At 41.6% G+C, this 144,179-nt stretch overlaps 2 protein-coding genes across 4 annotated transcripts; one reads left to right on the top strand and one right to left on the bottom strand.

The window, feature by feature from the left end:
* Positions 1–29,791: 29,791 nt before the first annotated feature.
* gabra6b (gamma-aminobutyric acid type A receptor subunit alpha6b) lies at positions 29,792–59,624 on the bottom strand. 3 transcript variants are annotated; one of them, XM_070982542.1, is made up of 10 exons: positions 59,027–59,624; positions 58,751–58,875; positions 58,261–58,328; positions 57,071–57,291; positions 56,405–56,487; positions 55,770–55,913; positions 55,210–55,362; positions 49,916–50,193; positions 42,103–42,359; positions 29,792–32,253 (listed from the first exon to the last, which is right to left on the bottom strand). In XM_070982542.1, the coding sequence occupies exons 1-10, from the start codon at positions 59,113–59,115 to the stop codon at positions 32,241–32,243; spliced, it is 1,431 nt and encodes a 476-aa protein (XP_070838643.1). In that variant the 5' UTR covers positions 59,116–59,624; the 3' UTR covers positions 29,792–32,240. The 3 variants fall into 3 exon arrangements, with proteins under 3 accessions (XP_070838643.1, XP_070838644.1, XP_070838642.1); XM_070982543.1 differs by lacking the exon at positions 59,027–59,624 and having other exon boundaries at positions 58,751–59,020; XM_070982541.1 differs by lacking the exon at positions 29,792–32,253 and having other exon boundaries at positions 42,099–42,359; positions 59,027–59,254.
* Positions 59,625–72,151: 12,527 nt separating this feature from the next.
* On the top strand, positions 72,152–132,706 carry LOC139344579 (gamma-aminobutyric acid receptor subunit beta-2). Its single transcript, XM_070982866.1, has 10 exons — positions 72,152–72,514; positions 72,663–72,760; positions 73,408–73,475; positions 100,390–100,610; positions 110,757–110,839; positions 122,234–122,371; positions 124,406–124,558; positions 126,484–126,728; positions 127,486–127,626; positions 127,732–132,706. The coding sequence occupies exons 1-10, from the start codon at positions 72,432–72,434 to the stop codon at positions 128,077–128,079; spliced, it is 1,578 nt and encodes a 525-aa protein (XP_070838967.1). The 5' UTR covers positions 72,152–72,431; the 3' UTR covers positions 128,080–132,706.
* Positions 132,707–144,179: the final 11,473 nt, after the last annotated feature.

Here is a 144,179-nt window from a genome sequence, read left to right as displayed (position 1 = left end):
ACGCATGAAAGTGCACAAAGATTTGCTCTTTCCGTTGTCCTACGGAGCCTTTTGTCCAGCATTTAGTGGCCTTCGTGACCCTGAAAAGTTTTGCTGACCTCATTTTAGTTTCGCGAACACCTGCCTTTTAATGACAACACCCCCAGATTCTTTTTTTCCTGCAGACAGCAGCAGGTGAAGTCCTCTGTTTCAGTTTGATTTGTAGGCAGTAAAGAGCATTTCTAAAAGGGATAAAACCAGGACAGGGAGTAAAAGGCTTTTCAGTGTTTTTCTTTGGAGTGGACCGGAGCACTCTTCATAGGGGAAGAACGCCTTAATTTGGCATGTGATGTCACTCAATTGGAGATTCCAGAGTCTCTCTGCTCATGGCCGGCGGCATGCTGTAGCTCTGGTTAGGTCAGGGCTGCTCCTCGATAAAGAGGTTGCTCAAGACCACTCTCTGTCCAGTAGGCCACAGCAGCCAGGGCTCCCATCTGGCTGCCTCCAACTAGCAAGAGAGAGAGGGAGAGAGAGATAAACCCAAGTGCAGTACTTCAGTTCAATTACTGCAGTAAAGCTTGATTTGTGCTCGCCTTTTTTTGCCCCTTGGGCTGGTGCATTTCATAGTGCCAGCGGGTTGAAACTCTGCTACTGCTCTGGCGCTTGAACCCAGACTTAGTGAATGCTGCTTAACAGTATCTGATTTCCCTCCTGCCCAGCTCCTGTTTTCATTTTTCTATCCCTTGTCTGCCCAATCTGGATGGAGCAGGCTAATTGAGACTCTCCACAGGTAGATGAATCAGTAGAAATCTCTTCAGTGAGGCGCTATCCACATGTGGCATGAAGGAGAGGAGAAACACGCACAGTAAATCAAAATCAGTGTTACTGTAGAGCTCCTCCAACAAACAAGAAGGAAGAAATGTTGGCACCTGATTGCACCAGGATGCACTGTCAGAAGCTGATGCTGCCAAATTGTTGGGTACCTGCCCTGGAAGCAGTTTTACCGTGACACACATCGCCTCTGAGGCTGTAGCTCCCTTTCTGCAGCAGAGCATTAAGAGTGACTTGCCTCAATCAGTCGTCCTGAGGAATAAATCAGGCAGTTGGAGAAGACAAAAGAGTGCTTCCCCTCTGTGAGCCGCTCTTTGCAATCAGCCATAAGCTGACGCCTCCTCTGACTTGCTGTTTCAGGCCAAGTCCCACGTGACACACACTGGTGCACACACACTGAAATTCACACCTACTCACATATGTACATACCTATGGCACTCCATGAGATAGTCACAGAATGTTACCCATAAGATTCATGTGCACAAATTTTCCCTTTTTTTCCATCAAGCTTAGCGCAACTTTCAAACTCATGCATTTCATTTGGAAGTGTCTTTCGTGTTTGCACCATGTCCGCCATTGTTCTCATTATGAGGCCAAGTTAGCAATAATAAATATGCAAAGTCCAGCTGCACTTTCACAATAAAGGTTGCTGAGAATCATTTCAGGTGATGGTCATATATTTGGTTAGGTTTTGGAAAAGAACATGGGTTAAAACAGCTACTTTCTGGTGCCGAGTACAGGTCTTCACCTGAAAAAAAAAAAGAAAAAAAAAAGTGAAACATTCGTGTCCATGTACACAAATTACATTTCGTGACTATTTCACACTCTGCCTGTGGGCTGATACACACCTGTACAAATGTTAATATGCATACATGCTTTCATACGGAAGTACATAGATGTACAGACTGTATGTGCACACGTGAATTTAACTGAACATACTTACACAACGTACACAAATACAGACAGCTGTCATGGATAATCTTACAGCATCCATGATAAAGATTGCTCAGTGGTTTGACCAGTTGTGTCTTAAAATAGGATTTTTTTTTTTTTAAATTACTTTCATGTCGAGGGGGTAAGGACTGGCGCACTTCTCAAAACTATAAAGCTAAAATAGAATTAAAGTACACCGAAGTTCAGCTGAGCACATTTCATACAAACATGGAATTCTTTTTTACTGCCAATATCCAGCATTTATGAATCCCTTGATCCTTTCCCACATGCTTAAAACCTACCAGCAGCAGGAGGAACCATTACTGCAGTAAACAAACATTTAACAGCACTGGAAAGCACAAATAACATAGGTTTAGGTGCTGTTTAGTTGTGTATAAAAAGACCTGTCAATCACTTTATGTGTTTGGTGGTGGGGATTTCAGATTGCACCTTTAGAGACCTCAAATAAAAAGCCACCCGAGTTTCACCACTGTGGGAGTGCACCGCAACAATCTGAGCTCTGACAATAGCAGATTTGGATAACATGTTCTCTCCTCTGTTACACAGTGTGACCTTGTCTCTTTTTGGACCGAGAACAACATGAAATTGTTTGGAATATTTTCCCCAAATATTATTATATTATTTTATAAATAAATGAAGAAAAACAAGTACAATCCTTCCAGTAGACACAAATACAGTGAGTATATTTACATATGACTCAAATAAGTGACTTAAATATTAAACCTAAATAGTAATAGTTAACATTATTTTGGGGTGAGTAAAACTTAATTGTGCAACTGTCCAAAATAATATGCCAACCACAATAAATTATTTACCAGAGTATATTGAGTAAGATAGTCTCAAGTAATTAAAGGAATTCAAAATGTAATCTGCGCAGTAACTCCAGTACTATTGCAAATGCTTGAGCAGATATACAGCCTGCCTTTGCAAAGCACAGAGGAGCAAATCCTGTGTGTATGCACATTAACAGACACCCATGTATATGCATAAGTGAGAGTTGTCCACAAATTTCCATCTGTATCCCACAAATGTATACTGTGGTGAAGGCTTGTGAATTAGCTACAAGCATATCCACGCCTACATCCGTCCCCTCGCACACATACACAGAGAAACACAGGCACATGTGCATACAGTGCAGGATAGAATAAGAAGGTAAATCCAAAGCTAAAGCTAGAGATATTCAGCAAATCTTTGCAGACAACTGCACTATGCAACCAGTTGATCTGTTCGGATTCAAATACACATCATCCCCAGTGAAGTGAATGAGGGAATGAATATCAAAAGAAGGACATAGTTCAGCTCCATGTTTAAAAATATATTCTGTATATGCGCTAACAGGAGATAAAGAACTCAGAAGCCTCTCTGGTACATCTTTGTACCTCCAAGTACACAAAGCATACCATTGATTTTCTTTACATTATAAAAAAGAACAAAAAACAATGGATAACTTAAAGGTGTGTGAACTGTGTGGGTGAATGCATGCATGTATACACACGAGATGCATTTGTGTGTTGAGGAATAAGCTTTTGTTTTGCAGTATTTTCACATAGTCACACCTTTTCAAATTCTTTGTCCACTATCTATATCTTCACACTCCAAATCCTGCAAAGAATATAAAGTTAATGCCAATATGAGCGTGCTAGTGGAGTAACGGTATGCCTATATGGTCAAAAATCTAAGACGGAGCTAAGTAGCAAAGTAGCTCTGCATCCAGGTGCTGGGCCTGAGGAGTGGCTAAAACCTTTTTATTTGTTAGTATCATGTCTGGATTAGTGAACATGTCCACTGGGTACAGGCCTGTGATCGACTAGACCGGACCTCTATGTATATGAAGCAGCTGTTTACATTTCTTGTTGGGCGGTCAGTGAGACACAAAGTGAGATGCAAAGTGACTGCAAAGAGATGCAAAACAAACTCAGAGAGCCACAATACAGCCACAAAGAGACAGAAAATGACTACAGAGAGATGCAAACGAGAAGCAAAGTGACTACAAACGGATGCAAAACGACTACAAAGAGAGGCGAAGCGACCTCGAAGACACACAAAATGACCTTGAAGTGACACAAAATGACTACTTACAAAGGCAGACAACCTCAAAGAGATGCAACACAACCACAAAGAGAACAAAAGCATTACAGTCAATGCAGCTGTTGCGTGTCTGTTTACGTCTGGGTGTGTTCCTACAGTATGTAAGAGCGGTCGGGCCTTTTACATGTCAGCATCCAGGGGCCCGTTGTTGCATCTGCTGTCCATGTAGACTATACGTAATTACAAATAACTGCTATTTATTGGTGTTAATTCATTTTAGAATTTTCAGTTTTGTTTATTTGGCACTTATTTGTGACACAGAATAAACAGTATCACAATGAATAATGTACACTAGAAGACCTGGGGCTTTAGATGTCAGTCATAACACACTTTTACTCATTTTAAAAATGTAATCCAGTCTGGCCTCTACATTGAAAAGTTTCAAAGCCCGCCTGTCTGAACCCATTTTCTTCTTTCATTTAATTCAAGCGCTCAAAGAGCTGTTTGCTCATATTGGATTGCTTCAAGTTGTGCCTGTTTGATCACCTGAACTGTACTCCTGTGCAGTGGATTTTATACCTCTCTTAAATGTGTTGGGGTTTTCCCAGTCACTTCAATACAGCTTATTGGACCCAGCCTCTAGTGGCCATTAGAGGAAGTGCTTCTATGGAGCTGCACTGGCTTCAGCATACAGCTGAGGTAGTTGCTGTGTGCTGTGATGAACTGACTTCCCTTTTAGACTCACAGGTGTCACTCAAACGCATCTGCTTTACAAAAAGTATTTGAATTCCTCTGAACGAATCTTTTCCCGCCGCCCTCGATCTCTCTCCTGGTTTCTCCATCTCATCCTTCTTGGTTTACGTCCATGCTGGCTCCTCTCTCCCTTTCCCTCTCAAAAACATTGACGTCTGCTGGCGAATACGCTCTGAACATATACACACAAACAGTGCTGTGGATGTGAGCGAGTAGGGCCACGGAGCGGAGGCAGACCGCACAGCAGCAGCAGCGCTCTCACTCGTCAGTTTACATAACACTGATTATAACCCTGAGATTTAGCCAACCGACGCGCAACAGTTTAGTTTGGCCTGGGCATTAAAATCTCACTGACCATCTGTTCCACTGCTTAGTTGCTTTCCTTCAAATACTTTTCCTGGACACTGATTCTACCTAGTGAAGCTGTGCACCACTGCCGCTCAGGCGTCAGAGAGCAAAGAGGTGATTTTCCTGTTTTGGTTTCCTGTGCTCAAGTTTGGAGATAATGAACATTAAATACGATTCTTAGCGGCTGTTATAAGACAGTGGCTTGGTCTCTAATAATTTTTATCTCTTGCATTGCTGAGAGTTCTTCTATTTTTTGCACTTGGTAAGTTATCAATCTTTATGTCAAACACTGCAATGTAGGCCTATAGATTTATTGTTTTTAGAAATTAAGGTACCTTGGTTGGACAAAAATATATGCAATTGAAAATAAATGACTAAACCAGATTTGCCACAAGCTATCTTCCTGACAGTGAGTGTTTGACATGACCTAAAAGATTTTCTATGAAGGGACAGATTGCTATTTTTAATCAATTCATGTCAAAGTTGAATAGCAGGGCAGATATTCAATATATCAGGAGCTGTATGAGCAGAGGAGACAAACAGCTTTGGGCAGAGCAGGTTTGTGTTCAAAAACCAATTACAAAGTATCGTGCTGTCGATAGTGAAGCATCAAAAATGACTTCACCCACGCTGATTGACTCACTGATTGATTGATGACAGATGTACAAACATGCTGAGTGAGAACGGGGAGCTATCTTTATATTTTAGACGTTTAATTTATCTTCCTGGAGATTTTCATGAATGGATGCTTCAGTTTTCTTGTCCTCTCTTCATTTACGCTCTCATTTGGCAAACATTTAGCAATTAACACAGGTCACAACACCGATTCCTGAAAGTTAATTTCACAACTTCTGCAGCGCGTTACGTTCCATTTAGCAGGACATGTTTATTCGATTCTGATAGTTATGACTGTACATATAATTTTAAAGATTTTGTCACACACCTTTAGAGCAGTAAATGTTAACCAGCTCTGGGAGGCAACCACAACTTCATGATCTTGAAAAATGCCTTTCCAAGCACTGAGTTTTTATTCTGCTAATGTTAGCTGACCCTTCAGTGACCATTTGTCTTCATGAGGTCTTATGGGAAATTGTGGACTAGGCAGTCAATGGTAAACCCATCTACACTGTTTATCTACCTTATTTTGGCTCTTCATAAGAACTGTAGACACCCATATTTATGAGATCAAACTGGTGCAGTGTCACAACAATAAGTTTAACGCCTCGGCTGAAACCTGGGTTGTGCTTCTCTGAGATTTTATGTCAGTGGTCATTTGTCCTCTACATCTGCAAATATGACTTAGCCTCCTCTCCTGCCCCCCCTTTCTTCAATATTTCCTGTGAGTGCAGTTTAAAAGTTAGAGTACAGACACTGACGGGTCATAAACTCTCTTCGCTCTCCAGATGTGACGGATAAATTGCAGTGTGGCACTATTACTGTAGCTATGGCAATTATATGGGATGACAGTCCCTCTCAAACATCCAACTGATCCAAAAATAAAGACAGAGGGATAAAATAAACAGAGAGAGGATAGAGAGAGATAAGCAAACAGGGGGGAGAGAGAGAGGGAGAGAGAGATGTTCTCTGATTGTTAGCACAAGGTAATGAAACACTGAAAAGGTGACATTATCAACATGTGGGCTGAGATATTCAGTGAGACTGTTGCTGCCTCTATTTCTGGAGGTGTAGGAGTATTTGTGTATGCGTGTGTGTGTGTGTGTGTGTGTGTGTGTGTGTGTGTGTGTGTGTGTGTGTGTGTGTGTGTGCGCGTGTGTGCGTGTGTGTGTGTGTGTGTGTGTGTGTGTGTGTGTGTGTGTGTGTGTGTGTGTGTGTGTGATTGAGAGAGAAACCAACGGTGTCAGATTGTGCATGTGCGCCTGTGTGTGAAAGAGAGAAAGTGACAGAATAAAAAAACAGATAGAAGGTGGGAACGGAGCGAAAAGGAAGATTTTTCACACATCTCCTACCTCATTAGAGCCCATCATTCAGTCATTCAGCAAAACTGTGAATTTGTATTGAGGTGCTATTCTGGGTTGCAGCCGCAAAAAAAAAAACAAAACAAAAAAACCCCACTGTTCTTCATTTCCCACCATGCAGCCAAATGGACTTATTTTTGAATCATATCATTGTAATTAATGCCTCAAGAGCTGCTGTTAGCATATCTCAATGTGTTAAAGGTAAGCTATAGAACACAATGATCTGCTGTACGCGCTCCTGAAATGAATGAGGAAAGCTTGCGCTGCAAAAAAAAACAAAACCCACCAACTTCTACAATTAATTTATCTACCTCTTACTGGAGATCACTGCACTGTGCTCCGTTGCTTTGAAACAAGCACAGATTTCCTCCCAGCTGACTTTCTGGTTAAAATGTGTGGAATCAGTGATGGTGCGTTTGTGCATTAGATCTCTGTAGAGAAAGAAAAAAAAAAGCTCACATACTGTATGTAACGATGCAACTGTAGAAATGGATAAAGCATGGATAATGTACTTTAAAAAATGTAATAAAAACTGGTGTAATGACCTGCCTGCAATATAATAAAACTCAAAAGCACATAATGTAATAGCAACACTTTGGAAAGTATTTTGTGCTATTATTATTTGCTTATTTTGAGACAGCTGGAAAAGAAAAAGAAACAGGGTAAGAGAGTCTTACAGACATAGATAGATATCAAATATCACATGAACTGGCTTTTTTGCTATACATCCATTTCTTCCATTTCTTGTTGCTGGCATGAGCAAATCAAAGAGACACAGACCAACAATTACCCCTCCTTGATCAGAGTCTGGCAGGAACAAACAAGTGAGAAAACTTCATGGCTATTTCTGTTTTCAGTCTTTTTGCACTCGTTCAGGCTGAGCTGCTGCCACTCAGAAAACATTGGAGGGAGCGAAAGAGAAGCGAGGGAGACAGAGAGACATCTTTGGAAGTGAGTGTCTGCTGGTGTGTCTGTCTCTCAGCTTATCAATGTCAAATACGGCTGCTGGCCTTTAGCAGCTCTGCTTACATGTTGTTAAAGTGAGGGTAAGCAGTATGAAGAGAGGAGAGATGCATGAAGATAAGACAGTGCTTCTCAAGCTGTGGGGTGGGCCTTGGGAGGGGGGGGTATAGAGCAAAGATGTATACTCACATCTTTGGAAGTGAGTGTCTGCTGGTGTGTCTGTCTCTCAGCTTATCAATGTCAAATACGGCTGCTGGCCTTTAGCAGCTCTGCTTACATGTTGTTAAAGTGAGGGTAAGCAGTATGAAGAGAGGAGAGATGCATGAAGATAAGACAGTGCTTCTCAAGCTGTGGGGTGGGCCTTGGGAGGGGGGGGTATAGAGCCACTGAATGAGTAACAGGATGAGTAAGACTCATTTGCACCATTGTGACATACTAATTGATTTTTATTCAATTCAACGGCCATCTTTTATTAATGCAGCAGCTCCATTCCGTTTCGGTACATAAAGACTGCTCACTGCACATTTTCAAAGAGCAAACTAGCAGCGCTCTCCTGAAAGCTATGCTGTCACTTTCAGCTACTGCGGCCTGATTTTGTTTCGAATGCCCCACCTCCACCCTCGCATCCACCTGTAGGCTCTGGGTCTTCATTCTCCCTGAGATGGAAGTTATTACGGTCGCTCCACACTCCCTGCTGTGGTGTTTCCTTGTGAGGAGTGATGAAGTCAGAGCCTGGCCACTCTGTGCAAATTCCACTTTCACATAGTGATCCATTCCACGTGAGTCTGCTGAGTGAACTAATGTGTTCTTCTATCCACTATAACAAGAGCTAATTAACTTGTGATAGGAATTATTGAGTCAGATGATGGAATGAGTTTGAATTTTGAGTCTCTAAAAGCCACAATGAGGTAGCCTGAATCCAGCCCCGTCGATAGCAATCTGGAGCACTAATTGGAATTATGAAGCTAATTTATGAGACTGGACTGGACCCTCGCTCTTGTGATTTGGAGAGGCTGAGTCCGGGATGTCTCATTGGATGGTCAATAAACCAGGGGTTCCATGACAGCATGCAACAATTTGGTGATTCAGGGGAAACAAAAACCACATTCGCACTTTTGTTTTTGGCAGACTCTGTAAGCCCACTGTGGACAAAAACCTTAGAGATTAGCATGAGCACCGTTGCCTTCTGGCAGAATGAGCCGCCGTCATCCACGACCTTCACCAACTCTTTTGAAGATCAGGAGGAAGACGCCTGATGCAGCAGTGTTTCGAATGAACAGCTTGCAGCATGGTCTGTCCACCGATGAGGCACACCACAGCACCCCTAATTGTGGAGGGATCAATAACTTGTGAAACGTGTCTTCCATAAACGTTCCAATACAATCATCGCTGGCATAGAAACAACAGCTTTGGCTCCCTAATTTGAATTTATGAGAAAGTGAGGACCAATCTGCTGCTGACCAGGCATATGGACTCATAATATACAAACAGCCAGCCTCACAAATGCTTTTGCTCATGCCACTTATAGAAAGGCATCAAAAATAAATTGAGGCTGTTAAATAAACAAAAACTCCTCATAGCTGCTGTAAATGATTTCCTGATTGTATAGACACACACTGCAACCCTTATTTCTGTGTTGACATGCATTACCAGAGTAATAATCTTGTAAACAAGATCAATTCTGTAAGAAAGATGCAAGGAAATAAGTTCTGCTGCTGTGACAAAATGCTACACAGTACATACTCAGTCCTATGTACGCATGCAGACACAGCAGCAGATAGACACTTTCTCTGTTCACACACTTCTACAGCAACGCCTGCGAACACAAACACATCCTCACAAACACACACATCCTATTGAACAACGGGCCCCTAGCTTCGTGGTGATATCATCCACGCCTTGCCGATCACATCCAAGGTCTAGTGCTTAATGAAGATTGATGTTGGTGTGATGTGAACCCACACTGACAGTGTGTGCATGTGTGTGAGCATGCATGAGGAAAATCTGGAAAATGAGAGTGAAAGACAAACACATGTAAAACAGCTCTCACAGGTGAGGAGAAATTGTACGAAAAGTGTAAATAAAATTCAGATGTCACATATCTGTAAAGTGTGCTTACAGGCCGTATGTTTAGGCTGCATTAGCTCGTCCCAAATGCTTTTCAATGTCCACCAAGCCTCCACTCAGCCTCTATAGCTAGTTGACTATGATTGATGAAAGGCACTGGACCACATTGGTGAGGGAGAGGTGACCACTAGAGCTTACAGAGGTAATAAGGTGTGATGGTTTCTGTGATAGCTACAGTGGATGTATTAGTGCCACGTACAGTAGGGTAGGTTCACATTCTCTGAAGCATCAATTCCATTTTTAGATTATAAAAAAAAAACCTTTCAGAAAGATTCTGGATAAGTGGCCATATTAACATTTCTGTCGGGCATTTGTACACTTTGGCACATGTGGCACATACATTTTTAATATGTGGTCGAGCTAAAACAGCAAGATATGAAAGGGCAAGTGTGTAGGAATAAGCGGTATCAAGCCGAGAAGTTGCAGATAGTAACCAGCTGGTTACCCTTCACCTGACCCTCCCCTGCAGTGACTGCAACATGAAAAGCCATCTCTCAAGCCAGTGTTTGGTTTGTTCATTCTGGGCTACCGTAGAAACAAGGCAGTGGTGATGAACAGGATAAGGAAGAGGACATAGCTCGATTCAATTCACTTCAATTCAATATTCCTTTATTGGTCCCACAAGGCGAAATTCCAAAAATTACTGCAAGTGTAACTATGACAATGGCCGAAATCATTGCATGAAGGAACACTGACATTCAGTGGAGGAGTTTCTGTGTATGTGTGTGTGTACATGCACATTTGTCCATATATTTCTGTCTTTGTGAGGATCGAATGTTGTTTTTACAGTGACATCAGGAAGAACCACCAAAGTGAGGCCATTGTTCAGGACTAGGTCATGTAAAGGAAGCAGGTCTTGGTATCAGTTTCAGGATTAGGGTCAGGAAATGAGGCTCAATTAGTTCTGTTTTTGATTGCCAGTAAATTTATGGTTAGGTGAGGTTAATTCTAGGGTTCGCAGCAGTAAGTGACTCACAGGGAAAGTAGAACAGATATGTGTGTGTGTGTGCATGTGTATGTGTATGTGTATGTGTGTGCACTCCTGTATATACCTCTGTCCTGGAAATGTGTTAATTATAAAATCTGAGTTTTCATTTTAGTGTCTGTCCCACACTGTTAGGGTTTACAAGAAAAACAAGGATATACAGGTTTAGGAGTGTCTTTGAGCGAAGCAGTTGGGGACAGTTGGAGACAGGAAAATGTGGATTTGTTCATTTTCTGCATGTAGTTAACTATCAAAACAGGCGTTTTAATCCAGGCTAGAGAGGTCATAGTTATTGCCAAACCTACGACTGCCCTGAACTTGGTTGAAAAAAATTGGTTTGTTATTCCATTTTCTGTAGAAAAGGTGAAGAATCTAATGTTTGTCTAATAATATTGCTGCTGCCTTGTCAGAACAACGTACATTTGAGGAACATCTGGAACATGTTTGGAAAAAGTGTGTATTCCCATTTCAGAGGGTGATCGACTTACTGTATATCACAGCTGCCCAGAAGCCAACGCTGTAATCCTCCTCGGTTTAGTCCCCTGTGTCCTGTGTGCTACCTGCACCTGTGGCATTTCTCAAGCTATGATTAGGAATTGTCATATTAATGCTTTTTCTGACCTCCAGGGTCAAGACATCAATCTCTGAAGAGGGAATAGAATTGTGTTGGACACCTGGAGCCATTCACTCTGCTAGGATGACCTATCCGCTTTATGGTGATGGTGTCAAAGTGGGTGGTAAAATCCAGGATGGGGCTTAGTTTAGCCTCCCATCTGACGGTCAGTGCTTCTCTGAGGCGTTGGTGTTCGAATCTTTCTCCACTACTGTATGGAAATGATGATTATGTTGTTCTCAGGAGTGTGTGGTTTCTGTTTTGCTCTCCACATTTTAGTCAAGCAAAGGCAGGTTTTAAGACAGAGGCTAAAACCAACCAAACCTTCCTCCAACCCTTCTGACATTGCTGTAGTAAGGTAGGGATTGACCCTCGTATCCATTTCTGAAAGGACTGGAGGGGAGGTCGCTCATATCTATTTGCACGTTGGCATGCGGCTGATACTCTCACCCAGAGCTCTTTAAAATGGCACATCGGCTACAGAGACAGCAGACTGCCGTTTTAGCTCTACAAAACTCTTAATGTGTGGAGGTCAAACTTCAGTAAACAGAATAATGAAAGTTTTCCTGGCACAGACTTTGTCCGAGTTCCACATACGTGTTCATTCACAACAGGTTTTGAGTGGGTAGCGCGTTCACACCTACACGTGACAAACTTAAATACTCTCTAAAAAGTCAGTTCATTTAAAAACACTCGGCTGTGCTGTTGATGTAAGCTCTCATCCCGAAACGCATTGCACAAATAAAACACAAGGGCAAATCCCAGCTGGAATGACAGGAAATGAAATGACTAACTCTTAGATTAAAAGGGTGTTAAACCTTTGCTCACTCCTTATGAACTTTCATGCATCTGTTTAATGAATATTTTGACATGTCACAGTAGGAAAGGCACCGGTGTGAATAATAAAATTAGCGATGGCTGAATTCCATTTAGCTGCTTAAGCTTCGGGGTCCTGGTGCTGTGCTTGCTGGCTCACTGTCACAGCTGGTCGGGACAGAGAATGAAGCTGTGATGACTGCATCTCAGCTTTTTTACAGTTAAACTTAATATTTCATCTTCTCCTCATTTAGTTTGCTGATTTTATGACCTTTTACACATTGTTTTCACGTTGCACATAAACCAGCAAGCAGATAAACAATGGCACATATAACTATTGTTTCATACATCATACTCACAGTTTATTACTGTTGGCAGTGCATTCAGAGCACATTTGCTTAACGTCTGTCAAGTCATACTTTGATTTCTCTTTTGTTCAGTTTATCTTGTTGTTGTGTTTATTTCTTCTGACTTACCAGTGCTGAAGATGCTGGTTGCTGCCTCTGGAGGCAGATCTTGTCAGGCGTGAGCAAAAGATGCACCCTCTAAAGAGAGAGCTGTTAAAACAGTGCCTGAATGGACTGTATCAGATCATTTGCAGTTTAGTTGAAACCCTTCTCTTGTTACTTCTCTCAGCGTCTCATAGAGATGCGCAAGGTACCCTTTAGTGTGTGTATGCCACGCTGTTAATGCTGTGAAATGTTCATTTTGGTTAAGGCACCAAAACTGCTTGGATAGGTTCAGGAAAGGATCATAGTTTGAGTCGGAATAAGTCCATTACATGTCTGATGTTACCTGACTTAAGTGTGCTGTGAAAGTTAACTTATGTAGCAAGTTCAAATAAGTCAATGTGGACTTTTGGTTTCAAACCCCGGGCTCCTGAGTGAAAGTCCTGACCATTAAGGTTTGTTAGAATTAGAAAATCAACGTTGTTTGGAGCCCTGATGAAGACCCAGTGGTCGCCATTTTTTTTAATGATTTAGCCACTATAATAATGGCTTAAGAATATTTATTTCCTCCTGTGCACATTTGTGTCTTGTCTCGCAGTTTGTCACCTACTTACATTGAGGAGTTCATTGAAAGGTTGGTGCATCTCATACCGATGGTAAAGGGTACCATGTGTGTCTGTATGAGACCTGGAGGGCTGTGCCAAAGCACTGGTGTTTGATGATCAGGGAATGAGATTAGTCTAAGTTGGTTTACCACTTTCGTCTCTGAAGCGGTCTGATCATTATATATGCTCCTCTTAGTGTTCAGATTGTTCACTTTGCCTTTGTTAGATCATTTCAGTCTGTCACAGCCTGGAGTTTTCTACTTATGTCGACCTACCTCCCAGCGTCTTTTTGACCATTAAGTCCACCTCTAAAAAATGTTTAACCAGAACTCCGGCTCATGCTGAATGCATCAAACCTGTGACCTTTATGTTCGCAGGTAGTCTGCCTATGTTAAATTGCCTGGAAGTAATGATTTTCAAGGGATCTATTGTTGGCTGAGTTTTTGTGGGACGACAGCTGTGCTTCTGCAGGCTATGGGAAGAGGATGTTTTCTCTTGTTTGGGATGAGTGTCAGGCCTAAAATGATATATGCTGATGTGAAATATGTCAGCTCAACACTGGCCTGAAGGTTCTCCTTGGAGCCGGTATTTACTTGAGCACCGTCAGCATATTGGACCAGGCTGTAAATTGGTTGATGTAGAATAAGGCTGATGTGTGTTTCTATGGGAAGCAATCTCTGACAAGCAGGCCATCCATGAGAGAGAAGATAGAGAATATTGGGGCTGGGCTTTATGAGGCACAGCATCATCATCATCATCATCATCATCATCATCATCATCATTGTTATTGTTGTTTACCAATAAATGAAGCGCATCTCGATACTCATTTTTGTCACGCGTCCCTGCCCTAATCAGTTTCCCTTATCATTTAATGCTCGCTTCCCTCTCCGCTCTCACTTATCTACTCAGTACACTGACCATGTTCAGATGCCTCCCTTCTCATTTTTTTCCTCTGGCAACTCCCTCTTTTCTCACTTACAGCCTTCATCCATCCATCCATACACCCATACACCCATCATCCATCCATCCATTTAGTCACCCATAGACATTCATCTCTCCATCCGGCCTATGCCTTATCTTCCTCCTACAGTGTCCATTACATCCACCCCTCATCTCTTATCCTGAGTTCACCTGTACCGTTATATGTCTCTCATCCTTCTGCTCCCTCCTTCACCCCCCGTGCTAATTTATCTTCTTCCAATTCACTCCTTGTTCAGCCCTCTGCCTTACTAAATTACTCTGGCTCCATTATTTGTTTTCTATTCTCCCCTCGTCTTGTCTTCTTCGCACCATTTTTCAGCCCCTTCCTGCTTCCTTTCTTATCATTTCACAGGAACATGATTTTTTATCCCCTTCCTCCATTCTGGTTTTGGTCTTTTGCCACTCTTACAACTTTCCCATAATGCCTCTTCTCCTCTCCTCTTTCTCCTCAATTCCTCCTTAACCACTCTCCGAAGCCTCACCTCTGCCCCTTCCTTGATCCCTTTTTCCCAAATTCCCTCCCCTCATTGCAGGCCAGATTTTGCTTTCTCCCACATCTGTTATTTACATCCTCTTTGACTTCGTTTTTCTCATCTCTTCTGCCCTCCTTTTTCTTCCTCACTTTGCTTCTTTTGACCCCATTTCCCTGCTATTGCTTTCACCTTTAACATTTGCCCACATCTTCATCTTCCACATGTCCGTCTTCATCATTCCGCATCATCTTCTCTCTTCCCTTCTCTTCTTTTTTATAAAACTAAGAGCCTCTCTCCCTCAATATGATGGACTCAAGCTTCTCCCTGATTCCCCTGCTCCTCATCCTCCAATCTAACATGCCCCCTAGTGTGCACTCAACAGTCTCATTTGAGTCATTTGAGATTATTTACAGATTTTATTTCCACATAATATGAGTAGAGCAGGAAGTTTTAACTCTCCTAATAAAGTCTGGAAATGATTTAAGACCAAATGTACACTGGTTTGCCTTCAAGCAGTCTTTTTTCAGTAACCCAGTGAGGGAATTATTCATATATTAACAGACGAAAAAGCCTCTCTTTTTTTGGCAAAACTGATGTTGATGATTGTAAAAGATCGCCAAATGTTTTTGCCTGCATATGAAGCCACATTATGCCATAGCCTCTTACGCAGTAGAAAAAGATTATGACACAAGTCGCAACACAAGCTGTTAAATTAACGTGAAAAAAAAAAATCAATCTTACTCATACTAGAAGCTCAATGGGGATTATTTAGGTTTTGCTTCCAGCTTGGTCATGCAAAACCACCCACCAGTGGGAAACACGCTGCTTTTACATAAGATCGACTGCATAGCCTGCAGCAAATATTCAAGAATCACTGGTGTTATTGATTCAGCTTACAGTAACTCACTGACTTACATTATGGAAACATTCTTTGTGCATAAACTTTAATCATATCTAAGAAATGAGTTAATGCTAGTCAGAGGCTCATTTTCTTTCCATAGGTGACAGTCAGGATACAAATTAGCATACTGTTTTTCCTAATGCATCATGGGCTGTACGAAAAAACACATTAATTACAGGAAATACATTTGTATTTCTCGGTTATGTGTTAAGTGTGGTTTTTAAAAAACACATTTGCTTTGGGTTTCCTCAGACATGAGTGTTTATGGTTTATGGCTTTGTTGTGAGCTGCACAGCAGCAGTGTTGTGGGTGGAAGTCAGTGGGGAATCGGGGCAGTTCCCTAATAGGGTATAAAAAACAAAAAAACCTTAACCTTACACATAAACATATGAAACAGTTTTTAATTATATATATGTAACCTTCCACTTTCCACTCACGCTTGTTTGATGGATCAAATACGCTTGTGTTTTAATCAGTCCACCCTCAGCTGCTGCCTCGCCAACGTGCTGCTTTCACTACGTGAGCTGTGTTGATACAGTGTTAGCTTTGCATAGTGTAGGCAGTGCAGCACAGTAAGCACTTCATCACCTGCCTATGTGACATTCTCCAATTTTGTGCGATATTCTATATTTCAAAAGGTGACAGTTGACTGCAGCTCCTGTCTGGTTTAAGTAAACACACTTTTTCTTTTTCATAAAAATGAAAATGTCAACTCTGATATGGAGTGAAAGTTGAAAATTTGAATAAAATGAAAACAAGGTGATATAACATTAAATTTAACGTAGGAAGACAACAGAATCTGTGGAGTCTTTCAGTAAAAGTTGCCCTTTTTAAGGCAATACGATCAAGTTTTCTACTCTGTTACCTTAGTTTATTGTAAATAGGCTTTTTGTGCATGATCTTCACCACTGTATGTCACATCTAACACATACATAAATATATAACACATAATATTATTATCTTTTTAAAGGCACTTACTGTACCTCCCTTGAGCAGCTGGGCACCGTAGTTTTTGGCAAACGTTACTCAAACACTACTAAATAGTGCATTTTGGGAACTATTTTCAGTTGTGGATTAATATTTGTTTGCTGGATCCCCAGACTGATCACTTAAGGGCCATAATACTTTCCAAACAAAGACTTATGGTGCTGCAGTCATATGAGACACTTCCTTTGCTGTGATTTAAATATTTTAACACTGACGACCACAAGTCATTTTTTGTCTCTGCTGTGCCTGATACAGTCGAACAAAATAAAGAAAATAGCGGAGATGTTCCATAGGAAGCTTACACGATGCAGCGCCTCAACATCTGTTACATTTCAGACACGCAGATTTTTGTTCTTCAATTGCTCCTTCTTTCTTTCTTTCTTTCTTTCTTTCTTTCTTTCTTTCTTTCTTTCTTTCTTTCTTTCTTTCTTTCTTTCTTGTCATCAAAATAAAGCAATCAAGAAAAGCTTAAAGTGTCCAGGCTGACAAGGACCATTCATCCATAACAACCATGCCTTGACCTCTGTGACACAACTGTCTGGTCAGAGCTCATCATTCACATAAAGGTTTGTTATTCAGTTGAATTTGCTCCCATGTTTTTGTGTCAGGCTCACATTTTTCACATCGACTGCCACCTGCATCTTATTCCCTCTTTGTATTGTACTTTTTAGTTGTAGAGGACAATAAAATGTGACAAAAACAAGAAAAAATGTCCATTTTGGTTTTCACATTCCCTACATGTCTGAGCTAAAACCATCCAACTATACATCCAAGAACCTATAAATCCATTCATCCATCCATCCACGTATCTATCCCCCGCTCATCCCTTCATCCATCCACCCACCTAGCCAACCAGCCAGCTATAGCTAGCCATCTGTTATTTTCTCATTTTTTTCCCTTGTTCCATACTCTCCCTCCATTTCTACCTCTCTCCCAAAGCCCATCCATGATATGAACGCCCCGCTCCAGTGAGCAGTGAGCTTTTTCCCCAGACATCCTGACGGAGAGAGACAACCTTGGCAGAAGACTTTATGTAAGCAGTTCATTAGCTTCTCGGCTGTGGACCCCCCGCACTCACATGATAATAAGAGTGGCCGCCATGGTGAGAAATTACCCAGAAAAATATCCATTTGACATACAGACTGAAAACAGTCCAGCCGGACACGTTACGCAACTGTGACCCTGGTCTCATTGCGCTGCAGGACTGATGGCATCGTGGGGCAGAAAAGGCCAGCACGTTGATTAAAGGGACTAATTAAAAGAGCTTTATTTCACTGCCCTTTTTAACCAGCACTTTTTGCACAAGAGACACCTCCTAAAATCAGGTTTGGGAAACCTTTGCTGTGTTATGATGCAATTTCATTCCACTACAGAGGGCCGTTACTGCTCAGTTCCTCACCTGACACTGGAAATGGTAAGCAATGGAGCAGTTGTGGTTGAATAGAGTGTGTGTCGCTGAGATTGCCTGTGTTATGGGAATGGTTACTGACTCTGAGTGCACTTACTGTGGCAGCAAGATGCTTCATATAAAAGCATGCGCTACTTTTTACGTTCAGAAATGCTTTTTGTAGGCGTTACAAAATTAATAAGTTATTGTATTGGGAAAACTTGCCTTGCCTATGAACTTAATAATAGTGCTGAGTGTGATAAGTTGAGCTTATCACACTAAAACTATAAGAGTGAAATACAAATAAGTACATTAACTCGAGTGCTGTACTTAAATCCAAATTCAAAATGCTTCCGTGTCATGCTGTTTAACACCTCTACTTCACTACAAATAAAAAGGAAATATTGTACTCTTTACACCTCTACATACATTTGACAGCTTTAGTAACTACTTTTTGCATACATAACATGTGATCTTATAAAATATGATGCATTGTACACCCGATATTATGATACATAGTGGTAGTTAGCTCCACCTCAATCAACTATACAGGCTAATTTACAACTATAACACTCACAGCGGTATTTTTCCACATTATGAGAACTTTTACATTTGATTTTCAACTCAGGAAATTAATTTGTAATGCAGCATTCTCATGGTGTGGTTATTGCTACTTTTGCTTTGGTTAAGGATCTGAATAATTCGTCCATGACTGTGTTTAATTTATTTATGTTAGCATTATTAATCTTTAAACCCCTGCTTTGACTAACAAAAACACCCCCCCACCCCCCTGCCAAATATCTCAAAATCATATGACAGTACTGAGCTGCAACAACTTCGTTATCCATTATTAAGAGGGAAAAGCATTAATAATTTCAGATCCAAATTTAAACATTTATTTTGCCCGCACTCTGAGATTCCAAATAATGAAACTAAACTGTGATTATATCTGATGTGTTACCTCATATGAGGTTTGCTGCCTCATAATTAAACCAATTAGGCTACATGATTCAGACCGAGAAGCAGACATGTTTACCAGGCATGTCTTGGCACAGAGTCATAAAGAAATGTTTCCTTCGCATGCTACGCTGAGGACTGTGCTGCATATACAGTTCAGCTACTACAAGGCCGGGAAGCTGCAGATTCAGCATGCAGAGTAAAGTGTTGGCTAGTAAAAAAAAAAAAAAAAAAAAAGCGTGCTCAGAAAACAGTCAAATACTAATCACTAGTCAGATCGACTTGTATTATGTTCCCTTAAATTGACATATTGGTCCTTCAAACTGAGGAACAGAACGGTGCGATACACAGACAGGATTGCTGACCTGAATGATCCATGGCACAAAAACCCTCCCCTGCTCACTGCTTTGTCTGACCCATCCAATCACCATGAAGAAGCATTATTTGTTTGTTGTATGCAGGAGATATCGTCACTGTAATGAAAACTGAGCAGGAACATCTTCTTTTGCTTCTTGTGAATCCGTTCTTCAGGCCGAGATTCCGCTGAGACTTCATAACTCGTGCGATGTTGCCTCTTGAGCGAACATGCAGATCCTGTATGACTATAACAACAGCAGCTGGTATGAGGTGTGGGAGAACCGACTCAAAGTTAGCCCAGGAACAGATGGACCAGCTGGTCTCTTCTGGTGGGTTACCATGGTAATGTGGATTTGACCTTATTTGTGTATAATATCCCCCCCCCCCCTTCCACCACCACACCAAATCCAAAGGCATATATGTCCATGGTCATATAAATGTTCTCACATGGATATCCACTTAAACACACATTGTTTAGTCAACAACAAATAAAACACACATTTATACCCGCTTGCCCACGCGCATATGTACACACCTATTTCCAGCAGAATCAGGCAGCACCTGCTGTGCTTGGAGTCACTGTTGTCTCCTCTCATTCAACTTGCTGTCTAAACCCAGGGGAGGTCTCTTGTGTTCCTCATTAGCATAGGTTCTGTCCACAGCACGCAGCCTGTCATCAATCTTCCACTTAAGATATGCAAAGATGGAGGGAAAGAAAAAAAAGAGCAGGAAAAAATCAGACGACAGCAGACTGTATTTCACAGTGCGATCTAATGTAAGCTGGCAGAATGGATCCGTGTACTTTGTGAGTTTCCATGATTCCATTTAATTACAATTCATTTTTAAGGTTTCATATAGGCCTCAGGGTTTTTGTGGTTACGTGTAAACAAAGGGTTGAGCTGGTTGCATTGAAAAATTGTTTGCAGTGTCCAGGTAGCCGCAGTATGCGTGGCAATAAATGCTTCATGTATCCATAAAGGAGTCATTAAGTGCTATTCTTTACAAGCATAAATGATTTCTATGTCCACTACAGCTTGTGAATTAAGCTGAGTGTGTGCATGCAGACAAACTGTACTGTTGTTGTACAATGAGCCTTCAGCCACCTTAAATCTCAGCTGCTTAACTTAGTTTTAATTCATCCTTTACTGCCCACTGATATCTCTCTTCCCTGCAGTCTCAACCTGCCTTCTCTATAGCCGATACCAAAATAAAACAAACAAACAAAAAAAACTAAATGCATTGATTTCAGTCAGGAGTTCTCACTGCTATTAAGCTGCCGATAAAACTTTTTGTTTTTTTTTCCTCTTGAGTGCATGGAGCCAGGAAGCCCAGCTGATGTATAGAGATGCTTTAATGCAAAAATCATGGTGCCTAATGTACTGTTGGATGCTATAAATTGCTTGTATAGTGGTTTATATGCCGCTTTACAAGGGCTGGACAGGTTAGAGGATGCGTGCACATTCATGTCTGCACCATTCTGTAATAGTTTATATTCTGACATCAGACATCAGCTTGTTTCTTATTTTGCGTTATGTGGATTAATGGCGGAGTGCTTCTGCAGTGCTATATCTACTGTATAATCTATGTGTTGAGGTCACACCAAGCTGCTTAATAGCAGTGGTTCCTCTGTAAGTACAGATGAGCTTTTCCCATCACCCAGTCATTCTCTCTCTCTCTCTCTCTCTCTCTGGGTCTGTCACTCACTCTACCCCCTGCTGTAATCCTCACAATGAATGTCTTTTGCCTAAACTGCAGTGTCAGGAATAACACTGCACTTTACACTCTGAATGAATGTGGGATTTAGGTGTACCAGTTTGCGGACAGGAGCAGAGTTAAAACATACGTCACGGGACAGCTGAGCGACCAGCAGCACCGTTTAGCTGTGCAGTGGGTTTGTCAGTAATGCTTCTATACAGTTCAGCTATTTAGAGGCATTTTTGAATATATGCCATAAGTACAGGCAGTGGGCAAGTTCACAAGGCAATCCTACAACATATCCCTGCAATACTGTATTATAGATTGCAAAAATAATTTGTTGTGATTAATATTACACAAGATAAGACTTTATGCGATTGAAATTCACCTATTAAAGCAGCAGAATAAAAAGGAGAGGTAGAAAACAGAGCAAGTACAACAAATAGACAATTAAAAAGATACTAAATAAAATCAACTATAGAAGGCTATGTACAATATATTATAAACAAAAAAATATAGTGTCCTTGGGTTGTTGCATATATACACACATTGCACAGAATACTTTTTATATGTTGCACGGATGTAAAGATGTTGGCATATGATGACATGAATAATGGAACAGGGCAATTCAATCATCTATGTGGTCAATTTCCAGGCAAAGTTTGTTGCAGTAGAGTAATAAATTGAATCTTATTATCAGGCCTCTCTGTTTATTGGTCCACTGATGGATGTATGTCAGACAGATCAGTGCCCTTCTTGATTATTTTATTTAAAAATTTGACTGATAAACAACTTCAGCGTCCTGAACTGCAAACAATACAAACAGCTGGAAGTCACTTTTGTTCTCAAAGATGACAGAGTGTTTAATAAAAAATAGTAAGAAAAAAAAAAAAAAAAAAAAAAAATCATAAAACCAACATTTAATACTGAGACTGCAATTACTGGTATTACAGTCCTTGAGGATCGATAAAAGCAATCAGGGCTAAAATGGTCCCATCCTCAGTACCTCTGTTATTTTCCCCATTAAAAAACCAACAAGGGAGCAAACCATTGGTACTGGTTTGGGGGGCATTAGACACATCATCAATATGACCCATCAAGTTCCAAACAACCCCCCCATTTCCCTTTAACCTGGCCCTGTTAGCATGTTTAAGATGTATCACAGAGAGGAAGTGCGCCTTTGACTTACAATCAGCTTTTTCTCCACTTTGTTTTAACTATTTTTTCATTGTTGAGTTGGAGAGGAAAACAACCATGATTCCATTTTACGACTGCAAAAGTGCAATTTTTAGTTGCTCGTCTATGGACATTTATCTGATCGCGCAGACTTCACTGTGTTGGTGAGCTGTGACAAATCTTTGTTGCCATAATGTGATGAATACGAGCACACACACGCATGCACATACAGAATGTTTCAGCAGGCCTATAGTAATTTAGTCACAACTTTTAAATGATCCCTTACCCTTTTTTATTCTTACATGCACCATCATTTAAAATGGCATTTCCATCATTCTGAGTGAAAGAAAGGAGGTGTTTCACAGTTATTTTATTTTGTTTTTGCATGCAGTCTGAAAAACAAACAGACAGATGTGTCTGGAGCCAAGATGTGTTCATCTGTCATGCTTTGCTCAAATACGATGATTATGATTAGATTGTAGTTGGCCAGTTGCCCAGGCCACAGAATCGCATCTATTAATTTCCCCTCATAAAAACTGCTTGTACAAACTGCAGCAACTTCATTATTAAAGTGCGGCTTACAACTCGTAATTTTGTTACACTCTGTAATCAAATGCCATTTTGTTACCCTGGCACACGCAGACTGTGTGTCATACTTTACTTTTAATTAACTGGAGGAACCTGCTAATCTGATATTTGTGAGTGAAACATATGAAACTGCAGGGAGCGGATAAATAAATTTCTCATCTCCTCCACATGCCTTGTGCAAAAGGTGTTTGTGAAGGTGGTGAGAAACACCGCAAGACCCAATGATAATAAGCCTGAATGTTGCGTACAGTGAGAGCTGTTGACTATCTGCGGAAAATGGCCAGGATGTGAGTAACACCTAAAAAGAAACAGATGTGTAGTCATGAGCAGAGTACAAGCCTGATGCAGAAGTTGAGATGTGACCTTTCACCTGCCAGCGTGGGAGACCCAGCCGTTGGTACCCTGCCATCTTCTCTACAAGCTCCAACTGACCTCTTGCAATGAGAAAAACTTGGTTGCTATGGTATCAAGAGGAATTTTAATGATATGCTCGGAGGAGTTGCTATGTAGAGGCTTCATGGAGACCAGTTTAATGCTGCCAAAGAGTGCACAATATCTCCATGCGTACAATGGCAGTAGGTTATTTGAACTGCCAGAAGTGATTAGAACAATGCTTTGTTTTAAGTGGGGCCCAGGTGGTAGAACATGTTTCTTGCCATTTTGTGTGGATATTGCAGAGAACACCATTTATCCATGCACATAAGCTGATTAAGCCAAATGAATTTAGGACAATATATTTCAACACTGGTTTTATTGCAGAGCGTTATGCACATTTTCATAAAAACTGGAATTTGAAGGATTGTGCTCCGCGAACAGCATCCCAATTTCTTCAGTATTTCTTCCCTCGACATCCAACAACACAATTTGCCAAGAATGTTACACCACTGCGAGTCGTAACTCGGTCGAATCAGGACACACAGATATAACACACACGCGGCGAGAATCACCGGACACATTCTTTGCAATGGTGGAAGGATCTGAGATGTTCAGCAGGGATAAACATTTAGAAATCTGTTTAGAAATACTGCATTATTTATGTCATCACACACTCATATTCATTACATCTGTGCAACTTATCTTGTGCAATATTATATATTTTTACTGTGCAATAGTACAAAGACGCTGTATTTTATTGTTCACATTTAACTTGTACAATTCAAAAGCCACTGTGAAATTGAGCCATTGTTCACAAGGCAATTTTTTTAAGCCCTTTGTCTACAATGCACATAGCATCTATAGTTGATCTTGTTTTATTTTATTTTGTTTGTTCTTTTTTCCACCTCTCCTTTCCATTCTTGCTGTTGTAACAAGTGAATTTCCTCTGCGTGGGATCAATGAAGTGTTATCTTAAATCATAATTATGATGGGAGCAAAGGTGGAAGCCAGGGGACGGAGTGTCCACGCGGGGAGGGGGTCGGGGTGAATGGATGGGTTAAAAATAAGACTTTTACCCAGGAGACCGCTGTTCATGTCCAGTGTGAAAGCAAACCAAAAATACAAGTCATGTACGTATCACAATTTAACTTGCATACATAAGTAACGCACTTCTTTTAACACGACCTTTTCTTAAAGGATGTTTTTAAGAGTCAGACGGTCCTTAGTAATCGTAGGGACTCCTTATGACTTCAGATGTTGTCGTTTGGGAAACACATAGTTGCCACTGTGTTTTCCTTTCCTGGATATTTGCCTGAAAAGAGGAAACCGTATCCTTATGATCGTTCTTATTTGAGATTTCCAAGGATTTGGATCTTTTTGAAGCTCAGATTCTAAACTAAATTTTCCCACCTGATCAAATAAAGCTTCAGGGTATGAGTGTTGAGCTCAAAGGGACCTGATGAAACATTTTGGTATTTTTTGTCTAGACTCAGTTTTTGGGTCTTACGTTAAAATGCTCATCGAAGCTCCTCATCTTCCCATTGTGGTGCTTCCATTTCGAGAGCATGTGGAGCGCCTGAGCGTATCGAAGGAGGTCGTTTGTCACTGATTCTGTGGTTATTTTTAACCGTCCCCCATGTGCAGGTCTAATCAGAACAGGATGTTCCTCATCAAATTAACCAGGAAATATATTTTCAAGAAATGAGACTGGATCTGTACGTATAACCTACCATGATGTAGCAGACTAAGGTCAATTACACAGCGGGGTTACTGGGGCTAAATGCAGATCAGGGTTTTGCAATTTCTCCGCTAATGGCTTAGAATCAGACAAGGTTAAGCGTGTTAGTTACTTCATAATGGGGCAATAACCCGCAGACGAAGTCATATTTGAAATTTATGACAAGTCTATGCTAATTCTTTTCTCTTGTTTTCTTCTTTTTACTGAAACCAAAGAAAAATGGTAAGACAAATGACTCTTAGCTTAAGATCTAAACTTTATCTTCAACTGTATATTGTGTCAGTAAAGTTTATTTTATATCACGATTGAGTTAAGACTGGAGCTAAATATTTTCTCATGGATTTTAAATCATTACTTTATAACAATACAGTATATCAATACCCCAAAAACATATTTCAGGCAAAGTACAAATTCTTTCCATAACATAAATTTGACTTTTAAACACAGATTTGCAATGAAATGTTGTGCTTTAATTTTTGTAATTCAGTGATAATTTAGCATGAAACACACATGAAAAACAGCTGCAAACTGAACAGTTAAGCTAATTTTACCATAATCACTGTATTTTAGGTGTGTAGTATTTATGAAAGTTGCAGTAATTCTAGCAAACCACTCTCCTCTTAAAAAATAAGGAGTGTGGCATCATTGCTGTCATGTCATTTCAGTTTTACTTCCCATATATAACAGCCACTGTAATCATATTCAGCAGGCATCCCCCCTGCTGGTGTGTAAGCAGTGTTTTCTTCTTGCAGTACCCTATGCAACAAGTGAGAGTTGGAAAGTCACTCCAGCTGTAATGAGCTTCCTCAGACCTCATTTACATATCAAGCAGTGACACATTGCATAATATCACTAAACACGGAGAATTCTCTGCCCGGATCGATAAAAGATGGAAGAAAGACCACAAAATTCTGACTGGATCGATGATCCTCAGGCCCATATTTTTTCCAAATATTCAACAGCTGAGCTGTGATGCGCCTGGTGATAGCTCCATTCAAGGGACTCTATGCGGAGCGAAACCTCCTAAGCATTGTTTCACGTACCTTACTGCCACTAAGCAGCAAATGGAATTGGAGATCTGTGTGCATGACATCGTATTACATCCTTCGGAGGAAAAGGAGATGGAACGAAATGAAATGAGATACAGCCTGCACCTCCACACAAAGCACCATGGCGAGTGTTTCTGCAGCTCTGTCACACAGGGGGAGGCAGAAAGAGAGAGTCTGAGTGTGTTTCCCATCTGCGAGACACTCAGCGTTCCGGGTTAGTGGCTGGGCTCTTCTCGAGCAGCAGCTCGGCATGTCAGGCACAAGAGAGCTGCAGTTCTGCTTGTGCACCCCTTTTATTTATTCACCTTTTCTCTGAATCCCCTCTCCGACTCATCATTTCTCGCTCCCTCCGGTTCTCTCCACCACCCACTCCCCGTTTAGTCCTGACTGTCCGCTCACCTCCCCATCTCTGCATGCTTGCTCCTTCCTTAATGTTTTCTTTCTGTTTTCTCTCTGCCCCCAGCCCCCCACCCCCACCCATCTGTCTCACTATCTTCTTCTCTCCTGGTCGGCAGTGTGGAAAGTTGATGAATCAGACTGCATGTGACAGTCTGGCATGTGAGTGAATCTGATGTGGTTAATATGGTGCCTGCTGACGGCGCGGTGGAAATCCTTCACAGCGCTGGAGCACTGAGACACGGCTACACTTTGGCCCAGCTACCCTCAACCGCCCTGCTGTGAGTGTGTCTCGGTGGGGGGGTGGGGGGGGGCTGTGTGTGTGGGTGTGTGTGAGCATATTGACGTGTGTATAAGAGTTCTACTGGGGGTCAAAGGTCAGCAGAATAAGCCATCTTCATTTTTCTCTGCCTACACGTATAATCCTGGTGTTCCTTCGATGGCTCACATCACCACAGCAGTGAATGAGCTTCACTGGATACTCACATCCACCTCTCTTCATGGTGTCGAGCATACAGGAAATGAAAGAGGTGCTCACAAAACTCGTGTTACACGACGGCGACTGAGGTTAAGATGGTTTTTAAATTTGCACGTTTGAATGCCAAAAACACAGTCTTATATGTGTGTGTGTGTGTGTGTGTGTGTGTTTTAGGGGGTATTTCCATGCCTTTATCATAGAACAGAAGAGCAAATGCAGGAAATAAGAGGGTGAGAGTGATGGAGAGGGACATGCAACAAAAGTTCCCACCCCCCCGTTCTTGTTACATTACTCAGCTGTGGAACTTTATCTAAGCATCGCCAGTTTCAAATTAACTGTGTGTGTGATGCATTTGGTGATTACAATTGAGCTGTGAATCCTTGTCAGTCGTTGCACTGGTATGACTCCATTTGCTGTCATTCTGTATATATTTGTGCATGCATGAGCATCTGTGTGCGTTCTCTTTGTGCGCGTGTGGCTACTGTGTGCGCTCAAACTGTGATTTTCTCTGTGCATGTGTAAAAACATATGGTGAGTCAGTGTGTAGGAGTTGAGTGCCAGTGTGTCTGTGGGAGGAGGGAGAGAGAATAGGTGGTGAGGGAGAGGAGAGAGGATTCAGGTTGTGCACCAATAGGTGGCACTCTACCCTTTTGTGATTGGCTACGGTGACCCAGACTAAGACAGGTCTGAAAGCACATGTGTTTGCATCCGAAAGGAACAGGAAGTTGGATGATGGAACTTCCATTTTTTTATTTAATTATTTTTTTTTCTAGTCCTTTGGTTATTTCCTGCCGGGCTACTCTTAATGTAGAGGAATGAAAGCAGAGTGTGATTGGAGGTGTGTGTGTGTGTGTGTGTGTATGGGGGGGGGGCTGGAGGTTATACCACTGGGTGGATGAAGTGAGAGGTGACAGTAACAGTGCTGGGGATAGAGGCTCACTCTCCTTTAGGGCTAAATGCATGACTCTGTGTTGTTTTAGGTTGTGAGGCAGCAGGTTTCTGTGCCTGAACAGCTTTTCATCTACACCAGAGCATCCACTGCATGTACATGTGTGCATGTTTACATATAGCTGCATGAACGTGATTGTTTGTGTGTATGTTTGCAGTACAAGGTGTCACTGAATGTCAACACTCATAAGCTGTAGTTTACCATAGCGTAAGCCACTCACAGAGTCCAGCATATTGAGACTGAATTAAATAAATGTGTGAGTCACTGACCAAACCACATCCCTGTTCTCTCACGACGTCTCATATCACATCATCACTATAATCACTGGGAGTGGTGCAGTAGCATTCACGTGTGAAATGAGAATTGTGTCCTTCATGCTGTTTGCTAAAAGTAACAAATGAAACTGGTTAAATTAAAACACTGTGATTCTCTGCATATGTAAATTTAGGCACCTGTTTGGATGATACATGTCATACAATGAAAATTGTGTCAAAGAAAACAAGAAAAGGCTGTGCTGAGGGGGTACAGAGATTGCACCTTACAACAGAGATTGTATTTGCGAAATCCCACAATGAGCAGTGCCCTCTAATGCTACTTTAAACGACTGCACAGTGGTAGTTATATACAAAATGGAAGAGAGAAAAAAAAAAATATATTTATATATATACATAATCTGGTTTTATTGAACATAGTAATATACAATCCTTTGGGAAAAGTGAGTAGGGGTTCATTTATTAACAGGGGACAAAGGGCCTGCTATGCAAATATTGTTTTCTGTTGCAATAAAAACAGGCCACCCTCATGACAATAAAAACTAATGGAGAGCAATGTGTACAAGGAGCAAACGTGGAAGAAGTAAACTGCTAAAATACAAAAGTCGCAGTCTGTCATTCAAACCAGTACAAATGGTTAATGCAGTGCAGCTGATCATCAAGCAGGGTCATACAGTTGGAATACAAATAGCAACCTACAGAAATACTCAATCATATTCACAAAATATACACATAAAATAACAATGTAGAGCATTCATTGTCTTCTAAATTGTTCCCACAACTCCTAGGCAAATGACAGTGCAGAAAAAAAAAAAAAAAAGGATTAACACTGGCTAAATGAAACAATCAATAAAGCCCATGCCTGTGAAATGAAACAAAATGACTAAAGGGCAGTTAATGGCCGCCGGCACCATAGCAATAGAATTCTATATTCTATGGAGTTCACAACCTTCTACATTCAACAACCCTAACAAGCACATAAAGGGTCGGAGGTCATGCAAGTGCAGTTCTCATGGTGGTGTGATGGAGCTGAGCAGCTAGGCTGGGGTCAGAGGGCAGATCAATTGGGTTGCTGATAAACGCAAACGAGCTCAGTCATATAAAAAAATCACACACGCACACGCTCACCCTCTCACTACAGCTTATTTCTGTCTGGCTATTCGGCCGATGTTTGATTCTGCAGAAACGCGCTCGGTTGCCGCTGGAGGTGGGAGGTTGTTGGTGTTCTGAGGCTCCGCTGGGGTCTAGCCAGCAGTTCTGTAGCAGTCTGAGTTCACTGGCGGTCGGGTTTTCCCACAATAGAGCCTGACACGCAGGGCAATAAGGGCTGAAATGCCCCATCTCATCAGCCTCTGCCTCAAAGACAGAGGGGAGGGCGGTGAATGAAGTCGAGAGAGAGAGGGTACAAAGACAGTTCATACAGTCTGACGCCACTGTTCTTTTAGTCCTCTGGTGTACAAGTGAAAGAAACATGCAACAACAGGCCTTAAAATCAACAAACAGTTCGCGCTCCATAATTGAAGACAGTGGCTTCGGTTGCACATCACTTGAATGTCAACTGACCAATTTAAAGTACACCCATGAGTCCAAACCTTGCTCATCAGATTTTTACGCCAGACTGGAGTTTAGCCTAACCCTCACCATAAAACCAGAGTTGCCATGTGCAGATATTGTAGGAAGCATCAATTTAAAATCCTTGGCACTGGATGTAATCCGAGGTTTTGCAGAACTGTCCGATATCAATGTTCTTGTCTGGCGGAAGGGTTTGCAAGTTCATGAAAGCTTTGCAACTTCAGAATATGGTTTTAAGCACTGGATCCCGACTGTGGGGGTCCGACCATAGTCTGTATTGCATTTTTTTATTGCATTGCATATTTTAATTCTTGAAAAACTATGTTCATGATGCAAAGTTTTAATCATGCATTCTTTATTTATTTATTATGTCAGTGTCATTGAACTGAGCTCTACCATGCTGGTCTGTTCACACATTTAAGTGCTCATAAGAAATACACATAATTACAACAAATGAGGAGCTTCCTTAGCAAACGCAATAAAAAAAAAAAAGAGAAGTCATAACATAATATTAAAGAACCAGGAAATCATGTTGCTTCTTCAGTAACTTCTATAGATAGGGCCCTCAGTGTGTGCAAGCCTGAATCAGAATACAGGGGCAATTTACACCACTTGTACAGAATGTTTGTGTGAAAAAAAAATTAAGTCATAGCCAGAGGAAGTGTACAGTTTTCAAGACTGCTATAATCTTTTCGCAGAGTGTGCAGGTTTTCTCATTTCAAAAGGTGCCCGTGTTAATAAGAGACACCTTAAATGAGAGCATCCTCATGGATACTACCATAATCTTTTGGCGCAGTGTGCAGGTTTTGTCATTTCAGAAGGCGCCTGTGTTAATAAGAGACACCTTTAATGAGAACATCCTCATGGATGATGGATGTCATGGGAAGCAAACACACATCAGCTTATATATAGACACCACATGGCTTTAACATGTTACCCTCTCTACTTAACTGGCAACAGAGTATAATCATATGCAAATCCACACAAGTGGATTATTAATGAATATGTTTTGGCATTTCGTGTAATTGATGATGATAGGTTTAGGTTTCTATTTTTTGCTGCTTTCTTAATGAAAACGAGAAGCCAGAGTTGTCATCTCAAGAAATAATTGGCACCTAGTGCAGGACTGCTTCACTTAAAATGACTACAATAAACAGAAACAATAAAAAAGAAAATGATAACAATGTTGGCGTATAAAGACCTAAATCTTCTCTGGGGAAATATGGATTGTTGCCAGGATACATAAAGACCTTACTGTATGAGATGCTAACGAGCAGCAGTAGCGGGACGCATGTTTTCTTTCTTTTTTAAATGAATGTCTGACATGAGACTCACACATTTTGCATTCATTCTGTTACATTCAATGCATTGAAGTGTGTTTCATATCATGAATTCTGCAGCTCACACTTATTTCTCTGGCTTTCATTAAATATCTGGCAAACGTCAACTTTGTTTTCCCAACAATTTTGCAGTGTCCTCTGCATGTGTGATTTTTCCTAAAAGCGGCACCAGATGGATCGCAGCTTTGGGCTAAAACAAGTTATTTTATGATAGTCATTAAATCATGCACTGATGTTTTAATTTTTTCCTCTCTATAGGAAATCTAGGACATATAATCCTGTGATAACACTGTGAACAACATGCTGTGAGCGGCATGTATGCATGTTGTATTTTTTTTCTATATTCACATGCACACGTTTCTCCAGCTGCATGTGTACGTTACAGAGAATATTCAACCAGGCCAATGTATCTGTGGAACACACCATAAAAACCCTTTGAAGATTTTGCTTCACATCCTCTATACTCCATCAGCCGTGAACCAAAAACATGTTGTTGCAAATGAGTGTTGTGGTGGAAAAAGAATGAAGAGTGGCAAGAAGAGCTGCGAGTGAAGGAGTTCCTGTGAGTCAGTCAGTCAGGCCGGATCCTGTCAGGACAACGGCTGCGCTCGTTTCCCGTGTGTTCTAACTATCAGGGTGAGGAATATCTCATTTCAAACACACATGCAAGATCGCTCTCATGTGTGGAAATGCATGCATACAGAAGAAAATACATACAACAAAGTGGTGGCTCTGCCTCTGCAGCCTAGCTAGCTTGGATGTTGCATCTTGACCCACCCACCTGGGCAGGACAGACACTGAAAAGGTGTCCTGACTTGTACCTTTTCTTTTTTAATATCGGGGAGGAGAAATAAAGAAATGAAGTAGACAGAGAGAGATATAATACCTGTTTGAAATAGTTCCAGAGCCTGGGGCCCACAGGCTGCGAGCTCCTGGGTCAAGTTGGCAATAGAAGCTGGTTCATCTGCTCTCACTTTCTAAGGGAGTACTAACAAAGAAATACAATGCACTGAGGCGGCATAAAAGAGTGCTTGGCAAACGTCTGTCATCTATTTATTGTGTACATATATCTGCGTGTGTGTGTGTGCATCTCTGTGCAGGTGTATGAAAGTGTGTGATTTCCAGGAAGACGAACTCTTGGCTTAGACAGTATCCCTGTAAGAGAGAAAGAAGAGAAATAAAGGCGATTAGTGGGGAAAAAAGGCCAGCTGTGTACACTGTGTGTGTGTTGAGGAGAAAAAAGGAGGGAGAGGGGCAGCCTGGTATGCTGCCTCAAGTAAATCAAGGTTTTCTCTTCAAATTATGAATATGCTATTTTATCACATTCAAACATACATATAAATGCATACAGACACCTACACACACACCTACTCCATTTCACATCCGTCCACATCTGCCTGCACACAAGCCCAAACACACATTTGTGTGATGTAACACAGCTCCGGTTCAGTCTCGCTGTGAAGGTTGGCATCCATTCCGGGCTGAATTTAAAAATTTGAATTTATTCAGTCCCTCGCTGCCAAAGTTGTTCACAAAGACCTTGTGAAACTCGTCTGGGAACCTCTGCCAGGTGGTTCACACCTCCACCTCCTCTGCCTGATGTGTTAAAGCAGGAGACACTTTTGACAGCACTGAGAGCCATTTTCAGCCAGAGAACTTACATGGCTGCTGGCAAAAAAATGGCAGCTTTCTGTGTGTTTTCGGTTGGTAGATCGGTGAGGAGGCGTAGAATCGATCCATGTGCTTTAAAGGACAAACACGAGGCCGAAATCCTGTTAAATTCAATTGATTTGGAAATTTAAACAATTTCTAAAATGTGAACAGTATCCAGATGTACTGTATGTTTGTGTGTGCCTCATTTCAGTTTAGGTAAAACTTAATCAAAAATGACTGCATGGTACTTACACGCTGACTGTTCAATTCAAATGAAGCATTTAACACATTCGTAAATATGTATATGTTTTAGACTGTGTTATGGTGTCAACATCAGGTAGCCATATATTGAATACTGTATATTCATTAATGTAGCCATGTGTGCCACTATTGTAACACTGTAACACTATAATAATTACACTGGTGCAAATTAGATTGCAGGATGTGTGTAATCCACTGTATAATGTTAAATTCATAAATTTCCATAATGCTGTATCCAGTGTGCACCTGCCAGTCGTTACTTTTGACATACAGTGTTCAAAGCTTTGTACCTTCATTAAGAAAATGCCTCACTTGCATGCGATAACTCATAATTGTATCCAGCGTGACTTAAAATGGCCTGGGTCTTGCTCTGAGGCATAATGACAGGTCATGCAACTGCTGACAGGCTCATATTGGCGCTTACCAAGACTGAACTTGTGGCCTTTTGGTGATTGGACCATTTTTCTTAAGACAAGGCCGTGCCACATTAACTGTGTTTGCTCAAATAAACAGATGGCCAAAATGCATCTATGCAGTCGCTAATGAAGACGGACAAGATGTTTGCACAGTCCTGCAGAGACAGGATTCGTCTTCGCTCTGAAATAGCGATGATTAATGCTGAGTGGAAGAGGTAGAGGGACACCACTCTGCTTAGCTTGTTGGGCTGTCCTGTCTTATCAAAGGGGAAGCAGAGAACAGGCAGTTCACCACAGGAGAGAGAGAGACGAGGGAGGGGGAGTATAGAGACAGAGAGAGGGAGAGAGTGTGCCTGAGAGAGTGACACTGAGATAAAGTGAGAAATAGAGAAAGCAATTGAGTGTGAGGGAAAGTAGGAGAGAGAGAAAGAGCATGTATACGTGAGGAGAAAGTCAGGGTAAAGGGCTGATACTGATAGCAATTGATCTCTCTGTAAGGATTTGTAAATGTTCGCGTTTCTACGCTTCGCTGTGCACACGGACGTCAATGTAAACACAGGTAGATGTGTGAGGAATACATTCATGCAGACGAACGCAAACCCGGTGACAAAGGCAGGTGCAGCAATTCCCACGAGGCCGCAGAGAGAAATATGATAGATAGGGGATCGCTGTTTAGATCGGTCTTCTTCGCTCCCTGTCTGAGTGGCCTGTAATTGAATGATCATTACACCAAAGTTATGGCTACAGCCCGGCAGTGGAAAATAGGAATTGAGCTGGAAACAGCATTTAGCGGTTTTGATTTATGAGCAACAATAGGGAAGTTGTTTTTCAAGCTTGGCACTCTGATGGGCAATAAAGAGGAGCAGGGCTTATCACCTGCTGTACCCACTCTGACACACATACACCAGTCAGCCTGCCAGCCTGCCAGCCTGCCAGCCAGCCAGCAACCAGTCAGCCAACCAGCTGCGGCCCTTCATGGAAGGAAGTGTTTTCAGCAAATTTGTTTCCTTCATGTCTCACCCTGAATGGCGCTATTCATTAAAATAGCCTCCAGTCGGTAGGCACTGCTGCCATGGCACATTTGTACACTTGTACGCCTGTATCCTCACAGAAGTAGACACACAAGGAAATCCACCTGCACACAAGCTCGCACAAACAGAGTTTTCTTCAGGTCCAGCTCATCTTTGCATGAGGACTTTCTATTATAAAAGCAAAGCTACGAAGAGAGAAAGGGGTCTGTTGCATGCGCTGCTATCTGTTTTCAGTTAGGCCCACTGGAGCTGGGTATTTATTTAGCTGGAGTGAAAAGAGCTGCCTGCTTTCATTCAACGAATGTGTATTTGGATTAAGGTGGATCTAACTCAGAATCAAGGGGTCACTAGTGTGGGTAGCGCTGTGTATAAAAAAAAAAGAAAAGCAATGAAATGTGAAGTGTTAATTGTGGAAGCGCGAAGCATTGTGCAGTGGCTTTTGATTCAGCTGTGGTTCACATCACTGAGCGAGACTGCTTTCATTATCAGCAGAGCTGGTGTCCACAATGGCTCAGTTCAGACGCATAAATCAGCTCAATCACGTATGCGTTACTGTAATCTTAGCTCTTATTAACACCTTGTCATGTGCATCTCCACTGGCCAGATCTTAAATCTGACTTGAATACATCTTGGTTTTACCAGGCTACATACAAATCAGGCCGAGCCAATAGTTAAGTCCAGAGCGCTTTGGTAATGCACCTGAAGCTGCTTGTGCTCATGCAACTCCTTCACCCGCACAGATCACTGCTGTCTTATCCACACAAATCAGTCAGTGGTTGTGTTGATCAGGGATCATACAGAAGCGAGACCAGTATGTTACGCCTTCTGTATGAATGTAAGTTATGTGTTAAAGTTGCTGGAGCCTCAAAACATCCTCAGACCTAAAGAACTGAATAGGTTGTTTCATCATACCAGACTTTTGTCCTCATATTGTTAACGTCGTTGGCCGCAGTTTTGTTTGAAATTACTTGGTTAGGTTAGGGAAAGGTCATTAGTTAAAATATGTTACATTATGCAACTTAAAATAGATCAATGCTGGCTGAAAGTCTTGTGTCTGTTTGAGCCATCCTTCCTCTAACTCTTGACTTTCTTGCTCTTTATACTACGTCACCGGGCTTCCTCCTTGGCTCCGGTCATAATTTCTACAGCCACTAGAGGTCACTGTCTATCAATAAATGTAAATATGGGTCATAATAACCTTCTTGCTTATTCAAGCTATATGGTTGTTTTCCTTTCTGTCACTTTATAAGTGACTGGAAAAGTGTTAGCTAGTTTCAGTGTAATGTTGTCAGCATTACTGTCATTTCTTTCTTTTTTTAATGTTGTGATTGGCAAGAGAGTCTGAAGTCAAGTAAAAATTTAATTTTAGCAGCTCTGTATTTAATATATAAATCATCATTATCCAACCAGGACATGTACTTAGTTGTTGGAGTCTTCGGTTTATTGGTACACGGCCATTTGAGCTAAAATGAAAACTGTAAATTCTTCCACACTATCTGCAGCAACCATGTTTGGTGACAGTACAGCGAGAAAGCTGTAACTGCAGTCATTCACGATGACAACCTGTGGTTGTACTGGTTGATTGCACTGGCTGGCCAGCTACAGGTTCTAACTCCACTGGGATTTTCAGTGATCGGCCCTCGGGCATTGTGTGTTGTATCACCTCCTCTTTTCATCACTCAGACTACTTAATGCATTTGTTCAGTCACACACGGTTGAATGCAAGTGTAGACATATATATTTATACAGTAGCACACATGTAAACTATGTTGCATGCTATTTCCATATTATTTCTAATTCCCATTAATACCCAGGCCCTGAAGGCCACCACTCTGCTGCTTTCCTCCAGAAGTTTGCCAGTCTCGGCTTTCTCAGTTACAGTCCCTATCAATTAATAGAAACAGTTAAGAGAGTGTCACTAAGAGGGTTAGTCACACAGAGCTATCCCGATGCCTGCCAACACTGTCATGTCATTTGACTTGTCTCAGCTCAGGCTGCAGGGCTTTTCCCTTTTTAGAGGAAGAGCAAGGCAGGGAATGAAAGGAGCTGAACCCACACAGTTGAAAAGCCCTGGAGTCATGAGGCGCATCAATAGCGTGCACATAAATGCACAACCAGGCATATGCATCTGTGTAGAGCATATGGTTGGAACATATCAAACATAGAAACTTGCATGCACACGTGCATCATAAACAGAGTTTTCTCCTTCAGCCATCGTAACCCTCAGCATTCTGTCAAAGTGTCAAACCGCACAGGATCCGTAGAGGTGATGTGTGAGAGCCACATTCATCCCTTGATGTCATCAAAACACTGCAGCGTGATTCCATCTGCTGGCCGACATATTGTTCTGGCAATAACAATGCCAAGATTGCTGTTGTTCATATCTACTATCAATAACAGCTGTGAGTCATATACATATGTCTCAGTTTATCATGAAGCTATATTTGAAAGACCTGTGAAAATGACATTAATATGCCTCTGAGCCTTCACAATTCACCTTGACAACCACAATAGCTAGCTGCTTCAAGAGACATGCTTTGTATTGTGAGGTGTTTTGATTAAAAACGTACACCAGATATTGCATACAAAAATGTTCAGCAGCACGCAGTTAATATGAATATGGCCAGCTGAGGTTGGGATTCGATCCTGTTTTATTAAATCCATCCATCCATCCATTTTCTATGCCGCTTATCCCTTTCGGGGTCGTGGGGGGGCCGGAGCCTATCTCGGCTGTCAACGGGCGAGAGGCGGGGTACACCCTGGACCGGTTGCCAGCCGATCGCAGGGCACGTACACACACCATTCACACTCACACTCACACCTAGGGGCAATTTAGAGTCACCAATCAACCTAATGAGCATGTTTTTGGTCTGTGGGAGGAAGCCAGAGTACCCGGAGAGAACCCACGCATGCACGGGAAGAACATGCAAACTTCACACAGAAAGGCCCGACCCGGGAATCGAACCTGCGACCTTCTTGCTGTGAGGCACACGCACTACCTGCTGCCCCACCGTGCAGCCCTTTATTAAATCCACTGTCAAAAAAATCTTATAACCCGATTCAGAAATTGTTGTGATGTAATGTGAGCATTAATGAAATATAGCATACAAAAATCTGTTGATGATCTTTGTGATGTCAAATGATTTGCTAGCTAAAAACTGACATGCTTGCCACTTGAAAATTCAGTCCACTTCTCTATGCTTTTTTATGCTCTGGCTCTGACTAAATGTGGCACTGCCAGCCAGTTGGTCAACCACTTTGGTCCAGACTGAGTTATCTCAACAAATATTTGATGACCAGTAAATTTAATATGACGAAATAGGAGCAAAAACATAAACCTCAGCTATCCACTGTTTTGCACAGATTAGCAAATCCTATCTTGTCAACATGCTAAAGTAAGATGGTGACCACAGACAATATTACCTGCTAACATTTTCGTTTTTCAGAGGCTGATGTTTGCATTCAGCTAGAGGTAAAAATCACAAATTTCTTTGCGGATTTGAATCACTTTACTCAGTTCAGCTCAGTAAGGGCGTTTTCACACCTGCCTTGTTTGGTTCGAACCAAACCAAAAAAAAAAAAAAAAAAAACGCGCTGCGGACCTTTTGGGCTGGTGTGAATACAAACCATCAAACTCTGGTGTGGACCAAACAGCCGGACTGAGATCCAGCTGGAGAGGTGGTCTCGGTTCGTTTCCAAACGAACCCTGGTGGTTCACTTGATATGTGAAAGCGACCGCGCTCGGTCCAACCCAGCTCTAAAAATTATATGCCTTTTTGGACGCAACAGGCTTCCGTTGCTGCGGGCATTATGTTGTGCCAAACGCCTCTGATGTTCCTAAAGTTCTGCAAACATTTGTAACTGTATGAAACAAATCAATATAAGCACAACGAGTGCAACGCGCTGAATCTCCATAATCTCCATGGTTTGTTCTCAGTTTGACCTTTCCTGGTCTGAATACGCCCTGAGACAGAGGGCTAACATTTTTGGTCAAAGGTGAATAAGTATGGTTGATGAGCACATTTGCAAAACCTTTCAGACATCATAGCTTAAATCAGAGGAGACCAGTCCTAACCAGGGCGATCTTCCCCCAGAAAACTGTCAATTTCAGAGACTGTTTTCCTGCATTGTAGTGAATTCATGCAGTAATTCTGCTGCCAAGATGTAGAGTCTGGAGGACAGGTGGGAAAGGGGTACAGAAAAATGTGACTCTCAGTAGAATCTGGAGGGGTGGTAAGTAGCTAAATCTACAAACTAACACTGTGTGAAAAGTAAATGAAAGCGAAAAGCACATTGTTCAAAGACAGTGGATCCAGCGAGGTGACTTTGAAAACAAACTAGATTTTTAAGAAGTAAGACGCCAGCCTAGAAAGCGAAAAGAGGGACAGAGAGTACTTTTCTTTGATTTTTATCAGTCTTCTACTGATTATAGCCTCTTTCACGCAAAGTTTCCAGTAAATTGCTGGGGTAACCTTTCAGGCACTGCTAGTGATTTTCACCATTTACACATGCGACTACATTCAGGAACATTTCCATCTTGCACCTTTTCATATGTGCCACGGCAATGCCACAACAGATAGGGCATGGGACACTCCAGCAGATGGACGTAATGCAACACTTTAGGATGCCAAATGCAATAAAACTCAACAAAAGAAGTAGATGGGGCGAGGCCAGATGTATGTGTACACCGTGGTGCCAGTGTTTACGAACAAAAGGTCGTGGAATCCAATAGTCTCTATGCTCTGTGTAAAGGCATCTTTCATCCGGCGGATGCAACCCTTGATGTGCTTGTCACTGCAACGTTACTGCTTTCATTCACAACACAGCCATACCGGCATTTTGCCTGAAATGTTACTAAGTCTTGAGCTGGGAAATTGGCGTTAAAGTTTCTCTCATTATGCTCCCATTCACACATGACCCCATGCAGGAAATGTCGCTGACTATTCCAAGGATGGACTGCATGTGTGAACGGGGCTTATGTCAGACGTGCTTTCAATATACTGACTGATAAGACGACAAAGACAGTTCACCTTGTGACACCTCACCAGCTAAATTAAGGTATTAAAAAATGGAATGTCTGATAAATGATAAATTCTAATTCATGATGGCGATTTGATTTAATTTTCAGATTTGTGGAACTCACCTCCAGAGTTGGTTATAGAGTCACATTATTGGTGAGTCTTTTCTGTCCTAATCGCATTAAAAGTTTTTGTGAACATTTCAATTTGTCAAAGATATGACATCGAAGAGCAAAGTGAGGCAAAACTAATGTTTTTTAATGCCAGAGCAGTATAGGTGTGCGCCTCTGTCGACTACAGTCAGACGAACTGCGGTGCTCAGACTTTGTCCTGGGTGTGCAGAAAGCCTATTTAACATATGCGATGACATATTTTCATGAAGAAGGGGCTTTGAGGGTTCAGTTATTTCAGATGAGATTTATTCAGGCAGCATGAGAGCATGTAGGCAACCCTCTATTATGCAAATCAAAAATGTAAAATCATGTTATATTACTAGATTTCAGTATTGAGGCACAACTACGTTCATGACTTTGCATTATACTAACTTAAAAGCCTGTTATTGGGAATCATGAGAAAGTTTCAGGGCAGCAGAGACACAGAGCATCTCTGTAACCATAGAAACTCAGGCTCACTCCTGCCTGGCTGAATGATGTGAGAGGGGAGGGAGAGACGCCGCTGCCGCCAGAAGAGCTGCATGTATGTGAATAAATTACTACGGGCTATAGCAGATTTGGGAATATTTCTCACTTTCTGCCTTATGGTCTGAATAAGTCGCTGCCGCACGCTGTTGCTGTCGTGCTGCGCCGCTCTGTCTTGTCCGTGCTCTGTCAGTGTCCTCTTTTCAGGCCGCGATGTTGCCGGTTATGAATTTTCACAGTGTGAAGAAAATGGACGTGAGAGTGTGTGAAATGTGTAGTTGCGTGAGTCTCGCGGTCAGTGCGTGAGAGCCCTGACAGTAGCTGAACGCATCATCTTTCAAAGGCACTTTAGTATATACAACAGCAAGTGAACGCATCACTCTTCATGCGGCCCGACATTCAGAGCTGATTCTGACTGTTTTCCTTTCTGCCGTGTGTTCGGTGTGCTGCTGGTTCAGGCTGACATGTTCAGTTCAGTACAAAACTAACCTATAAGAGCACTGTGCAGTACATATGGTTAATAACTGAGCAGCCAATTATGTCTGACTGAGCTATCAGAGTATTTCTCTGGCTTTCTTGGTCTTTTTAATAAGCTTTCAATGAGGACACAACCTACTGTGACAGCTGTACTCTCACTCATCACTAGCGAGGGAAGCCCCACCACCAAAAGCTACAGATGGGGTCAGTGACAGCAGTGATTCAGTCTAGCCAGTTCCCTTAAAAATGTGTTGATGAAGATTCATTTGTACGTGCACTGAACACCTCTCCATTCAGCCCAAAGCACCGCTGTGCCTCTGTGCAGCCTTACAGAGAGCGAGCGTCATTGTCTACTTGCGTAATCTACGTCTGGCAAATGAAACCTTTTTTTTTCTAACGGCACTCAGATGCACACTCGAAGTTGGTTTGCATTTTATTGCCATTGTTTAGGCTGCAGTTCACTGTGTCTGTAAAGCACAGACAACTACAGGCTATGAGCACTGCAGCCCGTTGGCACTGCACAGTGCTAGACACATTGCAAAACATTGAATGACAAATATGGAGCCTGCCAGTGTTGCCCGGTGGTCTTGTATTGCAATTATAGCTCAACTACTGTATCAAGCCTGTGCCCACTCTGCTGACACATTGTGAAAAGGCATATGGCAAATAATTAGAGCTGAAAGTGTACGAGCTTTGTGTGGCTGCTGAATAATATATGGGCTCTCTGGCTGGTAAACACATTCGAAAAAAACAAACAAACATATACTGGAAACATATACTGGGGACAGATTCGTCCACACACACACACACTCACATGAACACACAAAAGAAGAGCTGATAAACAAAGCGACAAACAACTGAACCATACAAGCTGTGAGAGGGCAGTTCTTTGCACTGATACCTCAGGATCTACACATTCATTATAGACTCAGCATGCAATCTGATCTATGCAAGGTGGTCTTTTTCACCCAAAAGTACTTGTGAGCAAACTGCAGTATCATATATGCATCAACTACTGCACGCCTCTGTGAACATCAAATAACAAGAAACAAATAGCCTGCTCCAACAGCAACTCAGGCAGCTCGTCAAAACACCAGCACCAACTTTGTGAGCTGACAAAGAAAACTATGTCAGCACATTTTGGAAACTTTCACTTATTCATTATTACTATTATTCATTCACGCAACCCATAAAAATCTCTTTCTGTAAACATTCATAGAGAAAAATAGGCCGTGCAGCATCCCGTTTTGATGAATTTTTTACTGTTGCAACTGCAACATTTTGTTCACAAGATTTAGGAGTTTAAAGGGGAAAAAGTCTGGCTTATAAGTTATTACTCACTTACTGGCTGTCTTAAACTTAGTCGCATTTCCTATCAGAATTATGGTTTAAAGCCGACCTATTTAATATACAGACGAGTACAGAACTTACTGTGCAAGGTTCAACCGAACAAATTACACTCAGCAAGGAGGGGCTAGAATTATTTGCAACATCCACGCAATCTGTTCACCTGGACATCTCCATCGTATCCTTGGTGAGATAGACGATCCAGTAGACCAGGTTGAAGGCGCCAAACGAAAGGGGGAAGAGGATGCGGGAGTATTTGTCGATGATGCTGGTGCCAGTCAGAACGTTGTTGGCCGGTACGGCTGAACCCTGCTGCAGGAAGGCTTGGGCATTAACAGGTGGGTTGGGAAATGTTTTTGCAGGGCGGTCAAACAGCGGGGCAGAGTTCATCCTCTTCTTCAGCACACTACTGGCATCCACCTTGAGGATAAGAGGAAAGATACAGAATATGTAAGAGGAAATTCATATTAAGGAGAATATTGCATGTTGTAATATGAGGGTATCAATAATTAAGCTGGTGCTTCTACCCAGAGACTCATGAAACATGCTACAGTATCTGGTGTGCTAAGAATGTTAAGCATGTTCTGCATGTAAAAAGGACGTTATGGTGATGAATGTATCTTATCACAGCAACACAATACACACATAAAAAATGAAGCAAAACAGTGAAAACAAAAATCCATCGTGATATGCCAGATTTGCACAGCTGTGGGTTGATGAGTGTGTATGGGGAATGTGCATGTCTGCAATAAAAAAAAAAAAAAAAAAACTGCCTGGAATACCAATGAGAGCCGCAATAATTAAGCCCAACAAAGGAAATCAATGATGTTTTGTTTCTGATTTGATGTGATTTCAATCAGCCCATTCCATGAAGATTGATGCAGTTGTGGGAAGCAAACAAAACATATTAAACAAAAGAGGCTCACAGTGTATTGACACATGGTTATCGCTATGCCTCATCAACTTTCAGTAAACCAGAGTGATCTCAGCACATGGTCCCTGCTCCAATAGCTGTAAATCAGCTACAGTATGTGTGCAGAGAGAAAGGGGGAGTGCATCTAGGAAATGGGTCAAGAAACATCTTGTTGCCTGTCAGTAGAGTCAGATAGAGTGAGAGAGAGACTGAAAGAGAGTGACATTTCCTTTTTTTACCACAGAAAACAGTATAAATTGTCTTGTATCAGCCTGAAGAATCGTATAGAATAGTCATCTTGATGGACGAAGGTAATCTTGATATACATTACAGTGGCTTCAATTAACTGTTATGGAAATTAGCATTATTATATCATATTGGGGCATACAGTGTGTTCAAATGCCTGACATTATTATGACATTTTTATATAGCTCAATGTCACAAATATGACCATTTTCAACTGATTTCAAATAGATGACTATTTTTTGTATTTTTATGTACAACATTTGGAGATTTCCTGAATGATTCACCAAAGCAAGCCTGTGATTTTGAAGCAAAGCAGAATAATGATAATGTTGACCACAGTGCAGAGTTTGACTAGCTGTCCTCAAGTTTTAGGAAATAATCTCCTGACAGTTCACTGGCCGGTCCAGCCTCCAGCTGTCGGACTCATTCGCTTCACAGTGGATGTTTTTTCCAGACTACAGTCTTGGAGCAAAAACTGAACTTGTGAGATTTAGGCTGGATTTGTGAGGCTGCGGGATTACATGCTCCTCCACAGGTTGAGAAACTATTAGACTGTTACAATCCTCTGGCTGAGGGGAACCCTTCCAAAAATGCATGGTGGCCAATCTCGAAATAAGACTAGATTAGTCATTAGTCATTAGTTAATTTCACAAACTTGACACAGTTGCAAATGCAGTAGTTTCACACAACAGCAAATGCACACTAAGAACCACAGAGAATGTTTATTTCAAGGATTAAATAACGCTGTAGTAGCATGATGCTCGTCTCTTTGAGTTATTGTATGGCTGCTATCTACTGTGAACAACGTATAACCATTCAACCCTGTGGATTTGATTAAATTGAGTCATCCTGTCATTCCAGCTCTGTATGAAGGTCTTACGTCAGGAGCATCACCATGGAAACTTGTAACACAGAGAAAAGATTCATATACAGTAGGGCCTATTTTGTGGAGCTTTTCGATATCTGAACTGAAGGTCTATGGATAGAGAGTGTTAATGTTTTATAGAGTAACCTGAAAAGATTGGATGATTTTGGCTTGGCTTGAAGATACTGTATATTTCTGTAACAGACTCCTCTTTGGTCTGAAACAAACACAGAAAACCTTCCTTCCTTTTTTGGTAAACCATAAAAGTGTGATCCATGGCATCCCTAGAGCACAAGATGATCCTTCACTGTAGTGTAGTACTGATAGTTGCCAAGTGCAAAGTGTGACAAAGAGACGGAGAGAGAGGGAAGAGAAAGAAGGACGCTGCACTACGATCAAAGAATGTAAAAATTCTTCAATTCTCTTCAGGCTTCATTAGTGCGAGACATTTCTTTAAGGGACTGCGATCGGCATTAAAACAGGCTTATCAGCATTTCACTCTTGACAGAGACGAGAGTATAAATGTACCAGGGCGCTGTGGGAGGTGTATGAGGTAGAAGAAGGGATAAATAACAATAGATCAGGATTTGTAGAAGCCTATAGAAACATTAGAGTGAAGGGGAAGAGAAGGGGTGTGAGAGGGTTCAGGTCATCTGACAGCTGCTCATCCCGACGTTAAGCTTAGCATGGCTCAATTCCACTGTGCGCCACTTTCTGTGAGTTAGCCTCCTCCTGTTGTATCACTGCTCATTTGAGAGGTCAGGGTTCATTTGAGATTGAGGATTGATGCTCAAATGGGAAAATGGTCTTGAAGGTCTACTGACTGGGGTCCAAAACCCCAACAGCAGCCAGGCTTCCCTTCAAATGTCAGCTGCCTCTCACTATAATGCTTCCTTTGGCGGTAACACTTCATGCAGTGTGTACACGTTGCGCGCACGGCCGGTGCGGCGTGTGTGTATGTGTATGTGTGCGTGTGCGCGCAGTGTACTGTACGTTTGCGCAGCCGATCCGACACACAAGCTATTTTTGATAACGACAACAGGCTTGCTTGGCTTCTTCCTGGTCAAATCCCAGAGGGATCAGCGCCTCTTCTCTTTATCCACTGCTCTAGATTTCCACAGACCCACTTTGACACGGGGAGGATGGGCACCGACTGATGGATGTACGGATGTTGTTTGGGTGTGGGTATTCATGTGTGGGGGTGGGTGTGGTTCATTGCGTATGTGTGTGTGAAATAAGGTTACTCTTAGTGTGCGCTATATGACGTTAAGTGCATCGTGGTTCATACATGTGGGTGTTGAGTGGGTGTGCATATGCTTGTGGATGATTATTAGGAGGTAGTAGGGATGGATTGCAAATGACCTTTTTATATTGATGCATGTGAAGCAAGGCAGTAAGCACCCTGGATATATAAACTATTATATATATTAACTTTAAACTGACACTCATTTTTCATTGTTTAGGTTTATAAAGTACGAGAAAAAACATGGAAATGTTGGAGTCAAAATGCAAAATACTTAAATTACTTTATGAGCTTCTGTTTCTGTGTCAAGTGGTGCAAGAAGGCAAGTTGAAACAGTGAGAGCTGGAATAAAGCTGACAAGTGAAAAGACACGACTACCTGATCATCAGCTGCAAATAAAAACTAATTTTACGCCTCTACAGCACCCTCTCTTTTTATTACTCCGGATTCTTAACATCTACTGTGTACTGCTATTACAATTGTGGACAGACATGCAAGAAAACAACACTTTTCCTGACTTCTGAGTCGAACAGATCATGCTCTTCCACCTCTGATTTATACAAGTTCACACTCAAACTTGGTGTAATATGAGCCTCTAGCTTCCTGTGTGACTGTGACAGAACAATAAGGAAAAGTAATAAGGCTTTCAAAAAAAACAATAGCAACAACACAGCCCCATTTGCAACCTCAGCAAGTGATAATATGGTTGCTCAGGGCAAAACTAACATTGAAGTCCAACATTTTACAGTTTGAGCTCCTCTTTTCTTTGCTGGACAGTCGCATGCAGTGTCCCATTTGCAGGTACAACACGCTGCTGGTTATATTATGATTATACCCCGAAGGTTTTTAAAGGGAAATGTGTGACAAAGTAATGTATGAGTATTGAAGTTATGAATGAAGCTACTGAAAACAATATGCACGAATGCAGTCTATCAACAGTGTATTACTAATAATCCAGACATGCACATGAGTTAAAAAATCTCCTCGATGTGTCTGAAAGTGAAAGATTCCCGCAATGAGGACACGTATAAGTGCATCAGCAAGAGTTCGGCACTTCCCTGCTAACTGCAGAGGTCAGTAATGCAGTGCAGTGCATGCAGGCCATTAAACACGAAGAACTACACAACAAAGACGCCAAATGCCAAACTGGCATTTATCTCAATGACTGCCGGTGTCTATCATAGCATGGCAGGGCTCTAAATGATGCCTCTTGGTTCCACACTATTCTGCTGATCTGTACAGCTGGTAGTGGTAGGCCTCATGGACATGCACAATGTGAATAAGAAAACACAACAGGGTGAGGCGCACACGGCATCTTTTGTGGTCAGGGCTCTTTCCTGAGCTTCAAACTAACAGTCAAATTATCAGAGCACCGGGACGCCAGGATAAATGCTTCAAACCCAAAGCTGTCTTAATCAGAGTGTCGTTTCACCCAAACAGTGATCACAGGCACCTGTGGCCAGACCTATAAATAAAGGTCCCTTCGTTGTCTCTCTCTCTCCCTCTGCTCCTTTTTATTCCCTCCCACGACTATTTTATTTTCTGTTAATTTCCTGCACCACATACTGCACCACCTACTCACACACGCCACTGACAATGCATGCAGCACTCTTTACACACACTGATAAACACCCCCTTCCCCTTTGTGTTTACAGTTGTATACTTGATTCATTAAATGGGCCATTTATCTTATGTTGCTGCGAGGTTTCCATTCCTGTTATGGCTCTACCTGACAGTCATAACAGGTCATAGTGTTTTAGATCGTGACTGGTGGATGGCTATTTCTATTCCCAATGATACACCATTGTTTTTGTTCCTTTCCTCTGTGTAATGAAGAGTCTTCCCTCCTACATATTTGTTGAAAGCAGTCATTTTCCATGATGCATCCCTCCCACTCTCTCTTTCTCTCAGTGTAACTCTCTCCCATGCACACGCACACAACACAAAAACAAACCACACTGGCCCCTCACATCCATCTCTCCATCTTGCTCCACAGAAATGGACCGGGCCGGCTTTCTCGGCCCCCACTGTGCTTCATTGTGGTGGCTGCCCTCCTTCTTGTGAGCCTGCAGTGATCTGCTGGATATTCCCTTAATCTATGGCTCTTACATAATCTGCAGCAACATCGTTCACAGAGCCACCGCCTGTCTCCTCGTGTCACTCTCTGTGGTTATCACATACAGTAGTTACAGGCCAGAATAGGACTGGGCGAGAGGGATGGATGGATGATAGATATAGCGTAGATGGATAGATGGATAAGACATTGTATAGAGTGAACTGTATTGATGTGGGGGACATCATTCACTGCAGATTACGTGTATACATCTATATGCGCCTGTGTATGCGTTCGAGTGTGTGCTGCAGATTATGTGTGGACGTGTGTGGGACTGTGAGGACAAGCGTGGATAAAGTGGAGATTGTGGTGTTTCGCTGTGTATATGTGGACAGCACATTCGAGCAAAATGAGAGCGAGAGAGGCAAAAGAGGGATGGTCAAGAGAGGTGTGTTAGTGCATGAGAGAGAGAGAGAGGGACAGAGTGTGTGGTGAGAGAGAATAGAGGGCTCACATGAAGAGCACAGCGGGGGGCCAGAGAAGAAGCAGAAAAAGAGGGATAATGCTATGTGTTGTGTGTGTGTGTGTGTGTTGGAGGGGGAAGAAAGGAAGGAGATGGCTGAACAGGAAGGAAAAGAAATTGTGTAGAAAGAAGAGAGCAAGTCATAGAAAAAATGATACATGAGTGACATAAAAAGAATGTAAACCAAGCAGAACCAAACCCAATTTCATACGACGCTCTCCTGAGTAGTCAGTGCCACGTATGTGGATGTAAAAGCACTGACACAGCTGGCTGTGACGACTAACCAGTGGAACCAGTCGGCCTTGAAGCCACACACCAGTATCATCCATCATAACATTTGGAATACACTTTAAAAGAAGAGTCCAGCACAGAAAGGGGACAAGAGAACAAATCACACAGCAAATTGGCCTATTACCAATCCATCAACAGAAATATTCACCTGGCTGAATGTCTAAAAAAAGAACTGAATGGAAGCTAAATCTTAACGACACAACAATGAACTGGGGATTGAAAGGTCGCTATATGAAAAGGTAAAAGCCATCGAAGTCTTAAACTCTGAAACAGGTTTCTATTGTGGGTGTCCAAAATATAAAACCACAAGAGATAAACATTATAAAAGCCTTGTAAAAGCTACTCCAGGCTTTGTGACTCTGCTTGATGATGAAAAACCAGCTCTGTTTATTACCTGCTGCCACAAGGCAAGGCAGACAAATAACAAACAACCTGTCAACACACGCCCGTCTTTAACAGCACGAGCAGTGTATGTAATTACAATCTATGAAATTAACACTTATGGAGCTTGTGACATGAATATATTCGTACAGTCAAACTGGATGTACACCTCTGCACAAGATATGCAATGATTTACTTTGAAGTTCACGGGTCCTATTTGCTCTTTCGTCAATAAAATCACCATTGTTTTATCTTTCTATATCCACTATTTACTTCGCATGCTTTTGCAAAACAGATGTGTTTACATGTTGAGCCAATAAAGCCAACTGAAATTGAAAAAGAGCAGAATGCTGACATTTAAACAATCATATACAGGCAAAGAAATGAGAGTGGATTTAGACAGAGAGGGAGACAAACAGAACAGACAGGAGGAGGAAACAGAGACGAGCTTAGCGAGAAAGTAGAACTGATCAAGTCAAAGCAGGAAGAAGAGAGTGGAGTGCGACCACATATAAAGAGGGATGATAGTGACAGAAACATTGCATGTATACGTCCAGAACACTGCAGGCTATTCTGACAATATTTTCTCTTATTTGGGTCAAAAAAACGCACCCCGTCTTCTCAGATTCATAACTTAGTCAAACAGAATGAATAATAAGTCGCACGCGTGCTGCTGGAATATGTATAACTATGGTTACAGAGTGCAACGTGACCTATCACGGCACAGTTTCACAAAATTGTCAATAAATGTAGTTAAGCTACAGCCAGATGTGACTGAGCCACATGAAGTGCTCCGTTCATTTACATGGAGTAACTCCTCTTCAGGTGTACAGCTGCTGCTGATACTAAACCACTTTCTGTTCGTGCTTCTCTGAATTTTAATGTAAAGGCAGCGGTACGTCACTGCCGTGAAAGCTAACTAACATTACCAGGATTGAACTCGATGTGCCTTTTCTATTTTAGACACATCATGTTAGCAGGCTGTTTCGAAACATTAAACAGACAAAACACATTCTCTTCCTTATACATGCAGAGTTCAATAATGGAGAGTGGCTCAGGAAATGAGCATTGACGTTACAATGACAAACATTCAGCAGGCGGAATTAAAAGCCCTCTGAAGAGTTACGTTATTTAGCAGCTAAGTTTATATTTAGGAGAAAAAAGGCAGGAGCACACGCTGGTGGAGCGGTTTGATGAAGAGATGTAGAGGCATGTAATGAGGCCAAGTGAAGCCTTTATCTTTTACTGTGAGTGCAGCACCGGCTCTGATCACCATTTATCACAGCAACCCGGTGCGTTCTGTAGGGTGTGCATCTGTGCACAGCCTCCCCCTGCATGCAACCTACACGTACAGGACAAGTGGAAAGCAACTGTGTGTCTGCTGAGGTTAAAACTTGAGCCAGAACAGATTTGTCAACATATGTAAACCCAACACGTGTGACGCAGCGGGGGCAGACTTACTGAGGAAACGTCTCCATCCGTCCCCGCGGCCGCAGCCGGAGCTGCAGCTGCAGCCGCTGCCTCCTGAGCGGCCGCCTTCATGGCCGCCGCCTTCCGCAGCTCCCGGTTGGCTTGCAGGGTGGAGAAGTAGTTGACGGCCGCAAACTCAATCAGGGCGGAGAAGACGAAGGCGAAACAAACGGCGATGAACCAATCCATGGCTGTGGCGTAAGAAACTTTGGGGAGGGAGTGGCGGGCGCTGATACTGAGCGTTGTCATGGTCAAGACAGTGGTGATACCTGCATGCAGGGAGGAGAGAGATGTTAGGAATGTGCTGCTCTTCATCTCACATCCAATGTGGCAGTATGTTACCTGAAACTTTTTTGTCGTGTAGGGATAATCAGACATTTTGTGAAATATGCTGAGTCAGATAATGAAATCAATAGCCGACTATTCTCATGTCTGTGCATCAAATATGGACCAAGAGCCAGGAGGTACTTAGCTTAGCTTTGGATTTAAAAAATACAAGCACAGGGAAAAGCTGGCTCTTTCCAAATTGTAAACATATGCCTGCCCTACCAACATCTGTAAAGCTGACTAATTAACACCTTACATCTTGTTGGTCTGATTAAACAGAGGCGACTACAAGAGGCCACTTTCCACAGTTAGCCAAAAAGCAAAACATAATTCTCTGAGGTTCCCACAATGTACAAAATGTTGAGCTTTTGAAGTGCTAATGCTTTACTTGCTAGCTGTTTTCCCTGCTTAATGCTAGGCTAAGCTAATCTTCATACTTAATGCACAGAAATTAGAGAGTGAGAGAGTTTTTTTCCCCAAAATGTCCACCTATTCCTCTAGTCCTACTATTCCTGTTTTGTTAAGTGGCTCAGTCAAGCGTTGTGGCACATTGACATCTTGTTGCTTTTGTCTTTAGTCTTCCAGTCTCTTTACTTTCTGTTTTGTCCTGCAGTGACCCTTCTCTGATGGGAATGAGAATATCAAAGTCCTCTGGATATGATCTATAACGTTACCGGATAAATATTTCAGTAAAACATGACATACCCCTGCACAGATTAAGCACGTATGCATAATACATGGAAGGAGAGAGGTTATTTACCTCACTGTTGTGAATGTTCCAGATACATATGAAATGTGTGAATGTCTGTGTTTCTGTCTGTTTCTGATAACATGACTGCTGGAAATGTTTGTCATTGAATAATAATGAGAGGCCTGATTTGAGAGACCGTTGCAATCAGCTTGAACTGGACACCCAAGCACACACAAACAAATGTAATGTCATACTATACCTTAGAAATCAACTTAAGGGTAAATAGCTACCATTCAGCTTGTCTTTTCTCCATGTATCATAACTATCAGATCTTTCCACCAAAGCTATTTTATCATTTAAGTCACAAACAAAACTGCAGCATCTCTTTGGAAATTACCATTTCGAGGCTCTTTGCAAAATCTACCATCTGGCAAATAACGTCTGTGATCACTTCAGCATTGCAGAGATGATAGCAGTTGAAGCACTCATGTCTTCAGCATGTATTAGACCACGATGCTGCAGAGATGATTCAAAGCTAGGTCCTGGCGAATTTTAGCATGAACTGCAGAGGATCACTGACACACAGCTCTGACAGGTGCCAACACTAAACTGAATGTTTATTTTCCAAAATATTGCTTATTCCTATCGCCGGCCTACTAAAAAGACACATTTTGATTTCCTGAAGACTCAATCTATAAATAAAAATGCACCACATGCACAGTCAGTATGATTGATCTTACTCAGAGTGTAGATGCTGCTGATATTTTCTTCTTAAAGAGGCTAAATTTGAGTTTTCATGTCTGCTCTCTCAGTGTAATACCGCGACATGCAAAGCTTAATTACAAACAACTGAAGCTTTGGGGTGTTCTGTGTGCAAAAAAGGTGATCAAATGATGTTAGTAATGGAGAAAGTGAAGTACTGATTCTTGTAATTCAAGAAATTATACGATGACAGATAAAGCAACACAATATATGTGTAACATAATACACAATGCTGCCCTTTTTTTATTTTTGTCCGGATCGAGGGTCTAAGGACAGAGGGTGTTGTACGCTGGTCAGATTGGAAAGCCCCTTCAGGCAAACTGTGATTTGCGATTCGGTCATAAAAATATATTGACTGAGGTCAAAAACCATATAACATGGCACGCATTAAATGTGATTTCATCTAACAAAATAATGAAAAATGGCAATTAATCATGGCGTGAAAACATTTTCTCAATGAATATCTTTGACACGCGACGGCCGTGTTCTTTTATGGCATACAGTATAACTGGAATGTCAGGCCGTGTGGTGTTTCAGCGCAGTGAGGTTTGCCAAAAAGTCACTTCAGTGGGTGCTAATCTGTCCATAAGCAGACTAACCCATGGCCCTGCACTGGCACACCGATAAAAGAGACCAAATGTCGGTAAATATTCTCGAGAAAGCCGTCTAGTAAGATGACCAGATACCAGCCACGAAGCGTTTGCTAATAATTGCTGTTAAGCATCTCACAATAAAAGCTAAGGCTGAGATGATGCACAGATGTACAGACGGGATGTGTGGAAAGATAAAGATAACAGATAAAGAAGCATGTGTCAATGGAGAGGTGGGAGAGTGACAGCAATGTTTATACGTTGTTTGAAATATTTCTTAGCTGCACTCCGTCAAAAGTTGCTCTAAACTTGCGGCCGTGGCTCCAGATTGATGCATGGACTACAAACACCCCTTTGTGTACATCCTCAAAGAACAGAAAGCTAAGAAAAAAACATTGTATAGATCTGAGGGCATTCAGAAATTCTCTTGGAAACATGATAGTTTTAGAATAGTTTGGACCATACAAAAAGTCCATGGCAGGTGCATTTTACAGGCACTTTTGAAGTGTCAAACTATCAAAACATGTCAAAAACAGATATGAGGTGCAATTTTACCTCTAAAAAACACCTTCTTATTCTCTGGGAAAGGATTTTCCTCTGTCTCACCCAGATTCCATCCTTATTAAGTCAGAGAAAGATGCTGACAATGAACATCTCTTTTAATGGCCCATTAACAAAGTACATATCTAATTCACTTTCATCAAGCTAAAGCAAGCAGGAAAAAAGGGCCATTGAACACTGCTGCCCATGCTTTTACCAAGCCTGTGCTGTAGCTGTGCACATTTCATTAGCAGCATAGGAACTTATGGGGGATTTAATGCACCTAATAATGTCTTAAAAGCATTTTTTGCTCACTACTTCAGCAGCAAAAGCTAACAACTCTCAGCAACAGCCTCCTCCGATAGCCAACCAACGCTGACTGTCTCAAGCACAAGTTAAATGATTGCAAAGGGGAGGAGGGACATGGGAAGAAAGAAAGCCTGTCAGGGTAGGAGGGAGAGGCAAGAGAAAGAGAGAGAAAGAAAGAACGAAAGAAAGAGTGTAGGAGGGAGGGGGATGAAGTACAAAGACAGGATAGAAATGAAATGCTTGGGGCATTTATGTGCTTTTATACGGAAAAAAGCAAGGTACAAATTAGGCCACACTCAATTAAGTCTGTGAGACTTGTGCTCAAGGGACTTTCAGCTCTTAGAGAGGTTGTTGGCAATCCAGCGCACAACATACTATGACTTAATGTATCATCAGAGCCGAGAACATCCGGACAGCAATTTGTCTTCCCTTCTCCTTCCTTCCATCTCACATGCACCATCGACGGCATTAATGAAACTTACTCCGATAATGGCTTTTTTGGACATATTGCTTGCTGCCCTTTATAACAGGAAAATATAGCTGTAGCTCCATGTGCTTTAACAGCTCATAAGCAGGTCGCTTTAATTTAAGAAACAAACTTTATCACAGTTTGAAGATGAAGTTTGGCCCTTTTGTCATAGAAAATCCATTATGTGCTATTTGATTTTTACTGTATAACTTCTCCAATACCCAGCGTGCCCTGGGCTCACCTACAGCTCCTTTTAACAACAGCCAATCCAGAGAACAAGCAGTTTTTTTATCCTATATCCAATATTGAGTGAAATGAAAGCAGCAGGACGAGTGAGGTTAATGAGTTGCCGCAGATGTGCTTTCCGCATGGGGCCTTAACTTCCACACAAGCGCTAATGATTGGGATCTACTCTCCGAAGGAGTGCACAGGCTCATCGTTGCATTGGCTCGCGTCCAAAGACGAGACCACAGAACCATAACCTACGTGGGCCAGCAGTGCTACTCCGCTGAGCTGCAGCTTGTTGAAAATTTAAGGGGAAATCAAAGGAAAAAGGATCTGGATTTCTGCACACTTCGGCACACTTTCCCCATTTTCTTCCTCTTTGTTTTGTCTCTGTCCTTTTGTCTCTCTCATTCCCTTCAGTCTCTCTCTGAGAGTCTCTCTGTCTTTGTTCAGTGTCTCTAACCCTCTCTGCTCCTGAGGCTAGAGCTTGATGGCAACTGTAGCGTAATGTAATGTGAGCAAGCGGAACCTGTGAGTGCACGGAAGAGGGCCAAGTAAACATCCTCCCTCTCTTGGCCCTTGCATGACCAATTTCAAAAAGGACATTTATTCCCAATAAATTCAGCTCCACCACAGTGGAGGAGGAATAGAGATAATGAAGGAAGGTTAAAACACGCTGTGACGACGGCGTCTGCCTTTGTTCTCTTGCGGAAGGTTGCATTTTAAGGACCACTCTGCGTAGCGTAATCCAATCAGAGTGCATTAAATAGAGAAAAATATGCTTGCTTAAAGTTTGCAGAGCTAGACTCTCGCTGGGGTCAAGCAGTGGGCGGCGAGTCGATAAATCCAGAGAATCTCCATTCGAGTTTTGGAGACTTGAGGAAAAAAAAAAGTTGAGTTTTGAGGGCTGAAAAGTTAGTGACAAAAACTTGAGCAACTTGCAACACACACGTAAAAGTGAAAGACAATATAGGAGAATGCATCAGAGGCAGAGCTTTAGAAATCCTGTGCTGACTTGTTCTACTCAGTGAACTGATGTGATTTACATTTTCCCTCACATTATAGTCTTCTTTAAGTGATTGCAATCATGCAAAATGACAACAGAGAAAACGTTTTTTTAAGAGAAAAAAAGCCTCCATTATCCGCGAGACCATTTTGTTGCAGTTTTTGGCAGCTAAAATGAGAGCAGACCTGACTTTTGCAAAATGATTCGATTCCAACATGAAAGTAATGTGCCGCATGTGTTCCTCTCCCATTTGCTTCAGCTTGCATAAATGTCCCTTTTTCACATGAAATTTTTCGAAAATGAAGCCTGAAACTCGCACTGCAATTTAGGCAGCATGTGAACGAAGTGAATTTAAAGCAGGCTTACCAAATACAGTCCGAGCTGGAACGGATTCCTTATTAATCCAGAAAGACACTTGGGCCAGGATGACCGTCATAATGCAGGGAATGTAAGTCTGAATCAGGAAGAAGCCCATTTTCCTTTGCAGGTGGAAGTGGACGGTCATGATGACATATTCACCTGACAACACCAGATATTTCCATTTCTATTGGTGGTAAATCAGCAATTCAAAGACACATAATTAACACTGACAACATGATAACATCTATTCAAAAAAGTAAGTTCTGTATTATTCTGCGCAAAGATGGTAAAGATGAGAATTATTACTGTTTAAAATTGCTAATAACTGCAATCATATTTAAACATTTTGCTTGCAGGCAATTCATTTAAAAATATAACTGCATCTTTTTCAAGATACCTTGGTTTAAAATTAAAACTCTCAGACATCGCATCACAAGCTGAAACCACAGATCACACTCACATAGGCAAGTCAAAGCCGTGTAATGGTGATCTGACAGGGTCATAATCTCTGCATGCACTGCACATCGGACCGGACTCGCGCGGTTCTGAACACGGCCTCTGCTCACCTGTGTTGGACTTTAGCCTCTCGCTCGACACTGTCTGGCCGATGAGGTCGTACTGCAGTAGGCTGGACGACTCCTGCGGCACCTCGACAGACGACAGAGGACCTTTCTTCCAAGTGTACACGATCTCGCTGATGGGGTAAGCATCTGGACAGGACGCGAGAGCTTTGTTAGATATCAACCATTTCATAAACGTACTCTTTTTTTGTTATTTAATTCTAACAAAATGCAGAGAAACTTTTTTCAAATAACCCTGAAATACAAAAATTATACTTTAATCAGGATGTTTTGTGGAAAAAATGAATGAATGCAACCATCTTTCGGGGAGATCAGGAGCAGATTGCGAATGTTCTTACTAATAACAAATAAAGGGAGTCACAGAGTTACCTTTAAAATTGATTTAAACACACGTTTGCAGGCTTGGTCTTCTATACACTTGACACACACTGAACGAGGAACTCCTGGCTTAAAATTTTTTTAGCAAGTCCAAAGTGTACTGTATGTGACATTTCAAATTGAAATCTTTGAATATATGCTGTCAGATTACTCAATCAGTCAGCTGCTCAGTGACAGACTGATCATTAGAGAGTGACACCATCTGTCAGAGCAGCGAGGCTTAACAAAAAAAACAAACTCACAACTCCCAAACTTGAGCGGGCAGGCATGGCCGTCCATCGGGAAGTTCATCAGACGCATGGGGCACTCCGCATTTATAGTTAATCTGTCAGAATAGAGAAGAGTTGGAAGGAGTCTTTGATTTATATTTGATACACTGTTACTGGCTAAGTAATGAGTGCTGTTTTAAGCTGGATCCAGTCAGTGTGGCGCCATGCTGGATAATGGCTTCCACTCAATAAAACAAAAGACTTGATGTAAGGTGGCTGTTGAGAATAATATGAACTGATTTCACATTATATTATAGCAATACATCATATCCAGTTTGAGAGAAAAATGTAGCTGTACCTCTCTTAAAAATATGGACTGAATAAAGCTCTTGAACTGAATCGTTAAATGTTTTAAAGTTGATCTAATCAATCATTTTTTGGGCCATCAGTAATTTTTTTTTTTTTTTTTCATGCTACATATCTCCTTTTGGAACAAGGCTGGAGTCATGTTTGTTTGAATGGCTTTCCAGGCCTGTTTTCAGTATCAGATGGCACACATCTTGTTTTTGGAATGGCACTCCTCATTTCTTTTCATGTCTGTGTATATTCTTGGATGCTTGTTTGTTTGATTTGCTTTCCAGGTCTGTGCTCTATTCCGGTCTTGGCTGGGTTTGGAGCTCACTGTCCAGCACTGTTTACCTCATGGTGTAGAGGATAGTTCCGTTCTGCATGATGCGGAACAGCTTGTTGGGGGTGGTCATGTTGTGAGAGATCGACCTCTTGCCATTCCGGAAAAAGGTGTCCGGCGTCCAGATCTTGCTGACCATCAGGTTGTTGAGCCGCAGGATCTCGATGGGGCCCTCGAATTTCAGCCTTTCGTCAATCCATGTCTGACGGAAGAACACATCCATGGTGTATTCCTGGATGGGAGTTAGAGTGTGGGTTTTAGGATTTATTTACTACAACAGCTACTACTACAACCACATCTACTGCTGGTGCTGCTTCTGCTCCTGCTGCTACTATCTTCACTACCCCGGAGAGAATGGCAGATGGGTTTGTGAGCCATGGTTTCATTGGACCTGCTGGATAGAGGACTGGCAATGTGACTACTTTTTTTCCCATTTCTGGACTATTCGACTATTGCTGCCAGCACTAATGAAATTAAAAGCTTAAGTTTGTGCTTATTTATAAATTCTTTGATGAAGAAATTTAACTCTATTTGTTTGAAGGGCATTAATATGGGATTTTTAGATGCTTTCAGCATACTGTGGCTCCCTAAAAATAGCCCCGAGATGATGTTTCTTTATCAAGTATATTAAAATCCTTCAAAAGAAAATGCAGCTCAAACAGATGCCAAGACGTGAAACATCTTTTTGATTGATGATGAACTCTTCAAAGTCAGCATTTCGATCAAATGGATGGCCTCGCTCCTTTGGAGAGCCTTTGCATTCCTCTCTGCAGAGCATATCACATGGCAGTTCAAGTAGGCTTTAGATGACAGTATCTAAAGCCTAAAGCCTAAACAGTGTAGAGTACAACAGACATACAGCGCTCAGCCTATCCCATGTCAGGGGCGGCAAACCTATCCCATCCCAACATCAGCCACATCTCTCTCTCTCTCCCACTCTGGCGGGGGGATTGTCAACCAGATTAAAATCCTAAGCTGCACTAATGACATCCTGCCCAAATGCTGGAATAATGAAGGCTGGGAGAAGCATGACTTGATGCTATATGCACAGTAGTTCCCGGGAAAACTGTGCATATTCTCCGTTGTGCTCGTACGTTGCCACCGAATTTGCAAACAAGTGATGAAACACATGCCTGCAGCCGGTGAATTAGCCTGTGCCTATCTTGTGCGAGTGTTTCAGCGGTCAGTATGGTTTACATACCATCTCAACATCTGAAACAGGTCCAAAGCTGGTGACAAAGATGTCAGTTTTGACCTCTGTAACTGGACCTACAGCAGAAGGATAAGTGGTTGCTTTGATACACACAAAAACAACTTTGGATGAGACATTTGTATGTTATGTAAAATATACAGCAATTAAAAATAATAATATGATATATTTAATGTATAGCCTATATACACACACAGCCAAATAGCCACTGAAAATCTAATCTATTTAACATAAATTATCATGACATTGACTCTAAGTTGGTTCTCAAGCTCAGTCTCCAGTTCTTCGCTGGTAATTTTGTTATAATTGTATAAGATAAAGGAAACTGTGATATGTAACCATTACAGCATAAAACTAAATGGAAATGTGGCACACACAACTAGTGGAGTAAAACTTTATCATCTGAGGAAAAAGAACATGGATCCATGAATTTATGAGGCAATATCGTTTAAAATACAATATGACACGGGCAGTAGCATACCTCCAAATCCAGGTCGCAGCCTGTTGTCATAGCCATCCAGTAATCTATCCAATATACGCGTGATGTTATCCAAATAGATACTGGTCTCACTGTGCTGATTTCCCCAAACACTGCTCGCACTGTAACTAAAGTACATAAGCACTAGTGAAAGCTTATTTCAACAGAACAGAAAACAGCTGAAAATGCAGAGTTTCTCAAACGCACATCCATCCACAGTCTCTGGCTGCCGTGCGTAAAAGTCCGAGAACATGCAGAGAAAAGAGTTGTCATACTCACCAAGACAGAAATAAGCAAGTTAAAAGGAAAGCCATGCCTCGCAAACACCCCACAACTAGAAATCCCTGGTCAACTTTTAAAATCAGCATAGTCCATCCTTTAAAAGCATGATTAAACGCGGGTCAGGTCTCCTTTTAGTTGTGAACCGTGCGAGGATATCGCGCCAGTCCAGCACGACTTGACTTCCCCTCTAGTGCGGTTGCGCCCGCCTCAGCCTGAATCGCTCAGTTGGAAAAACCTGAAGAGTTTTTAAGAGAGTGAAGAGGAGGGACGAGGGGGGCATTAACAGTAATCGAACGAGGCATTTTACAAGAAATACACCGCTCGCAAATGCAACTTGGATTTTTTTCTCTCTCTTTTTTGGGGGGGAATGTTTGTGCTTTGTGAAAATAATGACGGCGACTGTGCTGCTTTGATGAAGGCTGCTGAAAAGAAAAGAGCGATGGAGAGAAACAGAAATAGAGAGAGAGAAGGGAGAAGTAGAGGGAGAGAGCTTGCACGCATACAGCACTATAATATCAATGGACAGTATACCCTGTGACCTTTTGAATGCAGCATCATTTTTAAATATCATTTTGCTACCGCCTTCTCAGCTGTTGTTACCTTTGTGTGTGTGTGCGTGTGTAGGTGTGTGTGTGCGTGCGCGTGCATGTGCATGCGTGTGTGTGTGTGTGTGTGTGTGTGTGTGTGTGTGTGTGTGTGTGTGTGTGTGTGTGTGTGTGTATGTATGTGTGTGTGTGTGTGTGTGTGAAAGTACAGGGCTTGGCCATACAAAGACAAAAAATTGCTACTAGAGAGAAAGCATGATGAACTGTGATTCATATGGTGGTTGGGTGGTTGAGTGGAGTAGGTGGTAGATACATTTAGTGTAACTTCAAACTCACAGCACCCATAGACCAAGAGGCAGGGGAAAATACCACACAGCCAAAGTCAGCTATTCCTACCAGGCGGACCGGAGTTTATTTCTGTAGCAAAAAAAACATAATTCAAGAAATTGCATCATTTTCACCAAAGCAAACACTGTGTGTGTGTGTGTGTGTGTGTGTGTGTGTGTGTGTGTGTGTGTGTGTGTGTGTGTGTGTGGGAGGGAGGGAGGGAGGGATCTTTTGGCTGCATTACCATTTGTGGTTTAAAAGCTAATTATAACCCTTGCACTGAACACAACTTACTTTAACCTAACTTGACCCTTAAACTGGAAAAAAAAAAAAAATAATAATAATAAAAAAAACTGTTCCTGCACGAAGGGGGAGAAGAAAATCAAAGATCCAATATTTTCTGCTGTTCCAACTTCAGCGAGCGTCTTCACTACATTATGTCCCCATTGATCATCGAGCCAGAATATGTTATTTCAGCGCGCCATTACTTTTTCATTATAAGTGGTATCATAGTTATGTCCATCAATAATTTACGCGAGGGAGAAATAATATAGGATATTCTTCTGACAGCATTAAAATGTGGAGACTGATTACGCAACATAATCCTGCCAACTCTGGTCTCTTTGTACTCAAAACACAAGTTATATAATGATCTCAAAAAATATGATCTCAATATGCAAACAATAAGGGATCACTTTCAGGCCAAGCGCTCCCAGAGTCAGTCCTTACGAAGATGATCAGACATGAATGTTTTGGATGAATGAAAAGGTTCGTGTTGGGTTTCATTGAAAACCTCTGGTTAGTACTGACAGATTTATCTCTATAGTCATAGTAAAAATAGAAAGATCAAGTAGGATTTCCAGCAACTGGAATTGGCGTTTCCACACATTCTTCACAAACAGTCCCAGTGAAGTCTACAGTGGTGTAACGCTATGGAGGAGCTGGTTGGTATGGTGTGTTGTTCAGGGACATATCCAACCTTGCTGGATGCACTGGGGGAGCAGAGCAAATATCTTTGCACTATAACCCACCATACAGAGTTATAGCGATAGAAGGCAAAGGAGTAGTAGCAGTAGTAGGAGTAGAAGTGGCAGATGTAACATTAATTTATGTAATAGCAGTTTAAGGGGAATAGCAGCAGGAATGTGGTAGACATAGTAGCAAGCAAGAAGTGGAAGAAACAGTAGTGATACTATATATTCCAGTAGTACTGCAGTAGTAGCAGTTGGATGGCAATTTTATATCAACAAGTCGCTGTTTCTCTGTCAACTTGATGGTAGACAAACTAATCTGACCCTAATGCTGTGATCAACTTGATCTCATCAACCGTGAGGTCAACTCATTATGCTCGTTTGACCAACCACAGCACGGTGACAATGACGGGCTCCTGACCTGATTCACTTTGCCGGCACTAGATGAGGCTGCGGATGAGCCGGCACAAGAGCGAACTTATTCCGTCCCTCATTGTGTGAATGCGCTTAGCATGCTATTCCATGGCCCCTAAGAAGCGAGTGGAGGCCCACGTGTGTGCACATGCACTCACACGCTCACACGACATAGACGAGGGCCATTACTCTTTAATCCACTTCTATAGCTGGCAGCTTTAAGCGTCATGCACTGGACACACCCACGCAGTCGTCACTAATCTCTGCTTTTTAGGCATGTCACCTATTACAAGTCTATTTACTGTTCACACAAAATTAGCAATGCTGAATTCATACTTGATGCTGAGAGGGGTCTGCAGCCACACAATAATGTTTAGATTAGAGATGATTGCCGTGGCCCAAATATGGATTCTATATGTGCACTCACTGTTCCTGCGTGCATCTGTGTTTTGTCTGCCCACCTTATTTCCTGTCACTGATTATAGTGATTATTTTCCTTGATATACAGCCTTGCTGGCTGGTTAAGTGTCTGACTGATTGCCTAAATGACCGACTGACTGAATGGTGTGCTGAGTAGCTAGATGCATTTTCTAAGTGGCTGGATGACTGACTGACCCAAGGACTGAAAGGCAGCTATCGAAATGTTACGCCTATCAGTCAACTTGCCAAACATCCACCAGAAGTACTACATAGAGAATAGAAGCAGATGGTTCAGACTGGTTAAATTGGGAGCTATGCAAATACAGATCATTGTATAAAACAGATATTCATCCCACAGTCTGAAAGCCAAAAGTAATACTAGTCAGTCTGGGTGAATCCTTTCACCAGTCTTATCGATTATCCTGCCATAACCAACATATTCTGACATCTCCATCTGACCCAGTTCATCCCTTTTCTGTAACTGGTCATTAGTTTTTAAAGCCCATGTCAAGCATACAATGTTAAATAATGGGAGGCCATTATATCCAACAGACAATATTTCCACAAAACACAATCACAGAACCATTCATTAGACTTAAGGTCTGAATTGAGATGAAAAAGGCGCAGTGATTATGATGGATTGCAATTAGGTATGCTTCATTCCGTGAGAACAATACACCTCCTATGCCAGGGTGGGAACAATTCAATTATGTCAATTTCGGAAGTACAATTACTTTGGGAAGATAAGGAGACATACTTCAAAATCCAGCGTGTTTTGATGAAGAAAAAAAAAAGACTTCAGTTGGAGTTTGTTAATTAGTTCATTATTCCACAAAATAGGATTTAATTAAACATGTCATGATATGTACTCTGTATTTGATTCCCCATAACATGCAGCTGGGTGCCGAGCTTGCAGATTACCGCAAGAAACTTTTCAAAACTCGCTGACCTTTTGAAGGAAGAGGAGCTCTCAGATTGCAGAATCAGAAAGATTTTTTTAAGATGTTTTCTCAGTGCAAGTCATTCAGTTTTTTTCTTCTGTGGGAAAAACAGACTGACACTGACATACGCAAAAGCATGCTGTGAGGATGAGAAGAAAAAGCTGCAGAAACAGATGAGGAGCAGAAGAAAAGAAAAACCTCTCCTGTTCCAGATCTGGATATTCTGATACCTTACAGCACATCTTATGTTCAGCGACACGGACAGCTCCAACATCCAACGTATTTTTATCACACTGAAGTGCTCGACACAATGACAATTCAAAGTCACTGCTAACGCACTGGCACGCCGTGGCTCGCAGTGCCTCTCACACGCCGCAGCATCTATTGCTTGTTAGTACCCAAAAAAGTGCATTGTCTAAACTCATTTCTGGCCACACCACAGTGCTTCTATAAATACTCGATATCTCCCACGTGAGATGGACCCACTGTACTTCATGAGCCTCAGCATGTGGTATCTATGGTAACCACTTACAGTAGGAGAAACTCAGCATGTGTGGTGGAATGTGTGTGCGTGTGTGTTTCTGGACTATTAAGAACTAAATGTGTTCACAAGAATAGAAAAGTGAGAATGTTCTGGTCATTGCTTGTGAAAATGACTTGAATAAGGTCACAGTGGATGGTTAGGGTGAAATTAGAATTGACTTTATACTAGTGTACCAGTTAAGACTCCTACACTAGTACTGGTACACTGGTACAAATTGAATTTTTGATTCTCAAAAAGACAAATTTAGGGATGTTGCAATGGGTTAGGTGGTGTTTGAAGGTCCAGATTTAGTGAACAAATATTGGTTCCCATGCATTGTGCACGGTATTGTGTGCACGGTTTAATGGTTGGATAAAGATGACGTGTGTGTTTCTATGTACCTCTGCGTCAGTAACCTCATTGCTTCAGACCTGCATTAAACTCAGCGCTTTGAAAACTTCGGGATTCAGCTTCGATATTCGCTCTCTCACAGCCCCCATAGCCACGCATCCTCAAGTGCGTACACAAACAGTAGTTCTATAAATCTCTACTCCTTAGACATGATGTGCTGCACCACCTCCAGTGGATTCGACGTCGGGGAAAAAAAAATAAAATAAAAATTCCACTGCAGTTTCCATGGAGACCAAACCATATCATAGTAAGATAAAATAAGTGTTGATTTTGAGAAAACAGTCGTCCTCACTGCCACGGTTGACCTTTCGCCTGACTACAGCCACAAGCTTCACAATGAACTGTGCTGGACAGCCGCCAGCAGCCTGCAGCACAGAGAGAGGGAATAAAGGCAGTAAAAAAAAAACACAGAAAGTCGATTCAATAAACTTTATTGCCTCAAGGTTTGCATTGTTATTGAATTGCAAATGTTATGCATATAATAATTGATCTGTTCTCCAAATGACACAGACCTGTCAAACACTCGGGGCGGATCTTTCTGTAAATACGAAGATGCCAGATTTGCACATACAGTACCCACCAACGCACACATATTACACACATAAAGATGAAAAACAAACATGTCACCATTCCTATGGTAACCGATCAATTTTCTCTGCAAGACAATTTGTTAAGAAAACTTTTACTGCCTCAGCTGACCTGTGAGCTAAAGACAGAAAACACAGAAAAAGGGCATGAAAAGTTGTGCATAAAACTCTGCCAGCAGCCCTGAGCAAAACACAAAGAACACAAAAAGGAAAAGCACTCCTGTATGTGCTTAATTATTGTGAATGTGCGAACTATTAATACATATTTGAGCTGGTTGTGAAAGCATTGGTGTGTTTGTGCAAAAATGTGTGTATGAATGCGTCGCTTTACAAACATGTTTTCGTGTATAACTATCACATTTTTATTTCTGCTGGGGATGAAAAGCTTATTTGCACTTTTTCTGAAATGCCGTTGCAGTTGTCCAGACATCGGGTGCAATCAGCACATCAGTTCATACTGCGAAGCACAAAACCTGCCCTGAAAGAAGCCATCACTCAAAAAACATTACTGCCACCCAAATGACGCCTCTCTTTATCAACTTACTCCACCTTGGTAACATAACTAAAGTACGACCACTTATGAATCAAAAAGACGCTGAAAAACCAATCCATGTCTTTATATTGAGCTGACCCAATTACTGTTAGAGACTTCAAGACAGAATCAAGAGGACAGAACATACACGCCCAGTTTTAGCTGCTCTGCACTGGCTTCCTTTAACATTTAGAACTGATGTTAAGGTCCTCCTCGTATACAAAGCCCTTAATGGATTAGGTTAAAGCTACATCGCTAACTGCCTTGTTCACTATTTGCCTTCAAGAGCACGGAGATCATCTGCCAGTGGTCTGTTGGACGTTTCCTGCAGCAGCCAAAAGACACCTGGGGATGCAGCCTTTGTCAGTTGCAGTCTTTGTCTCTAGATATCAGGGAAGCAGCTTGTTGAATATTTTAAAAAGAAAACTTTTGCTTTTAACTAACGATGATTTTCCTGATAGAGGCCTGAAACTTTTGTGCTTTGCCTCGTGCTTATGCACTGCTGCGCTTCTTTTAAAATGTTGTATTTTACTTGATTTTATGCATTCTTTATATTCTATTTCAAACTTTGTTTTACTGCTGCTGCTATTCAGTAACTTTTACTTTCTTTCTTACATTATGCACACACTTAATCCTATTTTCATCTTTATTTTTACAATCATTATCATCCTTATTATTATTGTTCTATCCCTGTTTTTAGTCTTGATTCTGCCTTCATTTTTTATTCTGTGTTTTATATTTTTGTTGTAAAGCACATTTCTTGTATGAAAAGTGCTATTCACACACACACACACACACACACACACACACACACACACACACACACACACACACACACACACACGTCAATATGAAGTATTATTCCAAAATAACAAAACAGAATAACAAATGTTTTGTCCTCGTTTCATTATGATCAGTTAGCTGATGCTCACATTCTGTAACCATGCATATGATTTTCCTCCCTCCGCAGATGTAAGAATAGAGTTAGTATTCAGTCTCTATGGTTACCACTTGTAGTTATGGAATCAATGTCAGGTTAAAGTCAGCGAGCCTGCAGAGGTGGTACTTTGCCAACTCTGCGGAGCTGTCTTCAAACTGAGATGATCCGCTTTAAGCTTGACCTGGTCGGAACAGCTGGTCGTCTGTCAAGGTTGCAATTTATTTACCTGAATATAAACAGGGATGGGTTAACTTTAAGTTGCTCCATTATTATGATCCCTTGATGATGCACCAATGGATTGTTTGATGTTTTATACTTGAAAAAAGGACTTTTTAAAAAGGTATTTTTTAATCAAGTGTCCAGTAAATGTTTGAGAAGAGGTCTCAGTCTTGTTCTTTCTGCATAGTGTCTATTCTCTAACAGAAGGTTCTTATTTAAATCGCTGATATCCCATGTTGACGCTAAAGTGCCACTTTGAAGGGCATCAAGTGTAGGCCTCGCCTCGTTACAGTAGCTCTTGATGTTTGTAATCTGCAGGTGTCACCGCGAAACAGTGACACAAGAGGCCAACTGCTGCGTTATCATCCTGTGTCACCGTCTAAATCATCGCCTCTGATGCCAAGATGCCAAAAGAGGGGCTTCTGGCAGAGGCCCTCAAATAATCCTTCCCTCCTTCCATCACTCCCTCCATTTTTCCACCGGTTCCAACTGTGGCTTAAGCTGACATTCAGCCTGGACTCCTGTCAGCAGTTCTGGCAGTGATGACCAACGTCTGTCAGGGGCATAGTGAAAGACTGAGAGAGAGCGATGGAAAGGGGGAGCGTGTGTGAAGGTAGGCAAGGAATCGGCCAACTATCTGCTGTTTTGGTGGTGGTGAGGCAGGGAAGGACACCGCAACCTTGATGAGGTAGCAGGTGGCGCCTCCTCTGGTAGAGGGAGGGTAATGAGGCATAAAGGTTGGCTGATGGACTTCGTTTGTCCTGCTTACCTACTCTTCAGAGGTCGAAACCACCACCATGACATTTTGCCTGGGACAGGTGGAGATCCTGGCCAACAGCGGGCCTCTGATGGTGCCAGGGATTGCATGAAAAGTTTGCAGTCCAGGACATATCCAGGGGCATTTTCAGGCTATGGTGATGGGCTGGTTTGCATCCATTAAAAGTAAACAGCGATGGATGGAGTGCAGCCACTGTGCCTATGTCACACAGTGGACTATGGACCTGTGAGGCATGGCGACAAATTCATGAACATAATTACTGGTCACAGTGTCAGATCACAGCCTTGGTGAAGGAAATAAAAGCCTTATATTGGTATTCTGATAATTCAGTGAGTTTTTTGTTTGACTTATCACAATCTTAAAATGTTGAAAATCCTAGAAATACTTCAGATTTGAAGCTTTCAGAGGCTTTACTTGAGTTGGCTTTTATTCTAAGTTATTAGAACAACTCAACAATGTAACTGCACAGATGTCAGAAAGTGGGAACGACACCGACAAGCTCACACAGGTTGTAAACAAGCTGACAGGATAGTTTAAGGCAAACAGTAAGATTACAAACCCAAACTGTTATAAACACTCAGTTTACAGACTGACTTCCGTGCAGGCCGTACTTGTGTACACTCACTGTTTTCCTGTACAGAGGGGGATTATTAGGGACATCACTTTTTGTCTTAGTTCCAAATAAAGTGGTTTAGATAATCTGGCTAAACTGTCAGCTTTTTACAAGCTTTCTGACTGATGGACCACCCTAGTTTTTTGCCCCGTTAAACCCATTTTTAGCAACGTCACTGCAGCCTGAGACATTAGAGCATGAACATTTGAAGTCATCAGAGCTACCAAGTTGCATTTAACTGTAGTTGTTCTTTAAGTTCAGTTGTGAGGTACTTGTACTCTAGCTGAGTGCTTTCTCTTTCTTTATTGCTTTGTAGTCCACTTCGTTTATATGAAAATTATATTTGTGATAAAGATTTTACATACAAAAAGCAGCACCTCCTCCACCGCTACAAGACTTGTGGTGCGGTGTATTTCCTGTCCAGAAAAAAGATGTCAGCTATAATCACACTACACTTTGCTGGCCGTCAGTTATTTGGTTACTGAATTCTTTTTGTGTCTCATTGACCTAAATAGTCACCTTCCCAATAATTAGAAGGCCATCATTTGAATGCGCCTTCCACAGGCCCCTATTAGAGCTCTCCTGCTGAGTTAAGGAGCTCTAATCAGCAATGTCAATGCTGTAATTGCACTACACATAAAAGAGAAATACAGAGAGGTGTTTTAATTACAGGGAAAGGCAGAGTGCAATTTTCATCTCTGGCTGACAAATTGTGTTGATTATACTAGAAATGATATGTATGTTACCTGTCGAGGCTTATGTTGTTTGGTAATATTTCATCTGACAGTTTGAATGCTTTTACAGTGTGAGATCCTGCCAAGTAAAATGGATGCGTACATTTACGCACGCACATGCACATATCGATACAGAAAACATGAATGCAAAAACACCATTTGTCATGTATATTTCATCACCACAGAGCTGATGGCAATTTTAAAGACACAGCCGTGACAGTGAGTGGGAGAAATGATGCCACTGTATTTTGGCCATGTGCTTTGGCACATTGCCACTGCATCTCTGTGGGGCTGGATGGATATCAGACAGTCAATCCATGGGAGGTGTTACCTGCTGAGAGCAGACCAGGTGCAAACTCCACAGTAAGACCACAAGCTGTAGAGGTTTTATTAAGCACTGCATAGTAATCCACCCTCCTCCCTTACCACCTTCCCCTTGGACATGCCTGAAATGTGTAAATAAATAAAAGCTGATTGCACTGGCTTTATTAGTTTGCCAATATTTGGCTAGATTTTGCGATGGCTTTAGCAAGATTTAATTGAGGAAACATTCATAAATGAGACATGTGGTGGGTAGAGACAGACTCATAGGCACAGCACTTAACATGGATGAATGCCACATCATTATAAATATGAACCTGTTCTTGTACTGAATTTATTTTTTAAAATATATGATAGTAAAGGAAACAAAACATCTATCAAAAAGTCTCAAAAGCCCCAAATCTGTGATCACCAAAAAAAAAAAAATCTACTTTATGATTCATAAGAATTCTTATTGAAGCATGAATTTTACTTTGAATGTTTTAGAATTGTTTAGTGTGTTTACTTCTATTACTCACAATCTGTATTTCCAGAGTCATAATATGGGGACTCACCTCCCATTTGGGAGAAAAACGTAAAACCTGACAAAGCGTGTGTGTGTGCGTATGCATGTGTGAAGAACTCAAGCCTTTGGCATCAAATTTTACGCCCAATGAAACACTCAGTGTGTGATGTTGTGGGCCAATATTTGAGTTTTATCATCATGTTGGTTATTAATTGCAAAAAAACAAAAGTCAATGTCACAGCAGACGATGGACTGAGATGTGTTATCTGTGTACTCAGGCACAGAGTCCTCACTCTCTCTCACACACACAGACACAGAGCGACAGAGAAATCACAAGCTTCTTTCCGACACATGCGCATTTTCCATCATCTCGCCAAGATGCCAGCAAACAAACCCCTGTTTACCGACATGAAACAACACAAATGCCTTTTTTCAAACATTGGGACATCCTCTTTTATTCATCAGCACTGGACAACCTGAATATTGTACTGGCGGGAATGCATGTGTTTTACTGAGGGCCTCAGAAAAGCAGTCATTATACCCCTCTCAGTGCAAAGATGCAGAAAGGAACAGATAGAGAAAAGAGGAGAAAACAACCCATTTGGGATTGTTAAACAATTCAGTAAATCAGGCATTTAAGAGCTGCAAAGCAGGTCAAAATATTTGTTTGTCTGTTCCAGTGCCAGATTCAAAGGGATGCAAACATCCACCCACTGACATTGAAGGGTTACAATACAACTTAGTCCTTTTTTTATAGCCACAATATTGTGATTGCTGAAACGCTCTATGGTTCCACCATCTGTTCGCCCTCTGATGAATATTAGTGAGAAATAAAATGCATGCTACAGTAAAAGAGGTCACAATACAATATGTGCCTACGTAGCCCTTCATGTGCCACACGACCAAACTTGTACGTGACTCTTCATGACAGGCACTAAAATCTGTGCATGCATGGAAAACAACAACTTTAGAGTTTGTTTCTGAAGGCTGTGCCTTTTTTTTTTTTGTCTGATTATATAATTGATTTAAAACATGGTGGCAGGCCCATTATGAAAAGATGAGCGCAATCCATGGTGCTGATTTTACTGCGTGCCCTCAAGCAAACGCAGACGCTTGTTCACGAACACACCAGAGTTCTCGCATTCCAGCCAGTGAGTAACCAGGTAGCACCACACCCACTTAATAGACTAATTCTAGTTATCAGCATCATGTCTTATGTACACTATATTAAATCTGTGCACATCTACAGGCCACTCAGTCTTGAAAAACCATGGGAGTGTGTTGAATAGACAGCTTATTGTTGTGCCAAATAAATAGGTTTTTATCAATTTCTAGTTATGGAGAGGAACAGCAACACAATGAACAGAACTTATCTACAGAGGTCTGTAATTGGCAAAATATATCTTATTCAGATGGAGAAAACAAAGTAATGTGAACACTCTCAGAAAAGTACTTCAGCTCTCAAGTAATTCAATCACAAATGCATTGCTACAGAGGTGGCCCATGTTAGGTTTAATGCCAATTATCAGTGGCAAAAGAGGTCTGACATCAAGCACTTTGACATGATGACAAGCCAAGTCATCTCTGCAGGTGATTCAATTCAAAACTGTAAAATGACTTAATATGTTGAGGAAAAGAGGCTGGAAAACCATGACAACATACTCTGTGCCAGAGACAAACTGCAGGGCCAAGAGCGTAGAAACCAGCTTGTGCTTCCTGAGGTTAAATCAGTGCGTGTGCATTAAAATATTTAAAGAAAGTTATTATGAAGCATTTTTAATTCCTAAACAGCACATAGGCCTAGACTTTGTTGTTACCTCAATGCAACACACATTGTGGGTCGTGAGATGCAAGACTATAAATGTATTCCATGCATTTTAATTGGATTATTTATTCCTTTATTAATTTATTTATTACACGTGTGGGTCATATAAAGTCTCCCAACAATTTCATATCAACCTGCAGATATGTTACTAATTTGTGCAATGTGGCTGAAAATATAACATTGACTACTATCCAAATCAAACTGCGTTTAATTTGGCTTTGAAATCCTTCACATTTTACAGCGCCTCCTTCAGGTCAAATAGAGCGCAGATTTTTAGATAATTTTAAAATAATAAAATGGATTTCAATATTTAATGCGAACAAAGCAATGCAATCTCAGCAGGAATGCAATCATGTTATGGACAGTCCTCATTATTTACTTGTGCTTTTACAGTACAGCATCTTCCTGGCTGGATCACTTCAGCTCCCCTCCTCTCTCTGGCAGCAGAGCCGCTGTAGGACTCCTACACAGGGCTCATTGCCCTAGCATCCGCCTCTGATCCCACCATATCCATGATAGTACGTGTCCGAGTTTACACAGTGGCGCGCATCCTGCTTACCAGTGCGTGGAGCCACAAGCGCGCATGGCTGCGAGAGATGTGCTGTGTGTAGGCTTCAGTGCATACTGCTCTGCTCCATGCATCCCGCTTCCAAGCCCCGGGCACTGCATTGGCACAGCGCCTCTCAGCGCATTAAGCCACGCTTCTCGTTTTCGTCAGAGGCCCGAATGCGTGGAGATCGATGCGTGAGCAACTGTTGGTGCAGGGATGCATTTATAGCACGGAACCCCCCCCCTTTTTTTTTTATGTGGAGAGAAAGCGATCATGAGAGGGGGGGGGGGGGGGGCAGGTTTCAGCACAATGGACAGAGTCAGAGAGAGAGGGTGACCGAAGTCACTAATGTCAGGACCACGGACAGAGTCAGTAACTGAGAGTGAGGGCTGCTTCTTTCTTCCGTTCTTGGAGGGAAGGAGCAAACGGTGAATGTGCTCTGCTCCCTCAGCCGTCCCGTGGGACCCGCCTGACAGACCTAACCAATACCACAAGCTCCAAGAACACTTTTATCTGCCTTGTTCGGTATCTGTGCGAGTTCCCACTCATGCACGGAGGGATTGATGTCACTGATCAATATCAGTAGTTTGCAATAAACAATATAAATGCAAATATAACACGATGTAGCCTGTAGCTCTCTAATAAACAACACAACCCCACCATTGTCTCACATTTGCATTTGTGGAGTGAAAGTTTGTGTTGGCGGTCAGCTTGGAGTGAAGTTGAACGCTCTCTGTGGTGCTGCTCTGCTTCACGCACAGGAGGTTACACACGCTGACACTGGGAGCTGTCCAGTCCAGCCCCCCACCCCCACCCAGCCGGGAGCCCCCGAGCGCTCTGCTGGAGCGGCGGGGTTAAGTGCCTTGCTCGAGGACAGCGAGATGAGCTGGCTGACGGGTGTCTGAAGAGCGAACGCAGAGAGAGAGACAACCCCACCCACATGCTCCACCTCGCCCCCGTGGAATCGAACCGCCAACTCTCCCGTCACAGTGACCGCATCTTAATCAGCCACACTGGGTGTAAAGAAACCAGGGGGACCCCCGTGTGCCCCTGAGTAACTTACAGTCTTGGTTCTCCTTTAAATCTCCTCCGTGGCTGGGTACTACATCTGCCACTACCAGCAGCAGCGCCGCTTCTTGATGTTGTGGTCGGGAATACGCATGCGCCCGGCATTGGAATTACTGCACTGGCAAGAATAAGTTGGACCTCGTCTGCCTTCAGTAAAAGAAAAAACACACAAATAAGTATGGCAGTCTTCAGAATAAGACGAATGAGGTGTTTTAGCGTCTGGTTGTTCCCTCTCGTGGTGGCCGCGGTGCGCGCGCAAAGGTAAGTGAAAGGGTCGGGGGATGCTCCACTCATTTTTACTAAGTGTGACTGTTACAGACGGCATGGAAAACACTTGGACACTTTATGGTTGGAGAATGTCTTCTGCCTAAACCTCCTGTGCACCCTTTCTCTCTGTTTTCTCCCACAGTGCCAGTGTCAATGACCCTAGCAATATGTCTCTGGTCAAAGAAACGGTGGATAGGCTGTTGAAAGGTTATGATATACGATTGAGGCCAGATTTCGGAGGTAAATGAACTCGTTTTTATCGCCAACTCTGTTCGAGTTTGCGCCTCGTCAGCCTGCATAATAGTACAGTGTTTAAATGACTACTACAATCAGCGGTAACTCAGTTAAGTTTCGCGAAGTAAAAGAGCCATTTCTTATCGGCTTCTGCTGCTGCCACAGTCTGTGTCATTTTATGTGATGCTATCGAGGCAAAATGTGCCAAAAACAACCCAGAATACCGACATAATGGGAGAACACATGAGTGATGTGGCTGAATGCGGACGCCAGCTCTTTTATTCGACTGAGAAATCACTACTGTAAGGTGGCTGTCAGTGCACATCTGTCGGAACTGAACACAATTAAGCGCCAATTATTGTTTATATCCACGTCCCGATCCAGGTGTGCACTGCGACGGAAATGTGTTTCAGGGCTAGATGATTCAATGTAAACAACTTTTAGGGTAATTACCAGCACTTTTGACCGCAGCTCAGCGCATCTAATCCCACCCGAAATGAACACTGTCAACTGTTATCCGGCTGACATCTAAATTCACAAGTGTTAATCTGTGCTCCCATCACGAACACATTATTAATATGTCACTGGATGATACAGGATGCACTTGGTGTACAGTATCTCTGTTGCTTACCGTTGTTTTTGATCTGTCCCAGGTGCTCCGGTTGGAGTGGGAATGAATATAGACATAGCCAGCATAGACATGGTATCAGAAGTCAATATGGTAAGTAGGCCATTATCACCTCTTCTTTGACAGCGGGTGGCCATTCTGGTCTAATGATCTGTGCTATGCATGAGCCTACCGGGGGAAATACCCACCCAAACCGCCGGGGAAACCCCTCTTGATGCAGCTGGGTAAATGTCTCTTTTCCCCGATCACTCGCATCGACTTGTGGGTTTGAGAGCTCAAAGGCAACGGATGTTTTGTTTGAGGGCTGATGGCATGACTTCGACCCCCCTGGGCTTTTGAAATTGATTGACGTAGATGGACGCTCTGTTTTCGTTCTCATAAGCTGCTGGCTGCTTAATTTGCTGAGCAGGTACACAGCCAAGCATCACTAACGTCAAAAAAAAATCAATGATTTGGGGGAACAAGACAAGTTCAATCCAATCACCTCTGTCATGCCTTACAAGGGAAGTTAGAGTATTGGGCAAAATCATACACGTTGCTGCTTGAGAAATGTTTCAGATTGTCTGTTATTGCTGGTTTGTGAGTGCTTTACTAGAAACAGTTGCAGTGTAAGAACTTGGGAGCTGTGGTTATGAGAAGTGGAGTTTAAGTTTTGCTTCATACAAGTGCACCTCCTAGTGATGAGATATTAGAACTGCGCCTCAGTTGACTGAAACTCAAGGATGCATTTTATCATCATGGAAGGTCACTCCTGACACTTATGATACTGCAAGGTGAGCAAAAATTGATATTTATGGTAATATGCATGAGATTTTGATAGGTCCATTGTCATCTTTTTTTCTAACATTGTCTCTTTCTGTGGTTGACCTCTGCTCCAGGAGTTAGCATGTTTTCATCTTCTTTGCACAGATGCATCCTGCTGTTGCAGTTGTTTTGGCGTTACTAGCTGTGATGTGAGTCATGTTGGGATGTCAGGGAGTGATTACACGTGGGAATATTTTTGGCAGAAGCACCCAAAGGCTGTTCCTCATGTTGTTGTCTTTGTGCTCCTGTAGACTATGTTGATGAGATGAGAAAACAGATGATGCCGTGTCTATTTGCATGCATTATTACAGAAGACTTGCACAACCACAGGCACATACTGTACAGTAAATACGCACACACAAACACACACATTCACAGCGCAGGTCTGCAGAGCCCTCCACAGTGGCATTGAATTCTTAATTAAAGGCATGCTTTCCCTGTGTAACCGATGCAAGAGCCTGAAAGCTGCCTTACATTGTGTTTTTGGCTGTGTGTGTGTGAATAAAGAATCTTTCAGTTCAGACAATACAGTTTGTATACTGTGAGTGTGGACATGGGATGTATTTAGAGAAATCAAATGCTAAAATGTGATGTAAGATGCTATTTGTATCTACAACCTAATCACCTAATTCATATTTCATCCAATGTATAAATAGCATTTCTCAGCATAAAGGAAAGTAGAGATTTTCTTTTATGCTAAATGACCACACCATTGTGTTAGGCAACAAATATATGTTGATATTCGGGGAATTTCCATTTTTTTTAAATAGCATGAAGCAGTAAGATAAATCCAAAAGAGAGTGAGGGAAGATGGCACAAGCTCAGTTTTTAGCCATGGTGTTGCAAATATATGATATACAGTAGTATGTGTCCTAACAGGACCAAGTTTGTTGTGCTTTGTTTGCCATTTTCTCCACTGCTGTCATGGCCTCTGGGCTACAGCTTTCAGAAAAAAGTAGATTATATCCCAGCTTCATTACTCCTACCCAGAAGTACGTCAGGGTTTTTATCCACACACACCCACACGCATGGCCAAAATCCCACTCTCCATCCAAACACACAAAGCCAGTGCCGCACAGCTTCTTTGATCATCCCATTCCTTTGTCAGGTTTGGCCCACTAAACACCCTCTAATGTGAAAGGGGAGTCATTACCACCTGACCCATTGGACTCTCATGAAAAGAAGAGGCCACATGTGTGTGTAATGGTTTCGGCATCTTTGATCTGCTCCCCTTCCTATAAATGTAACCACTTTTCAGGATAGCAGCTGGTGTAGAAGCACTTTCCTTTCTTCCATTTCCTCTCCCCCATCTGGCTCTCTATCTGCCACTTATTTTGGTGCGGGGATGGAGCCACCCTGTGTATTTTCTTTAGAGAACAGATAAGAAGCAGGGTTGAGGATAATGGAGAGATGTCACTGAGGGTTGTATCCAACAGTGTGCCATTAGCCATTATGGCAGAGCGGGACATCCGTGCTTTGCTGTGTATTAACAATATATTCTTCTATCACCCACCACCGCTCTCTGCTGAAGGCCTCACATTTAAAGCAGAGACATGAGCAGGTGATAACATAGTGTATTTATTAGATTTTTCCAGAGGGGCCATTAAAATAAGGAACTGCAAAGAGGCTTGTCTTAAACCATCTGTTTTAGCACTTTGTTACCAATGTCTCAGAGCAAAAATCCATTTAGAAACAACACAGGCCTCTAGCTCACTTTAGATGAGTCACCAAACTAAGTATGCAAGCCTTCAAGCGTGACTGGAAGGACATGAAGTCCTCTCTGCTATTTGTCACGTAAGCAGTTCTGATGTCCTGGGCTCAAGCATGTTGCAGGACCCCAAGACTACCTTTCCTTAATTACAGACAGGACTTTAAAAAAAAGGTAGTGACACAGTTTCTAACTGTGCACCCATTGCTGGCTTTACTGTATCACATACCATGTAGAAAACTACATTACATGTCACTTAGGCTTGGAGCCAGACATGGAATGAGGAGGCTGTCGCTGGTGTTCATTACATTCCCACGAAAGGTCACTTGTTCCTGGGTGCCGGAGCAAAAGTCCCAAGCCTTCTGGGGTGAAAAAGGATAGGATATGATTGTGTAAGACCTAGGGGTCAAATTCTTCACCCTTGTGTATGTGACAGAGAGAGAGACAGAGATAGATGGGAGAGCGAGCGCTGACAAGTTACCATGTGGAGAGCCAGAAGCAGTGCTGGTGTTGGAGGGAAGGTCATGTACCTAGTGCTGCTGAGGGTTCATTCCGCATGACTCAGAGGTGGACATACAGAGGGGGACACACACACTGAATACCAATGTTATGTTAGACGTTCAACCCAAGGCAAGTGGCTTTGCAAGCCTTAATTCATGCATTGGTCAAAGGAAGGATGAAAAATATGCACAGTAGGTGCATAGAGGCATTGGTTGATTTCCCTCTCCTAGCAGGTCTCTTTGGACACTCTCTCTACTGCCATTTAACTCTCAATATTTGCTTTTGGTTGAGCTCCTGAGCACTTGAATCCTAAGCCAACAGTTTTCACTGGGGGAGAAATACTCCTATCTGAGGATGAACTAAAGTTCTTATCTTCCTCCAAAAGGCAGAAATACCATTATTGATGCACATAAAGGTCAAGAGGAGCTTATTGATTGTTGGAGAGGGACTATGAAATTCAGAGCCCCCTATTTTAGTACCCAGTTATTTCTACCTCTCAGCAGGAGATATCTGATAGATGGGATGCCTGCTATAAATGCATCAGGATTGCATAGAAAACTAGGCCTGTACTATATATTATACAAATGTGATACATTATGATGGATGTTGGCTGAAAGGCAAAGGGGTTATTGCTTGCCATATGATAATAAAAGGAAAGAAAGATTGTGGAAGCACTCATGTGGTATTGCATAATATCTCATCCAGACCTGAGAGCTTTAAAATGATATTAATTCTGCATCTGTAGTTGTGTCCAAATCTATTTCACAGCAGGTTTCAGTATTATATTGCTGATGTGGGCACAGTGGTGGAAAAGTATCCAGATCCTTTACTCAAGTAAAAGTACTAATACCACACTGTGAAAATACTACAAGTCCTGCATTCAAAACCTCACTTGAGTAACAGCATGTAAGCAGCAAAGAGTACTTAAAGTGTCAGTAAAAGCACTTGTTATGCAGTAAAATCAGTGTTTTACTGTTATATACAATGCGTTTGGATTCACATTACTGCTGCATGAATGTTTATTTTGCATTTTATGGCTGTAGATGCTTATGGCTGAACTAATTATAACTAATTTATATACTGTTTGGCAGTTTAATCTACAGCTTTGCATCATATCCTATAAGATCATTATGTTTGTGGTGTCGCTGTCCTGTGAGAACCATGTATCTCTAATAAGTCAGCTTTTCATGAGCTGTTTTCAGCATGACATAAAGCTGCCAGACAAATAGTTACCTGTGAGATGTAGTTGAGTAGAAGTATAAAGCTGCATAAAATAGAAAAACTCAACTAATGTGTAAGTACCTTAAATTTGACCTTAAGTACAGTACTTGAGTATATATACTTCATTACATTCCTCCACTGTGCAGGGAGGACTGTAAATTGATGGGCAGCTGACATCAGGCAAAATAATGACTCATTATGTTTTAAACAGATTTACATGGCATGTATTTAAGCATTTAATACTATATAACAACAATGGTGAGGAGGTGAGGAAAACAACACCTTAATGATATAATTAATCTTTGGAGATAATGAATGCAGCTTCAGTTTTCTTGAAAGGGCGCAGTGATACTATTTTGTCACCGCACACACAACTTTGTCTGACCGGGATTCACCAAAATTATACCCAAGGGTTGATCGCTGCCATCTTTGTCAGCACTCAAATTATCTCCAAACTCCTCCTGCGTGGCAGTTGCATGGTAACTAATGAGAGTGTAGAGGCAATGTGTGAAGATCCACGGACTGAAACACATTCCGACTGTGCTTTGAAATAAATAACAAGAAATGAAGGCACTCCAACTTTTCTGTCCTGTTGTAAAATGCACTGTCAAACTGTCAAAAATATCCCCACACTATCTTTTAAACTTAGAACAAGCTAATGAGCAAATGGGGATTGGCCTCGGTCCCCAGACGCTATCGTTGATGATAAAGTATTTAATTACAAGCTTAAGATATTATTGTAACGTGGATTCAAAGAGCTGCAGATGGCTGGTTTGGATATTCTGCAGCACAAAGAGAGAGCACAAGTTCTTGAGTTGTCCGTAAAGGGTAATTACTCAAAACTACTGCATTAAAGGTTTCAGCTGCTGGAGTCCTTTGGAGAGACTCTTGCAGTGTCCCCTTCTTATCCACCTTCTATATTAAGACTGCTAGCATATAGGGCAGACAACTTGTACATTGAGGATGTCTCTAGTGAGGATGTACACACTCTCCCTCTGTGTGTCTCTCATGCACATACACACATTCATAAATCCTAATCCCCTTCCAGTCTCCAGTCATGTTTCCTCATAAAGTAGTATATTAGCCACCAAGAAAGCAGCTGTTCGAATTATGTGACGGGCAGAGCAGAGTCAAACTCAACCAGGTTTCAGCAAGGATTTGACTTGGCGCTGTAATGGAGACAGCTAGAGCGAATGCAATGTACGGGGAAAGCCAGGCTCTAATATAACAGTATTGATTTATTTTCACTGCTTAGGATAGATGATACATTGGACTTAAAAGACAATCCAGATTCATCTCCAGGCTCCTGTTCCAAGACATTTTCATTAAAAATTGGCTTGAATGGCATTTGAAATACATTAAAGGGAAAGAGTTGACTTATGGCGAAAGGCACTAAAGAGGGGACCTCACTGCATGTGTAATAACTGCATGTGCAGAGTTCATTTTAGGATGGAAGAAAACAACAGAGGATTCAGACATTAAGAACACAATCGTCATTATGTTTAAGATTAGACAGCCAATTAACCATATCCTTCCTCTTAGCAGTGTCAACTTGATATAATCACTGCACTGACTCGGCTGTCACTACAATATAAAACAGTAGAAATTACTCAATTAGGAGTTACACAACAAGAACAATCTCACAATCTCGGAGGCGGAGACCGGATGCAAGTAATTTCACTCATTTAAATGTGCCATGAAGAAACTGAATTAATTACCCATGTAGCACGAGCATGAATACTGATAACTTTCACCATATGCTGACAAAACCTTTACACTTAAAGCAGTATATGGTATGTTTTGGCCTCTTGTGCGCAGCAGAATAATCTGAACACACAGGTTTCACCTGACAAAGTTGAAACAGCATGTGTGTTAGCAAGCAGTTACTTTATTACAGATCCAGCGAGCACAAAGCAACATTAGCATTCATTTGGAGTCCTGTTTCTGGCCACCCGAGGAATGTAAATCCAATATTTACTCCTCTTCCTGTTTTGATATTCATCAAGGCTTGTCTTGTTGGCGGCTAAATGCTCGACTGTGTTCACCAGGTAGTCATTTCCTTTGTCTGTTTGCAGTTTGGTGCTGGGCAGGTGGTATTATGGTGGGTTTATCTGAGCTTTTTTTTGCTGAAAACAGCTGCTGCTGCTGCTGGAAAAAGGGTAGATGGGAGCAATGAGACTGAGCCAAAATAGTAAATCTGGGCCATGAATCCAAAGCAATGATGTGTTGCTTTTAGCCAATGCTTCACCTCAGTAACCCCATGATCAGATCCACTCCAATTTGCCCATATCCAGGAAGTACTGCTGGACCACTGTATAGTAATAGTACCTTCCTATAATGTTTCATATGAATGGAAGCACGTTTCTGGACAACAAAGGACCTCCCTCCTTATATGGCAATTCTACCATGAATGTCATACTGTACAGTGTGTTTGGTAGGTTAGGTAAATTAATCAAATGCTGCCAGTTTAACTCCTTCCCCTCAACTCACCACCGTCCTGTGTACAGATTTGATCAATCATCTCTAATTCCAGCTTTGTTTAATTTTTATAACCCTTTCATTATGCCATGTCTCTCCCACCTGGTTTCCTTTTTCCCACCTGAAGACTTGGAGGCAACAGATTCAGCAGAAAAACATGAAACATGCACATACAGAAGCTGTATACCTCACATACGAATGCCAAAAATACAGCGGGCTTGTGCAGAGGAGTCACCAGGGATGGTGGAGGGAGTGAAGGAGGAGTGGATGAATTGTGTGAGTGGAGTGCTGAAACACCCCATGCTCCAACGATTACTTTTTGTAATCCATTTAGATTACACCCGTGTGCCACTTGAACGTAAAAGGACAGACATTAAGTGGGCTGTTTGTATACTGAGAATAGGATTTTTATGTGATCAGTGACAATATGGGTAGGTGTTTACTCATTAGCAGAACCAATTAACTTAATGTAAATGATGGTGGTTGTGTTGCTCTGATGATGATAGTGATCATGAGGTTAAAATAAGGAAGGAAATAAGAAGTTTTTCCCCCCACGCTTTATATGAGGGGTGAGGGAGAGGAAAAACAAACATTGGATAAATAAATTCAGAAGCGACAACAAAGTGATATTTTATCCCTCCCCTCATATGCGGGGGAACTGAACGTTACACTTGCGATCAGTGTGAGCACCTGTCTCCATCGCTGGATTCCTGATAACTCAAAGCAACAGTAGTCATTGCTCTTGGCGTGGGCTCAGCTGTAACATCTGGTATTTTGTTGTGTGTGCTTGACAGCCCCTCATCAATTAAAAAAAAAAGAGAGAATGACGGACAAGAATGATGCTTCAGCCTCAAAGCAAGACTATACGTGGCTCTGCAGGACTGAGAGCTGCTCAAATGTAGTACTGTCTATAGTTCATATCCTGCAGCCATAACATTGGAGGCCTCACTAATTCCTCCATTGTTGTTCAGAAATGACTAAATGAACCGATCCAGGTGCACTTATTCATCACAATGAACTTGAGTACTGCAGTTTTAAGTAGATCCCACATACAGTACACTGCTGCCATAAGTACTCCCTAAGGTGCCACATTTGTATTAATCAGCAACTGAAAATAGCCCCCAACAAATGCACTTCACTCCAATTTGAGTGACATTTGTTAAAAAATAAAGAAAATTATAGGGCCCAGCTGATTTATGAAATTGCTTACTCTTGTTAAAAACTCCTTTATTCCTTCACTACAGGAATGAAGGGGCTTGGGGCTGAGTGCCAGAACAGGGATATGTCAAAACCAAGAAGGTTTTACCGTATCCTTTAAAACAAATATCCATACATATTGGCATATTTCCCTGAAGCAATGATGATCAACCCAGATTTATCAATAAGTTAGTATTAACACTCTGTCTAATGTAAATAAGGGATACTAAAGTAATACCGAAATAATTATCCCGACACAAATACAGGACAAAAATCAACACACAGAAATTACTAAATAATTCCAACACGGGATGGCAGAGATGGAACCCAAAACTCTGGAGATAGTCAAGTGTTTACTTGGGCAATGTGTGGACTAACAGTTGGAAACAAAGTCAATCCGATATGACAAACAAATCCAAAATACTAAGGGTGATAGGCGTTAAATTAAAAGCCAGCCAGATGGCCATGTATAAACAGATACAGACAGGGAAAACAGAATGAAGGCTGGAACAGTAAAGCAACATGACAACATAGACAATCTGGCAGAGGCTAACTGTGAGCTATCCTCTGTACATAGTGGAGCTAATTACCATGGCTACTGGGTGAGCAGGTGACTGAGTTGGGTATTGAGCAGGATGGGGAAAACTTGAGAGCAACAGCTGATACTCAGGTGAGGAACGGAGCCTCTGAAAGAGGGAATAGTGAGAGGAACTCGAGGCAACGGAGGGCGGAGAGGTAGACGGAGCAGCTGTCGCCATGACAAGATTACCACAGGTTTTTGTGCAGTCAAAATCTCTTAAGCTGTGTGTACAAAGATGTGTGGGTAAATGGTGACTGAAGCGTTAGACCACCATTAATTCAGTTCGCGCTGCAGATATCTCTTTTTAAATCTTATCAGTAGTCTATACAACAGGTTCCTGCGGCTGCCCAAACTTTGGCTTTTCATTCTGTGAATACTCTTTAAATGGACTTTTCCTCCATGTTCCAGAACAGTGTGCAGCTGTACCACACTCCCTTTCTTATATTTTCATATTTATACATGTTTTCATGACATTCCCATCAGCCTCAGCTTTGTGTTTAGTGCTAATTAGCAAATGGTTGCATGCTAACACGCTAAACTAACATGGTGAACACAGTAAATACTACCTGCTAACGTGTTATTTTCGTTCATGTTAGCATTTTTCTCAAAGCACTGCTTTGCCTAAGTATAGCCTGACAGAGCTGTGGCTTAATTTAGCACCCATGTGAGATCTCTCCTGTAAAAGGAATCATATAGAAAACATGGGGGAAAGCAATTAAATAACTGACAAGCTATGATGTGGTTGTGTGCTCACTCCTTTGTTGTGTAGAAAATGTGTTATCTCAGTTCTCTTTTACAAACAAGCTCTCTATAACTTTTAAAGCTGACTGCATTAAGTCATACCAAGAACCCAGCAGCAACACTTTGTTGTGTGTGAAGTAATTCGTGTTTGATCAGGGTCAACTGCTTTTTTGAGTCTTGTGACGCTACACAAATTTGGGTCACTTTTGAGCACCATCTGCAAAATCTAACATTCATAAATGGAGTGACATGCGCCCATCACAGTAGACACACACACACACACATGCACACAGGAGTGTATGCCTGGGAGGAAATGGGACTAAATATGCAGGTCCCTCATATGAAGAGGGCCCGCAAAGATGCTAGAGTGAATAGCTCTGGATGTAGGAAGGGGCAGATAGAGAATGCATCTGTGCAGGGTCCACAGTTTTGCCTTATGCCCCTGCATGCACACACACTGTCATACAGATGTGCTGCTTAGATTGGTGTTAATGTTACAGACACTGCTCATTGTACAATTAGTAACACAGCTCTAAATGTCAGGGGAAGGAACGCATGTAATCAATTCCCTTAGGTTAAACAAGCTCACTAGTTAGCTGATTCACGGTTGCCTGTGACAGTGAATGATGGGGTGCATGTTTAGCCATCAGAGAACAGGCCATTCCCTGCAGCTGTAGGTCTGTTAAACGGCAGCATCTTGTTGTCTATTTGATGGGCAGAGTGTGGGAAATTGACAGCATATTGCCGTTGTGCCATTCGCTCGGTGCAGGGCGGTAATTTCCACACCTGTCCCGTGTCAAGCTGATGTTGCTCTCTTCTGCTGCTCATCCCTCACACTCTCTGGTCTCTCGCTTTTCGGATTCTCTTCCCTGTTTGTTCATGACACAAGGCTGGGGCCCTGCTGCAGGGGGGATTAGACAGAGTTACAAATCAAAGTGGGTTAATCGGCTGGCCTACCATTTCAGGAGGCATCTTTCAGTTCACTGGCCCCACTGCTCTATTTGTGTGTGTGTGTGTGTGTGTGTGTGTGTGTGTGTGTGTGTGTGTGTGTGTGTGTGTGTGTGTGTGTGTGTGTGTGTGTGTGTGTGTGTGTGTGCGCTACTGCTCACACTCACCAGTTTTGGTTGATTTGCTGTGGTGAAAACAGTACCAGTCACACTTGCTGAACTTCATTTGAACTCGCACATGAGGAACATCAGTAGGAAAAAGCTAATTGCGTTGAGCTGCTTTACCATGTAATCTAAGGGAAATGTATGCTAAAATCCAAGAGCCAACCGTCCTGCATAGTACACGAATGACCGAGGACAACAACAATTAAACGAGGGGAAACTAGAGCTTTTATGCGATCATTGCTGCATACAAACAAAGACACCAGCGCATGCAAATGCACCCAGGGTGGCACGAATTGAAGCACAGATGTGCCCGTGCAAGTTGAAAATGTTTCAGCTTGAAAACTTACATGTATGAATCTGCTCCAGAGATTAGAACGGCAGGACAAAAAGGCACACGCACAATCCTACACACACAATTGGTGCATCCTTTGCTCGCAAGTTTACAGCTAACATCTGTGCAGTTGATGAGGTGCACTGGCTGTTTGGGGCAATGGCTGTATATAAAAATGGGCAACAAGTCAGCTCCTTAAAAGTGAAGCCAAAACTCCTTGATTGCCCCCTGGTGTCTGACTGCAGTATAGGTCATGAACCCAGCTCCCTCCATGTTAGCCAATGGGTCAAACTAAAAATCAAGCTCCATGTCAAATAAATTTTGCCCGTAGATGTTTTCTGTCCTTTACAGTAAGTAGTTCTTATCATGCTGATTTATGTTCCTGATCAGTTTGGTTTTAATTCGTTATTTGATGTTGTGAAAAGGGCACCAAAAGACGTCACCAGCGCAACATAGCAGCACCAATATCCAGAATATTTTGGCTAACATGAAAAAGGGCTATATGAATGGAGTCCATTGCTATTTTTTTATTATAATTAGTATTAATATTTTTTGTAAAGTGGGAGGAAGTGGAGACATCGTCCTTCTTTATTTACAGTCATTGGTTTGAGGTGATTTAACAGATGAACAGAAATGGTCCAAATGAATCACTTTCATGTTCTGTGGTCTATAAACTAATTTGCTGTGACTGCATGTGACATAAGTTTGAGCCCATGAGTTTGATTGAAGTAGAGGTGTTCACATGTCTGAATCCTCAAGCTGAACTGACTGACTGAATCATCGTGATGTGATCGCAGTCAGACCATATCAATCATTTGCAGGCGTATTTGCATCCTAATTCTTTGTTTCAAACAGAGCAGACAGAGTTTGCTTTATCGTTAATTTTTCATCACTGACTCTGATATCTTACGTGATGTGAGGCAAGCAGGCAGGTATGGAAATGAATTAAGGAAGCAGACAAACGTGGCAACTGAGTGCTTTGAACTTAGAACGCCCAAAATGACTAAATCCTTTAAAACAAAAGCTCAGTGTCTATGAAAACAGCACAATTGACAGTGTTAATCAGTGTTAAATGCTCCCTGACAACTATTTGGCTTTGTTGACTGGAGTATTTTATCAGTCGTTGAAGCTGATATGGCTCTGGGCCAGGTATTTATTTATGTATTAAAAGTGCTGTGTTATTTCTGACACTGACAGTTTGTCGTGCACACACGTCTCTGAGGATGACAACTTCAAAGTGTAGCATGTCTCTGTGTCATTGTGGAGGGAATTGTAGTCAACCAACTCTAAAGTTCACAAAGATCAGACCACCTCTGAATCTATTATTTCAATAGAAATGCTGTGCTGTACCGAGAGATAAGTGACAGAGAAATGAATAAAAGGTCGGGATGAGGAGGTGAATGAGGGGTCAGCGTTGTTTCTTTTCAGCTTTGACAATAATTGACTATTGATGTTTTACTTCAACGATCAGTTTTTCATGAACTCCAATTTTCCGAACACATTTTAGCATCGCACCACTCCTGCCTCGAGTGAGTCTGCTCTGTGTTGTGTAGTGGGGATAACACTCATCATTGTGTGGGACCTATTTTTAGATTGTTAATCAAGGTAACATGTTCAGACTGACACACTCAGTATGATATCCCATAAAGTGTGAGTAGAGCGAGATTGCTTCATTTCAGCTCATCCATCTGCAGTGACCTAACAGAGGTCAAAAACATGTGTGTGTGTATGCAGGAACATGTATTTGGTTTAGTGTCTGTTGTCAAACAACAAACCGCTTGAGGTCAAGTGTAAGGTGTTACAAAGACCGACTATCTGTATGTTTATTCTGTGCTCCACATATTCGGCTTTACTCAAAAAAGACAAGAAATGAGTCTAAATAAAAACTGTGTCACTGTGAAATAAGGTAAGTATTTGCCATTACAGCTCACAGGGCCGCACCACATAATCGAAAATAATAAGCACCTAAACTGGAGGTTGTGCATGCTATGACAGGAGGCCCACACAATGTGAAGTTTTGACTTTTTTTGTTATTTTGCATGTGCTTTTAAGAGCATCCCTGACTTCAGTTTGTCATCTTTCTGTCAGCTGTCATGTCGTGCAAAGTGTCAGGCTTCAATAATTCAAGGGCCATGAGGTGAAGGCAACACCTGGGCAACAACATCAGTCAAACTTTATCCTCCACTGCACAGCAAAACTCCAAAGTTGTTGTGAGCGAACTTTTTTTTTGTGCATTATGTTAATTTACAATCGGACAAATCAGCACGATAAAAAATCATGCAGCTTTGGCGACTGGCAGTTCCTGTTTGCATTGTAAAACAATCACCGGGATTACATTTGATATGACAGAAAATGCCTAAATCAGATGATTATGAGAAGAAGAGCTGAGGTTATGAGGAGCATCTCTTTTATGTGGTTTCAAAGTGGATTGACGGACATTTATCTTGCATTGATGTCAAAGATACTGATGTCACTACAAAGAGTTACTTCCTTTGATTCCAAAAGTGTAAATATGATAGTTCCCAGTTTGAGTGAATCTGTCAGATGGTTATCTGTTTGTATCTCTAAAATCTCTTCATTCATTTGGTCTCAGGTGGGAGGACTCTACTTGGTTGCCTTCAACTCTCTTGATGATGACTTACTTTGTGTTTCAATATAAGCGATTAAACAACAAAGGTGTTGCCATTGACATGTCTCTCTGGTGCCTTTGTCAGACAACTGTACGAGTATTAAGAAGCGATTTAATAGTGATTTGATTCCATGGTCTGCTGCGTTGAGAGTCTTAATCACATCACTGTTTTATATGCATGCAGTCATGGCATAAACACCTGTTTGAAGGGCTATAGTGACAGAACAAATAAGCAATCACAGAGAGATTTAGAGGCGTGTTAATGCTCCAGTGTCTGTTTCACAAGGACTTGTGGTTTTGCTGCAACTGGGCTCGAAACATTACACTCTTACAAGCTGAATTAAAGATGTTTTCGTAAAGGGAGCTTTCTACAGTGTTATATGAGGTATCAACAACAGTTTTAAAAAAGCTCAGTTTTGTGAGGTTGAGACAAAAAAAAAAAAGAATTTTGAAAGGTCTTTGCATTTGATATGCGTAAGACTAATGTGTTTTTGAAGTATACATATTGATTTTTTTTGGGGGGGGGGGGTTCTAAGCTGAATAGATTTACACACAAGGTACTGCTGTTCTGTCTTGTCTTCAAAGCCTTATAATTGGTCTTGTGGGTCATTGTGGTTTGACTCACGTCTGACACTAGCACGCAGATTTCTCAGCGCGTGGAAGCTCATGCTGCAAGTTGTCAGTGGGGCACAAGACTAGACTCTGCTTCATCACAGCCTGTCAAAACACAAGGAGTTGATAATGGCCGAACAGGAGAGACGGCGGGTGTGGATTGCTTTTCACAGCAGCTGAACATGACACTGAGAGTTGATAATGGGATGGCGTCGAGAAGGATAATGAAGCAGTTGTTCTTCGTTCGAGTGATACTTTTGCTTCTCTTTTTTCACTTGTCTGCTTTATTTTTTCTAAAGTATACAGTAGTTAGTGCAATTTATAATATGCACTTCAATGCAAAAACAGAAAAATAACAAACTCATTGTCTTCACAGCCTCGTTGCTCAGAGTCTTACTGTAGCTTCGAGCTTCCTTTGTAGTTCCCTCTCTCTTTTGATTCCAGGAAATGGTACATTCGGGGAAATGATGCTGAGAACAAGTGCTGCTGTTGTCTGTTGTGCTTTTAAATGGAGTTTTACATCAGCACTTACGTTGAAGATGAAGCCTGAAATAGTTTCCAGCGTTTTTAATTATTCAGCCTTATATTGTCAGCTGTGGGAGTGTACTCAAGGAAAAGATAAAAGAAAACCTGGATGAGAGGTTAGTCAGGCATGTAAGCGTTTGGAAATGCTTTCCTTCCAGTTACTGAAATTTCTCCCACTTGGGCATCTCAGTCATGGAGAATGCATGCAAGCAATGTGTGTCTAGCCTTTTGTATTGGTATATTCTGTATGTGTTCTGTATGTGTCTTTTGGTATTGTACTATTAAGTGTTTTATTGCCTGGTAAGTAGAGGGAGAGATGGCAGGAGGAAGTAGTGCAGCCCTGCATTTAATCAATATCAAACTTTAAATAAGGAATACAAAAAGGACTTTTTGTTACTGATAGATTTTTGTGAAAACACTGCCAGTGAAATTGGGATTGGAGATTTTTCTTTTTCTTAACCCTACTTTTTTTTTTTTTTTTTTTGCTGTTGCCAATGGCAGTGAAATAAAGAACAAGTCTGGAATCTTGATCTCTCTCACCAGTTAAAGAGGTCAGATAGGGTGAGCTGAGGAGAGGAACAACTCCCTGGAAAAACAAATAACATTGTTAGGATTAGTGTTGACCACGCTGTATGCGGGTTTGTGCGAGATGCACTTTCATTCCAGAGTGCTGCGGGTATTAAAGCTTCTTGATGCTCACATCAAGTTATTATTATTCGTTGTTGCATGTAGTGAACCAAATGTCAGCGTCTCTCTCTCTCTCATGAACGTTATCAGGCTGTTTAACATGTGTTGAGGTAAAACAAACTGAACAAAGTCAGAAGGGCCTTGTCTTTGAGGTAGGACAAAATAACGAAAATATTACATCATTATGCAAATAAATGCAAACTTCTGCCAAATCTCCAACAGAGGGGAGGTAAATGTGAATCATTTTTGGTGTTTAAAAAGCTGAAAAGTGACCCATTTCTTCAGGATATTCCATAGACCTCCATGTTAGCTCTTCATTAGGATTAGTTATTCTAGAAACTTCTTGTAACTGATTGTATCACACCTGTTCCTCTCAGCACACCCTCACAGAACAAAAAAACAAAACAATGTTAGCTTTTATTGAAGAATGGCTCCACATCAAACGAGCCCTTTTATGCCCCTCACATGTTTTTTTTTTGTGCTTTTGGTAGATAGTGCTCTGAAGATGGATTGGATTGCGTTCCACATTGCTATATCTGTATCAGTATCCTTGTAGCTATGTCATTGACACACACTCCAGCACACACACTCACACACATTGACTTACATTAATTTCCGAAAGACTAACCCTAACCATAACCGTAACCTCTAAACCTAAACCTAACCTTTACCCAAGTCTTAACCCTGAAGTTTCATGATTTGCTTTATGGGGACTTGTGTTTTGCCCCCATAAGGAAGATGAGTCCCCAAAATTTGTATGTCCCCACATCTTGAATAACACACACACATGCACAGGTTAGGTTTCCACCATAACCGCCACTTGCCTAACCCTGACTCTTACCCTAACCTTAACCTTTAAGCAAGTCTTCACCCTTAAATTGAATTATTTTCATTATGGGGACTTGCATTTTGTCCCCACAAGTATGGCGAGTCCCCACAATTAATGTCCCCACAACGTGAGCAATACATGGCTGCACAGATACACACACACACACACACACACACACACACACACACACACACACACACACACACACACACACACACACACACACACACACTCACACATTCTGAAGCTGACACCCTCCTAAAGCACCCCTGTGTCTCTTGTAGGTCAGTCCAACTGTGAGGAGATATTGCTTCTTCAAGGGTGTCCTTGCTGAAGGAGATACTGTATGCAGGCCATCAAATCTGAACTCACACAACTCTGTGCTGGGAAAGCAAAGACATGCACACAGACACACATGCATAAACTGGATTTGTGGCTCAGATGTAGGTTGATAACCAGTTTTCTGCACTCACTCAGCCTCGATGCCTGCCATCGATCGACATAATGCATGTATTGCATTATCTCATTGTTGACAATGTGTAGATGTGGTGTGTGCTTCTGGGCACTCTGTTTGAATAGCAATCAGCTTCTTCCTCAGTTCCCCAGACCTCCATAATACATGAGGTGTGGGACATGTCTAGTGGATCAGTGTATTTGTATGTGTTTTGAGAATGTGGGGTAGTTAAAGGACAGCTGTCCAGAGTTTTAGCAGCAGCAGAAATGCAGAAATTTGGTGTAAAACAGGTGTACAACTGCACATCTTCAGCTGTAATATAACTCAAACACACACACACACACACACACACACACATATATATATATATATCAAGGCCCCCAATATCCACATCACCTCTTCATGTAGGAAAAGCGGTAAGTACCACAGATGACGCACACACCCCTCGTCGCTAGCTAACCTTTCAACTCCTGTGAATGACAAGTGAGAGTGAGACCTCCATCAACTTCCACCTTGTCTTCCAGTGGGATTCAAAAGCACCCTAATAATCTGTGTCCTCTCCTCTCTCCCCCATCAACCCCCCACCCACCGTCCCCCTCTCTGAAATTGCCACTCCACTCTACTTCTCTCCGGGGACACAAAAGAGCCTGCAGATGCTCCAATCGACTCCAATAAATTGTATGTAGTCAGTTAGGCTGCACGACTGCCAACTGGCAAAGCTGTGAACCTCTGCTTTGGGAGAGCTCTGAGAAAAAAGGAAAGAGGTTCTTCTAAATTTGATTCACCTTCAGCGGCGAGCTCTCTTGAAAGCTATGTCCAGGCCAGAGCTAATGATGAGAGAGCATGGAAGGAAAAAGGAATATATACAGATGGAGAGACAGAGAGGGGGATAAGAGGCACTGGGAGAACGAGGGAGAGGAGTGGTGTAATGGAAAAGGCAGTTAGACACAGAACAAGTAAACAAACGAGTCTGGGCTTTATTGAAATTTGTCATCTACTTTCCGACATGCCATAAACTGGAAATGGTCTTAAAAGTGTCCTGAGTTAAAGAGGTTTGATCAGAGTAATGTCCTTATGGGAATTTCAAGTCCTTAGCAGAATACAAAAATACACTCACTCTACTAACGTACCAACATTTTTCATTATTAGCCCAAAAACACATCTACATACAAATGTAGAGAGTATTTATTAATTATTTGCATAGAAGCATTGTGTAATCTATCAAACAAGTAATCAGATTTTCACTGATATTTTGAGGCATTGTAATATTTTGTCATGGATATTTTAGATATATTTTCCTGTTATATCTATTTTGATGTGTTTTTAGATTTTTCCTTTAGCTGTCTGTGTTAAAAACATCATGATTCTTCATCCTGGAGCAAACAGGCCAAATGAAACCCCTGCTGCAGCCCCTGTATGCGTTCCTGTTGCAGATTTACTACATGTGGTGCACAAGCTGTTCCAGATACAGAGCTGAATCCTAAGGACTCAGATCAGGACTCAGGACGCAGATCTCCAGAGATTGAGGAATATACTGCATGTCACTCAGCTCTGTGGGGATCGGCATGTTTATTATTAGGCCTCTTTGGAAATGCTGTGCCCTATGCCAGGTTCCTCATACCCTGTCGCTGACGGCGTGAGGACCATGTGAGACAGGAAATTGAAAGCCACTTGTTGTTGGAGGGCTTTTTGGGAGGAACTGAAGTAGGTGGATGATAGAGTGCGGTGTGGACATATGGCTGAGTGGTGGAGGGATCACATTTCCTCCCAACTGAAGGTGTTTCAAAGAGGAGGAGAGGGGAGAGCAAGACGGACATAGAGAGGATAGAGGCGGAGGACGGTTCAGGGAAAGGCTGTTTGAGGATTCAGGCCCACTCTCCAAGGTCAGCGCACTATAGAAATCATTTAAAGCAACATATACCTCTTTCAGCTTTACCTGTCTTCCTCCCAAAAAGAATAACTACTCAAGATCAAATGGTTTGCCAGCATATGTGAAATACCCAATCCATCCATTTTTGCTAAGCAGGTTGATTGGGAGCCCTTGTGCTTGAATGCAAAATATGCTGTTTTTAGAGATGAGTACTCCCAAGCTTTATGTCGGCGAGCTTTGAGGAGGAGATATTCAAATCTGAATCCTTTTCGGGGCCCCTCAGAACCCATCTAGCACCTCAGAGGCTCGTCCAACTCCTGTCATGTTTTCTAGACGGCTCCCTCGGCTGTGTCTGTTTAGTGGTAATGATCTCAGCCATTCACACTCACCTCCTATGTGTTGCCGCTTCCCTTTCTGTTCCTACCACATGCAAATAGATGCAACAGGAACTCCTCTGAGACCGAGATGGCTAGATGGAGAGGGAATATAGGAGAGATAGTGGGAGCTATAGGGAGAAAGGAGATGGAAGGAGATTCATGTAAAGGAATGAGGGTAAATGGGAGATGAAATAGAAAAAAAAATAACATGAAAGAGGGGAAAAGGGAATGGATGGGGAGATGAGAGAAGGATAAAAGAGAGGGGGGAGAAAGTAGCAGAGGGAGGTCATTGCTGGTGCTGAAATCAGAGACTGGAAGTGAAGAGCTGTGAGAATAAAAGCAATTTGCATCACTGCTCCACTGAGCTTTCCAGTGCCTTTCATTTACCCCCCTCCGAACCCTCCCCCGCCATCCCTTCCAGCAAACTCACCACACTATTCCACACTTCTCAAATGGAAAACTGGCTTCAAGGGTAGTGGGAAGAAAGAGATATATAGCCAGTACTCACTATTTAGTCATCCTCATTCTGATCCCTCACTCTTTTCTGTCTCCCTGTAGACCTAAGCCTCCACTCTCTTTCCTCTATCCTCGTTCTTCTTCTCAATCGTCTTCTCCCTGCCTTTCTCCCTCTGTCCATCACTTTCTTTCAGCTTCACTTCCACCTTGTCATCATCCTTATACTTTTTTTTGTTTGTCTCCATTCTGCTTCATCAATTAATCCCAAATATAACAGCATCAGACAATTTGACAAATGTTTGTGTTTGATTGAACAGTGCCTCCAATGCCATTGGAATGCTAGCTCCCACCTTAGCATTAGCATTCAGTCAGAGTTGGGTTTCTGGCCATGTGGGAATGTAAGTCATTGGGGTCATTTGCTCAAGACATCCACTCTCCATTTTTGGTCTCCACCAACTACTGAGGGAAATATATGTTTCTTTAGTAGCTGCATGATCCACTATGTTCACCAGCTGACTAACTTTGCTTGTCTACCATTTCCATTTCGGTCTGTGGGGGGCTCGTTGCAGTCTAACAATATATGTCTAATGTTGGTTCTTCATGCTGTTCTCAGTCCAAGAGAAGCCATGTGTTGCGGGGGTGGGATGACATGTGAGGGGTTAGTGGACAGGGCAGCTTGGAGGATGAATGGGATTGACGAGGTCAGAGTGGGCAGCTGTAGCATCTTTTTTCGTTTTGATTGTTTTTGTTTTTTCTTCTGCAAGTTCTCACTGATCTGTTTGGAAAAGACAACGCAAGGAAGTGGGATTTTTTTGTTTTTCTAAAATTCTGAGAAAATAATGACACAGGTGGATACAGTGATAGAGTCAAGGCCAATTTATGGTGCAGACAGAGTCTTGACAAGCACAAAGTATGTGAAGTATGTGAGAGATGAGATCAGATGGTTACTTACAAACACTTTTGGCATTCATGAGTCTCCCTGGCAGTCAAATCATATCAGACTCAAACTGTAATATCCATGGCAGGAAATGCCAATATGAGATTTTGCACAATTTGGCTGCCTGAAGGGCGGACTGACCAAGCATACTGTAGATATAGCATTGTCTGGAATCTTTGCCTCTGTCTGAGAAATCTGCCCACACAGCGACTCGGGCTGTAAAATGTGCCCTTTCAGTAATGAATCACAAACTTTAAGTTTGCTGGGTACTTTTGGGAACACATCATCTGGATGGGAGTCAGCGTGTGGGCTGGGCTTTTTTACAGATCATTGGGAAAGAGAGGTTTCAGGGTGAAATTCAGTTCATTTGAAATTCAAGTTTTACCTGGCTAATAATTGACCAGTTAAACAAAACACCTTCCTCAACTAGCTGGTTTCCTCATTCAATGTGTGTATCTCAGTCAAGAGGCTATACTTTGTTTTAATGATAAAGAAAGAGTGCTGGAAAGTTTTATCAGGCTTCATCAAGATGCATCACTTGATTTAATCCAGAATCAGCCAGCAGCAGAGAGGACCTGAGTTCAACCAAGCATTGAACAAATTCCTCATTAATGCTCAACAATCTGCATTTTCCAAACAGTGTAAATATCAGTTTCAGGCTTATTTTCGGCCCAGCCTGCATTTATATCAGAAGGGATTCTGGTCTTTACAACTATTCGAGTCTTGTCATCTGTTTATAACTCGGGGTGCGATGACTCGAGATGATGAGCAGGTCAGTGTACTTATTTCAATACATGTCATCAAACATATTTGCGGCCTGTTGCATATGCATCTCACTCGCTCAGATAGCTACAAGCTACTGCAGGGTGGCAATGACGGTGCCTCTCTCAGTGTGTTAGCGGGTCAGGTGAGCGGAGTTAGCACACTGAATAGAAATGATCTTACAGCACCAGATTGTCCCCCGGCTGTGGAGAGCACCCTCGCAGGCTTTTGATGATGTTGCTGTTGCGCATGTATCAGTGCACTGAACAGCACTATTAACTGTACTTCTAACTAAGGAGTGTTCAGCTCAACAAAGACAGGTGTTTTATAGCAAGGATCAGCCGTATTTTAGAAAGAAATTTAGAACTGTACTGTACAAGAAATGTGATTTTCAACTCTAGAAATTATACGTTTGAATTGAAAGTTTAACAAGCAGAGGAGCAGATAGGAACAAAACTGATCACTGACAGTTTGATTGATTATTGACTGGCTGGCTGACTTCTAGTGAAAATCTTGAGTGTTTAACAGGATCTGTAAGAAAAGTATTTATCAAGAAATCTTCAAAATGAGAAGCATTAGCACAGTGTGCTGTGGAAGTGGATATTAGTTATTAGTTATAATGGATTCTCACATTCTGTAGTAGCTTGGAGTGTGAGAATATAATGATCACTTTGTATTGTCCTCTCCTTGGCATCTTGGCAGCAGAACATATTCTGCACTCATAAATTTGACATCATTCTTCCTGTATCACTCTCAGTCTCCGTTCCTTCCTCTTTCCATTTCTCTCCCGCTCTCTCTTTCTCTCTCTGACATAGTTTATGTACTGATGCTCATTATGACTGTTGTTATGACAGCCTCCCTTGCACTTACATGCACACAGACACTGCAGTTATTCTGGTGATTTACAACCTCCTCCTCCCACAGAGGGAGAAAGAGAGAGGCACACTATAGCTGTCTTTGAGGAGAGCTTTATGTTCACAGTAAACTAGCCACAGTGGCACCTCCACAGAGCCTGTCCCACAAGGCAAACCACAAGTAGATAGGCCTGCAATAATAGGCTCTCAGGGATGACAATGGAAACATTCACTCAGTTTAATAATTATGCCCCATGACACATAACACCTTCTTATCCGTAGCTGTCAGGTTTTCTTTCTTTCTTTTTTTTTTTTTTAATGTTTCACAGCTACTTAAGAGTACTTCAGATTCAAAAAGTGGCGGGGAGGATTGTGCATATGGCAGAATGGCTGATGGCTTTTACAAATAACACTTATTATGAGTGCTTGGGCTGCAAATGATATATGTCCTCATACCTAAATGACAGAATAGGTCGTTTTTCAGTGGCTCTCACAACAACAGATATGACCACTGGAGACCACTGATTGCAAAAAAAATAAAAATAAAAAATTGGGACGCTGTGTGTGTGTAAAACTTTTTCAATTGAGTATTTGTCAAAAAGCATTAGCAGATTATCATATTCTGTTTGATTGATGTTTTACACAGCGTGCCAACTTTTTGGGATTGGGGTTGTACTCGTAGAACTGGAGTTACATCCAGGGAAATTATTTAAAGTTGTGAAACAGTTGCAGTTTAGGCATCAAAACTGCTTGGTTCGGTTCAGGGAAAGCTCATGGTCTGGGTTAAAATAAGTACATTTGTTTTGGAAGTTAAGTTACGTAATTTAACTTCTGTTATGTCCATGATGTAAGTATGAAGAAGAAGACATACTTTATTAATCACAACACAACATGCACATGCCATGCTTCGTGAAATTGTTCCTCCGCATTTGACCCATCCTGGTAAGTCCTTCCTCCGCAGCAGACCAGGAGCGGTGGGCTGCCAGCCGACAGCGGCACCCGGGGACCCAGTTCCTTTTTGTCACCATTGGTCAGGTGGTGATTTTGCATGTTTTTAGTGGGGGTTTTTTGTGGAGGATACCCCAGGTGAACACGGGGAGAACATGCAAACTCATGCACACAGAACCTAAGTCTTTTAGCCTTTTAGCTTACCTAAGCGAAAATAAGTCAGCATTGACTTTGTCACCCATCCATCCACTTCACCTCCACCATATGCAGACTCTGTTGCTCTTTATAGCATGTCACTTGATTTCCTCCTATGCTCCCGTTACAGTTACTATGGCCACAAGAGGTTGCCACATAATAATAAGCATAAATATGGGTCATAGTAAACTGCTTGCACAGATGACCTTCACGGCCACCTTCTGGAGGAGGATGGTCTGTGTACTACACAACATCGTGACTCTTGTTATCCATTCCCTGCTGTTTTGTATTGCAAAGGACATGTTGCATACTGAAATATCACATATTGCATCCAAACTGCCAGGTGCAAATCACAGCAGCATTGTTTTCTTCCCTGTTCGGCCCTGGCTGTGATCTCTGAACCATAACAAACACACACCCATACAACACATGCATCTATGTAGACCCACATGCACAAAATGCATTGTGTAGTTTCTTGATTTAGTATTTATATATACTGCAAATATATATACACACTGAGGCAGACTGCGGATGGCATTTTCAATGTCCACATTCCTAATAAGACAGGAAGAGACACTGTGTGTTTGTGGGTGCCCACTGGAAAAGAGAAGCCTCCTTGATGTTTGATAGATCACAGTAAATCCTCCTGTTTGATGGAGTGTACTGATGAGTGCAGCAGAGATAGTTTAGGAGGACTACACAGCAACAAGCATCTCTTCAGCCACATGTGCTGTGGTGCACGGCAGAAAGAGAGGAGTGTGAGCCATTACGTAACCACCGACCGGGGATGAAGTGTTGGGAAGGCAGCACGTGTAGCCGAGGATCCTGTGGTGCAAGTATGAAGACCCAGACGCCCAGATTTTAGACCTCTATAGTTGTTGTTCATTCTATAAGTGAAAAAATACTGCCTACAAGTTCTTGTTGTTGTTTTTTTGCTATTTCCATTTATGTAGGAACCTACTGCCTCAATTTTGTGTCAATCCAGACTAACTGAGGCATTCTAGCGTTTCTTTCACATGTGAAAAAAGGCTGTCAAAGTGGGGGGTTTCAACAGTCCCATACAGTGTTTTTCCCTGGATTTACTGCAATCTTCCAATTTCCTTTCCAAGTCCAATTATATTGCTGAATGCTAGAATTGCCACTATACTATTTATGTCTTTTGAAAACCTCAATTCTCAAACTCATGGTTGTCAGCACCCCAAGCCAAACAAGACACAAACAAAAACATGACAAAACCTATTTAAGTCAAACAAGGGCTTCACTGAGAAAAGCTGCTCCCGTTTCCCTGACTCCATCCAGTCAATATCCAAGCCTCCAGTTCCCAAGGTGCTGTGGGATGTCAGATCTGTAGCCGACGGCGTAGTCAAAAATGCATGTTCAGCCTCTTTGCCAGGAAGTGGATGTACCAGTCATGACAAAAAGTTCCCTGAGACAGCAAGTTTATTTAACTTAGTTTTTCATGGATGATTGGTAGGATTCTTACTTCAGTGAGATACACGAGCATCTGACTGCTGGCTTGACTGTTTTATCGTGTCCTAGATTTCCCATCAGGGAATTTTACTGGAAGCTATCAAACTTCCTGTATTTGTTTATAGCTTATTCAGACTGTTCTTCCAAAAACAAAACCCCCAAATGAATAAATTAATAGCAGCCATAGGTCGTCTGTGCAAGCAGCTTATTATGAGCCGTATTTCCATTCATTGTTAGGCAGTAAACTCTAGTGGCTGTAATAATTATGATCGAGCAGAGGAGGACGGCAGGTGACGAAGTATAAAGAGACAGAGGCCGTTTCTCAATATGCGTTCTTTTCTGTACTTGTGTTCTTGTGTACTTGAGAAACGTCATCACTCTGAGTCCAAGTACTGTTCCAATTCAAAAGTCCGCATCTCGACAAGTACACTCAAATACCCGGATGTGTTCTTGCCCCTCCCACTTAATCGAGGATGCATCGGATGGTGACTTGTGCGGACTTGGGGCAACCACGTATCCCAGAATGCATTTCGTAGCAACGATGCCGGTGGAGAGGACTCACAACTATAAGTTACAAGTTTCGAAAGTTTGCTGTTTTAGTATTACGGAATGCGGTTTTAAGATTATTTTATGTGAGAAAGTGGATGTTAAAACTTAAAATCTGTGGTCGATTCATCAGGATAGCGCGTAGTTTAAAATTTGCTCCAAAGTTTTCGGAGATGTGTCGTCCTGCTAACGTCATCAAGTACGCTGCTGTCCCAATTGCAGAATGACAGTCCTGCGTCCTCCCTTCCTGGAGAGACTGTACTCCCAAGTCGAACTTGCAAAGTCCGAACTGCCAAGTTCGTAAGTCCGAACTTGGCGTACTTGGTATTAAGAAACGGCCAGAGAGTCTGAAAATGGAGTCACGACTGACTTATTTAAATTTATGTAATGTACTGAACGTAAGTAAGTTCACTTAGTTACATAACTTAATTGACATAACGAAAATATCTATTTTAAGCCATGGTCTTTTCCTCAACCTGGTAGTTTTGGTTCCTTTACCTATAGATTAGTAGTTACTGGATGTAACTTCCATTCTATGAGTACATGTGCCTGTTGCTGGTACTCTTCAATAGTCGAATAAGTCATTTTGGGGGTCATTAGGAAATTACCTATTCTGTCATTTCCGTATGAGGACATTTGTTATTACACCACTTGCAGCTCAAGCACTCATAATAAGTATCATGTGTTGCTTCACAGCCAGTTTGGCATATGCACAATCCTCTCCGCCGCTTTTTGAATCCTACTCTTAATGTGACTGACGAACGACAACCTCTGAAGGTTTTTTCGCATCCCAGTGAATTTACTGGCCTGTATTACGAGGTGTTGCTATCTTTTGTTGTTTCATAAAACGTACTTCAGGTCGAACAAATGCATGTCCTTCCTTTGAGCAAAATATTTGCAATACTGATTTTCGGAATGTTTTGAAACCTGTGTTGTTTACATTCATGTTTGTGAGTTAGCTATCTTCCTGTTCTGCACTCTTTGCTTTTTGTGGCACATTTCTTGGCACATTAGTGCCACCAACAGTCAGGAATGTGTATTGCATCACCGGCATGCACATGTGCCTATGTTTGCAACATTGCAGTGCTTGTAAAACATGAGGTGTGTACGTCAAATAAATACACACAGGCTATCCCCAGTAACAGTTGCATGGACAAGCATCTTCTTAAATCTTAAATTAATTACATCTCCTGTTGTTAAAGAAGAGCTTATACAGTGCATATGCTGTGTATATTGCTTTTCAATATAGAAATAGTCTGTCCAACACACTGTGTTGTCTGAGTCTCCTATATAAAGCAGACATGCACAGTCCCTCAAAGGCTACATGTTTGTGATGTGATGAGAGAGGATGGTCTACCACTCTAGTGTTGGGAAGACAAACAGAAGAAAGTGGGTGAATATGTTATGCAAGTACAACCCTGTGAGCCTGATTCAGGAACAATACTTAATCCCAGAAAGACAGAAACTGTCAAAGCAAATAGAGCATATATGAGATATTTTATAAAACAGATTTCTTTAGATTGCTTGAGGTTATTTTCATTTGTCTGGAACATGTGGTCTCACACACACACACACATGCACACGCACACGCACGCACGCACGCACGCACGCACGCACACACACACACTCACTCACTCACTCACACTCACTCACACACAACCAAGCAAGTTTATACACATTTTTGTCATATATTAACAGAACCAAACTGACACACACACACACACACACACACACACACACACACACACACACACACACACACACACACACACACACACACACACACACACACACACACACACACACACCAAACCCTAACCATCTGTCTCTCTTCCCCTCTCTAACACATACGCACTCTTTCACACTGTCTGTCTTAACCTCGTGTTTCTATGAAAAGAAGCAATTCCCCATTGCTTTGTACTGACTTTTTTTGGCCTGTTCTGTTACTGTTCCATTTGCTTTTAAGTGAACGTCATCCAATATTGAAGCCTAGTCCGGTCTAATCTGAGAGCCTGCAGCAGAAGTATTACAGAGCATCTGTGTAAAATGGCTGCTTTTTGGGGTAACCCTCTCTTCTCTCTGTCTTTCCTCTCCATCTCCTCTGTTTTATCCATCTCTCTCCCGACCGCTTTCCCTCCCTTCCCCTCTCTGTCCTCCTTTGCTTCCTCTCTGTGCACTCTCAGGACTACACATTGACAATGTACTTCCAGCAGGCCTGGCGAGACAAGCGGCTGTCCTACTCTGAGATCCCCCTCAACCTGACCTTAGATAACCGGGTGGCTGACCAGCTCTGGGTCCCCGACACTTACTTCCTCAACGACAAGAAGTCATTTGTCCACGGTGTCACAGTGAAAAACAGAATGATCCGACTGCACCCCGACGGTACCGTTCTGTACGGTCTAAGGTGAGAGTTTAATCTCTTAAAATAACATTTTTGACGGCACAGCAAGACCAAAGGGTAACGTGTCCATATGCAAATAAACAGACAAAAACACAACTGCTCCCAAATGCTGGACGAGTACAGCACCAGATAATGACAGACTACGCTGCACAAATTGTAGTCATTTCCACTTCATGTTGTCAAACACTTAATCTTCTGTCAATATATCTTCTACTTTTGGAATCAAACAAACCTGAAAGGAAAACAAAAGTTTTTCCAACTTTAATATAACAGTGAGTCAACGATTGCTGCATTGCACTCCGTCAGTAATTAGCTCATTAGAGCTAGATGAAGAAAACTACTGATGTGAGGTGCAAAATTGCCCCTGAGCGAAAATTATAATGTTGATGAAGTGACCTACTTGTGTCCTCATTTACAGGACATGTGCACATCACCAACTACAGGCTTCCTGAACACTTAATTTGACTCTTTTGGAAAGTCTGCACTATTTACATGATCACCAAACGTATTAAATAAAGCACATAAACTGAAATTAAATGACATGTTTTTTGATTTGTGTTTGATCTCCTTAGAGAAAATAATCAAAAATTTATGCAACATTTTGTATTTTTTGGCTTCATGATTGCACCCCCTGTCTTGACATTAAGCAGTTGGAATGTATTAGATTCCTAAATGGAGAATTTATTTTTATACAACCAATTAAATTGTAATATTTCAAACTGTATTTGCATAAAGAAGTAGCTTTATCATTCTGCCACTGGCAGACAGTCACACTAACTAACAGCCTGCTCATGTTTCCTTCTTAGCTTACAAACACACTTCTTCTGTCACCCCATAGCTCGCCTAATCAGTGATCAAACATCCACCAGGGAACGGTGCACTGCTGGTATAATGTGGCTGTCATTTTTACAATCTTCTCAAAGATAGCATGATGACAGAGTTACTTGGACAGTTCAGTGAGTTTGTTGACCCTGTCAAGTGCAACTTTTACAAAGCAGCAAGTTTAATATTCTCTGTTAACATTATTCAGGGAGGTCACTTCTGAATATTTCCCCAAGCTGAGACTGTTGCATGTTTCATATGTTAATATGATGTGTCCAATCTGTTTTCATGTAGCCAGAGACAAAGCCCTATGGTACAATACAAATTGATTGACCCATTCCATGAGTTTCAACCTCCCAAAGTTAACATGATTACAGTGCACTTCTCACACTCACTGATGTCTCATCAGTTCATTTTGCAAATAGGCCTCTGATGCCTAAACTCCATAAAATGTTATTGAAAACCATAACATCTAAATAGCTAACATGGCAGTGCATTGGCACTGCTGTGGGAGCGTGGAATTAAGTAGAGAGAGAGCGACAATGAGACAAAGAAAGAGAGAGAGGGTGTTAAGAGAGGATTAGAAAGACACCTTGTCAGTATTGCTCTCTTTGGTCTTCTTCATCAAGGCTGTCTGTCTTCATTACTCACCCACCGGCCTGTTACAGTGCTTAGCATGTTGTAATTTGCTCAGGTTCGTTACACAAGGCTCCGTTATATCTCTTTTACTGCCTCCATGTCAACCAAAGACACATCTCTGCCCAGGTTTGATGAAATTAATGCGTTGAAGTTCTGAACACTTAAATGGCACAAAAGGATAAGTATTTTAGATATGGTGGTTCCTGTAGTTATAGCAAGAGTAGAGGGGAAGGGAAGGAGAAGGAAAAGCAATCAGATACTTGAGAGAAAAGCAGAAGATAAAGAAAGAGACAGCTATAAAGGAGAGAAAATACGTGCTGGAGAATATCTTACGGGTAGCCGAATCTATCTCACAATAGTCACATTTTACTTTGCGATGCTCCGTCCTTGAGTTAAAAAAAGAAGGAATATTTCTGTCAGAATGATAATGAATTTATCCCTGAATTTACCCACTTGAGGACTTTTCTTCCAAACAAAAGCACAGTAATTAGATCCTCAGGTGTATTTTTGCAAGGGACCTTCACTTGAACGTGGTGTCCAATTATACCAGATCATTGATGAGGCCAATGTGAATTAGAAGCAGATTTTCTAGAATTCATTTTCTGTGCCCATTGATACGTCTTATCGCCTTCACATTAAATCAGAAAAAAAAACAAATCCTCCTGTCAAACTTACAGTCTGATTACTGACTAAGCATTCTTCCTGGATCATAGCTGGGTTTAAACTGATTTGCAGACACTTAATTTGATGAAAAAGCAAAGCATTGCACATCTGATTCCTCCACAAAGTACACACAGCATCAAGCAAAGTGCTTGACGGGTTTTGAAGTCGTTTGATGATGTTGTTTTTGGAATCTTTTGAGGTTTATTGCTGTGGGAAATAAAAACACCCTGGACATGTTGTACCCTGAATACTGTCAGTCCCGAGGGACATCAATGTGGCATCTAGTACCATAACAACTTCTGCTATAATGAATTTAAGAGGAATGGTGCTTGATCATTGCGTCAGAAAGCTTCCGTCTTGCATCAGAGTCAATGTGCTCATTTCCTGGAACAACAAAAGTTGACAAAAACACACAGAAGGACACTAGAGAGGCACCGGCAGATTGTTAGGGTCAGATTATTCTGAAATAGAACTCAGATTCTACAAATCATTCCTGTCAGGTCATTTGAGTCAAAACAGATAACCTACAATATCAAAGCAACCATTTAATCTAATATGCAAATGAAAAAACCATAAACTCACATGGAATTTGGGTTTGTGCGTTTCGCAAGCGCTGCAGAAGTTGTGACACAAAGTCAGTGCAAATATTACTTTGGATGAAGTGGGATTAGATCAAAACTGGGAAAAGAAATCCATCACCCTCGACACTCAATACCATGTAAGTAGGATGACCAGATTTTTATAAATTGGGTCATGGGATCTTGTGCACGTCAGTGAGCGCACACAAATCCAGGCAGCATATGCAGATACAGCATATTACTGTCCCCTGAAACCCAACACAAATTATGTAGTTATTTAATTTATTATGCCAATAAATTAGATCAGACTACATGAAACTTTAATGGTCCCTGTGATGAAAATTGGGTTATTGCAGAAGCCAGTAGTAAAACCATACCCCAAAGAAAATCAAAAATGAATAATAGGGGTTATGCAAATAATAATTCCAAATAGTCTGACATAATTAGGATGGATGGATGGATGGATGGATGGATGGATGGATGGATGGATGGATGGATGGATGGATGGATGGATGGATGGATGGATGGTGTTTTGTTCTGAACATTGCTTTGAAGGGATAATTTAACATTTTGGAAGATTATTTGCTTTCTCGATGAGAAATAAGTGAAAAGATTGACGCCACTCTCATGTCTTTGCATTGAAAATGGAGCTAGAGCCAGGATTAGCCTAGCTTCATCAGTAGTTTTTTAGTAGCTAGTAGTTAAGCTAATAGTTACAGCATCTAGCTATCCCTAAAAGAAGTGCTGTGTGAGTGCTCTGAGTAAGCAATGGGCAAAAATAATGTGCAACAAGCATTAAGTTACCTGCAAGAAAGGCTGATATTATATGTGATATGTGAAACATCCATCCATCCATTTTCTATACCGCCTATCCCTTTCGGGGTTGCGTCCGGGGATTGAACCAGCAACCTTCGCGCTGTGAGGCACGCGCACTACCTGCTGCGTCGCCGTGCCGCCCGATATGTGAAACATTATCTTCTTAATTTGTATAAACGTTTAATAAAATCTGAAAGTCCTTTAATAGAATTGGCTGTGTTGCTTCAGAGAGCATCCTCAGGCTTCACCTACTGATGTTGATTTACACCTGAAAGAAATCAGTCGCTGAATATTTCGTTAGATTTACTTTGCTCATCCGACTCAAAGGATGGAATTATGTTTTGCTCTCAAGGCAAGTGTGAGAAGAAAAAAGGAGGCTCCATTCAAACACTTCCTCTCCCCTGTGGCCTATAGTGCTGCTAACAGCTATCTGTGCATCGCAGTTAAGAGTTCATTTGTTACCGAAATACAATATTCATACTTTAATAAGGAAATACTGGCCACATTATCTGTATGCACAAACAGCGAGAGGCACTGTTGAAAAGGAGAATCTTCCCATTGAGGTGCTTTATTAGAAATGTAATTGGATGCAGCGAGTCCATTGGTGCTGATAATACAGAAAGCCACACACGGAGAATATACAAACAGCTGATGAATATTCACAGACGCACTTACTGTATTTTCCACTGAACTGCCAATTCATTGCAGGGAATTCATTATGGTGGCTAAAAGGCAAAGAGCACCAACCCTTTTTGTGGGCTGACATGCATTCATTTGCACACATCTGTTGACATGCAAACTAGTGTTCCCTTTCCACATAAACTCTCACACCCCTACACTGATCTTCAAAACCATCTGAAGGGCATTCTTTTACCTGCGACGAAACAACAGCAAATAGCAGAAATTGACTTCAGGAAGTAATAATGACTGCAAAAGCAAACAGTAACAAACAACAAATGTGTCTCTTTGTGTGTCTCAGGCAAGGCAGACCTGAAAAGGCACATCTGAAGGAGGGTCCTGCCTTTGTTCTTTATCGAGGTTATTTGCTGCAGGATAGGGCTGCATATTCTTTGGTGAACTGACTAGCGTTTGTCACTGAGAATCAGTGAGCAAAGGGACAGGGAGGCTGCAGAGACACTGCAAAAACAAAGAGCTTTTCTGACAATTAAAATGAGATATACACAAGGAATATCTGATTTTAATACTCAATATCAAGTTGACTAAACATTTCCAGTGATTAACATAATATTTTGCCTTCCAACAATAAAAAGCAGTGATTTTTTTTGTTGTTGTTGTTGTTGAATATGTGATTAGTGTCACAGCATCCAAGTGATTTGATCGTGTGGGCATCCCACTCCCTATGTTTTCGTGGTAGGCCGTAGGTGGGAACCAGCTGGCTATGGGGAATGAGCGCTCTCTGAATGCCGTCATTATCTTAACTATCAAATAATGAAGCCTGGGCACGCTGCACGTTCTGTCTCTGAATGAATCTGGTTCTGCAATAGGAGAGAGGTGTTCAAATCCTTTATGGAAGTAAACGGACTGTACCACAATGTCAAAGATTCAAAGTAGAAGCCATATGGAACTGAGGTGGGATTAGAAGTATATGCTGTATAGAATGTATAAATAGAGCTGTGAAATAGTATAAGTAGTATAGTATAGTATAAAGTAGCATAAAAGCACCTCAAAAATGTGCTTAAAAATGCATGCATTTCCAATTGACCTATTCAGTCCTGTAGGTATGAGGCTGTATTGACCAGGCGATTTTATTTGATTATATATTTTATAATTATCTGAATCTGCAAACTAACTAAAGACAAAAACCAAAACCTGCCCATACAAAATAGCCTCTCTAACACATTATCATGACTCTTATCACTGTAAAGGTTTATTTTTATTTAATAAGGTCAAATAAAAGCAGCAACACAGCCATTGACCGCAAAGCTTTGCCAAAACAGAACTGCTGACTGGGAAATACATACATCCACTGCATTATTCGTCCTCCTGACACCAGGCTTATGTTTTAACACCAGCTGCATATTGCAGCAATAATGCAGTTATCATTTGGGAGCCACTGCTATAGCTAACTGTTGCTATGAACACTACAGACAAGTCATAATAAATGACTAAATATGCAGTTTATTTCAGTAAATAAGTGAATTTAGTCTTTGTCGCACTTACAGTAGTCGAGAAAATATACTTAGTTACTTTCCACCAAGCATGTCGGTTGCGAGTGTGCGACCAGCAGTCAACACATTTACTTGGCCTCAATCCCAGTGACTGCTGGAAACCCTTAAGGCTACTTGGCCCTGATTTGACCTCACAAGTTTGAACCATCCAGGAACAGAGTCTTCGAGCACAGGCTGGTAAATATGGAGGGCCACTGCAGGTGACGCAACATATGGGGCTCAGTTGGTGCGGTTGGCAGTGTCCTCAGGCGGTAACCAAGCAACCGAGGACTATACTAAGACCCAGCGAGAAATGCGGCTGTGCATCATTTACGTAATGGAGAGCCAGACGGCTGCAGACACAACTCTGGCACAACCAGACGCTCACAGGCACACACACATCCACAGAGCGACAGCAACATAACAAACATGTAGGAAGAGAGTGCACACACATAACCCCCACGCAAACATACACAACCTTTCCCCTTCCTACACAGCCTTTCTAAAGACTCTGCCAGAGGCTCTTGCTCTCAGTTCTACACTGCTGACTCCATCTTGACACAGAGATCAGAAAGTTGCCAGAAAGTAACCGGCAATTTACTCCTTGGTTAAACATTTGGAAGCCACAGAGCCCCATCACCAGCAGCAAATCCATCAGAGGATCCATCAGAGAGAAATAAACGCTGACAAAGACAGGGGACAAGACGGAAAGAAAAGGGGAATACATCGAGACCTCTTAGACTCAAACAACCTGACTCTCACTCTGGGGGGTGGAAACCCCTGAGGTGTGTAATATGAAACAGCGTGTTAATGCTCGAGCGCTTCCCTTTGAACTACTTTATTGCTATTAAAAGGTGCTGTTATGATAGTCCCCTCGCTGTCTCACCTGATATCCTCTTTCCTCAGATTTTCATTTCCTCTCGTTTTCTTTTCACTCCTGTGGCGTCTTTCGCCGCGCTGCTCTCTGTTCCCGTGGATACATAGAGGCACAAGTCATGATACCTAAACAACAAAATAGGCTGTTTGTCAGTCAAGATATTAAAACTGTAAATGCAACTTAGGATCGAGTTAGGTTAAAAGAGACTTTTACGACTGAAGGAGAGGCCAAACAGCCAGTGGACAGTCATTGGCTGAAACAGGTTGCTTGCTAGGAAAACACTCATTCATTTTTCTTGCCAACTCTCTGCTGATAATCTAGATATCTATAGGCTGCTTCTGAATCATCTGTCCTTCACATCCATCACAGTGCAAACACAGTCAACTGGTTTTCATGTTAAAAGTGTTTACTCTCTCGCTCTTGATGCTGATATAATTATGAGTTTAGAGCTCACAGTGCAGTGGTTCAGCATCAGTACGCTTGAGGAAGCACAATATCTTTAAGATTTTTGGTCACTTTTTCGCTCTTTTCGAAGCACCAAACCGGTGTTTATTTTTTCGGTGAACAACAGTGTAAAAATTTATGAAGAGTGAAATAACAAATAGCGCCTCGGTTTTGGTTTGACCTTAAAATCACTGAGTACGCTGCAGGGACTGTTTTGATTTGAGTAGGTGTGGTCCCACCCGTTCACCATATGTGGCCTGTCATAAGCTCCATCGCTTAGACACAGACACAGATGATTTACACAGAATGGGATGCCTCTATGTGGGAAAATGACCACAGCAGCTCTGTGAGAGTAGTGTCGTGTTGCTGCATCATCATTTCAAAAGCTTGCAGGCAAATAATATCGCATACGGCGTTATGTGTTGTCCAATATGAAATTGCACGAATCTTGGGTGGCTTGGGTTTTAGAAACACTTAGATTATGAGATGGGGAAAGATTGGCATTGCAGTGGCTGTTGGTCTGAATAATGGAATAGTGAGAGAGAGACAGAGAGAGAGAGAGAGAGAGAGAGAGAGAGAGAGAGAGAGAGAGACGCACAGACACACACACAAGGGTGATTATCTCTGCTGTGTAACAGAGAGGATTGGACTCAAGATGAGCCTCTCCTCTGGCACAAATTTATCTATGTTGTCAGGTGTTCCTAGACGATTACCCACCATGCTGTGCTGCTCTGTGGCAACTCCCTCAGTGGGAGTCAAGTTCTCACACAAGACCAGAGCCAGGGAAGGAACGGCAGCCTATTACTCACAGCCTCGTCCTTATGCTCCCTTCACAAAGTCTGATGAACAACATAACCTTATCTATTGACTCGTAGTCGGCTGCTGTTATTATCCCTTATTATTGCCCACCCCTGTCTCTTTGTTTTGATAGTGATTGGAAGGCTAAATGCCGTTATGCCGACATATATACACGAAATATGATAGGAGCAGTCAAGGTTATATCACCTTGGCTACCGCAGTTTGCAGCTATTAGAAAAGCACTTACCATGCTGGAACATTTATGTTCTTGCAGTATATGTATCTGGTTTAAAAAATGTCAAAACTTAGAAGGATTTCAAGTAAAATTTTAAAGAACGTGTCTGTTTTCTTTGTCAAAAAAATTGAGCTCTGTGTTTGAATCAGCTCTTTCAATAAGTACAGGCTCAGTGTCAAATAGTTCAAACAATGCAAGGATCATTTCTATCAGTGAGATTTTGATCAGGTGGATTTTGGCTCATTTGGCTGCTGCTCATGTAGACAGAAAAAGACTTTACTGGTCAACTCGTGAGGCGTTTTTCTCACTAATGCCAAAGCATTAAAAACACAATCTGATTCCCTCTCATCACTGTACTGAAATTGAGTTCACCATAGCCCAGTTTATGACATGTTTTTATGTCAAAATTGGATTCTGCCAGGGGGAAAGTCAAAGAGTTAAGCCTCGGGTGTCAGTTTTATGCTCCACTGTCCATTTTACCTCAAAGCTCTTGTATCTGTCAATACAATCACCCCTCAGGCCATCCCGGTTGAAATGAAGATAATAATCTACAGCCTTATTGATCTCTTTTTCTCAGCATGTTCCACAGGGTCAGGTAGTGTCGGTTTGTGGCACCTCGGGTGCTCCAGATTAGAGCTAGATCCCATTTCAGCCTGCAAGAGGATCATATGATTTACATTTGTCATTTAAAGTTCTTCCTCAGATGAAACTCGTTCACTGAACTGTAACTCTGGGACCTTTTGTTAATTAACAGTGTCAGGATGAAATATATGCCAGTGTGTTAGAGGCCTATTCCATTGCTCCCATGTTATACACAATAAAAACAACACCTTTGACTTATACAACAATCAGAGAGGAACATTCAATGGCTTATTCGTTGGTTTGATACATAATGTATCCTCGAATGCTCCATCCGTTAAACGTCATTGGTGTCTTGAGATGCAGAAGCAAGATCATTTCATTCGCTCAAAGTGCAACACGTCACCGTTTTCCGTGTTCTTGTGGAGTTGTGCCAGCATCCTCAAATGCTCTCCCCTCTCAAGAGACACTTCAGAGGTTAAGAACTTAAAACGTGAAAAGTGCTCTGATTCTAAGTGGAGACAAACCTCCCACGATCTCTTTTATTCTTGTTTATTCACAACTTTTCTCGACAACAGTGTTCACAGAGCACTGTCAGTCAAATCAGCAGAGGGAGGGATGGACAACTGTGCCCGAACTTTACGCTCAAAAAAACGGCCTGTAAATCCTTATGAATCACACACTGTTTGACGTGTTTGTTGTTTTTACTGTATGCTCTACAGATCTGTTATTACAGCTATGGAAATAAATTCAACATGTGCACATTCCTCTTCCACTCCTCCTCCTTCTTCTTCTAGTAGTCATATTTGTGGTGGTAGTATTAATGCAAGCACTAATCTTGACCTGTCATGTCTCTGGGATGTCCTCAGGTTGTAAAACACACACACTTTCATCCCACGTCCTCCTTGAGGATATGACAGGCTGTAGTCAGAGCACAAACACCACCGCTGTTATCTCCAACCTATTGCTGCCACCACTGTCCCACAGAGTTTGATCCCTGCAGTGACTCGCATCTCAGGTGGGGCCTGACAGAGGACCCACAGGATTATCCAAACAATGCTAAAACTGGGACATAAGGATTAGCTTTGGCCATGTAATCCCCAATGGAGTTCCCACCACTGCTGTCACCACCCCCGAACCCTCAAAGACTCCTGCATTTACCTGTAGAAGTTAGGAGGATTTCAAGTCTTGTTTCGGTACTCACGGCCCCCCTCGGATCATAAATGGTTATCAGAATTTTGTGAGATGTAATTATAAGTGCTTTGTTGAATACATTTTTATACAATTCATAAACTTTAATTCACACCAATGGAGGTGGAGGTTTGGTTTAAGACAGCTGTCACACACATGTTCAGATTCAGTGCTAATAAAATAGCTGCAGATGACAGTTCTGTGTAATTGCAATGAAGTGGTGATTTACCTTCTCTCTATAAAGATGCTGGACTTTACTGTTACTGTTCCTGCTGAAAACAACAAAGCTTACAGATTCATGCCATGAATTTAACATATCGATGTGTCATGCTTTTCCAGAATCACGACCACAGCTGCTTGTATGATGGACCTGAGGAGGTATCCACTGGATGAGCAAAACTGCACACTCGAGATAGAGAGTTGTGAGTAATTCCTTTCTTTATTCATCAATTAATCTCGTGAGTCATTTATTGATATTTAGCTTCTTGTCACAGCTATAAATCTTAAGTGACTCACCTTTATTCAGCCAGCCATCAGGAGCTACAGGCTGTCACTGGGCCAGCACTGGGCGCCTACAATTTCTGCTCTGCTGTGGTGCAAGGATTTTCACAGAATTTTAATATTTTCAACATAATCCTTCACATCCAATTTACTGTATTTCCCTCAGTAAAAGTGGAAGCATTACTTCTTCCTGAATATTCCCTCAGCTGAGTTTGCTCTTCATTAGTTCAGATACTACAGTGCTGTTTTTTATGGCTCCTGGAAGAAATGTCTTTTTTCAACTATATTTATGTGGCACATGGAAAAATTAGTGGCAATTTAGGTCAAATAGATTTGTAAGCCTACTTTGTATTCTGATGCATTTCATTACTGTTTGGTGTGGGTGATGCGTTAGGAACACCTATAGGACAACTCGGTAATGTGCACTGTCCGTGGTGCTGAAGTGATAAAACAGAGCCATCCTTAATGATTTACAAAGCTCAAAGCAGCAGCCTAGATTCAAATATCAAGAATTTATGAGCTCGACCTCATAATGGGTGTCATAGGGGTGCTGCACCACCCACCATTTAACCACAGGAAACTGGTTTAAGGTTTGGATGAATCCCAGGATCTTTTGTTGCATCTCCATCAGTGTTTTTCAGTTCATCCTGGCTCAGCTTTTCATCTATTTGATAATGAAAAAAGGGGGAAAAACATAGAGTGTCTGTTGTTAATTTAAGATTGTTGAAAGGTATCATTAAAATCTAAAATGATAGGTTCTCATTTCTCAAATGTATGTCTTCTTTTCTTATAACTTGACTTGTGTGGGATGTGGCTCAACACAGCTGACAGCCGTGAAGCCAACTGCTGCTCAAATGCCAAAAAACCCTCCCGCCTTAGTTCCTGGCACACAAGAGAGGGATGAAAGTAGCACCGAGGTCGAAGGAAGTGACCTCGCTCTTCATCTACCATCATGGGGAAAATGAAATTTGTTTGCAAACCAAGATGATTGAACTTGCAGAGGCTTAGTCGGAACTCAACTGGATATCTGTAAATCCATTTGAATGTAGTTGCCGTACAGAGTTAGGGCTAAAGGCTGTTAGAGTCAATTGTGCAAGTGAGCCGGAAGGCCTACAGCTGGTGCTGGTGTGCAAAGGGAACTAGAGCATAAGGAGCAAAAGAGGCCGTTTAAGAGTTTTTGTGAACTCAAGATTGCACAGTGGAGATAAACAGTGAACTCTGGCGGAGACCTTTACAGAGAGCCAGATTTTTGTAAATATCTGCTTATTCTGAATTTGACGCAGTATCAAGTTTCAAACAAGTTGGGACAGGGGCAACGAAAGACTGGAATGCTCCAAAAACACCTGTTTGGATCATTCCACAGGTAAACAGGCTCATTGGTAACATGTGATAGTATCATGATTGGGTATGAAAGGGGAATCCTGGAAAGGCTCAGTTGTTCATAAGCAAGGATGGAGCACGGTTCACCACTTTGTGAACACATGATTGTGGGCTCAGGAACACTTCATAAGAGTGGTGTCAGTAAACAAACATGCAAATGATTGAATTTGTTTTTCTTTACATTTTTTGGACATTTTTTGGGGTAAAAACAGTACCTGCTTGAGGAATTTCACATGCCATTACCATTATAAAGCTACTAAATCAAGATCACCTTTTCCAGCAATCTTCTCTCCTCTAAGGGAAGCATGGAAGTTCCCGTATGCAGAGCTAACGATGCACACGTCCCCATAGACAAAATATGCTTCACCCGACACAGGCCATTTGTCCAGCAGCCTGCTGAGTTCTGTGAGAGTCTGGTTACAAGAACGCATGAATGCTCTGCTGTACAGTACTAAGCTAATGGACTGGATTGCATTTTGCTCGGTGCATGATGTCCACATACGGCTCCCCAACTGTATTACATTTTGCATACAATCCACAGTTTGTGGATATCAAATATTGAATTAAAGCACATATTTTATCCATCCTCAGGAGGCCATCTGGGCTGCGGATAGGTACAATCAGGTTGGCAGCAGACATTTAAAAAAAAGAAAAACCCAAAACAAAACAGAAAAGGCAAACTTAGTGAGGAGAGAACGCCAGCAGAGAGGGAATTGAACTCAAGCTGTGGCAGATTAGTGGGAAAGAGATGTGGAATAGGATGAGAAACATTTTTTTGTGTGTGTGTAAGCTGTTAGGCCAAATGGTTGAAGGAAACCAGGAGGGGACAAACCAATTAAACTTGTTTTTCAACAGGTTTGACAAGCTGACCTCAGGCCAGCTATCCCTCTCCTTTACAGATCCTTATCAAATCTAAACCATCCACCGAAGATACATCACCGCCCTTTCTTCTGCCCACTCTGTCCATCACTACCACTTCTTTGCATGCACTGAGGGATGCTTTGTCTCGCATTTGTCTTTAACCGCCCCCAGTGAACCTGAAATTAGTGACCACTGTCCCTCATGACCTGCTCACATTGCGGCTCTCCAAAATAAGACTGTCAACATGGATTGGCAGATAACGACATTACACGTTTCCTTTTCCCATATGGAGAGGCCTCTGGTGATAATTATTTTCAGTGATTTCCCCAGAGGTTCAAATCCGTTAACCCTTTTGATTCAAGGTGGGATGCAGGCATGGTAACTGCTGCACATAGGTCAAATACTAGGGAGGATTTAGGAAAGTGCTGAAGTAGTTGTGTTGAGAGGATAACGGTCATTCTGACTATTATACACACTGTTCATGCATACTGTTGTTGCTCGTCATCTGTAGTTTCTCTTTCCAAGGGGAGCAACAAGCCAAAATACCTTAATCAAACCTAATTTGGATGAGATGATAATCTAGCTTGAAACTGCAAATGTCACCTCACTGCACAACAGTGTCAATTTAAACTACTTGTTTGAACAGTTTAGGGGAATGATGGCAGGCAAGTGAGGGGGAGACAGAGGGGGACATTCGCTGCTTACAAATGCCTCACAGCACAGCTCAGCATCAGCAGCCCGAGCATGAATCCTTCTCTTTTAATTTGTTGACAGGCTTTTTTTTCCCCACCAACTTTAAAACACACTGGCTGGGGAGCAGTAACTGTAGCTGCGAGTGTGTGCGTGCATGCGTGGATGTGGGTGTTTATGTGTGCGCACATCGCAGGCATTTGAAAATGTGATGTGCCCGGCAGATAAAAATTTGAAAACACAAACACACGTTCCCTCGTTTGTTTCATCTGTGCCCTGAGAGTTGAGGGCCTCGCAGAGCGGCAGCATGAATGGGACCTCTGCTGGTTTGGACGGTCTCAGATCTAGTGTTGCCTTCAATGACTCCTCTCCTCTCGTTGTGTTGATTTATGCAGCAGTGCTCTTGGTCTTCTCTCAGCCCCTGAGTGTGTCTGTTTTCTAACTATCTTGGTCTGCACTTGTGCTTCTGCCCATTGTTTAATGTCTTTGTCCGGCCCCTCCTTTCTTCTTTCACACATTTGCACACGTCTCTTTTCTGTCTGTTGGACAGTTTCCAGTGGGTTTGATTGCTCCAGAGCCTCCAAATATCCCCGGTATGAGTCACAGGGTGATGCCTGTGATTTAATAAGCTTTGACAAGTTGAATAGCATCCAAGAACTTTCATTTATCAGGATTTCATCCCTTTACGTTGACCTTTTGGAATTATTTTAGGCAAAAGTTAAATTGCTGACCCTGGTTTAATTACCAACTTTTAATCATGCAATAACAAGCTGTTTCCCTACGGTGGATGCTGTGTCAGCATGGCTGTTCTGTGCAAAGAGGGATGGAGGCATCCTATTGTTTTCAATTCTACAAGAAAGTTCATTCATCTGTTAGAATTTTCAAGTTGCCACACACAAAAAAATCTCTACAGAGTATTAATCATTGATAAAAGGCATCCTGCTTCTGAACTGGCAGAGTTTCCATTATAACCTGCAACTTTCAATCTACACACGAGTCTTTGCCTTTTTGTCAACCTATTCGGCCTTGAAGCTGCACCAATTTATTCTTATTTAGGATTTTTGGTCCTGAATCACACTAGCACATGCATGGAAAAGGCTCATGCCCTCTATGCTCATCATTTGTAGCATGTTTGACATGAAAGTGAGAGAAGGGGAAGGGAAAAATAGAACACCTCATGCTTACAGTTGTTGGGATGGAGGATGTAAATGACTCATACTGGATAGCCCTGGGACTTTTCCCGTCCTGGATGTGACTAATGGTTCTGTGAATTCAGAGATCGCTCACCCATATTTTGGATCATGAGCATAAATAAAGATAAAGATTAACAAATAAATTCAGAAACACTGCCACAACATTATCTAATTCCTGACATTGCAGACTGTGGTTCACTTTGGTTTATTTTAATCATGACCAAGTTTAACCAAGTTATTATAGTTACCAAAAGTTAACCAAACCTATTCTGCAGAGGTGGCTGAATATTTATGGAAATCGTCATGTGAAATAATATGGGTCATTTTAAAGGATCTGGAATGCTGTCAATCTGTAGTGCTGCCACCTCATTAAAAGAGCAGTAGATGTGTTTGGCATTGGAATACTTAAAGGAGATGTTATGGAAGCAAACCAAGGAAAAAAAACATCCTGGGAAGCTAATTAGAAATATCTTAAGGTGAAGAAAAAATACAGTAAACAAGGTGCAGCAAGCGGCCACCTGCTCCCCCACTACTGGCTAGTGACAAGCTTTATATCTTCTCTGCCTCACTTAACTGGAACCCACCACCCACTCAGGTGACGACAGGGATTTGTCAGTGACTACTGACATCATAATTTAACTATGGGCACGCACACACATCCACGAGTGCACCAACCTTAACGGAAAGTAGTTTACTACAGAACAGTATTCGTAACTTTAAGAGTTTTCTTGTAAACAAAGTGTTGTTTGCATTCAGTGCTACTCACCAAAATGCATTGAGTGCATCTTTTTAGTCTGTACAAGGCCTTTACGTGCCAGATAAGATTAAGGTGGTTTAGATAATGTTGCACATATGAATTATACTTATGGGGTTCATTGTACTTATTACATGTTACCACCACCTGTAGATTTGTGGAATAGTGTAAAACCATGTTTCATGTGGGCACATACGCATGTCGACTAACTCATAGAGAAACAGATCCATAGTGCTGCCTGGACAGGGAACCTTTTAACAGTGCTCATCATACAAACCTGATTTCACTAACCCTGATTGAGCAGATGATCTACTCCATTGCAGACCAATGATAATAAAAAAGCAAACAACACCACAGCAAATGTGGTCACTTCAACAAATCATAACAGGGTATAACAAGACCCAAGGTGTGCGTTTATGTGTCAAGACATGGCCCCAACTTTAAGACAGCAGAGATAATGTTATAAAACACAGGGTGTGGTCAATTCTGAAGGATAAATCCGACTTCTAGTTAAAGAAAATCTCACTGGGTTCTCCTCATTCCAAGTGTATGATCCAGGTAGAGCTGTGAGATGGTGTATTAACTCTTTGCTCATAACTCAACTCTGTGCTGGCTTATCTAGAAACAAACGCCATAACTATGATAGATACAAGTGATAAAAATTACTACGCTCTGGATATGAACACACGATATGAGAGGAGGTACAGAATCCTTGTTCTTCCTCAGACTGTACCATTATCTGTAATGTTTTTACTGCTCCAAGGGCTTAATAAGGACCAAGGACATAATAAAAAAAATACACTGTAGATGCTGGCATGTTTTTATTATGAGGCAAAGTAAACTTGGCTTTAATACCACACTAACTCAGCCTCACGTTCAGCTGTGTTGGATAAGGGTTGGGTTTATAACTCTGCAAGCCGAGCCCTGTCACCCTGCATCTGTTCTCTTACTACTTGCTCAGCATCTCTATAATGCATGCGTAATCCAGGACTTCAACACAGCGTAGTAGGCCACACAGGATTTCACCTCAGTGCAAGGAAATACCTTTGCTTGCATTATTTAAAAGGGTTAAACCTCAGATGTTCTGGGTCACTGTTACAGTAATGTAGTTTACCATGTACAGTATATCCAGTGCTGTATAGTGGCTCTACCTTTACAAGAAGCTGACTGTACCTAGTAAACGATGTAACATTGACTTCATAAGTACAGCAGCTGTGCGCCTATTCAATAAATCATGAAAGGAGTGGGGTCACTCAGCCATTAAACACTGAATACACTAAAGCTTTCTTTGCCCAGATTAACTGCTTTATCTTTAGCATACTGTAGGTGTGACTGCAGATGGCTGTTCAGGAGACAGCAAAACTAGGACTTTGCTGTGAAAAAAGCACCGAAACAGAACTCAAACACAAGTTAAGACAAACTTGCAGTCACTGACACATTCAGATCCTCACACATGCATCGGCGAACAGATGAAGACATCCCTGTTTATTTCTGTGCAGACTGAGAGGCACATTGCGTCTTGTTTCACACAGCAGCGGTGCGCTCGCAATGAAACTATCATTTCATTACAGCATCTCTACCAAGTAATAGTTATATTTTCTGCACCAGCGATCCACATCATATGGACACAGCCACTTCCGCTGACTATCTCTCTTGCTATCTGTGCCCATCAGAGCTCATTTTTAGAGACCGCGCACATCCTCTGGGGTGTGAATGGTTTCTTCACATGGGCTTGCATGGCTTATTTATTTATCTAACCTTCAGATGTTCTGCCCCTGTCCAGGGCATGCAGTCGGTTACTGCTTGCTGTGTAGTGCTTAAGTTTGAAGCCGTTTTTAATTGGACACCAGGACTAACATTAAAGTGGCTTTGAACTGCATGGAATCAAAAATTCATCTGAGACATATTTAAGAGTGGAGTGGCCTTCTCAGCTCACGGAGGGGACCGAGAGCCAGTGTTGTTCAGGGGGGTCTGATTTAAAGTGCCCATTTGTTTGTCTGTGTGTGTCCATGCAAGCATGTACGTGTTATGAGATTAATATGCATGTGTTTGCCTTTGTCTGTGCATTGAGTTGACATGCAGTTCCTTCTGTAAAGTGTGGAAAGAGTCAGGTTTACCAGTCTGGTTAGGTTGAACTGTGCGTAGTTAATGGACCTTATGTGTTGTATCATAAGTTTCAGCATTTACACACATCCCCCATCCGCCTTGTGTAATTCCTGGACTAATCAAAAGGCTTGTGTGGTGGTGTAGCATTCAAAATTCACAATTTTACTATTCATGGTGATTGAATCAGTCTGTTGAGAAAATCTGGCAGTAGGATATTTTGACTGTTGTCAGTGCTGCTTAATGTATGTCACAGCGACAACAGTGTTTATTACTACTCTTTATTACAGGTGTATGATGTTTCAGAGGGCCATTCGGAAGTTAAAAAAAAAAAAAAACTTTGTTATTTATGATTATGTTTTGCCCAAAGCAATATCAAAGCCAGTATTTTATCTGCCTCCAAAATCCTTCTTTGCCCATTAAAACAAATCAACTGAGACATTATTTCATAAGCTTGATAAAAAGGCCTGGAGTCAGATTTGGTCAGGGAGATATGCCAGAGTCCCAGTTAAATAGCTTTAGTATTGTATTGTTATCTCCTCTGATGCTATCATGAACAATTTCATTTATTTTTGGCCTGCCAACACTCCCAGACTTTGAGAGAAGCCCTTGTGCTAGTCTAAAATACATATTGTCACACCCATAGTGTCCTTTTTCCTTTTTTTTCCTCTGAAGGGATGAGTTTGCATCTCATGCCACTGAGGAATCAATGAGCTAATTTCCTTTATTCACAGTTAACAGTTATACTGCAGACTAACTCCCTCTTGTCTGTGATGTATTGCAGATCATGTCTTTTTTCCTCTTTCATTTTTCACTCTCACTTTAATCCGTTCGGTTATTTTCATGTATAATGGGAATCAGGACGATCTATCTGTGCCAAGCACTGTGATGTAATAATTTTAGGAGAAGATGAGAAAGTGCAAAGTCAGCCTCAATAATGTAGAAACAATGAAGTGAAGCTGGACAATCAATAATACGAGGCCCGGATCGAATCATTGACTCTGATATACGTACAGTTTGCACCAAGGCATTGACTCCTCTTTACTGGATGTGTGTATCCACAGATCTGAGTGCAGTTGTTGTGCGTTGTTTATGACGTAGGTAATTGTTTAAACTTGTGTTTACTGCTCCTGGACAGGCTGCTATGTGTATTACACGCTGTGATACAAAAACTGTTGGATGGAGCTAAGAGGTGGTACAAAACGAGTGTTCAAAATAGAAAGAGTTCCTCCTCTGGGGGGAAAGGTTGCTGTAAATTTCAATTGATTAGATAGATTGATAGATAGATTTTGATACATCCTGTGTACAAGTGGCAGTGGCGCAAGATCATGGGGGTCGCCAATAAAATGAGCTTTTCATCCGCTGGGGACGATCCGCTGGGGACGAACTTTAAATTTTGAATTTCAAGTAGGGGAGGTTATTCAGTCGTGGATTGACCACTTAAGAAATGTATCCGAAATTAAGTTATTTCTGCCTGCCCCTGACCTGACCTGCCTTTATTTCATCCCATCTCGACTAATATAATTTCCTTATACTCTGCACTTAGTAGAGAGGCACTTAATCGTCTGCAGTTGGTTCAAAATGCAGTTGCCAGGCTTTTTACTGGAACTGAGAGAACGCATTAATCTCATTTTAGCATCCGTCCTTTGGCTACTTATTGCCTTTGGAATATATTTTGAGATTTCATCGATTAGGTGAGGTGATGATGATGACGGTGATGTGACATGACTGCCCAATCTGTACTGTACATGGATGTTTTGGAACTACATTGTTTTTGAGACAAAAAGCAGCATTCTGTTTTTGAATGCACTGAGCGCCCAACTGCACTTTCATCAAGAGGAACAAGAGATGTCAGAGGGTGTTGGGAGCATCCGCTGAAGAGCCTGCTTTAATAATTCAGAGCAACTAAATAGGTCACACAAGTATTAATTAAGCAGAGCAGGGTATGGGGGAGGGAAAGAAGAGGGAAGGTTGAGTGAAAGATAGACGGACACATAAGAGTGGTTCTGACAGAGAAATAAGCGAGGAGAGAGGAGTGTAATCAAATGGAAAAAGTGGTGGGAGAAAGGGAGATAAAAACAGAACAAGTCAGAGAAGAGTGGGGGAGAAAAGGAGACCAGAGGAGGAAGGACGTATGGTATGACGGTCTATATTGTGTGCAGTAATCAATGAAACAGCGTGGGAGTTCCCTCTAAATTGTTCTGTCAAACACGCTTTCATTCTCATCCAGCCTGTCCCCGTCATCACCGCCGTCCCACACACACACAAACGCTGTACATACTCATCTAAATCAGACATGTTAATTCACTTTCCCGAAGCTCAATCTGCCCATCATCGGCATTCGACAGAATAATGGTCACACTAATGTAAAAAAAAGAGCCAACTTCCACGCAAGCAATCAAATGACTCGCTCAACCAAACTCGACTGACATGCAAGCAAATCCCCGCTGCAGCAAACATGCAGCTGTAACAACTGTTGCAACCATCCTAAATGATTATTATGTTGCATGTTTAGTGACTGAAAACATTCCCGAGTGTTGTTTAATCCATCTCCTGCTGTTCCCTAAAAATGCAACCGCACACGTGCACATTATGAGCGGCTGAACAGTTTTAACAGTTTCATGATGTAAGACTGCAGTATTCGGTTGTTTGTCTGGAGGCAGCAAAATGTAACGCAACTCTTGGCCTCCTGCCTCTCAGTCGAGCAAGTTCACACTTCGATACACTCATCGCGAGGAGCTGTCAGAACTGTGAGATAGCCTAGCTTGCTATCTGCAAAATATAGCATCCTAACTGTGTTGCATTATAAGAATTAGCATTGTGTCACAACATGTGTAGCCCTAAAGAATGCCAAAATGGAAAGGCAATGACGCCATTTCTGTTTTAAAACAAGCTGCTCTGCTGTACATGTTGCTTTGCAGGGCTTTTTTTTTTTTTTTTTACAGCGTTCTTCACAGTTTCGAGCCAAAAAAAAAAAAAAGTGCACCAACCCCAGCTGTCTCCTGTCTGTCCTCGTCTCCTCATCTCCTTCCACTCTCTGAGACCAATGCTCTTATGCCCTGAAGTCAGCAGACATGACAACTGCACCACAGCAGACAGTAGGCAGTGGATTATGCAAGAGCCAAGTTTCATGGTCTGATGAAGATTTTCTACTTTTCTTTTTCAACACCACTTGTCTTGAGCTCTAACTACAGAGTACCATGTTACTCAATCATTTATTGCTTCTGCCCACTGGCCGCTTTGCCGTCCGTGTCCCCACTGATTTGGCCAAAATGAGAGCAAAAGAGCGAGTAGATTTGCCTAAGATTAATATTAATGGACTTGCTTCATGTCCCTTTGCAGATTTTACTGAGTTTTAGTGATGAAAATGGACGCCAAGCCTGATTATTTAATCATTCTTGCTCTTGGTATTTAATAATTGAGTTTCCCATGGAACAAAACATAATAAAGTTGACTCATATATATTTAGTCCATACAGAAGGGGTTCCCTCAGCTACTATGTGGAATGTTATATGCTCAACTTGATTTCATAATTTATAGTTTTAACAGGCTTTTTCATAATTGAGTTATTGTCAAGAACCAAGACATCAGCATGTGCGTTGCTCACGGGCGTCTCAGATTTTGCAGTTGAGGTGCACTCATACAAGGCACGGCACTGCTGTGGAGCTGCTCAGCGGCCCAATATAGACCATTATGTGATTGTACCGGGCAGCTGAACTGTGAACTGTGTGAGTGCTTATGAATCAAGGTTAAAGAAATCTGTTAAAAAATTCACTACGCAGCACTTTTCCTGAGTGTTTCCAGGGTTATATCATGCTGCACTATCACAACTGAGGAGTCAAGAAGAGTCAAGAGCACACAAGTGGATACTTTTGCATATAAAATAATAATAATAATAATAGTAATAATAATAGGCTGCTTGTGCAGGTACCACTACTAAAAAAAAAGAATTAACCACTCACATTGATTGAATAATTATGAGTTGCTACTTGACACTGACTTTCATTCATTCTCACCAGGTTAATCCAATTTAGCACATTTTGCTAATATACAAGATGCACACTGTAGTAGCAAACAAGCAAATGTATTCATGATGTAAACGCGAATACAAAAAATGTTGATGGGAAATGATGTAGTTCTTTCTTTCCTTTCAGAAAAACTGGTCACTGCGTCTGCTGTCAGCAGACTGTAAAATAGTGACAAAAGCAAATCCAATCAAGTGCCAAGTGATTAATTAACCGGATGGTACGGGATCCAGATGGGACATGATTATGAACATATATACAGGCTTTTAGCAATCCTCAGTAATTCCTGTTCTCTGTACCCTACCTCAGATGGCTACACTACAGATGACATTGAGTTCTACTGGCGAGGAGGAGACAACGCTGTGACGGGGGTGGACAAGATTGAACTGCCCCAGTTCTCCATTGTGGATCATAAGCTCATCTCCAAGAATGTCGTCTTCTCTACAGGTAATAATAACCAACAAAATGCATGAATCACTCCAATAATAAAAGAGACCATGTTAGGCAAGTCAACATTATTAGCTCTGTAATAAATATTTATTCTGGAAGCATACCTTATATGTTCAGTTTTTCTTTACATAATACACACTTTCTTATTACTTTTTCTATATTATATGTATATTTATATATTAGTTTCTGTCTCTTAGGATTATATCAGTATCACTATGCTGCTGCAAAGAGGTCAATATGGCAGTTCATAAATAGTGACTCTTTTGATTGTTTGTACTTACTGATATGAAAACAGCATCCACTAATTTCCAGAAATACAAAATGTTATGTAAATGTGCAAACCCACATGCAAACCTTTGAATGAAATGCTGTCCTGGGAGACAGAAGACACCATGACTTATTTAACAGCAATAAACAAAAAGAATGCTGTCTGATACAATGAAATATTCATCTCTTCTGCATTTTCATATTCATGAATTTGTCATGCAAGCAAGCAAGCAAATGTGAGCGGGACAGCGGTTCTGCTGAATACAGTTTCTGGGTACTGTATTGAATGAGATGAGGACATGAATGCAGTAGGACAATAGGGACTCGGCCAACGAGAGGGTTTGTTTTGTCTGCAGGGGTCACACATTCCCCACAACCCTTTTAATAGCATAACACGTCCTGATGAATTCACAGTGTTTGTGCATGTGTGTCTGTTTGTTGTCCATTAAAATGCAAGTCTGCTTAAGAGCGTCCCTGCAGTGTGCCTGATTTTATTACGTTATACAGAGATATAATGGACGGGGGATTCCCTTTTCACATGCTGTCTAATGCGATATAGGAGGGACCGACCTGGGGGTCACTCAGAGATGCAAACGTCAGCAAGTGCCCGGGCGTTTACCCAATACAAGTGTCATGTTTCACTCCAAGGATCAGCAATATCATTGTTGTCCTTATGAATTATAAATATGCACTATTGCACCTCCGTCCTATTGTTTTCTACCCGAGTTGTTTCCTCACTTTATAAAGAAATTATTCAGTGAGGCCCTCTGCGGCTCATGCTAACATTAGCTAACTGACATACCGAGAGGATATTGGTAGTGGATTGTTGGTGCTTTCATTAAAACGATCTCATCCCTTTTCTGTTTCTGCATGGCTTTACAATAAACTGTGTATTGCAGTGTGTTCTTGCACTTCTCGTGGTGCCCTTTTCCATTCCGCTGTAATGCAACTCAAACCAAAATACAGCCAATCCCCTGAGGAGAGAAATATGTGTTCTGCTACAATTCCCAAAATCCTGCTGTGGGTTTATTTCAAAAGTAGCGGAGATAAACAGAGAAAAAAATAAAAATAAAACAATCACACGCACAATCAACAGAAAACTAATCAATCAGTTCACAATCAGTCAGTTGATTTGACCATTTATCAGGTCGGAGTGCCTGATCAACGGTTTGGCAACTTCTCAATGGATTTCTTTCCATTTCTTTAGAAATCTTTACCTTAGGCTCAGGGAAATTATGATCAGAACTATTTTCTTTGTTATGGAGTGAAAGATTAATAGAAAAAAAAGGGGGAAAAAGTTACATCAGACCATGGTGGAGGTTTGAATGATGTTATCCTTTTTTGTACATGGTTTCTAAACCCAGGATTAAGGACTAGGTGCACAAAATGCCTGACAGGAACTGGCATTCTTACACCATCTCCTACCAACAGTCAACTTTGGTTGCTTTTAACCACCAAAACAAACGTTCACCAACCTGAAACAAGTAAGATTTAGCGCTTAAATTTAACTTCCCTTCACCGTAGGGGTGGCAGATCCGAGACTGTCCCTGTTTTCTGACTGATCACCTGTTTTGTTGTTTTGTTGGAAGACGTTTTGGCTGAGAACATCTCAAAATATACACTGTGAAGGAGCGTTATCTCTAAAATAGCATAATCAGAAAACAAAGTCCCGGATACCTCGCAGCTGTGGCACACACTGCGGAAATACATCAACTAATGGTGCTTTCGCTCGCTCTTTTTTCTTCCCCTGTCCCGTCTCGGCAGGTGCTTACCCTCGCCTGTCCCTGAGTTTTAAGCTGAAGAGAAACATCGGGTACTTCATCCTGCAGACATACATGCCTTCTATACTTATCACCATCCTCTCCTGGGTCTCCTTCTGGATCAACTACGATGCCTCTGCTGCCAGAGTGGCTCTAGGTGAGGCCGGCATCACAAATATAGACGGATAGGCAGGACACGTTGAAACTGCGGTGGACACTTAGAGGAAGATTGCACTGGCACTGAAATAGACTGACCAGGGAAATCCTTTTATTTTTTATTTTTTCCAATTTCACCTCATAACATTCACATCACTCACTTGAAGGGCAAATAGAGACAGGGACCACTGACAAGTTGAGGAAAATAAAAGATTTACAGCATATTTCACATTAAGTCAGACAGGGAAATCTGTTGCCTGAGCATTGAATATACTCACAAAGGAAAAAGCTTCAGGTTGTAGAAGACCTGCTTGACCTGCGTCTTGTATTAAATGCCCTGTAGCTGGAAGAATTTCACAATATTCATAATCACAGAAGTACTTTTCACTGCTGTGAAGGCTTTGACATTGTGAGGAATCCTATTTATTCGACCGTTTCATCTCATCCTTACCTTTGTAAATCCAGCCATTTATTACCATGCTCTGTGTCTTTATGAAATCTAGACATGATCATGAAGAAAGCAGCATTGCACTGCACTGATCCACAACCACACTATGTTTTCACATCTTTTACAGTCATCGTGGATGTTAACAGGGTCAAATATCCATCCCAGGAGAACAAATGTTGCTGTGTTCCACAAACGTATTACAAAGTGATTTGTTTCCACTCTGATTCCAGAGTGTCCGTCCTTTTGTGGAAGTCACTATTTCCCCCCCGTCATCCTCGATTATGTAAACCCCATGTAGCCTGTGAGGTTTGTATTGAGCTTCTAGCTTACTCTGTGTTTATCGGAAGCTCCCTGCCTTCTTTTCACCCAGCTCCATCCACCCGGCTTCATCCATCCTTCTACCCATCCCTCGCTTTAGTCGACAAGGCAATTTCGCTGATTGACGACTGAGCTGCATTTAGTGATCCGGGGGGAAAGCATGCATGGGATTTAATGAAAAAAAAAAAGGTAATGCTCTATAATGGAGGCGGGTCAGCAGAGTTGGGAAATGTTCGGTCACCCCCAGTCTACACTAGATTCAGGAACCACTTTTCTCTGACCTGGTTTCAGGCATTAAAATGGACCTGTAAGGGCTGATTCACATGGCCACAGCACTGCGGAAATCCTTTGTTGTTATTGTTAAGCTCTTACAGCAACAGCTTGGGAAAATTGCCTGAATCCTATTTTGAGTGGTGGTCACCTGACAGCGCTGTGACAGCTGTATAATAATTCAGGAATTGTTTACAGAGGCTCTCAATAGAAATTGCCTTAAATAATCACACTTTGTGTGTGCTTTCAATGTAGAATATACAGGTGCGCGGGGGAGGATTCGTGAGTGCTATAAGAGCTGAGCACACAATTATTTTATCATGCAATGGAAAATTGCATTTAAGCTTTAGAATCTGGACTCTCATACCATTTGTAATTCCTGCATGTTGCTAAAACTACACGCACACACTATTGCAAGAGTTAGTGTGTCACTCATGATAAGCATAAACTCAACACGTTGATATGCACAGTCAGTAACTGACAGTAACTATCCCCACAGCATGCTGGGAGAGTAAGTCTACAACTTTTCTCAGTAGGTGTTCTTTGCTAATGAACAAGACCAAGGTTGACATTTGAATTGCAAATCTCTGCACCGCTTCAGGTGCACGTCTTTTAGCTCGTCTCCCTATGTGTAGTTTGAAGTCATGGGGGTAAGCCCCTTGTTTTCATTGATCCTGACAGGCTTAATGAAGCACAGATCAAGTTGATCTCAATGATGTCTTGCAGTTGGATGGATTAAAACTGCCACACATTCAGGTGGAATGGTGCAGTCGGGTTTTAGGTGAATTGAAAGAGAGATGCGAGGGGCAAAAGTGTGAGTGCTCACTCTACTTATTTGTTCTTCACACCATTTCTGTCATCGTGTAGTGAATGTGGTCTTTCTCCACCAGGTATTACCACGGTGCTCACCATGACTACCATTAACACTCACCTGAGAGAAACCCTACCCAAAATTCCCTATGTCAAGGCAATAGACATGTACCTCATGGGCTGCTTCGTCTTTGTCTTCCTGGCTCTGCTGGAGTATGCGCTGGTAAACTACATCTTCTTTGGACGGGGCCCTCAGCGCCAGAAAAGGGCAGCAGAGAAGATAGCTACAGCCAACAACGAAAAGATGCGGATGGATCCAAACAAGGTAAGAACAGCTTAGCTTGCCTCTGCAGTTTATAGAACTTTTAGTTTCATTGAGAAAGGACTGATGTTCCCTTCCCATTCTCCTCATGAACTCCCCTGTGCTCACATTAGCAGCAGTTTTCTTTGCTCTAGATTCACAGAATCAAACATCTTCTTTACTTTGCAATGGAATTTTTATTTAATTATTCACGAAGCCGTCCAAAGAGCTCAGTATAATTACTTGCAAATAAAAGAAATGTCACCACTTCAAATGGAGGGTTGACCTAATGTTTCTTGCCTTCACTGTGCCAAGTAAAGCCAGCCTACTTAGGCTTGTACCATCTCTGTTTGAATGTGACATGTTGCCAGCTGAAACAGAGGAAAATAAGGTCTCTGAGCCACTTCATTGTCGTGAAAGAGGTTCACATTCCCATGTTGTGCTCCCAGCTGACATGGACCAAATGCTTGCTGGCAAAGATGCAAAATGGCCAACCTCAATTTGGCTGCACACGAACATGCGGACAGCAGTTGAATACAAAACAATGTTTAGAACTGAGCAGCAAAATGGTTGCATTAATTTCTTATTACATCAAGTGAAGGCAAAGAAATCCACTGATAACAATGTATTCATGAGAAATACTAGAGTTATTTGTGAACACAAGGATTTCATTATTTCATGAAATATGCATTAATGCCAACTGATACCCGCCTACACAAACGAAACCCCTCAACTACTTTTCAGCTGCTCAAGTAACCATGGTGATTCTGTCTGCTTGCAGTGGCTGGTGGGGAACGTAGTTGGCAGAGACGATACTCTGTATGCAAGAATGAAACAAAGGGATCTTGAAGGCCATGACTCAATGTGGGAACCAATCTTTGTGGATGACGCAGCAATTGGACTTGGCGACCAAAAGAATAAGGTAACCAAAAACTTATTTAAGAATGTAAAAGATGTGATTTGTTAGAGTAAAACATGTTGCAAGACATTAATACCCAAGACAAACTTGAATCTTTTCCTTGGGCAGATGGACCCACATGAAAACATCCTTTTGGGCACTCTGGACATCAAGAACGACATGGGCGTCTCAGAGCTCGCTCTGGGTCTCAATGACCCACGAAATACCATGCTGACATACGACAGCTCGACTCTACAGTACCGCAAACCAGGACTGGCCAGGCACAACTTTGGCCGAAACACACTGGAGTGCCACATGGCTCAGAAGAAGAGCCGACTACGGAGGCGCGCTTCACAGCTAAAGATCACCATCCCAGACTTGACTGATGTAAACTCTATTGACAAGTGGTCGAGGATGATCTTTCCAACTGTCTTTTCCTTCTTCAACATTGTTTACTGGCTTTACTATGTCAATTAAAAGAAAAAGAAAAGGAAAGGACGTTAGTGAGGGCAAGAACAAACAGCAAAATATGTCGCTCATTTCTTGTTTGTATATGGGTTGTTTCATTTTTTTATGTGATCTTGTAAAACTGGACTGAATTCCTACATTCAGGACTGGATCCGTCATATCTTGGAATACCACATTTGCTGGCTAACACGTGAAAACCTTATAGAGGAGAGATTACAAACATATAAGGTGCCTGTTCCTGAGTAATTGTTTAAAATTTTACATATGTTGTGAATCGTGTATCTTGACATTTATTTTTCAAATGTTTGTTTGCATTTTTTTATGTTTCTATCACGTTACAGTTACAGCATACATAATTCATTGCCAACTTTCATATCAGTTAGACAAAAATTGACAAGTTGACATATTTAATACTTTCACTGACACAACCTAAAAGTGCTGAAGCAAGTTCAGGTCAACAGGATTTTCTATGATTAATTCTGTCCAAGAAACAACATTTATTGTTAGTAGAATTAATTTCATACTAATATAAAAAGGGCCTGAAATTCACAATTTACAATATCATGTATCAACCTTTTTCTACTTTAATATATTGGGAGAACTATACCATTTATTTCTGAGCCTTTTCTCACTTCAAAACCTTTTTAATGGGGTATCATTAAGTAATATCAACTAAGATCATTACAAAGCTTCCAGGTTTTAACTCAGATTGCACTCAAGAAGCCTGTTGAAGGTCACAGATGGATGCAAATAAATGTAAAGCCAATACAGAGTCAAACGGTTCAAAGAGAGAACAGAACAAAAAGATGGAGAGCAATTTATAAGAAAGAAAATGTAAAATATTTGTCTTCAGCCAAATTAGATTATTTATATCTTCTTGTAATTAGTAAAAGTGGATTTACTCCAAAGCACAAATACATGGTATGGATGTCTTTAGGGAGGACTGTTCTTGATGAAAGTAGTTTAGTTTTTAAGTAAATGTATTGTAAATATCACCTGTATAGCAGCTATTGGAAGGACAGTACAGCCTACAAATTCCAGTTTCAGCTCTCTATTCTCACTTTTTTTGGATTCATATTAACAATACTGATCAAAAAGTCTTCAGAGCTGCTGACAGGCACTTTATTAGTTATGATAATTCTTTCAATGTTCAAAAAGAACATGTGGCGAAGCTGAAAGGACTCCATTGGTCCACCAAAACCCCAGGACGCATAAAAAGCACAAAAATCATCAAATATCAGCTTTTGAAAGCATCATTTCAATATCAGTTTTTAATGGAGATTTTCTTTCTTTTTGTTGCCAGTGGGTTTATATACTGTCTCCCAAACCAGATTATTATAATTATTCTAAGTTTAAAACCTCTTAATCATGTATTGTTTCCAGGTTGAAAAATGGGTTAACGATCATAAAGGACAAAGCCGTAAGTCCAAAATGAACTTATTACAAATAATTGCAGATATTTACCAATGATGCTGTGCTTTTGACTGTATGTACTCAAGATAGATTTTATAAAAGATTTTGCACACAATTTCTTAAAAGCCATAGAGGCTGTACCGTAGTTCTTCTAATACCTGGTGCTCATGGGGGCTGTCTTAAGAAGGAACTTTATTAATATGGCCATGATCACACCTTATGTCTCAGTCACGGAAAGGATCAAACGTTAAAAATACAACTAGGGCTGCAATACACAAGAGTGTAATATCCCTCTCACCACAGATTTGCCACACTCTTTGTAGAAATGAGTGTTAATGGCCTCTTCTTCTCTGTACCGACTCATTCATCAAAGACTGAAATGTGGAATTCAAGTTGGAGGAGAAAAAGAAAAGAAAAGAAGGCAACTCCAAACATCTCTCAGAAATGAGAAACAGTAAGTAGAGCCTTTGTCTACTTTGTCTCACGTGCTTCTTTTGCGTTAACCTAAAACAACAAAGATCTAATTTACTCACACTTAACCATTCGTATTCTAATTGTTTACTTAAAATGTAGCCACATACAGTTATGTCTCACTGCATGCTCTGTATAGTAGTAACACCTTGATATTCTGTTGTTGATCACTTTCTCCTTCCTCACTCAATTGTCTCATTTCATTTGTGCTTTTTGTGTTCAACTCAACTCACAAAAGAGCATACATATACGTATAAGTCTGTAATTCAGTTATAAAGAGTATGTCTGATTGCTATTGCAAATATTGATGATGATATTGATAGAATTTACATTTTTCTATAAAGCATTTATGTAACAGTTGCGGCTGTTGGAGAATGACACGGATGCGTTTTCACAAGCACTGCCCAAAAACTGAAATGTGAACTCTGGCTGAACGTTGTGCATAGTTCTAACTTACAATGGAGTCCAGTTCAGTCTGAACCGTGGTCGTTCACCTCACTGGTGTTTACATGTTACTCATCAAAATGAACCATGTTCACATTGTGTTGATCTAGGTGTTGAAAAGTGCACAAATTAAGTAAACTGTTATGTTTTCTTTTTGTTTGTTTGTTTTTTGGTAGTTCTGGTGATTATGTCAACAAAATTCTTCTTATATTTCTTGCTTTTAATATACCTTTCTCTCAAACAGATTTATTTATTTTGTACGTGTAAAAGAAACTACAAATATGTGAAGGAATCCAGATAGAGTCTGAGTTCTATTAGAAAACTGATTATTGGCTTTGTAAATTTTCCTATAGATGACTATGAGTTGAACTCAAATTTGGGATCATGTCCCCAAAAAAACCTATTTAAATAAAATATGTATATATCAGATAGTATATTATTAATCAGCAATTGGAACATATTATTCCTGTAAATAATTACTTATGAGCTCAAAAGAGAAAATACAAAATAACATCATTTCTACTGTAATGTTAAGAGAATGCAAAGGCTGGTGTGAACCAATGTAAATAGTCTGTTTTACAGTGTCACTTGATCACTTTTTTTGTTTATTTTTGCTCTATTTGTAAAAGCACATTTCTTTGGTTTTGCCAAAATGTAACATGTATTCATGAATGTAGTTGATATTCTTTTGCAGCATGTATTTGCTGTAATGTGTCAGCAAAAGTACAACAATTGTACCAACCAATGTTTTCAAACAGACACACACACGCACACACACACACACACACACACACACACACACACACAAAGGGTCAAATGACAACGAGGCTAGTGATGCCTTTGTATCAGCCCTAAAGTCAACCATCTCAGGTCAGCACAATTCACACTACCAACAACTCACTACAACTTTAAACTCAAGAATTGTACTGAAAGAAAAGTACCTTTGTGAGTTTTTTTCTTATGTTTTCTCTGTAATTTGTTTGCTTTCTCTGTTTAACACAAATCCCGTAATACTGTATAAAGTACACACTTAACAGTCTTACACCTTTTTCAGCATCGGCAGACTCTAAACACAGATGACATTAAGGTACTAAATCCACCTCAGCCATAGACAAGTCTCAACCCACCCAATACAACTGGATTTCTTAATCTTCAGAACAATGCTGTGTGTGGTATGATGTGGTGTGTTTGAGTGTGAGAGTGTGTTGTGGATGTATGTCAGCCAGACAGTAATGTGTTTCCAAAGCACACCAACAACTGGCAAGAAAGGTCTGCATCATGAGTTCTACACTTTGAATACGTGTTTGTACTTCACAGCGCTTTTTGGTTTCATATATTTTTATACTTCTATACTCCTGTATAAAAAAAACAAACAAACACTGTTGTTTGGCAAAACCTTGTAAATCCAATTTTGCCAATTTTCACATTTATACGATACAGAATGATTACATTGTCCTACAGGGACTGTGAAAGCTCAACGACATGTATGCTTACAAACTCCTTTCATGGTCCCTCGTGTAAAGTTTCAAAAAATACTTGGTTGGATGAGGTTTGAAAATGGCTTTTTTTCTTCATTCCTGGAAAGTTAAAGGTCCAGTTTGTAGGATTTAGCGGGATCTATTGGCAGAAGACTCATATTACTGTTTACTCACCCGAACATATTAATCATTGCGCTTTCATTACCTTAGAAGGAGCTCTTTGTATCTACAGAGGTCATCCTTCACAGAGTCCGCCATGTTGCACCACCATGTTTCTATAGTAGCAAACAATGGTCAAACCTAACACTGAGAAGCGCCTTTCGCGTTTTTCACATTCTTACTGGCCACCATAGGTTCTCCTACATGCTTGGAAGAGGAGGGTGAGGCGAGGGAGGCTCATTTGGTAGCAATCTGCAATCTCACTAAATCCTACACACTGTTTTTTGGGTTTTTTTTAAGGTTTTTTTTTTTTTTTGGAAATGCAAGGTTTTATCAGACAGCAGAGTCTTCTCTGGAGAGCAAGGACAGCCTGACATCCTAAAAGCCTAAATGACACATCTTGGTGACAGTGTATGTTTGCACACACTCACAGAAGAAGCCTTAGCCTCCTGCTGCCCTGGACTTCACTCCAAGGAGCATCAATCCTTCTTACCCTCTCAACACCCTCCACCTTGAAAACTCCTTGTATGTGCCACTCACAAGAACATTCCCAGAAGCCCAGAGCTGTACCCCTCTCAAAGATAAGCCCTGTAAAAGTCAGTGTCTGTCTTTACTATGAAAAACCTATGGAAATGAATACATTGTCAATAAATATTGTATACAGTTCTAAATCTGTGTGTTCATTCTTGCACTAATTCGGAGGAAAGAGGAACCTGAGAAGAAAGGAAATTGTATTTTTTTGATTAATGTGACTTCACACCAACCATATTTACCAGTTTATCCAAATTCCTTGCAAAAATTTTGATTATGTGGGCATTTATATTCAATTTGTTGCTCACCTAAAAACCCCAATCAGACCAGATGTACGCAGACCCATGTTAAGAACTCCTATCTTCTCACGCTAGAATGAACTTTGCATAATACAATTTGGGTTTCATTTGCACAAGAGGTACAAACACCATGACACTTAAAGCTATCAGCAAAGTTACTGACACTCCTCAAGTCCACCATTTTTTAGGTGCACTTTTATGTGATTTGGAGATTTAATACTGATGGCCAAAGTTTGCTTTGAGACAACTTTATTGCAAAGTTCAGTAGGTACAAGGTCACTTTTAGACTCGCCGGCAGTGTAAATTTTCCAATCCACTGCTCCTGCATTTGCATTTCAATTTCAAGGCTTCACATCCCAGAGATCAGTAATACACATTAAAACAATGAGGGAAATAATGCTTATCTGGAGTTGAAAGATGCTGCTACTGCTATAATAATATCAGTGCATTCACACACATTCAAACAAAAAGTTTCAGCCCATTGTCACCATAAAAACAGTCATATAGATCATCTGTGCAATCAGGTTATTACGACCATTTTTTACTTTTTTTATTAAGCGGCAACCTCTTGTGGCTGTATTAATTATGGCAGGAACGAAGGAGGAAGTCAGGTGGCATGTAAAGATCAAGGCAGTCTGCATACGGAGGAAGGTCGGATGGATGGATGGCTCAAACAAACACTTTGAGCCAGGAGTCCACTGTTCATGTCCCACGCGAAGCCAAAAGTCAGCACTCACCTATTTAAATATGTACTTACGGTACGTCATGTACAAAGCAGTAACATACTTTTTTTAACCCATCTTCTTATCTCAAACCTGACCAAGAACTGTCGTTGCCTAAACCAAAGCAATCTGCAACTGACGGAGATTAACAATGGTGATATATATGATTTTGGGAACATCATATACTGTATGTCGTTTTGGGAGTCGACCTATTGAGTGGTTTAAGTTTGACGGTGACAATAAGACCAGCGTTCTTACTCTCCGCATGTTAACAGTTCAAACAAATAAGAACTAGTTCTGCTCTTAATAATTTAGCTACACAGCAGATCAACTCTAAGCTGATCTTTATTTTAGCTGAAAGTTTTGAACAAAGTTATTTGCAAATTCCAAGACATGCACTGAATCAGAGGCAGCCCATGTCTCCCTGCAACACTGTCAGTTCAGTACCGCAGCCCTTCTGTGCTGGACCATTGGGCGACACAGTCCTCTTAAACATATTGTGGGGAGAGGGAAACAAAAATAGTTACAGCAAACCCATAATCCCCTTTTTATGTTTAATGAGAGAATCTAAAGCATGTCAGAGTGGAAACTGGCTGTAGCAGGCCAATAAATATGCGTCAAGGAACATTTAAAGATGCACAGCCACAGTTTCCATGAGAATTATGTCCATATTGGATGATTCCACACTTTGTGATTTACATTGCCAATGATCAGTGTGCCCTTTGTGTAGCAAAGCACAGATTAAGGAGGAGAATGCATTGGTGGATTGGTGTGAAGAATCTTTTCTTTATGTCAATCAGCTTATGTTGCCTACTGTTAATCATAGCTTATTTGCCATAACTATCATCTTTCTCTAACCATTCTGTAGTTGCCTCAGACAAAATTTGTCATTGAATGTAGTCCAGGGTTTTTGCAGATTTGTCCAATAATAATAAAATTCTGTCTGGGGATAGGGTTGAGAGTTAAGATATCATAAAAAGAAATGCTCTTCACAAGGAAGCAATTCAATTGCTTAACAGTCAGCGTGCATTGTACAACCAAGAGGCCTTACAGCTCAGTTCATCAAATCTCTAAGAATAACATCATACCGCATCTTCCTTTTCAAGGTCTTTAGATGGAACAGCAATTATTTACAACTCATTTTCACTCAAAATATCCTCTTTTCTATTCTTGTCCTACATATTTTACATGCACAGTGAGCCTTAGCTCCTGAAAACACAGGTCAACAGGTCTAAAGGATATTGTAATCAAATGATTTGATCTAATAAAAAATAGTGCTGTTGAATCAAGCCACCAGCAGTTGTGATGATAGTTCTACAGTTGACTTAATATTAACACAGACAAAACTGAACCAATATCTGAACTGACTGAGATATAAACCAGAATGCCACAGCCAAATAGGTTAACCAAACACGCTTCCAAGATGAGAAGTTGCTCACTGGTGCTGGAATTGTAAGTGGCCAAGGCATCCTCACTCATCACATCAGATTCCCAGCATGTGGAAGTGGTGCAACACTTTGGCCCCAAAAAGTGCCATGTGCGATCTGTCCTCTGGTGGTCTTCCCTTGGTTCATATTCAGTTACTAACATGAAGGTGTTAATCAGAGGATATGGTTTCTGGAGGACAGCCATCACTAGGGACCACTGATATGAAGCAGCGCCACATGATGGCACACTCTAAAATATCTGACAGAGTGTCGCTTCTGCAGAAATAATGTTGGGATCAATGAGATGGCACAAAAAAACCACAGTGCCCTTGGGCAAAGCGCTGAAGCAGTCCAAAGTTTCAGTGGAAGCTGTTTGTTGGCAGATATTGTGCCATCTCCAACTCATAATGTGCGTGTTCAAAATGCATAAGCAGCACAGCGTAAGCCAGCATAATCAAACGAATCCGCATCCCATGGCAACAAAGATCTTTTCAATTTTGCATTGCCTTTTTCATACGAGCACAGTGTGATGCTGAGATTTGAAACTGAGCCACGGTGGTGTAGAAATAGAGCTCTGGTGGCTCCGGATAGGAGGACATGAGTCATGACACAGAACTGTAGGCAGGCCTGGCATTAAAACAAAGACATTAGGGTCTAATGGAAAAAGCTCCTTTTCATCTTTCACCCACAACAGCCTTTTTGGTCACCAGCGTGTGTGTGTGTGTGTGTGTGTGTTTGCGTAATCCATGTGGTCTTTTTCTTTCTTTTTTTTTTTAATCATCCAGTGTTTCTGATTGAGCTGACAAAGGGAAGCAGTGTTTGCTCAGCCAAGATATCATACCAGTATTATTTAAAGGGGTGACTCATCTATCAAGATACTTAGATGAGATGCCGGAAGTGTGTTTAATTGTGTGTCTGTGTGTGTATATTTGCCTACATAAAAGCCTACTTTTCACCTCCATAATTGACTTGTGGGAATCATGTTTGACACTGCTGAAGATTAAAGACTTTGCTCTACCAACACTCTGTCACAGTATCACTGATAAATTAGTGCTGTACCTTCCAGTGTAGCAGCCTTAATCACAGGTAGCTTCCAGGGACTCACACAGATACACAGGAAAATCAGCCACAGAATCAGTGGGTTAGTTTGGCAGCAGTGCCTTTAATGGTACATCCAGAAGTTTCCCGTAGCCGCAAATATGTTGTTTGAAGCCTTACTGTCTGGTAAATAAGTTCCCTGTTGTTTCTACTTTGAATCCTCTTAAGTTTGTTCCAACACTGTTTCCTTACAGGTTTTAGACACAAGATAGACACAAGTCACTTGAAAGAGGTGGGGTAAAGCTAACAGTACGAACTTACATTAGTCACTCCATAATGTCCAGTCAAAAACATGCAGACACAGAAACAAGGTAACATAGCCGATGTGACAAGGCCTAAACCATTACTCTGGGCAGAGTACTGTAATGTTAAAGCTTCATTTGGTGAGCAAAGACCTTGCCTACCAAAGCAATTGGGCTGAGCTGGTTTTCTGTCAGCGAGGCAGAACGACGTTGACAGATTAAAGCTTTGCTTTTGTTAGTGTGCTTTGTTAATTTATTTTCTCATCTTCCGAAACTTCAGGAAACATCTTTAATTTCTCTGTCTCAGCCTCTCACCGCCTGTATGTGTGTGTCCCTAGTTAATTAGGAGGCATATATGTTAATGGGACGCTGCTAGCAGACTAATTAAGATTCTGATTAGAGCGCAGATACTGTCAGCCAGTCCCGATGTGTATGCCCGTGTGATTGTGTTTGCCTATATGTGTGTCTTGCTGCTGGCTCACTAGTTGCGGAAATCACCCTGATTCTAACATGCACTGGATGAAGAGATTACACAAGGTACTGTGCCTGTTCTCCGCTTTGGAAATGAGACAGATTCTTAGCTACAATGGTGAATTACCATTTTATATTACCATAAAAACATGGAGCTTGATTAACTAACTTAGCAAGAAAATGGGGAATTGGATTTATTGAGGAGGAAGTAGCTGCAGCCAGGGTGCAACATCTTGATTTGAGCTTGCAGAAGACCACAGGCTGAATTTACGGGAGTAATCTTCTGTCTTCTCTCGCTGTCTGTGTGTGTCTCTCTGTCCTTTTTGTTTGTGACTGTGCTTCAGTCTGTCTGTTTTTGCTACCTCGTTATGTTACATGCCGTCCCTTTGAACCATGCATGCTACAGTGTGCAGGCATGTTGCGTTTCTTCCTCCTGGAAGAAAATCAAAGAGTTTTCCCTCATCTTGTACATCCAGCATAGTCTCAATATTAATGAATGCGCACAGAAGGATTCATAATGTATTTCAGGATCTGTATAAATGACTCTCTCCACATAAATATTTCTGATGATGTTGCTGTTGTATGTGCATGTTAGACAAGTCCACATGTAAAACCAAGGTTCAATTAAATTACATTTTCAGTTCAGCTATTTACACACCGCCAAATCGCACAGGCGTTGTCTTGGAACACTTTGCATATGGAGCGGGTCAGGACCACACAGTTAATCTGCAGAGGCCAAACAACCCCCCCCCCACAAGCAAGCGCTTGGCAACAGTGGTGAGGAAAAACTTTCTTTTAACGGGAAGAAACCACAAGCAGAACCAGGCTCTGGGTGGATTTGTGGCCACAGGAACAAGTGGCAGACCATCTTTACAATGTTAATACAAAGCCGTTTTTTTTTTTGTTGTTGTTTTTTTTTAAATCAGACTTGCCATATGCCAGCAGCGTCCACCATCACCAGCCTTGTGGGAAAGAATTTTTAACCTGTTGGCTGCAGCTCACTTGACATTGGAGCAGCCCATTTGATTGGGGTTACGCTCTCTGAAAATCATCATCACTAACCTGCAATTACCTCATTCCTCTCATCTGGTTTCTCCACCCATCTCCTCACCTGCAGCTTATTCCCTCATTAGGCCCTCAGTATACCGGTCCAGTTCATTCCTTCCCTGACAGGTTGCCGTGTGTGGTTTACCTAGCTTGCCAGGGTTATTGCTTCTTGTTTTCCCTGACCTACCCGTTTGACCCCTTTGCCTGATTCCCGGACGTTGGATTTCCCTGCCTACCCCCCATCAGATGTGTTTACCAGTTTGCCTCATCTCCCAGTTCCAGCCCCAGTACATGCTTCACTATCTAATGAGCCGCTCTATTTATTTGACCCTTAAGCCATAGCACCCAAGAGAAAATATTTGCACTCACTGCCCAATCAGGGGGTTGCACACACACACACACACACACACACACACACACACACACACACACACACACACACACACACACACACACACACACACACACACACACACACACACACACACACACACACACACACACACACACACACACACACACACACACACACACACACACACAGCATCCAACATACGGTGGCAGTGCATGCATTGCTCATCTCTCTTTTTCACTCAAACACCTTGAGAATTATCCTGCAATCTCTGTCCACCATCCAGGAGAAAACTACTTCATCATATCTGTTTGCCAGCCTTGCATCTCCGCTGCCTCGCCTCGCCTGTGTTACCGATGGACTCCCACGAGTCCTGCTTCCTCTGCCTGAGTTGGTGGCATCTGGCTGTTGCCGACTCCTGCGCCTCCTGTCTCACGCACACCCAGGAGGAGCGTGAGCGGTGGCTGCACTTCTCCTAATCTCCTAATCCTAATCAGTATATATAAATTCTATAATACATTTGTGAATCCTTCTGCGCAATATGCCATATTGAGACTTATCTGACTCTGCAGATTAACAATGTAAAATTCTACAAAAAAAAAAAAAATCTAATTTAAAAATAAGCATTACATATGATCACATTAAAAGAAGGAACTGGAAAAGAAGAAGCCATTTGACTGACTGACAAGAAATATGTGCGTGTGCATCAGAAATACATTTGTGAACCTTTTTTCTTATATGCGGACTTATCTTACATTTATATATGATGAGCATTTTTGTGTGCATTGAAAGATGTTTACGTGGAGAGGCATAAATATAAATCACAAAATACATTAGTGAATCCTCCTGCATGCATTCATTAATATTAAGGCTGATCCGACTCCATGGCATAGCAACACTGTATTGACAACAGCTAAAAAAAAGTCATATTAACAATTCCTTTTGTCTGCCCGTCTCTCTCCCTCCCAGTTTCACTTCATGTGAGTCATACTCTGTCTCCATTCCTCCATTCTTCCCCTCTGTTTATGTCTTTTCAACACTCTTTTCATCCTCCTCTTCCAGCTTCCTTGTTACATCACTATTTTTCTATTTGCTGATGGCTTAACTCCAGTTTCCTATCTCCAGCGTTGCACACATGCTGTGACATGTGGATTGCACAGAGGAAACAAGAATCCAGCATCTGTAGGTTGTAAGAAAGAGCGATGCTCCTCTGGTGCTGGCAGCTTCTGAGCACAGAGAAAGGAGACACTATGTGCTTTCACAAATGACTCACTCATACAGTGTGCATATTCATGATTGATGTGAGCATTGATGTATGTACTGAAGAATGAACTGCACAGATTAGATTAATTCATAACAGGGAGAGGTACTTTGCTTGACGTCTCTTTGATTGTATGTACTGAGGTTCACTATACCAAAAAAGGAACAAGAAACATTCATGCAGGGTGTTGGAGAGATTGCACTTAATAAATTGTTGTGTGGACGGATGGCTTGAAGTGAGATTTATGTTTGTCAAAGACTGATATGCTCCGAACTCCCTCTACACATGTGTTTAGGTATACATACAAATTGCCTGTCTGACAGTTTTTGTAGAAAATAAGTCTACTCCATCCATCCATCCATTGTCTATACACGCCTATCCCTTTCGGGGTTGCGGGGGGGCTGGAGCCTATCCCAGCTGTCAACGGGCGAGAGGCGGGGTACACCCTGAACCAGTCGCCAATCGATCGCAGGGCAACGCACAAGACAAACAACTATTCACGCTCACACTCACACCTACGGACAATTTTAGAGTCACAAATAACCTAATGAGCATGTTTTTGGTCTGTGGGAGGAAGCCGGAGTGCCTGGAGGGAACCCACGCATGCACGGGAAGAACATCAAACTTCACACAGAAAGGCCCCGCCAGACGCGGAGATCGAACCGGCGACCTTCTTGCTGTGAGGCACACACACTACCTGCTGCTCCACTGTGCTGTCATAAGTCTACTCATCACATTAAAATCCTTAAAATGGCACCTGCTCCTTCTCACTCATTAAAACTTCCAGATTGTATGAATATACAAATCATTTACCGTTTGTGATGTCACAAGTCCTGCTCATAAGTTCTCCTCAAAATCTGATTCTCAGGCAGTTTAGAGAAAATGTCCATTTTCAGGAATGAATGTGAAAACAGTGTCAAACTGTGCGCATGCATGATTCTGCATAGTGAAGCTCCAACAGTCAACAGTTGTACAAACAGAAAAACACACACTTGACCGGGGGGGACTTATGTCTTTGGTTATGGTGTGCAAGTTATAAAGGTTAGGGGCAAATTTTAGATCATCACAGTAGAACGTTAAACAGCCAGAGCACATATGATGGCCATAAACTATTTAGGAGGGATTAATGTCCTGACCAGCAGTTATTTGTGGATTTAACCGCTGAATTAAAATGGGATTTTGTGACGATGTTGTTATTGCTCCTTCCCGCTGTGTGTGTATTTGTCTTTTGTTCCACGGTTTTTATAGTTACTTAGGAAGGAGCAACCAGAATGTTAGACGCAGTCTAGCAGCTCTGATTCAGTGTTGAGGTGTCCTCAAATTAATATAAGGTATTAAATTCATTCCAGTTGTCCGATGCTACACTGGACTGCTGTTTTGGGAGCACACATACCACTATGTAATTGAACAAGTTACCATGTTAAAATGTGGACACAAATGATTAATTTCAGGATATGAATTGCTGGTACCTGCCATGGTCCTCGCCATACAGTAATATGTAGTATTATTTTTCAAGTGACGAACGATTAAATGCTGATCCTCTTTCTAAATTCAATAGCCTTTCACAGCTGTAAAGATTCATATCGAATGTACATTTTGGAATTGTAGACTTCACAAAAAAGAGTCAAGATAGCACTTGGAAAGCATGTTTGAAGTAAAAATCATCTATTTCAAAGACAGTATCAGAAAACCGGGCAACTGCCGTGATGCTACAGAGAATGATCTGCGCCATGAGTACAATACATGCCTGGACACATGCACAGACATGCAGCACCACGTGAGAAATGGGCTGGTTTAGATGAAATACATTATCAGAGGCAGAGGTGTGTGCATGAGTGTGTGTGTTTGCGTGTGTGCCATTAGTCATGAGCCATCAGAGCAAACCTTTTACCTATCCTTTAAAAAAGTGCACCATAGCTCTGACAGTTTGGTGGATGAAAGACAACAATTTAGTGCAGACCTGCCATAACCTCTGATGTCCTTGTGGGTGAGGTGCAGAATTACAATGAGTGAAGATAAAACACTTTAAATTTGTTTTGCCAGGGAAGAGAAAGCACATTTGCTAGATGCATTGCTCTGGTCCTAGAATGAGCATATCCCGTTGGAAGAAATTGTTTTGCAATTATCAGTCAAAATCCAAATAAGGACTGCTAATCGTGTAGGTTTGGATGATGACTTCACTTGGATTGCCAGGTTTTGTCACCTTAAATCAGTTTGGATTTTAAAGACAGAATGTTTGGATCATGTTTTCATCTCAGCTGTATTTTCTACAGTTGAAATGACAGCTTTACATAAACCTGAACTTAAAAATTGAACGCGATGTGTTCAAGGCACGGAAACAACACAGATCAAAGGTGCATTGAGTACACAAGCAGATCAACAGCAAATCCCAATAATCCCACCAAAATTTCTGCTCGATGGCGAGTGACATAAACTCTGTTGTGCCTCACAGCAAGTGACCCAAATACAAAAGGGGCGCAGGTGAGGAAAAACTAGCCTTCACAAAAACACAGCCATCTCACACACTGAGCATAACCTTCCAGGCAACATTTTTCATATAGAAACCTCCCACTGTCTCTTCTCTAATCATTGCACACCCTCACGTGGGAACACACACATCCAGTTCTTTCTAGCCTTCCAGCAGCAGGTTCCTTCTGTTTAATTCCACTCATGAAACTGGGTTGAAGTCATGCTGTCTGTCACCAGGTGGCCTTTGCCGCCATTTGAAATCCTCTGCTCGTAGCCATGCCACTCATCTCCTCCTCTCGCTTATCGAAAAAGCCACTTCTCACCTCAAATTGGCAGAAGTATAACCAATAGATGATGAAAACAAGACTTCTTATGGACCTCAATGCCAATATGAATTTAAATAAGGTGTAATTTGATGTGCTCTAATGATTCAGACTTCAGTGAAAGCCAAGCAACAGGCCATTTTCTACATGATAGATGTACCCATTTGGTATATCCTTTTAGGGATGGATACCAGTAACCAAAGCCAAATGCCTATTTATCAACCAAGGATTAGAGGTCAAAGCACACACATGTGCACACACAGAGAGACGTCTGCACCCGCATACAAAATGGTCTTTCCAGTTCACTGGTTCCACGAAGCTTTGGACCCCCTTTGCTGTCTCCATCATGCATATTAATCACATGCCCTTTGATGTTAAACATTTATAGTGCGAGCATAAATGTTACAGCGTGCTCGGTTTTATATACGTGCTGCCGACCATGAAAGATTGTTGCTTTGGGTTTATGTAAATGAGTAACTCCCAATGAAGCAAAGACAGAAAGAGAGGTGCATATAGAGAAAAAGAGTTAAATGTTCCCTGATGAGTGTGTGCACAGAAGCGAGGGCGATGGCGGGATGAAATGTGCAGTGCAGGCGCATTCAGGTTCACTGTGTCCAGATTTTTGCTTTTGTTCAATTTTGACTTGCGAAACTATACATTTTTGACAGTGAGGATATCAAAACATGATCTAATAAGGTGCATCGCTCATCTGTGTTTCTATGTGGCTTGGACTAATTATTCTTGAGGCTAAACCTACATTTTCAGGGTCAGGTAACCCAGCAGTGCTAATTAGAGGAAGGTACGGGTAATTAACGGCACAGTTGCTAGCAGCTATTTTGAATTCTGAAGAGCAGGAGATGGAAATTGTTACTATTACTGTATATATATTTTTTCCAATTGCATAAGTGTACAGCATTTCACACGAATACCACATGAGCTGTATTTTGTAACAAAATGATTCTAGGAGAGGGGAGAAGCCCCTTTCTCACTTTAAATGAATGACGTGCAATAACTGGTGTGCTGTCGATGGTCTGACAATACTTTCAACAACCTTTAGAGACATGTGCATGCACGCACACAAACACACGCATCAGTAGATTAAACATAACTCAAGTTTGTAACATCCAGTCGTTTGATCTCTGTACAGCTTCCTAAATTCCATAGCAGTTGAACATTTTAAATCATTTGCTAAAGAACTCCACAGTTTGACTCCACAAACAAGTCTGTTTGATATAGCATGTGCATTTTGACTTTAACACTGAACATTTCTAACAGAAAAAAACAAGAAACACAGACACACAGGAGTGCACGAGGCCGTCCAGATTGTTTCTAACATCATCTCGCCATCTGCTAAATTCACCCACACAAACAGACACCTTCAGGATCAGTGCACCCGCATTTCTCAGGTGTATGCCAGCAAATGCCATTGGCAGGCTGGAGGTCTGTGAGGCATGTTTTATACGCCGAGAACTGCAGCGTGTCAATCTGGCATACGCTCAATCAAACCACTGTATTTAAACTGAAGTTTGTCATACCATGAGGTAAATTTTGACTGGAATTTGATTGAAGGGGTGGCACGGTGGAGCAGCAGGTAGTGCGCGTGCCTCACAGCAAGAAGGTCGCCGGTCGGGCAGGGCCTTTCTCTGTGAAGTTTGCATGTTCTTCCTGTGCATGCGTGGGTTTTCTCCGGGCACTCCGGCTTCCTCCCACAGACCAAAAACATGCTTATTAGGTTAATTGGTGACTCTTGGATTGTCTTAGGTGTGAGTGTGAGCGTGAATGGTTGTCTGTCTCTATATGTTGCCCTGCGATCGACTGGCGACCGGTTCAGGGTGTACCCCGCCTCTCGCCCGTTGACAGCTGGGATAGGCTCCAGCCCCCCCGCCACCGTGAAAAGGGATA

Source organism: Chaetodon trifascialis, chromosome 16 (genome assembly GCF_039877785.1).
Source record: "Chaetodon trifascialis isolate fChaTrf1 chromosome 16, fChaTrf1.hap1, whole genome shotgun sequence".
In the NCBI taxonomy this organism is placed as follows: Eukaryota; Metazoa; Chordata; class Actinopteri; order Chaetodontiformes; family Chaetodontidae; genus Chaetodon; species Chaetodon trifascialis.
Note: the sequence above shows the minus strand (reverse complement) of the source record. Positions and strands in the feature narration are given on the sequence as shown.

Coding starts and splice junctions, on each gene's coding strand:
- gabra6b (XM_070982542.1), bottom strand. CDS start 59,115: ATGCTGATTTTAAAAGTTGACCAGGGATTTCTAGTTGTGGGGTGTTTG. Junction 58,876..59,026: donor ACTTGCTTATTTCTGTCTTG/GTGAGTATGACA, acceptor TATGTACTTTAG/TTACAGTGCGAGCAGTGTTT. Junction 56,488..57,070: donor ACTATCCTCTACACCATGAG/GTAAACAGTGCT, acceptor CTATTCTGACAG/ATTAACTATAAATGCGGAGT.
- LOC139344579 (XM_070982866.1), top strand. CDS start 72,432: ATGGCAGTCTTCAGAATAAGACGAATGAGGTGTTTTAGCGTCTGGTTG. Junction 72,761..73,407: donor ATTGAGGCCAGATTTCGGAG/GTAAATGAACTC, acceptor GATCTGTCCCAG/GTGCTCCGGTTGGAGTGGGA. Junction 100,611..110,756: donor ACCGTTCTGTACGGTCTAAG/GTGAGAGTTTAA, acceptor ATGCTTTTCCAG/AATCACGACCACAGCTGCTT.